The sequence below is a fragment of the Lissotriton helveticus genome, chromosome 3_1 (assembly GCF_964261635.1).
Source record: "Lissotriton helveticus chromosome 3_1, aLisHel1.1, whole genome shotgun sequence".
NCBI lineage: Eukaryota > Metazoa > Chordata > Amphibia > Caudata > Salamandridae > Lissotriton > Lissotriton helveticus.
In genome coordinates this window covers 264892733-265036911 of record NC_136061.1, presented here as the reverse complement: position 1 = coordinate 265036911, position 144179 = coordinate 264892733, and positions in this window count along the sequence as shown.

The window sequence follows — 144179 nt, the reverse complement described above, 5'->3', positions numbered from 1 at the left end:
TGAGTTGCTTGTTGATGATCTTTTCCAGTATCTTCGCTGGGAATAGGAGCAGGGAGATTAGCCATTAGTTTTTGAGTTTGCTGGAATCGGCGAAGTGCTTTTTGAGCAGTGGTCTGACTTCAGCGTTTTCCCAGGGGTCGGGAAATGTTGCGGTGCTGATAGAGGTGTTAGGCAGGATGATGAGTTCCTACAGTGAATGGTGAGTTCACATGTTTGAGCACTAGCTGCAGAGATATGTGTGTACATCCTGCCGATCACAGAATTAAATATCAACTTGACTGACCCAGCCTATAAACATCTGGGAAACATTTATGGCCACAGAATGTTGGCAGCAAATATGCCAAAGTCAAGAGTTTTAAACAAAAAGAACATTCAATTGCAGGCTCCTTGTTCAAAATGAAGCTTTTAGCCATTGCTTACCTATTGTCATTAATAAAGGTCAGATTTCTTGTGGCCATATCAACCTCCCCATAGAGTTATGCACTGAGGACCAGTCTTCTGATTAATCACTTCATTACACCAACTGCTACCCTTCCTTGATGCTTTACTAACAGTGTGCAACCTGTTTAGGAAACAGGCAACCGAGAGAGTCCATTCAGAGATAATAAACAAAATGTAGCACCTCCCCAGGCCTTCCAACCAGAAGTGTGGTATCTTGATCATCTGTTCCAGGCATCACAATGGACCATATGATACACTGTATCTGTCCAACTTCCCTTTGATTTTATATGTGTTTTATCTTTCTTGTTTTGCACGTATCCCTTTCACTAGGGCACATTGTGGAGATGTCCAGCATCTGCAGACCTCTTCTGGACACATTCAGGAGACAAACTTTATTGATGTGTAGGGAGATACTACTACAGCAATAGGTATTAGTAGGGAGTCTTGTTGCCATCTGACTGAGATGCAGCAATTGATGTTCAAATTCCTTGCAATATATTTAAAAAATAAAAAATAATTATGGCATAAACTGATTAGATACACTGTTTATATATTCCTTTTTCAATTTCGGATGAATGTGTCACATAATGAATTCCCTGATTGATTAAAATAAAAATGTAAACTACATTTCCCAACATGCGTCATTATAGGCAAGGTTGGGTAAGTATAAAAATGTGACATTGAGAAAGAACTCAATAACTGTCCACATGCTTGAAATGCATTGGCATTATCTGTTTTCTCTCACAGATAATGTTTTAATCAACATTATGGATGATTAAAAGGATTCAAACTACGAGTCCCAGAGTTCAGCATGATTTTTGGATGAATTAAATACAGGAGTTGGTCGACTGCAATGCAGACACCAGCTGCAAGTGTGCACCAGGCTTGTATGACCATCTTTGTGGAAAAAAAATCTCTATATATTTGGGGGGGGTTTTCCCTGAAAAAAACAAAGATTAAAGTGATGTTATAGTTAGTTGAAAATTTGAGTGACAACGTAATGTTTTAAACTGAAACAAACACAGAAATTCACCAAGTAATATTTTATTTCCATTCATAAAGCCAACCCCCGGCACTCACAGCCAGGCGCGGGTGTGGTGGGGGAGTTGGTCGGAGGGCCTACAGTTAACCCCGCGAACAGCCAACCCCACGCCACGCTCAGCCTTCTGCAGCATCAGAATATTAAAAGTGAGCATATTGGCTTTATCAAAGGGTGAGAATATCAAAATATATAAAGCAGATACATCATCTTTCTCCAAAAATCACCAATATTTTTAATAAAATGTATATTTCACGCAATACAAGGTTTATTAATATTGATTATTATAAACATTTTTAATTAAGCTCACATTATTACATTTTATGGATAAAAACTATTGAAATAATTTTTTTAAAGTTTTTTTATAGCATTTTTCAGCCCAGAACCTGAAATCATAAAACAACCACAAGAGAGTCTTGCACTCCAGATGAGGAGCATAAATCCAGCTGAGAGTGCTTTTAAAAATATCATATGTTCTCCTGGGGTCATGGATTTAAAGACCCAGGAGATTTACAGATTTTTTTAAATGGGGCCAGGGGGCTGCAGCCCCCAACAACATAAAAAAATCTTGGTGGTGCAGCACCTTTTTTAGGAGCAACCTACAAAAAATATAAAAAGTAAAGCCTAACAGGGGCATTATTGAGTACTCCTTTAACAGAAGGAGCAGTGAATACTAAATGAGCTGCAGCTGCCACTTATTCATAATTCATGTTTAAAAAAAGTAATGTACCTCCATCACAGGCCTTTTTTTCTAAACCTAAGGGATGGGGTGCTCAGTTCCACTCTCCAAGCCATAAGGCTCCCAGGGACCCCATCCCCCAGGGCCTCAAATGGGTGCCCGGTTCCCACCTGAGGCACCCACAAAGCAGTATGTTGGGGTATAGGGGAGGCCCAGGGCACCCGTAGCCCCAGTGGGCTCCCCAGCCAACACCATACTAGGTGCTGGTGGGAACTGGCACTTACTGTTTGCTCCCACCTGGGCGGGAGCAGCATTTTTCAACGGTTCCGGTGGGAGCAAAGTGGAGTTCTCTGCCTGGGAAAGTGCAAGCAGGGTATGCCCACACTCTCCCAAGCAGGGTACCACAGTTTTCTGGGTGTGGGCTCCCCAGGACACTGTGTTGTATCACATCCCGGGGGTTGGAGTCCCCAGGGGAGATATTAACACGGGGATGGGGAGCCAGGGGATGTTTTGGCCCCAGGGGATGGGGCCCCTGGACTCTATAAGTGGCTTAGGGAGGGGAAGCACATGCCCCCTTCCCTCAAACATAGATTTGGCACCAGAGAATGGGTTCCCCTGGGCCTTAAGTGGCTCAGGGTGTGGGTTCCAACTTAGCCCTACTCCCCAAAAACAAATATAATTTTGCAGCCTTTCATTCCCTTGTCTAATTTATTATAATTAAAATGCCGCAGGATTCTGAAATTGTTTTATTTACTTTTTATTTTGGACCAGGGGAATCCCACAAGGCCTAGGGGTGCAGAGTATCCCTACCATACCAGTGTCCGGGGCCACCTGCAGAAGTTGCATTGGCTGCCAGTGTCGCAGCGCATTACTTTTAAAATACTTACTTTGGCTCATAAAGCAATCAATGGCCAGGGCCCTACCTACCTGATGAAACGGTTTGTCCGTTATCTTCCCAATCGGCCGCTGCGCTCTGCTACCCAACATTTGCTACAGGTCCCACGATTCCGGCGTTCTCGGCTGGGTGGGCAGTCGATTACTGTTAGAGCTGCGACTGCCTGGAATGATCTACCTTTGCCCCTTCGGTCTAACTTGAATCTCGGTCTTTTTAAAAAAGCTATGAAAACCTATCTGTTTAAACTTGCCTTTTAGGTTGCTCCTCTGTTTGTTATGGCCCTTTACTCACTTCCCTTTCATAACCCACGCCAGGATACTCCAGCAGTAATTGAGCATAAAATAAAATAAAAATAAATAAATACCCTTATATATTTTTTTTTAAAAAACAAACGCAGGACAGAGGACTAAGTTCCTTTGTACTGTAATGGTGGGCCTGCAAACTGCTACTTCACATTGCAGGCAGCCAATCAGAGTGCTCGCTCCCACTGGAGCATGTCTCCCGCAGGAGCAAATTGACCCAAGGGAAAAAAAGCGTAGTGGGCAAATCAGAATGCACTATTTGTTTTAATTGGCTTTGAGGGGCTCTCCCAAGATTCCTTCGAACCCAACAATGTAGATATACAAATATGTTTGATCCATAATTTCTAAAAATCCTACTGAATGGATTCACACCAAATCACAAAAAGCACACTTTCTGAACCAAGATCTAGCTTCCCACCAAATTTGTTGGAATTTCGATCTGCAGTTTTTTCAGTAGCACTGCCTACAGATGTCTATGGAAAATGCATGGAAATGTTAGATTTTGGCCCAAAAAAAGCATTAAAAAAAAGAAATTTGGGTGGGAGTCACGGTAGATTCGTGAATCCTGCTGAAAAGTTTTTAAAAAACAAAGCGTGGCTCCCGCACATCATTTAATTAGGCCCCCAGGTGGGCTAGGTCCCTTGGGCAAATGAATTAATAATGCGGGGGCCGCTCGGGCCCTCACAGCCCAGGGGACCGCCATCTCCTGGGACCTAATGTTTTGTAATGCGGGGGGCCATCTGTCCCTGCCCACAGCCCCGGGAACCACCACCTCCCCAGGGCTATATAAATAATAGAAGTCATGGTGGGGCTCCAGCCCCCACACGCAGCCCCAGGGGGGTCTTGTCTGGTCTGGGGCTAATGTGTCTAAATGCATGGACCACACGACCCCCTGCAGCCCCGGGGACCGCCACCTCCCCAGGGCACAAATAAAATGAAGAGGGGGGTCCATTGCGGACCCCAAGCCCCGGGGACTACCACCTCCCTGGGGCTGCAAAGTAGATGGGAGGGGGGCCATGCGGCCCCCTTCCAGGAGCCCTTCATTGCCCTGGGGACTGCAATGTCCCGGGGTGCCCACCATTACAGTTTGCTGTGGCTAGGTGGGAGCACTGTTCCCACCAAGCCTTAGCAGACTCTGCTTCACTTCATGGAAGCAAGAGCATGAAAAAATGCGCTCACTTCCATGAAGCCGAGCAGGATTGCTTTTGTGCAGAGGGAGCTGCATGTTTGTAGCTCCCTCTCCCCAAAAGCAATGCCAGCTCACGCAGGAGCCGGGGAGACGGAAGGGACCGCGGGGGCCTTGAAGCTTCCCCGCGGTCTCCAAAGACATGGCCATGCCCTGGGGGATGTGGTTCCCGGGGGCAATATCGGCCAGGGTAGGGGGACCCACAGGTCCACCTACTCATTTTTATTTTGGAAAAAAAGATAAGGCCTAGTCCCGGGGGTTGGGGTCCCCGGGGCCGAAATTGGCCTCAGGAGAGGCACCGAGTGGCCCTTTCCAAAATAAAAAAACTTAAAATACAAGGTGGGCCCCAGGGGCCAAAACTGGCCCAGTCAAGAGGTGCCACATGGCCCCCATCCCTTAAAAAAAAACTGGCTGGGCCCCGGGGAATTGGGTCCCGGGCCGTAATTATCCTTGGGAGGAGGGGGGGATGTGCAGCTCCCCTCCTATTTTGTTACAATAAAAAAATTAAGAATGGGTCAGGCTCTGGGGGATGGGGTCACTGGGACCCAAAAGGGTAAAAGGAAGGCGGGGGCATAAAATCTAATTCCAAAAACAAAATCGGAAGTCGGCAACTCGCTGAGGCCCTGCCCTCTTTCTCCACTACTCTGCAAACGCACCTCCTAGGGCGCTCTTGTTTGGGGGATCAAGTCCCCTTTACTGCTGATGGTCCTTAGGGGCCAACTAGCCCACCTGTTACCTCCAGTAATCCCCTCACAGTAAGATTACTGAGAGGTGGTTGGTGGCCACGCCCCTTTTTCCACCACTCTAGAAACACGCCTAAGGTTTTTACATTTTTATTTCCTAACTTTAACCTGTAACATTTGACAGCGTGTATGTGATTGACTGTATAAGTCGGAGAGAGGATGTGTGAGTGGCTGTGTGGAACTGTGAGTGGGTTGGTGTGTGAGGAGTGGTTTTCTGGATGTGAGTGGATGTATGGGTCTGTGAGTGGGTGTGTGAGTCACTGCATCTGTGAGTGGGTGGTTGAATGACTTAATGGGTTTATGACTGGGTGTGTAAGTGCTGTATGGATGCATGGGCTATGCCTTTATGTGATTTTGAACTTTTACATATTTGCACTCATTGTAAGGGAGAAGAATGGACTCTGTTCTCACCAGGAAAGGTCAATTAAGAACCCCTTCACCACAGTCACTAAAGATTGCGCTCTGATAGATGAATCATCCATTAGCCTTTAAAAAGGATATCATATTCGTTTTTCAATGTGGAATTGCTGAGAAAACACACCTTGCTTGCCTTTGCGAAGCTCAAGAAGGTAGGATAATTTTTCCTTTACAGAAGTGGAGCTTCAACTGGGGCATTCTATGTTTATATTTGTATGTGCTTTTCGTTGAGGTTTAATTTCTGTGAAATGAGAATCAGGGCCAGAAAGGAACATCATCTGCTTGATTATCGAACAAGAGTCCACAGTTTTACATAAAATGTCTACCCAACTGGAGTAGTTTATACTGGTTATTTAGTAAGTTCTGCTTCATTTGGTTAATGCCAGGTGCGTATTCTACATTAGCGCTGCATAATTGTTCATGAGGAAATGCCTCCAACGACCCTCTGTGCCTTTTGGCAATGTTATTGCTCCTCGTTTGTCTTTATTCAGAAATCTGCGATAACATTAATCATGCTATAAAGTATGCAACAAGAGTGCAAAGAGGTGAATCACCACCAAACAAGGGTACTTTATCCTAACTGTATGAAGCAAGTGCTACTGTGTTTGGTGGAGATGTCCTTATTTTGTTGTTGCCTTCAAGAACGTGGCATCATCTTCTTTGGCATCAAAAACCAGACGTCCCCAGAAGGGTTTTCTTTTCATTCAGATTTTTTTGTATATTTGTGAATTTTCCCGCTAACAGTAGCGATACGAATATTCCACTATTGCAGTCATTCGTGAAATGGGTGTGGTTTTTAGAAAGTGTAAAAAAAACATACACACATATTGCAATTAATCAGTGACTGTATGAGTGAGTGAGTGAGTGAGTGAATGGGTATGTGACAAGCTGTATTGTTGAGTAAGTGTGTGTGTTAGTAGCTGTATGGGTGAGTGAGTGGGTGTGTCAGGGATTGTATAGGTGTGTGAGGGTGTGTGAGTGGCTGTATAGGTGGGTGAATCCAAAATAGAGAAATATAATATATTGTTTAAAGTGACTTTTTATTTGTCTTTTATAACAGCCCTGAAGAAATCCCTTTGCTTGGAGACGAAATGCGTAGCTTGTGTCCTTGTCCCTGCTTTTAAAGTGCAAGAAAAGAAAAGAAATGATGACTTTTCAGAAAAATAGTCTAATGGTGTGTGATGTCTAGTTCCTGTGGGGCAATATTTTTTGTAAGTCTGTCCTTTTATTCTTTCCCATATGAGATTTTTCAATTTTGGACTCATACATATATGTGTGCTTCTCGATCTGTCTTATATTTTGTTATTTAGAAAGGTCCTTTGATACGGACCCAAAGAGTGAGCACCTATTGTTTGTGGGAACTATACAGAGTGCTGTAAAACTATATCACAATCATTCTGGAAGCTTCTGTGCTAGTTGTTTAGGTGAGTAACTGGCTGTGATAGTACCTGCATAGGTAACTAGGTGGATGTATGAGTGACTGTTTGGGTGAGTAGATGTGTTTGTAGCTGTATGGATGATTGATTCAGTATGTCAGTAGTTACATGGGAGAGTGACTGGGTGTATTAGTGCTTCTATGGGTGACTGAGTGCATGCATGAGTGACAATATAGGTGAGTAAGTACATGAGTTACTACCTGTATGAGTGAGGGAATGAGTGTGTGAGTGTCTGCATGGGTAAGTGAGTGTGTGTGATAGCACATGGGTTGGTAAGTGATTGATGTGTTATTGACTGTGCCGGTGACTTAGTGGGTGTGTGAGTGGCTAAGGGGGAGAGAGACTGGATGTATGAGTGGCTCTATTAGTGTACATCTGGATGTCTCAGTGGCTCTTTGACACTGTACCTTGGGGTATACCATGACAATGTTAGTTTGTAGAGCTATACAGAAAGAATTCAGTAGGAAATTACTCTACTCCAATACATAGTCAATCATCTGTTTAAAACATAAAGAACATAAATACAAGTTAGTATTACTTATTGCAAAATTGCAAGATAAACGTTTAGTTTCTGCAATGCATAAATTGATACTGTAAACCAAACAGTAGACATTTCTTATGCTTTAATAGTATTTCATATTATAGTAAAGCAATTCCTTTTCTCTTTACAAGGATCTCAGCTTTTGTACTTTTACACCATAATCAATGCACTGTATAAACCGTGGGGAAAAAACAATCATAAACAATCATAAAGATTGTAAAAAAAACTTTTCTCATTTGAACACCAGCTCTCTTTAATTTCTAAATTAGGTTTTCGTGCCTTTTCCATCATTTGCCAATAAACTGGCATCTGGTGGTACTGAAGATCAGTTGCCACACCCTGTTGAACACAGTTCTTTGGAGGAGAAACCCTCAGCAAAGTGGCACTCAATTGCATGTGAGTTTTTCATCATCCCCTCCAGGGATTAGAAAGTTGTGGCAAAATATGTGGAGTGATCTTTATGTGACAAGACCCTCTCTGGGGATACATCTTAGACATATTTGTGTGGCCCAATGAGTATGTTGAACGTTTAAAGATGTACCACTCAAAACACTATTGAAAAAGAACATAAATACAAGCTAGTATTACATTTACAACATTCCAGAAACAAAACAGTACACATTGCTCATGCTTTAATAGTATATCACATTATAGTTAAACATTTTGGGGCCCATTAGGATGGCGGGCGGACTTTGCCCGCGTGCCATCCTTGCGGTAGTAGGGACCGCCCGTCATAAGGGCGGGGTTCCCGTCGGCAGCATTAGGATGCGCCCGCCACAGTGGCAGGCGCATTCCCGCATTCCCACCATTGTGGCGGGTGGTGCACTTAGCACCACCCGCCACAATGACAGGAAAGCATGCTGTGCACTTCTATGCACAGCATGGCAGGCACCGCGCGGTGCCTGCCATGCTGTGCATGAAACTCCCCCATGTGCACCACGCACCCCCCGGAGTCCCTGGGGGCCCTCAACGGGCCCCCGCAGGGATTCTCTGTATGCCTTTCCGTGGCGGCATTGCAGACCCATAGTGTCTGGTATCAATTCGCTCTTAGAGCCCCTGTCACGCTACTGCGACTTTTTTCTCAATCCGCTAGTGCAACAAACGCCCAGCTATATCAAGGACACCAAACACTTACTACAAGTAATCAACAACATGGAGTTTACCACTGAGACCCAACTTCTTGTAGGGCTGGATATTGAGAGCCTCTATACCAGCCTACCCCACAAAGCCACAATAAAAGTACTCAGGGACATCCTCAGGGAGTCACCATGGCCCTACCACACCCCCAGAGAATTCATCCTCCAATGCGCCACACTGGCACTAAAGGAAAATTACTTTGAATATGAGGGAACCCTCTACCTCCAGACCAATGGAACATCCATGGGCAGCGTTTTCGCCCCAAGCGTAGCAGGTCTTTACGTCCACCAATTCGAACGCACGCACATTGCTGACAGCACAAACCCCTATGCCAACCACATCCTTGCATGGCGCCGTTATATTGATGACATCCTTGTGATATGGGAGGGTCCACAAACAACCCTGGATCAATTCCTCATCTGGCTCAACGGCAGGGACCCATACTTGAAGTTCACCAGCACTATCAGTGCAAACCAACTTGCTTTCCTGGACCTAAATATAACAGTCAAAGATGGCAGACTCACCACGACAACCTACTATAAACCCACGGCCAGAAACTCTTTACTCCACTTCACAAGCTTCCACCCACGCCCGCTACGGGAGAACCTTCCCTTTGGGCAATTCTTATGTATACGCAGGAATTGCAGTGATATAGCAGACTATAAAAAACAGTCCGCTGAACTATCCAAGAAACTGGAGTCCCGGGGCTACCCACCAGCCATCATCTCCAAAACCAGAAAGAGGGCCAGGAACCAGAATAGAGAGGCCCTCCTTGAAACCACAGCTAAAGAGGAGCAGGAACAACCTATCACCTGCGTCACTACGTACAACACAGCCTCCAATGAGGTAGCCAAACTCATTAAGAAGAACTGGAAGATCTTGAATTCTGGCCAGAGGCAGTGGGACATACCGCATTTTGCTTACAAGAGAAGCAATAACTTGAAGGACCAACTAGTTAACACCCGTCCCAAAACGCATAACACACAAGAACCGAACACCATTCTGAATGCATGGGGCCTACCAAAAGTAACTGGACACTACCCCTGCAATGATTGCAGTGTGTGTCACTTAACCACCCACACCAAAACTCTAACCCTAGAACCTAACAAGGTGTGGACACAACGCAGCCACACCAACTGCAATTCACGTAATGTGATTTACCTTCTCACCTGCTCCTGTGGTCTCCGCTATATCGGCATGACCACCCGCAAAATACGCATTAGGGTCACTGAGCACAGAAGCACCATTAGGTGTAAGAAAAACATCAGTAAATTAACCAACCACTTCATCACCCATGGCCATACCCCCAATGACCTCACATGGACAGTCATCGAACAAGTCCCTGAGCAGACATTAGACAATGAAATAAGACTGATGAGCAAATAACAGCGTTGGATCTATCGCCTTTCCTCACACATCAATGGCCTGAACGATGCGATCCCTTGGAAATCAGTCACATGCTAAATGCACCTCCTTTAATTCCATGCCCGCACTATTGATAGTGGCAGATTGCAGACTTTAACACAACACATACTCTACCACGCAACAGCACTAATAACTAGTGTCTCACCCCCGCTCATGCGCAATAGACACAAGCAGCACCGCGCATGTGCTAGAGACTAGTGTCTTTCCACCAACTAGTGTCTCACCCCCGCTCATGCGCAATAGACTAGTGTCTTTCCACCGCCCATGAGCAGACAGCTAGGAACACACCCGGGGTAGTCTTTCTACTCTTACTCCCAGCTACAGGTGCAGATAGTTAACCAATTGGCAAGCATATAAAAACGAACAAGAAACTCCAGATCTTTCTACCGGAGTACGAGGGAGGTGCAACAGGTACAAGGCAGGCTCTGACCAGAAAAGCTGTGAGTATGACAACCTCCAAGCAACAATCTCTGGGTAAGCGCTTTTCCCTCCTTACAGGTCTCTAACTCCCAGTGGCCAACTTTATTTCCCTACAGGGTCAACCCCTTACCGCTTCACTCCTGGAAGCATTGGCTGCACAATCTAAGTGTAAGAGTGTTTACTTACGCCCCATCACACTTTGTATCTCATACATATGTGTGATACCCGTGTTTTAACGACACCACTCCCAATTATTTGCGATAATCACAATAATGGTACCACCAGTGCCATTACACTTTTGCCGACTGTAGTCTACCCACTGAGCACTGTAGATTCGGCACTCTATCTATATGACTATGTGGCGAAGACGCCTATTTGACTCTCCTCTTCTTACATGTTTTGTCTATGTCTTCAATATTGTCGGTACAGGCATATATGAGAAGGGAATCCCCCCTCTCACACTTAGAGAAACACCTTAGTGAGTGTAACACATAGCCTGGATTACACTCCTTTTTAACCTGCACTACACTCTATTTTAAAAAGGTCCTGAGGAAAGCCAGATTTAGTTTAAGGCACTGGCTGAAACATGTCGACCAACTGATGGATGTAGGAGGTAGTAACTCGCCTCCCTTAAACATCCCCAAGCCTTATTTTAACCGCTGGCGGGGGCCCAGTTATTAAAATTTAATTTACCCTCGGGTACTGGGACCCTCGCCAAGCCGTTTTAACTCACACTTCATTTTACACCTCACACTGCACTCTCAGTAAAATACCAGCTCCACTGTAATCAGGCATCGCAGCACACCCGGGACACATTAGGTGTCACTGGGTGGGCCCGATGATGAAGCATGCCACCAACCAGGTTGGTGGGTGAGGGCTTCATGAACTCACCAAAGAGGTGCCCATGACAAATCTAATAAGAGTCCTAACAATATTGGTCATATTTAAGCTAGTCTCTTTCGATAACACAAAATGTTTTAAATGTCAACTGAACCTAGCAGTAAAGCTGAACACACAGACTCTGCAGTAGCAGGGCCAATGCATACTGTTGGGGCTACTTGTCTGCAATTAGAAGTATTGCTACTTCAGTACATTTCTGAATAAGTATATCAGTCCCTCTCTGGGTGTGTCATTGGATGTGAAAGTAACTACATCACAATGTCTTTATGCATTTATAAGTGGCTGTATGTATTACTTACTGCCTCTATTACTGAATGTAGGGTTTTATAAATCTGTAATCAACTGCCTCTATTATTGCTGCATACATAAGTGCTATAGGGTTATGTCACTGGATATTCACATGCCTCTGTCTCTCTATTACAGGCAAGGTGAATAGCTCTTCTTTTGTAAATATGTATATTACTTACACTATTGGTGAAAGACTGCATATTTAACTAAGCCTAGGGGTCTCAAACTACATTTCTGAGTCAGTGAGACTTTAAAGTGCACGTCTAATCCTCTAAGCATATACCACCCTGCCCTAGGACCCTACCTAAGGGATAAGTGGTGCATAGTAAAACAGACGATTAAAGCTCAGCAAGGAGTTGTTAATACCAACTCTACAGTCCCAGGACAACACATTAATAAAGGACTTCTCACACACCTACTATCAGACCCAGACCAACACTCACATACTGACTCACACACCCATATAGACACTCACACAGATTCATGACCCCAAAAAATACCCACTCACTGATTCTCTCATACACTCACAAAAATTGTACATATATCATACATACTTTTATTAACTTCATATATACATATACCTTTTATTTATTTTTAACCTACACTGTAATTCACATACCTGTAAAATTAGTTGGTGAATCAGTTCTCTTTTTTGATGCTTTCAGTTAGGCTGTAGGCTTAATGTGAATGTAAAATCTAAGCCTAAGAATGGCACACCACTCTCATACAAAGCAACCATTAATGGCAACCTTTGCTCTCAGTGATACTGTTGAAGATAGCAAATCAAAGCATCTGTTTTATATTTTACTTTTCTTAACCCACTTCTAAATAGTCAGTGTTTCTTAACCCTTTTTGCACTCCAGTAAAGAAGCCCAATATAGTAGAGTTTTTGGGGGAATTCGCAAATTCTTCGCGACCCTCAGGGCTGCCTCATCGGTGTAAGTTCACAACGAATTCATGAATATCACACATGGGAAAAAGCAAACGTATTTTACACATTAGAGGCCTTTGAAACACCCCTATATTGCAGTCATGGGGTCAGGTGTCCTCTACCTAGACCCACTATACCACTTTTCATGTTTAGTTTCAGACCCAAGGACCGTGTTCCATTACTTAAAAGACAGTTGCAACTTTCTACACAGTTTTCGGGCAGCCAATCAGAGCTTTCCTGTTGGCACACTTTTCCTCGATTCATTACGAAGTATTTGTGAAGCTTCGTGACCCTAGATATACAACTTTTTTCATTCTTAAATATTGCCAAAAATACTGAACAGATTTACACCAAATAATAATTAAAAGGGTGCTTTCTGGACCAAGAACTAACTTGCTAAATTCGGTGTAATTCCGTCCAGCGGTTCAGGCTGTAGTCGTGTCTAAAACTCAATGGGAATTAACATGGGAAAGACACTTTTTTTGAAACCCCCCTTTTTCTCAACCCCCGTTTATTGGATCTGCTCGAAACTTTCCGGGCACAATCAGACTCACTGAAACACCTTTTGTGGAAAATTTCGTGAAGATTCGTCAAACGGCATCGAAGATATAGGCAAGTCAAAAAATGATTTTCCTATGAAAATTAGGTCCTAAATATAACTACCTATTGGCGACCGCCTGTAAATACAATACCAGGCCACTGGAATTATGCGGCAGGAGAGGGTAAAGTTATGCCGCAAGGTTGAGTAAATTGTGCGGCAAGAAAATGCAAATTCTGCGATATCATAGGGCACATTTTGTGATAGTATTACCTCATTATTTAGTCATTTTTAAACTTGTTAAAACTGTCTGGGCATTAGTTGTACCTCATTTGTACTAGTGTAACACCCAAATATAGCAATAAGCTACAAAAAGATGACCAGTCAACCTTTGCAAAGGTCCTTCCAATGCGCGACAACACGTGTCACTGCGTTTTTACTAACTTTGAACCGTTTGAGCTAGAAACCAAATTTGTTTTGTTAAAATCAGCAGATTATGTGGCAGATGATGGATTATGTGGCCAATGCATCAAATCTAAAACTATGCAAAAATTGCTGCTGCCCCACAATCACATAATCCCAGTGGCGCTGGTAATGTATATATTCTGCCATTTATATTTATATGGTAGGGCTGGGTGGAATGTTTTATTCCGTTGGCAGAATATGTGAATTTAGTAATCCTGCGTTACTCTTTAATGCAGAATTACTTAAAAATTACGCTGCTCCGCCGGCTGAATTAATTTGCAGTGGCTGTTGGTTTTAAAACATGGTTGGAAGAAGGAGAAATGTAATCTGCAGTGGGTTTTAAACAAAGAGGTACTGCTCCCTCTTGTGGCCTTGTTTAGAACCAAACTAAGTAAGTAAGGGGCGCCAAGGGGTATGCACACAGCTGCATACCCCTCGGCGCCCTTTCATACTCTGCAGATTACTGCACACTAAATAAGGGCATTAAAGGGCATGCACTGCAGTGATCTCTAAACAGGACAAAAAGAAGTAACAGTCCCTCCATGTTTAAACACCAATTAGTGTTTTTTAAACATAGAGGGACTTCTCCCTCTTCCCGCCCTGTTAAGAGATCACTGCAATGCATATCCCTCGTCGCCCTTACATTCTCTTCAGTCATCACTGCAGGGTATGTAAGGGTGCCAAATGGTGATTGGCTGCACTATTTTCTTAGCACAAAATGACTCCTTGCACCATTTTTGGATGCAAGGGTGCATTTTGTGTTAGGAAAATAGTGCTAACTACCCACTTTGCCCATCGCTGAATTATGTGGAATCTCACAGAATGTTTAAATCAAACTCCTCCAATTCCGGCCATCCCTAATATATAGTCTCTTAAAAAACAAAGCTTAAAGTGATGTTATAGTTTGTAATTGTAATATTATGATACTTTACATTAAAGAAAACCTTAGAAATTCAATGAAAAAAACAAAGGTAAAGGGACGTTATAGTTAGGTGAAAATGTCAGTTAAGAAATGCAATTTTAAACAAACAAAACCATTGAAATTCACCAGTTGAAGTTATCTCATGTAACTATAACTTGTGCCATAAAGTAACTATATCTCACACTTTTTTCAGTGCAGTACAGTAAGATGCCAATCACTGTGCTATGAGTGGGGTTGGGTGCAGTGCATGCCCGCAGGCTGACAATATGATGTTACAATATAAATGGTGAAACACAGAAATGTGGGTTTGCCCAGATCAATCCGCACATCTACTTACTTACATAAATGATGAACCATTCCTTAATTCTACATATGTTCAGTATGGGGTACTAACTACGGTGTCCAGCACCTACCCACCGAAGTGTTACTTCGCCCATAGATTCAAGAAATCCTGGTCAGTCAATTTCAACTCTGCACCTGAGCACACCCAATCATAATCCAATTAGTCTGTCGCGCACAAGTAGATCAGCATGTTAATAAGTCCTTCCAAAAATGTAGTTCAATTTCCCACAGTTGTCAATCAGGGGAAGGGATCAGGTCACACTCTTCAATCAGATCTGTATGTTTTTTATTGTCCAATCAGATAATTGTTGATACAACAGCAGCCGACGCGCGTTTCGCTCACAGGGCTTTTTTAAGGCTGCAACAAAATATGTGTTACAAGATTCAAATATCACCTGGACAATTTAGGAGAAAGTAAGAATTTTCTGATTCAGCTTACATCCCGAAGGTGAGATTAGGGATGAGCTACTTAAAACACATGATGCACTTGGTGATGGTTGCGTGGGTGTTGCATGACAGGACCACTCTATATCACACAAGGGATACGATCTATTCTTATACCATCCTCATGATGGGGGCCCATCTTGAGTTCCCTAGGGAAAGTTATATATATACTCTCTCCACCAACATAAATGGGACTGCTGCATGAGGTGATTTTTTACCTCATATTTTTAGAGGATTTATACTAAATATATTTTTTAACACAAAAAGTAATAACATTTCTTGTTTTTTAACATTTTCTAATTGTAGCAATGTCAAAATAGTGAATATTGTTGATTTTTTCACGGGGTTCATTCTATTGAATAATGGATCTGGAGTTCAAATGGTAACTAATGTGTGTACACACTGTGGAACAATGGTAGTACATTATCTAAAATAAGTGTACACATATTTTGTTGCAGCCTTGAAAAAGCCCTGTGGGCGAAACACGCGTCGGCTGCTGTTGTATCAACAATTATCTGATTGGACAATAAAAAACATACAGATCTGATTGAAGAGTGTGACCTGATCCCTTCCCCTGATTGACAACTGTGGGACATTGAACTACATTTTTGGAAGGACTTATTAACATGCTGATCTACTTGTGCGCGACAGACTAATTGGATTATAGATATAGTGATTGGGTGTGCTCAGGTGCAGAGTTGAAAAAAACAATATAAATGGTGTTTAATTTTAGTATGGAAGACGTATGTACAATTTCAAAGGGTCAGAACACCAAAATATAACAAGCATTTGGCAAAGACAATAGGTCTGGTATCATCCATTAGTCTTTTCGCAATTCTTGTTTTGGCATGGCTTTTGCAAAACCATATTGTTTGGAAACCTGCCAGGCAGATGCCAAGCTAAAAAAAACATGGACTAAAGGGCGAAATGTTTTTGGGTCTCAAAAAAATGTAATTACCATAGTAGTCCCTGGCACTAAAGGGAGCTACTTTGTGTGTGGATGTGCTCCTTGTGAAAGGGCAGCATGCCACAAATGGAGTCAACCACTGGCTGAGGTGGGGTGGCATGTTGCCTCTTAAAGCATATGTGAGTGGGCTAGAGAAAAATGTGACTGACACAACCACTGACAAATGGTGAAGTGTGGCTGAAAACCCCTATAGGTAACTATCGATTTGGGCGGACCATAGTCTGACAACAGCAAAGACTACTCGGTATCCGCAGCGGTCAAACTCCTCTGATGGCCCAATGGAGTAAGGGCCCTCGGAGTTATGGCTGCATGTCCACCCACCTAATTTATAATTTATATAAGTGTACATGCAGCTATTTTTCAATGCCTGTCACCGTCAGGAAAAACTTGATGGTAAGGCGCATTGAAAAGTGTTCAATGCCCCCTTCGTCATGAGAGGAAACTCCTGTGAAGAGGGACCATTATATTATTTTATTTATACATTTTCTAAAGTTTTATGCTTGGCATACTGCTGCGTCATGTGACGGTGGTTCCTGGCAATACTAGAAATGTCTGTTGGACTAGTAGACATATCTAAATTTAGCAGGCTGGGACTCTGTCAGGGCGATGGAGTAATTCTCTCCATTACCCTGACGTAATTAACTCCATTTGCCAGAATATACATTGGGCCCAGTTTCTACCTGATTGCTGTAAACTGAAAGCATAAGAAACATAAATAACATCCTGTGATTCTCTACACTTAACAATCTATTCACATACTGGAATACTAATACCATGTACACTGCATGAAATAATGTAATAGAGATATAAAATGCCCATTAATTTCAGTCCAGTTCAGTCACAGTAACATTTAGCAGTACAGATATCCACTGTCTTTACAGTTCAAACAAGAGCGCAAATAGTTTGAAGTTTGTTTGCTTATCACACATGGATTCAGGATAGTTCTATGGGATTCAAAATTTCCATAGCCCAATCCATAAGTAGGTTAAGGCTGTGACGTTTAAAAAACAACATCCAGAAAGCAATGTCCAGATGCAGGAACGTTGGAGCACAAATTGCCTAGCAAGTACGCCAAGCACCATGAGCAAAATTATACCTGCAAATGCAGATGGCTGCTGTCACTGAAGATGCGCAAGAGTTTGAGGCGTATTGGAAAACGATACTTTTCGACCACTGCGTTCCCAACTGTGCACAGCCTAAATATAGTCAACACCCACACTTTGTAATGACCAAAACCCTTTCAACTGCTGGAACTCCTCTGCATAGGTGGTTCAAGGTGCTGCTTTCTCACACACATACCCAACATGTGCAGAGGCAAAACCATATCCCACTTATAACTAGCAGTAATGCGGTGATCCTATCTCTATGCGGAAAGCAATGCCATCTTAATGCATGGGCAGTTGCCAGGGGGTCCCACCCACAAGCACAGGGGCCCCATGCAGACCAGAATTTAACACTAATTTACCATTAAACATTTTTATTCCTGTGACCGGTTGTGTAGGCAAGGCCCAGTGCATTGCTTTGCTCGAGGGCCTATAACGCTGTTAAGATGGCTCTGGCAGAAAGGACCAGGTGTCCACTGTACAAAGACTGTGGCGGTTGCTATCAAATTGAAATTGGCCAATGCCGTCCTGAATTTAGAACATGTGTCCAGTAGATTAAGGGATCCATTGCTCACCTATTCTAATGAAGATTGAAGAGGTTTTACCTGCCCCAAATGATTAGGAGTGCTGATCATGCTTGAGGACAACAAGTGCACTTGGAGTATTCTGAAGTGAAGCAGAGATGGAAATTAGCATCATTTGGTGGGTGTTAAGGGTGGAATGGAATAAAGGTCTGGATATGTGAGACGGTTAAGGAGTGGTCCAGGACGAGGATGGGGAAGGGCCTTTGGAGGGGTGGATGGTGTTCATACAGTTAATTAGATGAGTGTACCCTACCTTATGCTGTTTCTGGTATTGAAACTTTAATAAAATTATTGAAACTAAAAAGAGGAAATCATATAGAGCAAAGAAGTGCTGAATATGGAGGAGGAGGATTTAAAGGTGAGAAAGTACTGAGTCTGATGAAGCCTGATGGGGAGGGTTTGAAGAGAAAGTCAAAAGTTAAAAAATAAGTTACAATGCTAGACTTTCTTCTTGAAAGCGAAGCTGCCCCATTCTGTTTTATTTTGCTTTTGTTTCCCTCCTGAATGTATTTTGTTGAGCTTTTCACCCTGTGATCCCCATTCCCCAGGGACCCCCAGGTTGACAGTTCTATGTGGTCCCCATCAGAACCCTAATTCTCTTCTGGATGGTCTGGCCAACAAAACAGCCTATTTGTTTTGCCTTTGAGGGAGTAACTTCCCCAAACTCTCTATTAGTTGACTGCTTGGATGCAGGAGTCTACCCTATTTCCTTATGGTTACTCACCCTATGTAAAACCTATGAATCATGTCGTAACAAGGACTTTTCCTTACTCTGCTGCCTGTGTTAAGAGGCCAGTTATTCATTTCTGGATACATCCTTTCCTCCTGAACTGGCTTCTCAACCTCTGCCGGGTTTGTTCCGTAAACAACTGAAAACCTGGCTCTTTCGGGACTCCTATCCATAGATTCTGCTCTTGGTGCTTAAATATTTCTGTTGTATGCTTGTTCCTTGTGTTTAAAGACTTCCGCTGTATGTTTGTCTTTCCCACATTGTCATGTTTGGCACCTTGATGCCCTTGGGCTAAGTTGCGCCCTATAAGACCCAAAATAATAATAATAATAATGCCTGCAGTATTGTATTTTTCTATATAAACGCCAACCGGTCAACATGACCAATTTTCCTCTGCTTCCACTGCTCAGCCCTTAAAAGGAGATTTGTTTTATGTCTGCATGTCTGAAAATATACATTCCTTAGTACCAAGCCAGTCTCTTTACAGATTTGCCCCGATGAGTCCCGCATTAATGCTCTCTTCCATGAATGGCCAGGACATTTAAAATTCGACCAATAATTAATTCTGATTGAAAGCTAGGACAGCGTCTTGCTTTCTGTTCACTTAAGTAATGGACCAAACAGGTGATTACTTTGAAGATAAATCCCCTTATCCATCCGCATGGACTTCACTTGACAAGAGATTTCTTGCAGTTTGACCTGTGCCGTGCCCTTCACAGGGAGTTCACTCAGTTGGGATGAAGCTCTTCTCCTAGAACGCCGCAGTGCCTGGATGAAGTGCCTGTCTGCAAGGAGGAACCCTCCCTTATGAGAAGCTGCCACTGCCAGCCTAGGATCAGCCACTATTCCTCAAGAGATGGTGGAGGTGCCCAAGGAACTGAACCAACTAAGCTACACTGGAGTACTAACTAATTGACCAATTATAGGGCAAAGTGCAGGAGAGAAGCCTGAGTCGTGACCATGCTGGGCAGGCATGTTTGCCTTGCACATGTGACCACTCCCCACTACCTGGTAGTCTGTGTGGGAGAACGTGCTTTCCATATCCCCTCCTTCGATTCTACCTCTGTGCCCCCCCGCCCCCCACCCCGTCCCCCACACTGCACACCCACTACTACTAGGTTCCATTTGAGGGATAATGGCACTTGGCAGAGGAAGTGTTGCTAGGTAGTACAAATATCTCTATGAGGATGTATTATTAGATGCAATGACATTGCTGAAGCTGAGGACATGTGAAGTGCTGACCCTGGAGGAAGAGGTTTTAAATTACCATGACGTTTCTGAAGTTGGGGTGAAAATGTTGCAGTTGTGTATTGGGGGTGTTGAACAGGAGAAAATGTTGGTTAAATTAATAAGAAAGAGCTGGATCAGGATAAAGTAGTAATGAAGAGAAAGTGCTGAAAGGGATGGGAAAATGAAAAAAAATTAGATACAACACAACATGAAAAAATGCAAGGGAGGGCGGAAAAGCCTTACAGAGAAAATAAGTTGATGGGGTAACATGCCGAAGGGGGAAACCCTTAAAGAGAAAAGATGTCAAAGAGGAGGACACAGCTCTCATTTTTAGGTCGGGTTTTGACAGTGCAGCAGGCAAACTGACCTACTGCTAACAATATACATATAATGCGCTTTAGGTCCTCCCCTTTAAACCATTTGCTTTCTTGGACCAGCCTTTTTCAGCCATTGGCCTCAGACTTTGACAATCATATCTCTATCCTTGTACCTTTACTCAAGTGCCTTCATTTAACTTCTTGAGAGACTGTTTGACAACAATAGCCCTCTATATCCACTCATGTTGGCTTACTCCTGTGTGTCTTCCTCTAATATGCCAAATAACGTGTTAGCACTTCACACCCAGACCTATTAGCTTTGCCAATGCTTCTTAGGTTTGAGCTTTGACAGGCAGCTGGCAAACAGACCTGTTGCTAAGAATCTACATAGAGTGAGTTTATGAACCTAGGATCACCTCGTTTCAATCATTTGCTGACTTTGACTGGCCTTTTCAAGGCATTGGCTTTGGACTTTATCAAACATGTATTGGCTCGGGCCAGTGGAGTATTCATTCATCTAATACCTAATGCTATTGGCCGTTTTGGTGTATCCTTTCATCTCCCCTCACATATTTGTACTGAACTACTTAAGGGACTACTACACAATTAAAGCCCTCTCTGACAGCTCTTGCTGGCTTCCTCCTGTGTGTCTCGCTCTATTGTGCTAACACTACATGTGTTAGCACAATAAACCTAGACCTACTGGCTTTGCCAATGCTTGTCTTGCTCTATTGCACTCTTTACAGGCTCTAGCTAACCGCAGCACCCGCCACCGTAAATTCTGCGCCTAAAATGACAATAAGACAAGCCTACAGCTTCGAAGTGCCCCATTATAAGAGAAGGGCCAATAAAGCCCTGCACTCTGATTGACTGTAACTGTTAACAGTGCAGGTCATGCCTTTTGGAGCCCTGCTATCAAGATGCTTCACTGTCAATATAAAAAAAATCCTGTTTTCTTTAAGGCCTGCTTCTCTCCCAGTAATGGGACTGTTTACATGCTAGTGGAAGGAAGCCGTATATAGGTCACCCAGGATTCGCTGAACTTCACACCGAAAGCATCCTCAAAAGCTGCTCTGGATTCATAATGTTCTCCTGAATCTAGTGTGAGATACTTAAATATAATCCAGGAGGGAATCTGACATGCTACTTGATGTGCAGGCCTTATTGCGAAAGGAATCACCTGAGTCACAGCACAATGGATTTTCAGTCTGTATTGCTTTTTTTAGTATGTAATGTGGCGTTTGTTCTTTTGTGTTATCTTAGAGCAGGCGTCTGCAGTGAATACCACCTGGGCTGCTGATAGCTCTCCAGCTATCTGTAAGTAGCCCTCTACAGTGCAGCCCAGCCTACTAAGCAAAACACGTTTGCTGGGATGAATTAATAAATGTATACCGACATTGAAAATGTTGTATTTGAAGTTGTAATGTGTGTGTATTTTCAGAAACATCAGCTGATGTTTGGAGAACATTTTACAAAACATATTTAATGCTGATATTTGAATGATAAATCATGTGGCGTTGGGGGAGAGTTAGTATTAATATTAATTATTATACTATTACTATATTATTACCTTGGTGCCAGAGGCATTGCAGCTATTGTTTTTAGTATTCTCCATATTGATGCACTCCACATTGACAAAGCCCTTTATCCACAAATAAAGGAACCTGGCCAGATGCACTGAAGGATCGCTGCTGGTGATCTTGCATATACTGGCCAGTAATGTAATCTTGTCTGATGTGGTCACTATTGCAGCACTGATAATGTAAGCAGCTAGGGATGAATATCATTGAACAGAAGTAACTCTTATTACAGAAAGGCTGGACACAACCAGGCAATCTAATATTTGTATAGACTCCATCAACGATGAACTAAACTCAATGAAAAACTTTTAAATCCAGTAATATCATTGACATATTCCCCAAGTCCAAATAGGGTTTAGCTGAGGATTGGTTTTAAAGAATGCTCAGCTTTGAACACTGAAATGTTCTGAGCATTTCAAAAGGCTTTATAATGATATTCAACTTGCTGTGGGTAAATAGTGAGCAATTGTGTAAAAACGTTGTACAGGCGACGTTTCAGGTATGCCAGGCAGTCCTTATTCTAAAATCGGAAGTTACCTTCACCAAGAAACAGTGGATTGTTTACCAAAAGTCTTCCTAAATTTGTCTAAAGAGTTTTATATATACATACATTGTATTGTATTGTATTTGCATTTATATAGCACTTACTAACCCTGTCGAGGCATCAAAGCACTTTTTCAGCAAGTAGCACGCTACTCCTGAACTCATAAAGTATTAGTGGTGAATTAGTATAGTGAAATATGAAAGTAATTTGATATATATATACTTTGAGAGAGGCTGGGATCAGCCGAAACGCGTCAGTACGGACATTCTGCAATAAAGCAATAGTAAAATCACTTGCCTTGTCTGGAGTGATCATATCTTCTTTCGCTTCACGGAGGAAAATTTGTATATATATATATTTCTGGGTCGTGAGAAAGGGTGTGGCAGGACAATGGCTCCTGTCCAAGCAGCACGCTGTTCCATTGCTCAATTTAAGTCCGCATTTTTAAAGGAATCCTTTCCTACTAAAGGACAAAGTAAGCTGAAAGTAACACAAGGGCACGGAGTCTACTAGAGGAAAATATTTAACTTACCTGTTGAACTACAAAGACCACCATGCAGTATGGCATTTACAATAAACCATCTGTGCTCTTGTGTCAGCTCATGACTAAGAGGCGTTGTTAGTTAAACATCAAGAGAGTGTCAAAAATAACACAGAAAAATAGCACCAATTCAGAGATGAAGATCTTCCTATAAGATTCGCATTGGAAGTCTTGCAGGGATTTATTAGAAGCCCTCACTCACCACCCTGGGTGGTACATGCTTCATCATCGTGCCCACCAGGAGAAGCCGAATGCCTCCCTGGTGTGCTACAACGCCAGAATACTGCGGAGCAGGTTTTTTGTGACAGTGATGTGAAAAATACGTGAAGTTAAAATTGTCAAAAAGCTGTACCAGAAGGAATTTTTTTTTTATTCAATGGTCAGCCTGACAAGGTTAAAATATGTGTAGGGAAATGTGCCAATTAATGTATTGGTTATTTCCACTCAAGGTGGGGTCAACATGTTTCAGCCCTTATGTGTATAGTTACTGGGCTTTCTTCAGAGGCGTTGTTGCCACAAAACGCGTCCGGAGTAGCAGAATGATGGATGAAATGAGAGGTGAGCTGCAGCGAGGTACATAACGCCGGAAGGCGGGGAACAGTGTTGAGTACCCACTTGAAAGCAAGGGTGTTTGGATGTTATATATATATATATATATCTCCACACAACAAAGTTGCCCAATTTAGAGAAGCCTCGCAGGTAGGTTTCAAATAGTGTTTTTCACTATTGTCTGCTCCAGTGAGATCGTTTGCAGTAGCGAAATGGATCCAAATATTAAAACCACAGTGGGCTGGGAGAGCTTCCAACCACAGCGTCCTGCACGTGTCACTTCTCCCCACGGCCTTCCTGCCTTTCAAGTGCTGCCTCCCTCGACGCAGCATGGGTCCACATAGTAATGGCCGGGCTTCTCCCCGACCTGGGCTGGCCGGTAAAATCCACACAACAAAGTTGCCCAATTTAGAGAAGCCTCGCAGGTAGGTTTCAAATAGTGTTTTTATTAGGAGCAAGCTTACAAAGCGCTGGGCAGGAGTCTTCACCTGGCAGTTCAAAGATGCCTAACGCGTTTCATGCGCAGAGCGCATTTCTTCAGAGGCAAAGGTGGTTCGCTACTGCTCGTCATCATGTCTTTTTAATTGCTACTTCATGCTCAATGGGCGTATGGGAATTTTGATATGTTGGTTTTAATCTTTTTATCCAAGATCTTTTTAGAAATTTGCATTTTTGCACTTCTTTGCACTTTATATTTGCACTTGCACTTAATTTTGCACAGAGTACATCAGATTGTAATAGGACATTTTAAGGACTGCGGTCATTTATTGTGGAAACACGGATACAAGCACTTGATATGAGGTGAACTGTGGCACAGCGCTAAAAATTAGATAAGATGCTGTGTTTCACCTGAAATTATAGCATTTGATGCCTATTTGGTTGTAGGAAGGATTATTTATTTACCTCCTATTTTTCAAGTGTATATACATTTTTATATGAATTTATTTGTATTTATTGGTATATTATAATGCGATTTTGCACTGCTATCTGTTATCCATTATTGGTCCAATGCCCTGAATAAGTTTTCTATATTTATACATCTGGTGACTTGTGTTGAGCTCTCTTCACAGTATATAAACACTCCTATTGGCCCTTTATTGTCATGTGATCAAGGCTGCGGTTATGTAGCCGAAACGGGTCATGCTGGTGGCAATGGGGAAATAAACCACGTATATTGCATATTTCTGGCGTTGGTGTGATCTGTACCAGTGGAAGACATCGGCGATTATGGCCGAAGTTCAGGACTTTGGAACTTCATATATATATATATATATATATATATATACATATATATATATATATATATATATATATATATATGTATATCATTTTTATTTTATTTTTGTTATTTTATTTTCAACAAAAGGATTTTCACAAACCTCTCGCTCCCCAAAGGTAGTGCGTGCCCAGGTGTTGGACCCGGTAACATCAACAGCAAACTTTTCCAGTATCCAAGGAAAGAAGGCACGCACATTCCCAGCAGGTAAGTTGCATATATTAATTTAATGAGCAGCACACTCTACGCATTTCGACAACAGAAGTGCCTTGTTCACAAGTAAGAAGCGGTAATCACAAAATGATTTAAATATAACCATTAGTACATAAATATAGAAAAAAGACATGGTAGTAACAGTAATAGCTGTGGCCATCTTAGAATGTCTCACATCAGTTAGTGATAGCTACATATATACGCGTATACTTAAAATAAGTTATGTTTATCAAGTACAAAAGGAAAAACAAAATAAGGCATGCTCAATATGGTAAATTAACTCAAAATCTAAAGGTAGCAGTGCCAGTTTACACAAGCTTAATTATATAGTGGGACCACATTTAATTATGTCAGAATGCACGTCAAAGACCAAGAGGGCAATTTACAAAGTGGAGTACCTCACTGCCCAAGGCATCATGTTCATCAAACACCAGAATTTTTGCCAACATTATGATAGAGATGGCCAGAATTATGTTAGGAATGGCCACAAGTCAAAGACATACCTCTGTTAGAACATTGGAATGTTGAGCGCTCAATTGAAGACAATGGAGTGCTCTGGGTTTCTAATGGCCGGTAGAAGCATGGAGAGCAACATTCCAATGTGTTTTTCATTTCACAGCTATTGCTGTGAACAAAGGGCTCTCGGAGCCCGCGGGGATTTAAACCCCTTCGGGCTAGGAGAGGTATTTGTTTTTCATAAATTAGAACATTCTGCCCTCTAGTGGCGGAATGTTCTAATAACGTTAGAGCCCTCCAAAGCGGGCTCTAGTGGCTATTAAAGGCCAGATCCCTTGTTAAAGGCCCTCACCTTCAGCTCAGGGCCTTTAACGCTGGAGCTGGCCTTTAATGGCCTGTAGAGCCTCTACATCTGGCTCTAAAGCTATATTATAGCCTGCGTTCTGTTAAGAATTGCCACGATTTGGCATGGATGGGACCATTGTTGAGATTGGTATAGCCAGATTGTCAACAAGAATACACACAATATTGCAATAATCAGAATGTGGTTGGATTAGTCTAACCATAAATTCAATAAAAAAGCCAGCTGGACACCTTTTAAATATTTGTGTAAACAGCTTTCATAAAAGGTTGTTTACAAATACAATTTTAGCTTTGCCTTATTTGATTATTCACTTTATTTTTCGCTCAGCTTCATCAGTTTGATCAGCAAAATTGACATTGTACACATGTTTCATTCACCTACTATTCTATCTCTGGGTTGTAAAATATATATTGGTAACTTTCATTATATTGTGAAATACAGTCCTGAACTAATTAGGTACAAATGATGTATTGACACAATCTATGACAACTAGTATGGGTAGAACTGACATAATGAAACAGATATCTAGCAGTAAGAAAATGTATCAAAAGACCTAAGAGCTATCTTGCTTTTGTGGCTGAAAGCAATATGGCAAGGTTGTGAAAGTATCATAAGAATTCGAAGCAGATAGCAACAGTCTTATGAAAGCAGATTTTTCACAAACACACAGAATGTTCTAGGAGCACATTTCATGATTGTAAAATTCACATAACGTTTTGCTACTTGGTAAACTTTCTCACAATTTTGGTCATAATATTTTGGTTGTAGTATTTTGTTAGCACAGTGTTTCTGTAGTCAATATTTTGATACACCACTGTACTTTGGACCTGGTTATAAGTCTGGTAGTAGTAAGACCGCCAGACTCGCGGTGGCAGTGGTCCGTCTGCTACATTATGACTTCAAAAGTTGTCGAGGCGCGGGACCACCGGGTACCATCAGGCAGTAGCGGAGCGGCTTCACAATGTAATATGCTGAGCGGGACTGGAGCAGTCCTGCTCAGCATATCACGAGTTTTGCCACCGCCAGCCATTTCATGGCAGCAGCCATGCCATGAAAAGGCTGGCGGTGGAGGAACAAATGGGCCCCTACAGGGCCCTCAGTTCCCACACGTGAGGGGGATACATTCAGGGGGGCACAACATGTCAGTATTCCCCCAAAGTTTAAGCACGGCATGGACATCACTGTCTATGCCATGCTGGAATTTTTATGCTGTTCCCATTGCGGTGCCTGTTTTCCAGGCACCACCATGGGAAAGGCAAAGGAACGTCTGCCTTCCATGAGTTCAACTCGTAATAAGGCGGGTGGTCCTTGCGCAGCTTTGACACAGGTGAGTTGGTGGAGAGCCAGTGCAACTGCGCCATAGTCACAATCAGGCTCTTAGTTCGCCTAAATGTACAAAGGCCAAGCGATTCGAAAACAGAGGGGCCATGCTAGAGAAAAGGAACAAATGAACCAGATGCAGTGAGCTAGGAGCCTTGTCGATGGCGCGATCTTCCTCAAAACGTGAATATCTCAACAGACGTAAGAGTCGCCAATCTTAGGCACCTGAAAAGCAAGTAGAGGAGGTGCGGGAGAGATCATTGAGAATGGGCCTGGGGAAACAAAACATAATAAAATGAATACGTTTGTCCGCTTATATAGTGCCCACCAGAAAATACATTACCTTATGTAGATTAAGGAATAGTCACTACTTTAAAAAATACTCCCACACAATGCAAGATTTGTGATAGAGATGGGATAAATGTGGAAAGCTGCATCTTAGCAAGACATCAAAATCGCCTTTCTTTTTCTTTCTTCCCCTTATCTCTGGCATGAAGACTTTTCTGAGACGTTCAAATGAATTTGCTATTCAATCAATGGAGATTAACTTGCCCAAGGTAAGATGGCTTTTACATTCGTAAGGAAGTCAAATACGATTATGCATATGAGCAAATTATACAGAGATGAGTAGAGTGTAATATATGATAATTATTTGAAAGGATATACTTACACACTGATTAGCATATCTTGGAGACCAGACAGAGATCGAGGAGCATGGCGCGGAGAAGGCGATTTGTGCCAATGGGCTCTTGGCGGGAGATTCGCAGGCGCTGAATTAGATATACATTGCGTGAGATCTCTGTGACCAATAACCGTGGTAAAAACATTGACCTTGCTCTGTGAATGGAAGCCTCGCGAGGGAGCTCGAAACCCCCTGCAACAACCCTCCTGCTTAACCAGTGTCCAATGGTCATTATTCTACTTACTGATATTCTAATAAGTCACGTTGTAAATGTTAAAGTGCCACTTCAAAAGCCTATCTGCGTGCTGCTACATCTCTCCCTTTATTCTTTTAAAAACCTGATTTTCTTTAATAAATAGGGTGCATTTTTGGAGATTGAACGATACTGCAACACGACCTTGCTTCTAAGAATGGACGCATTTTCCAGCATATTAAATGTGCACAGTTCCTTCTTAGAGAGACCTGAGCCTTCCAATATGTTCTCCTGTATGGTGATTCTTTTAGTACATACAGTGTTTTTTAGACAGGGCATTTTGGATTGGTACAAAAGCACCTTGTAAGTAAAGAAAGAGAAGAGAGCAGCATGAATATTGGTGCACAGTGGGTGAAGCGCCTGCTACAGAAATCTGCAGAGGGGAGTTCATCGCCCACCCCTATCTTCTGTCCACTATCACCTGCTGTCCCTGCCACGATGGGAAAAGAGAGCTAACACACATGACCATTGAATACATAATCTATCCAAGATCACTGAAGAAGTATTGCAAATAGGATTTTATGGGAAGGGATTCAGACAGTGGCGGCTCCTCCGCTAAGGCCGAGGAGCGTCGCCCCACTGCTCATTGAGCAGTGCAAAATAAAAATAAAATGATAATAACAAGAAGCTAGTTTCATTTTATTTTTATTTTCGGGACTCCGACTCCAGCCAGGTCGTGTGGGGCAGGGCTACACTCCCCACCGTCAGAGGGAGCAGAAATGCTTTGCGCTCCCTTCCTAAGTGCGCATTACACATTTGGTCGGTCCTCTGGGGCCCTCCAAACAGTCATGCACACATGGCATGTTCTCCACTGGGCTGTGTTGCACAGCCCAGTGAAGAACATGCCCAGCCTCCTAGTTACTGCCGGCGGCTCTGACCAATCATAATGCTGCTCCTGCAGCATTGTGATTGGCTGGGAGAGTACGGGAGACTGGGTGCTTCGGGTGCTCTACGAGGGCTGAGGAGAGACATGCGGCGCAGAAGGTAAGTTAATTTTTTATTTTTATGTCATGTGTTTCCCCTTCGGGTCACCATCCCCGTACAGAGGCAGCCGCCACTGGATTCAGAAAGTTCACCTAGCTCCCATTAAAGCTGCCCTTTACACGGCTGCCTGATTGACCACAGGAATAACAACATATGACCACATAATGGCAATGCTGATCTAATTAAAATGGCTCTCCATCAAAGCCAGGAACGCATTCTAACTATCTTACATCACCCTTGGGGCATTACATGAGGGGACACCAAACTATCTCTCATGGAAATTGCAATCTCTGGAGGACAACAGCATTTGAGAAGTTCTGAAACCTTCCTTTTCGCGATTCCAGCTATGAAAAGATCTGAAATGCTGAAAAAACCTTTCTCTGTAAGTGCGCCAAGAATATGGAAGTCCATCCCTCTAGATATCAGGATATGCCATATTTCGAATTATTCTGAAAAAAACTCCAACTTGGATGACCACCACAGGTCTCTGAAGCCTTCCTATTTCAGCAACATATCAGCCAGCATGAGCAATGAACATTCAAGTGGCATTAAAAGGTTATTGGCTGTTGTCTCTGGGTAATGACAAGTGTGTAATAGACAATGATCAATCTTACTTGCTTGATTGCTTCCTTGAGCCTAGATCAACATCAGTTTTTTCCCCAAGTGTTGTACTATTGTTCACTATTTTGCATAATCTATAACGACCATTTTATCTGATTCTACAATCAGGCGTCCGCCCCCTATTTTATATATACTCCCAAAAACTATTTTAATCAAAAAACTTAGATGCAGTCTGCTCTGACACCCACTGGTCTTTTCCATGCTACAAAAAAAAAGCGAAATTAAAATGTCGAAATATCGTCTACAGAAATATATCATCTTAGACAAATAGTGTGCTCTAAATATCAGGTACCAAAATATCATCCTCTTGGGTAAACATTTAAATTATTGGCACCAAAAGGGCACCGCATTGGATCAGAACTCAAAACAATGTGAAAAAAAAGCGTCTGGTCTTACACCAGACCCTGCCATCATCCGCCAGTGTGCAGATTGTGTGGACTGGAGGTTAGTTGCCTGAAGTGGGCTGGGGGTTGTGCTAAAACACTGTTTCACATAGCTGAAGGCTGTGCACAATGAAGGGGTTGGGTGCCTGTGGGGGATTGCGCAGGCGGTATACAACCTTTACAACAAAACTTTTACAACGAACTACCATTACAACGCAACTTTTACAACGCAAACTATTACGCATTGCTCTGGGGGGCGCTCTAGGATAGGGAATAGGTTCATTTACTATCCAATAACCTTCCCTACTATCCACGGGGACTGGAGTTGGAATAGTAAATTAAACTATTCACTATCCAGCGCCCAAAAGCATTATGCGTTGTAATGGTATGCGTTGTAAAACTTACGATGTAAAGGTAGGCGTTGTAAAGGTAGGCGTTGTAACGTCATACATCCTGCGCAGGCACAAGGGTTGGCCACTGGGCCAGGCGTTTGGCCATTCCTTGTGGAGCATGACTAAAGGCCATACACAGCAGGGGATTGCCCATCCACTGGGGGTTGGGCCCCCCCTGGGGAGAAGTGCAGGCCATGGGCCATGCGCAGTGGGGCTTAGCTGCCTGCATTGGGATGGACGTCAGGCCCAACCATCGTGGCACACGGCTGAAGGCAATGCTCAGTAGGGTTTGGGCACCCACAGGAGTTGGGGACAGGGCCTGGCCAAAGGCCTGACCATCCTGCCAACCCATGCCTGCCCAGGGCTGCAGGCTGTGCGCAGTCTGGGCTTGGACGTCGGCATGCTGTCATCCGCTGTGTCATTTAATATGTCATGTGTTGTAATATGTTAGGTCATAAGCAGTGAGTGATGGGGGCACAAGTAAGCTATAACTAGCAAATTTCAGTGATTTTTTAAACATTAGTTTTCATCTTGTTTCAACGCCTAACTATAATGTCACTGTGAATTTAGCTAACAATTTTGCATATTCTCAAGGATGCCAAATACTTAAAGTGCCATTTGGTGAATGATTCTCAATATATCTCAAAACACTGGTTGACATAATCAAATAAATTGGCATTCTCTAATATCTGTTGTTGGTGGTGGTTAGAGATGACGGACTAGAGGAAGAGAATTAATTGTTTTTCCTTTACACTGGATGGTCTCTTTAAGGGGAGGTTAATATATATGGAGTGTATGGTCGTATCCACTAATATAGTAGGACTTTTTCATATGCAGTTGGTAAGTTGTCACTACCTCTCCAGTTCACACTTTGAAGAAATGCTGAAGGCATGTGCAACTTGACTCTGGTTGGTATGCTCGCCGTAAATGTGTGTGAAAAGACAGCCCCCCCCCCCATCTGCTGTTGCAGTTTCCAAGGCATCAGACAAGCCAAGGATTTTTAAAGTCAAGCACAAAGCAAGGAAGCGATATGCTAATCACCCCGGCTGCACAGCGGGGCGCAGCCAGTTCATTAACTGAACTGTGCTCATTGTTTGGCCTCTGCTTAAATGGATATAATGTGTCTGCTTTACTAAACGCCAACAGCCCCTGCACTGTGTAAGGTCTGTGGAGGGAAGGAGGGTAATGGGAGGGGTCTCTCTCCACTATCAAGGGACTTGCCAAAATAATGTAAGTTAATAAAATAAGTGGGGTTGGTATAGTAAGGTGTGGTACTAATCTATTACTTTACGTTACAAAAGCCCTAGAAATTCACTGATACAAACAAAGGTTAATGTCACGCTATAGTTAGGCATGGTAATAAAATACTACTTTCTGTTTAACAAACCCTAGAAATTCATGAAAAAGAACCAAAGGTTAAATCAGTGTTGTGGGTAGGTGAAAATGTCAGATATAACACAACATTTTAAATTAAAAAAACACTGAAGTTCACCAGTTATTGTTAGCTTAACTTATATATGTTATGTTATGTTATGTTATAACAAATTTCTTGAGCGCACTGTCACCATAGGTTTCCTGGCGCTAATCAGATTTGGAAAAGAAAAGGAAAAGACAGGGGAAAAAGTAAAATTAGTGAGGGAAGAGTAGTGTTTTTAGGGATTTCCTAAAAGAAAGAAGGGAACAAGAGGACTTGAGTGAGAGAGGGAGGGAGTTCCATAGCTTGGGGGCTAGGCAAGAAAAACTGCGGCCACCAGATCTGGAGAGTTTGAAGCGGGGGACAACGAGGAGCTGGAGGTGGGTGGACCTCAAGGTACGAGGGGGGCAATAAGAAGTGATTAGAGACTTGAGAAAAGCAGGGGCGGGGCCAGTGAGAGCTTTGAAGACCAAACAGTGGACCTTGAAAGTAATTCTTTAGTTCACTGGTAACCAATGAAGGTGGCGTAGTAGAGGTTGGGCCGACTGCCATTTGGGGGTTTTAAAGACCAGCCGAGCAGCCTGGTTTTGGACGATCTGCAACCTAGACACCTGAGATTTAGGGAGACCATGGTAGATTGAATTTGAGAAGTCCAACCGGGACATCACCAGGGCTATTAGGACTTGCAGCAAGGCTTCAGGCGATAGGAGGTGAGCGACTTTCCGTATCCTGTAAAGCTGAAACATACAGGAAGATGTTACTGCGCTCACCTGTGCCTTGAGAGTGAGCCCGGAATCAATCAAGACTCCGAGGCTCTTGACACATCCAGCAGGAGAGGGAGGTGTTCCGAGCTCAGTCAGCCAGTACTGAGGGCCCCAAAAAGGGGCACTTCTCCCCGGGAGGAGGAGCTCAGTCTTGCCCGGATTGAGCTTGAGTTGGTTTTGGTTCATCCAAAGCTGGATATGTGTCATGGCAGCCTGAAAATTGATGGCAGCGTCAGGAGAAGTGAGGGGAAAAATAATTTGTAAATCATCCGCGTAATTAAACACGGTGATATCCCACTTACCTAAAGAGTGAAGGAGGGGTTGAAGGTACAAATTAAAAAGAAGGGGAGACAGAGAAGATCCTTGAGGGACTCCGCAGGATGAGGAGACGCTGGTGGCGCGGAAAGGACCCATGCTGACTGCCTGGGTCCTCTCCTCTAGAAAGGATTTGATCCAAGACAGAGCTACCCCACAGACTCCGGCGGATTCGACACGGTGGATTAAGATGTTATGGTCCACCGTGTCGAAGGCCGCCGATAGATCGAGTAAGACTAATGCCTGGGGTTGTCCTCTGTCATCATTGCGTCTAAGATTGTCCAGCACAGCGAGGATGTAACTGAAGTAGCTATAACTTGCGTTCTCACCATACACTGCTTATGGCCTCACATATTAAATCACTCATGCAATGTTCTATGACATCATTGATACCATCATTGATGACATCTGAAATTATATGACTGATGACGATACTGTGCATAATATATACATTAGATGAAGTTGTGACAACAATAGTCTGGTATCCCATGCCACTATTAGATATTATACTCAAGTTTACCATAGTTTGATTGGGAGTCAATGTCACTCATGACATATCCGATCTGGATGCTACTAATTATATTTCTTCTAGATGCAGCACCTTATTTCGCGTTTGGCAGATGGGATACTGCATCACAGATATGGTGGATGTTTCATTTGACATTTCGCAAGTGCATTGTTGTCTATGGCACTCGTAATATGGCAGGTGTGATATCTGCCACATTATGGCAAAGTATCTCATTCGCCCAAGTTTAAATGAGGCCCTTTTTTTGTCCGTGCATCTAAAAACAATTCCATTTAAATGGAAAAATACTGATTATATCTGAGTTCATACTTGGTGGGTCTCGCTATGTTATACTCAGGGATAATAAAATAGACTTATACAACTGTGACCTAGTCAAAATTGGCATACTTCTATTGGGGACATGAGATGCATAACTTCAAAAAAGCAAACTACCTTGAAGCTTGTCCTGTTATATAGCATTGTGCAATATTCTTATCTTATGGAATTGGTCTAGTATGTCTTTAAATGTTTCTTACGTTTGTTCATCTAGTGCAATTTCACGACTTTCACACAATTTTGATTATATAGATATCTTCTAACTGAACCTCAGAATGTTTTCATCTAGAAACAACCACACAGAACCTTTTTATTTGTTCCTCTTTGTTCTTTGTTGTTCATCACTTTGATAACAAGCACCATGATATGTTATTATTTATAGGTTGCCTCAAGTATGTGTCTTTGCACAATCTTTTGACTTCTTAACCCCTTCGACGCTGATGACGAGCTGGGCTCGTCATGAGGTAGCCTCCTCGCACGCTCATGACGAGCCCAGCTCGTCATGTAACATGCACTTTACAAATTCTCAGCGTACGAGCGGAATTCCGCCCGCACGCATCAGGTTAAGGAGTAATCACTCCTGGTCACATATGGTGAAGAGAAAGTAGGAAAATAATCCAAGATGCTATTTGTAACAATAACTTGATATCTTCTTGGTTTAAATTCTACAGAGTATTCATCCCCAAGATAAGGGTGTCTGTAAGAAATTGTGCTTCTGGTGGGCAAAGGTATGTACCCTGTCCAAGCAGGAACCACCATTCAGGGTAAGTCACAAACACACCCTAAATCAACCTGTGCTCATCCCCTGGTATATTGGCACAGAACAGTCAGGCTTAACTTAAGATTGGGGGTGGGTGGAGCTCGCAGGGTTTCACTCTGTGGAATTACATAAGAACTCTGAGAGCAGGCTGGAGCTTGTTCCGCTCTGTAAAATTGGTGTGAAGTGCCCCACTCTGTGCGCCAGAGGATTCTGCGTCTTTCTAATCAAGCGGCAACTTTCTCAACTCAAGCGGTCGTGAGCTGCATTTACCACCAGCATTGAGAATATGTCACCAGGCAATGTTCTAGCACTTGAATACCACGCTAGGAGATGCAAATTCTCGCTCGCCAACTTAACGTTGGTGAGCTGTGCATGAGAAAAAACTCTGCTAAGCACCCCATGGTGGAGTTTTTTCTCAATTTCCCGGAACTACGCGAACTCCGCCAGTAGAGCGAACTTTTCTGCCCACCCCTACTTAAAAGACAATGTGTAAAGTATTTGTCCAACACTTCAAACAGTAAAAGAGTGACAACATCACACAAAAAGATACCACCACTGGTTAGACAAATACACCTTAATTTAACGAACAAAACAAGACCAAAATGACAAAAATCCAATAAGTAGAACCGGAGTTATGAATTTTTAAGAATAAACTGAAATGTACTGTGTAAAAGCATAAAGCGCCAATGGGAGCTATGTGGTCACGATAGGCCAGGTCAAATCCAAACGTTCAAGCTGACCACAATGGGGTGAGGGTCGGATACAAGGACCAGCCTTGGCCCGCTGCAAAGTATCTTGATTGCAGCATCCTCAAGGCTGAGATGCGGGCTTCAGGCAGCAGTGCATCATCATCGAAAACGAGATGCGAGGTGCAGATGAGGTGGTATGTCATCGACGGTCCACACATGAAGTTGTTGCTTTGGTTCTGAGCTGTGCAATGGTGAGGATAGTTTGAGAATGAAGTCAATGAGCCTCGGAGTTGGGAATCCTTGCAATGGCGGCAATGCATCCACAGTGGAGGAGATGCGCCTGTTCAAGTCCCTTGTGTCAACGGCAATGTGTGGATTCTGCTGGTGCAGCACTTTAAACCCACTTCCATTGGTCCAGGACTGAACTGGCACCATTTGGCAGGGAAGGGTCACAGATGGCAGAGACCAGGTGCTGTAGCATGTGAGTTGGAGGTATTCTGTGTCCTATCTAGCAAATCCTTGGAGTCACTCTGGTTCTGGGTTGTAGAGATGCAGGCCCAGTCCTTCTCACTCCCAAGAAAGATGGCAACAGCCAGCAATTTAGCACAGAAAAGCATGCGTTCAGCAGAGTAGCACTTCAGCAGAGTGGCAGTCATTGTAGCAGGACAGCACCCCTCCTTCCTGGCAGAGTATCCAGAAGTATAATTAAGTAGTGGTGTCTAAGATCCTGTACTTATACCTGGTTGGGCCTTTGAAGTGGGGGAGACTTCAAAGAGATGCCTTTGAAGTGCACATAGTCCCTGCCCTTCCTGGCCTGGCTCCAGACTCACTTCAGAGGGGGATACAGCCCTTTGGGTGGAGACTGGACACAGCCTTTTCATATGTATGTGGGAGGATGTGTCCAGCTCTTCCCTCCCATCCTGGCCAGAATGGCCCATCAGGATGTGGATGGCGCATCAGGTCACACTTAAATTTCTCTTTGTGTGGCTGTCTAGAGGGTATGCCCAAACCCAGCTGTCACCCACCCTAGGCGTGTATTTAGAGACAGGCAGCAGGCACCAAATGGCTAAAGTAAGAAAATGCCAACTTTCTAAAAGTGGCATTTTCAGAATTACAATTTAAAATCTGACTTCACCATAAGTTGTGATTTTAAACTAGAATTTCCAGAGACACCAAACGTGGGGCTCCCATCTCTTTCCAATTTGAAATTACACATATAAAATGGAATAAGGTAGTTCCAATGATACCCTATGGGAGAGACAGGCTTTGTAGCAGTGAAAAACATATTTAAGAGTTTTCACTACTAGGGCATGTAAAACTAATAACTACATGTCCTACTTTAAAGCCAACTAGAGAATATAATACAGGGCCTAGGCAAAATATTATCGAACATCACCACACATCTGGAACCTATCCAACGCTTCTACTCCCCTCCTACTGACTCCAACAAAAACACCCAAGCCCTCACAATCCACAGACACACAACTGGAACTCAATCCCCCTCATTAACCGGCCTCAGAGACCCAAAAGAACAAGGGCCGCAATGTCCATGAAAGAGGCGACCGATCTTGCCAACTTCAATGACTCCTCTACAACTAACATCCCTAACTACACGATACAGGTAATCATGGGATATGGGAGAGATCACACCACACCAGGAACGGAGAGACCATCAGCCCTCCCTATGAATGTACCCATGGCCCCTCCTCAGAAGAAACCCGACAACAAGACAACGACTCACTGCATGCTTATAAACTGCAGATCTGCGACCAAACATGCAACAGAACTGGCGGAAACCATCCTAACCCACGACATCGACCTTGCGTTCATCACAGAAACTTGGCTGAATAAATCATCCTTACCAATGACATGGTTGTGCCCCCAGGGTTCTCAATCATAAACAAAGACAGAAAGAGCCATTGGGCGGGGGTATTGCAATCTTCCACAAAAGCAAAGTCTCTATAACCAAAATTGACTCCTTCTCCTACAACACATTTGAATATCTATCCTTAACCATTAAGACGAAAGTCAACAAAACGATACACTGCCATCTCCTCTACCACCCGCCAGGTAACATTCCCTCTTTCGCAGAACACCTTTCCGACCTGATAACACACTGCTCACTCTTAGACTCCAACAACATAATACTAGGGGACCTCATCCTACATTGGATAGATGATAATAACACTTTGATCCAATCCCTAAACAAACTTCTTCTCAACAATAACCTTATCCAACACTGCATAGAGCAAACGTACTATAGAGGCTCAAACCTGGACACCATTATAGCTCAGGAAGATACAGTTACTATCAACCAATCCTCCCTGTTGAATGGTCAGACCACCACATCATTCTATTTCACATTAACCATCTGACCCACTTTCTTCCCCGTCCACAAGATACCCTTTATTGGGCGACAAATCTAAGACAGATTCCCTTTGCTGACCTGAAAGGATAAGAGCACTACTTCCCCCCAACTCGAATGACCTATCTACAACTGAGCTTACTACACACTACAAACCAATAATGACAACCATACTAGACCAAATAGCCCCAAGGGAGCAAAAATGAGTCAGGAACAACCCATCGAGAGCCTAGTTCAATAAAGACCTAAACTCTGAAAGAAGACATCTCAGAGCCACAGAAAAACTCTGGCAGAACAACCTGTCCTCAACTCACCTTGACCAACTCAAATCCGAATGCAGGAAATATGAAAAACATATTAAGAACGAAAAATCTACCCTCTTCCGTAGTGCACTAGACAATGCCAAAAATCATCCTAAAGAACTCTTCAATCTCATCAAACAACAAACAGCCAAGCCCCCCGCTTCAACCATGCAGGCTTCCAAAGAACTATGTGACACCTTTGCTAATTTCTTTCACAAGAAAATCACCAATATCGAACGCTCCCTTGATGACCACCTCCTGTCAGCCAACGATAACCCACCTCCCAGCAGCAAAGAAAACAACCCCCCACGGTACCCTCCGAGCAGCTGGAAGACATTCAACCCCATATCTGAAGCAAACATCACAGAAATAATTATCAGGTCCAAACCTTCCTCACACATAGCGGACCCTATTACCGCCCACCTGGCTAAAAAGCTCAACCTCACCCTAGCTCCTCTGTGGGCCAAGATCATAAATAGCTCCCTGAGTACTGGAATCATGCCAGACTGTAAAAATCGGCTAAGTCACGCTATTATTAAAAAAAATGGGTTCGAACCCAAACAACCCCAACAACTTCAGGCCGGTCTCCAATCTCCCTCTCCTATCCAAAATCCTGGAAAGATGTGTTTTCCTTCAACTTAACCAACACGTGGATAGCAATAACCTTCTAGATACTCACCAATCAGGCTTCACAAAAGGTTTCAGCACAGAGACAGCGATCCTGAACATCATAGATGATATCTACAAATCACACGATGCAGACCGTGGCTGCCTACTCATACTCCTTGACCTATTGGCAGCCTTTGATACAGTTGACCACAATCTGCTCATAAATGCACACCGAGAGAGAATTAGTGCAGACGAGGTGGTCCTACATTGGTTTACCTCCTTCCTTCAGAACCGCTCCCAAAGAATAAAAATTAACAACTTCACGTCTGACCTTCTCTCCATAACCAGGGGAGTCCCACAAGCGTCAGTTCTCTCCTCATCACTGTTTAACATCTACATGGAGCCTAAGCATGGGCGGATTTTGCGAATTGGCAATCCGCGAAATTGCGTATTTACGGATTCGCAATCCGCAAAATCCGCAAACTCTCGCGAATTTTGCGGATTCCTTTTTTTTTGTGTTCGCAAGTGTTTCTGTCATTTCGCAAGGGTTTTTTACCAGTTCGCAAACGCGAACTTACTTGTCCGGTAGCAACGGTCGCGACCATGTTGTTTCTACGTCTGTTTCATCACAGCACCCTCTGTTTCACCACTGCCACCCTCTGTTTCACCACTGCCACCCTCTGGCTCACCCATGCCACCCTCTGGCTCACCCATGCCACCCTCTAGTTCATCACTGTAGATTATGGGGGGAAAAGCACACTTGCCCTGCCTCAACTGACATGAATGAATTAGGGGCTGATTAATGTGTCACTGAATTTGAACTTCCAGGCTGGCACCTGCTTCCTTATCTGTAATTGCTTTCTGTTGCAGTGTAATTTTTTTAACAGGACCTTTGTTGTATACTTGTAGCTATTCTCTGAGCCTGCTGTGAGAGTCAGAGCAGGGTCATAGAATAGTTGCAAGTAGGCAACTGAACTCTGAAGGGGCCCCTCAGGAAGCACTACAGGGAATGGTTACTAATGATAAGATTGAACTTTTGCACCTGCTGAGTGCTTTCAATTTTGCAAAAATCCAAATATCCAGCAGCATCCCCAAAAAGTAATCCTTCCAGGCACTACAGGGAATGGTTACTAATGATAAGATTGAACTTTTGCACCTGCTGAGTGCTTTCAGTTTTGCAAAAATCCAAATATCCAGCAGCATCCACAAAAAGTAATCCTTCCAGGTCAAGATCCAAATCAAAGTGACCAGCACATGAAGAAAGCACTGGGAGGAGCCTGCTGGACAGGAACAGGAAGTTGGAGACTGTGGGGCACTTCCTTCCTCCCCCCCCCCCCCAAAATGGACTCCTTGCAAAAAAAAGTGCAGGCAAATGTCAACCTGAGGAGTTATTCTGATAAAAATCATAATTTTCAAGGTTTATGCTGCCTGCTGGTGGATTTCTTGTGCGAATTTGCTAATTTTGCAATCTCGCAATTGCGAGATTGTCGCTGCCCGCCGCATCTACGCATTCGCAAGTGTTTACTCCCGCGAAATTGTATAGTATTCTAGTTGGCAAGTGCGACCAAGCAAAAAATCCGCTTCGCACGGATTTATGAATTATCGGCAAGTTCGCGAGAGTTCGCGGATTGCGAATTTGCCGAAAATCCGCAAAATCTGCGAGCGGAACGGATTTTACGCCCATGCTTAATGGAGCCCCTCACCTCCATACTCAAAAAAGACAACATCCCCTTCCACCTCTATGCAGATGATACCCAGATCTACCTAGAAACATCCTCAATTGGAGACATACAGAAATTAAATAACACTCTACGAGAAGTCCAACACTGGCTATCCCACAACCACCTAAAGCTCAACCAAGACAGAACGGAAATCCTTCTCATATCCAACAAGGAGCAGACCCCCTAATCACAGAATGGCTAAAGTCCATTGACGCTCTTAATTACAATCTTACCCTGGCAGACTCTGTAAAATCCCTGGGAATCACTCGAGACTCAAGCCTAAACATGGACAAACATATCAAGAACTCAGCAAAGGGGGCATTCCTAAACCTAAAATTACTCAACAAAATAAAACCCTCCATCCCCACCCAACAATCTTAAACTGGCCACACAATCCTTGTTTCTGTCCAGATTGGACTACGGGAACGCAACTCTCACGGGCACGGCAATATCTCACTTAGCTCCCCTCTGAGAAACTCTTAATGCAGCTGCCAGGATGATGACTGGAGCAAAAGATTACGACCACATTTCTCCATCTCTAAGAGAACTAAAATGGCTCCCAATCAAAATGCGTGCCAACTTCAGAACTGCCTGTCTCACACATAAAGCTCTTCACACCAGTAAACCGGCCTACCTGGCTGCCAAACTCAAAAAGGCAGGACAAACAAGGAACCTCCGGGCACCAACACTCTTCTTCTCATTACACCAAAAACTCGCAAACAAAAAACCGTGTCTCGCCCCTTCTCTGGAAATGCGCCCAAAATTTGGAACTCCATTCCCGTCCACATCAGGACTAATACCTCATTCGTAAACTTCAAAATCCAGCTCAAAGACCTCTTCCTCAACTGATCTCATCTGAAGGCAGAGATGCCTCACTATATGACAGAGCCCCTCCACCAAAGGAATCCTGCCCAGCGCAGAACTAAGACACTTCAATTAAAAGGCTTTCCATCACCTGTTTTTTGTTTGACTCGTTCCCATGACTGCCGGAACAAGAGTCGACACAAGACAATGCTGCTTATTGTAATTTTGTATAACTGATTGCATCACGATATATGTTGTAAAGCGCTCTGATATCTTCGGGTCTGGCTAGCACTATATAAAGCTCTTAAATACAAATGTTAATGCACCCTGCCCATGGACTGTCCAGGGCCTACCGTAGGGGTGACTTATACGTATTAAAACTGAAGGATTAACTTGCCAGGTTAACATCGCAGTTTAAAACTGCATACACAGGCTCTGCAATGGCAGACCTGAGACATGTTTAAAGGGCTTCTTACGTGGGTGGCAAAATCAGTACTGCAGGCCCACTAGTAAGCAACAAGAAGTGTGCATTACTAGGGACGTATAAGTAAATTAAAATATGTCAATTGTGGATAAGTCAATGTTACCATGTTATTGGGAGAGAGCATTTGCACTTTAGCACTGGTTAGCAGTGGTAAAGTACTCAGAGCCTTAAAGCCAACAAAATGAATTCAGCAAAAAGGGGAGTAGAAAAGCAATAAGCTTGGGGTTGGGGGTGTGATCCTGCAGAAAGGGCCATTCCCAACAGTGTACAAAGGAAAGAAACGTGTTTCTGGGATTGAATTTTCAGCAAATAAATTCTTCATTAGAGTTGAGGATGTGACTGTGCTCAATCAATATAATATTGAATAGAATGCAAATCAATTGGATTAGTTGAGCGCTGAAGTAGCTACTGTTGTTGCAAAACACATGATGGCTTTTTGATTGTCACAACACCGTTTTTGAGGACTTCATGTCCCCGGTTGATGGCTCTGAGAGTTATTCAATGCTTCCCGATCCTAGCATGTTCTCTGCTGAGTATGTTTAACTCTTGTTGTCTGTGTAATACTGAAAGAAACAACCTCTCCACCTGCACCAGATTTATAAATGCAGGCCAAGGCTTTCCTCTCCACGCCATTTGACTGCCCAACCACCAGCATTTTCCAAGTCCTCATTGATGTCTTGGTCTCTCATGATTGGTCTCTCTACCCATTGGTTCTTACTCCCAAGGTTATTTTGTCCTCTTCATCGTCAAATGTGATGCCTCGATATCCAAGTCCTGCTAAGTACCTTTGTCTTCCTCATACAAGACAACATCTCTGTTCATGCTTATTTTATCCACCTACCTCAAGCCAAACCTATATTTGCAGACTAAGTAAACTCCGTAAAGTCAGAGGGTTTGTTGTATCCTGTCCTCTTCTATTGTTAAATGTAACAGCGCTGTCTCCTCCTTTTATAAAAGGTGTACAAGTCATTCAGCAGCCTTCTATATGGAGAAAGACAGACATGTAACCCCATGGATGCACGTGGTTAAACAAGAGCAGCTGATAGGTGGTCACATCCATAAGTGACTAAAGTACCATATAGGTCAATCAATTAATTACGCAGGACTTGTAAAGCGCAGGTAATCACCTGTGAGTATCCAGCATTGAGAACCCTGCGGCAGAGGGAGGGTACAGCTGAACAGCCAGTTCTTGAGTCCTTTCCTGAATTCCAGCAGAGAGGATGAGGTTCGGAGGTGAAAGCAAAGATCGTTCCAGGACTTGGCAGCAAAGTAGGAGGAAGACCGTCTTCCACTGTTGCTTAGGCGGGTGCTGAGGTGTAAGCGAGGGAGGAGGAGCGCAGGTGTCGGGAAGATTGGTTGAAGTTCGGCTGATGGTTGATGTATGTTGGTCCTTGGTTGTGCAGGACTTTGGAGGTGTGGGTTAGCATCTTGAATTGACATCTCTTCTGAATGGGGAGCCAGTGGAGCTTCCTAAAGGGAGGTTGGTCCATCTGGGGAGGTCGAGGATGAATCTGGCAGCTGAATTCTGTATGGTCTGCAGACTTTACAGGAGGTGATTCCTATGTAGAGTGTGCTGCTGTGGTCCAGCCGGCTAGTGACTAGGGCTTGAGTGACAGTTCTTCTTGTTTAGACGGGGTGCAAGATCTTGCGGAGCATGTGAAGCGTGAGGAAGCAGGAAGAGGAGATTGCGTTCATCTGTTTTTTAACTGTGAGTTTGCTGTCCAGGATGATACCAAGGTTGTGGGCATGGTCTGTTCAGAGTTAGTGAGAGTCCTAGCTTGAAAGGCCACCAGGAGTCGTTCCATGGCGAGGTGTTGTTTGCAAAGATCAGCACTTCCGTTTTGTCTGTGCTGAGTTTTAGGCAGTTGTCTTTCATCCAGTTGGCAACGCTTCAAATGCATCTGTGGAAGTTGGCCATAGTGGTGGAGGGGTCTTCCAATAGCAAGATAATGAGCTCTATGTCGTCGACGGAGGATATGATGTTTAGTCAGTGGGCTCTGACGGTGTTCGGCAAGTGAGTCATGTAGGTGTTGAACAGTGTAGGGCTGAGGGATGAGCCTTGAAAGGCGCTGCAGATGATGTTCCTGGGTTCCGAGGTGAAAGGAGGTAGGTGGATTCTCTGGGTTCTTCCTGTGAGGATGGAAGCGATCCATTTGAGGGAGTCTCTTAATTAGCGTGTGGTTGGAGACGGTGTTGAACACAGCTGAGAGGTAGAGGAGTATCAGGGCTGCTATTTCTTCCTGGTCAAGGAGGGTTATGATGTCATTGATGGCAGCAATCACGGCAGTTGCGGTGCTATGATTAGTATAGAATACAGATTGGGAGGTGTCCTGAAGATTGTTGTTCTCCAGATGTTCCGTGAGTTGGTGGTTGATGGCTGAAGGACTTTGCAGGAAAAGGGGAGCAGAAAGATAACACTGTTATTCTTGAGTTTTCTGGGGTCGGTGGACTGTTTCTTGAGAAGGGGTTTGACTTTGGGGAAGGTGGCCGTGGTGATGGATGCATTGAAGATGTTGGTGAGATTATTGCTGATCTTCTTGCTCCCAAGGTTGAAGATGTGGTGGGGACAGGGGTCTATGAGTGCTCCAGATTAGATTGAATTCATGATAGCGATGGTGTTTTGTGTGCTGAGCTGGTCCGAGATGGTGAACAGGTGGTCGGGTTTGCATTTGTGGGAGCAAGGAGGCTGAGGGTGTTGGAGGAGGTGGGTTGGGCTTTGAAATTTTTGGGGATGGTGGAGATCTTGTCGTAAAAGACGTCTGCTGTAGTATCTTGTTAGCAATCTGGAACCCCTTGTGTCTCCTGATGGACTCCGTTGAGCTGTGACGTAAGTGTTAGAGTGTAATGTAATGAAGGCTGATTTAGGATGATGAGTGCGCAGTTAAACACAGAATAAAGACGTGCAATACTAAGATTAGTGTGTGGTGTAGTCATTGACGGGTATCCAGATTGACGAAGATGCAACATCCACCAGGGTTTACAGATTTCCTGGGAGGGGGTGATGAGGTTTTTGGTGGCTGAGGCACACCTTTTCGTCTTTTTCAAGAGTTGGTGGTATTGGTTGAGGGATGTCTTGAAGATGCCTCTGTCTGGTGGGCTCCTTGCTGGTACACCATCTCCTTTCAAGACTCTTACAGTTGTGTTCCACTGTGTACCAGCTGGCTTGTTCAGAGGGTTTCTTAAGTTTGGTGGACTTGATGGGGGCAACTCTGTGGCGCAGTCGGTGATCCAAGTGGAGAGGTTCTTGACAGCTTGTTCTAGGTTGGTGAGGTGTCAGGGTGGAAGATGTTAAGGGTGTTGGTTTATTGGCTCCCAGATACTTTGTCCCGCTGCTGTGAGGAATGCCGGGCGGCTTGGTGGCAGAGCCGGGGGATCTTGTGATGGTGAAATGGACAGTGGCGTGGTCTGTCCAGGTAAACTCAGTGACATGGCTGTACTTGACTCGGTCGCTGGCTGGGAAGATGGGGTCAATTGTGCATCTTGCGACGTGTGTAGGTGCATTTGTGATTTGGTTGTCCTGGTAACATGAGGTAACATATATATTTGAGAGCAACAGACTGTAGCCATGGAAATGAACACTAGTATTCATCCAACTTGTGTTGTCTTCCACATACGTTTTTTCCACGCCAGTGAAATATAAGTAACCTTTATGAAAAATGGTAATGCGTGAAGTACACTTCAATGGCATGATTAGACAACTCACTATACTCTCTTGGTTTGTTGTTTTTTGCAGTATGGAATATGCCTTTACCTTTACCTTTTGCAGGTCGATCCCTTTCAGAAGGACTCATGCTCAGATATACATGCGCACACTCACTCACCCACTCAAAGACTCAGACAAAACAAGACACTCTGCTTCACAGCACTTGAATCAACTTTACACCACTGTACTCCATGCAACTGCTCTCTATGCCACTCTACTCTACTCTGTGCCACTGCACTCTACGCCAATCTACTCTGTGCCACTGCACTCTATGCCAATACACTCCATGCCACTCTATTATAAACCACTGCACTCCATGAGAGTATACCCTGCAATACTGCCATCTCTGCCACTCTACTTTATGCCACTGTACTTTATGCCATTCTACGCCACTGAACTCTGCATCACTCCACTCTACGCCAATGCACTCTATGCCAATTCACTCTAGGCCACTCTAATCTAATCTACTCAGCACTAATACACTCTACGATACTCTACTCTATCCCACTGCACTCAACTCTATCCCACTGCACTCTACTCTGAAACAATCTACTCTATGCCACTGCAGTCTACATCACTCCATTCCAGTTTGCTTCACTGCACACCATGCCACTGCACTCTATACCACTGCACTCTATGCCACTGTACTCATAACCCCAATATACTCTACACCGCTGCACTGTATGTTAATCTACTCTTCACCACTGCACTGTACACCACTATACCCTACGTTGTGCCACTGCACTCTACACACCTCTACTATACACAATTGCCTATGTCACTTTGCTCTGGACCATGGTACGCCTCTGCACTCTACAAGTCTACTCTGCATCACTGCACTCTCTGCCACTGTACTCTATGCCACGCTACTCTGCACCACTCTAATCTGTGCCACTCTACTCTATAGCACTCCTCTTTGCCACTCTACTCTACACCATTGCACTGCCTGTCACTCAACTCTACACTATTGCACTCTGCAACACTCTGCTTGGAAGTACTACACTCTCTGTGGCACTGCAACCTCTGCCACTGAAAACAATGACACTCTATCTGCGCCACTCTACTCTGCACCACTGCACTTACTCTACACCACTCTATTGCACTCTATGCCAATGCATTCTACGCCACTCTAATTTGCTATGCATCACTGCACTCTGACATTGCACTCTACACCACTTCCCTCTATGCCTCTGTACTCTGCACCACTCCACTCTGCCGTGGCACTCTACCCCACTTTACTATGTACCACTGCACTCTTCGTCACTGCACTCTACACAACTCCAGGCTAGGCCACTCCACTCTGCACCACTCCATTTTATGCCCCTCCACTCTGCAACACTGCAGTCTATGCCAATGCACTGTATGCCATAACTCTAAACCACTACACTCTACTCTGCACCACTCCGCTCAACGCCACCTACTCTGAAATAATCTACTCTATGCCAGTGCACAATATGCTTTAACTTTACACCACTCTACTCCACTCCACTGTACACCACTGCAATCAATGCTCCACCACTCTGTGCCACTTCACTCTATGCTATGCCACTCTCCTCTAAACTACTGCACGTTACTCCAATTCACGCTACACCACTTTTCACAAAACCAGTGCACCATACCCCAATGTGTCTATGCCAATTACTTTGCACCACTGCACTTCATGCCAATACACTCTACAACATACTACTCTACGCCACTGCACGCTACATCACTCTGCACCATTGCACTCTATGCTACTCTATTCTGCTCTGCACCACTGTACTCTATGTCATAGCTCTCTGCACCAATCTAATCTGAATCACTCTATGACACTGCACTCTGCAACACTGCACTCTATGACACTGCACCACTCTACTCTATGCAACTGCACTCTACCCTGCTCCACCCTACTCTGCACCACTCTACTCAATTCCACTTCACTCTGCAATACTCTGCTCTGCAACACTGCTCTCTCTGCCACTGAACTCTACGCCACTCTACTCTGCAGTGCTCCACTCTATGCCATTCTACTCTATGCCAATCCACTCTAAGCCACTCTAATCTACTCTGCATCACTGCACTCTACAACACTCTACTGTATACCACTGTACTCTACATCACTTCACTCTACTCTGAAACAAACTACTCTATGCCACTGCAGTCTACACCACTTTATTTCATACTATGTCACTCCATTCTACGCCATTCCACACTACACCACTCTACTCTACACTGCTGCACTCTACACCAATGCTCTTCACACCACTTTACTCAAAACCAATACATTCATTGCCACTGCACTCTATGCCAATCTGCTCTGCACCACTGTATTGTACACCACTATGCTCCTCGCCACTACACTCTACACCATTGCACTCTACGCCAATGCACTCTATGCCACTGTACTCTACACTGCCGTACTCTATGACACTCTACTCTTCAGTGCTGCACTCTCTGCCACTGAACTCTATCTAGGCTGTCCTGTTTTCAGTTTCTATTTTTGGTAAATTCTGGTGGGGTTTTGTCAGTGTTTTCAATATCTTAAAAAACAGTTGTTATCAGTGGTTACACATTTTCACGCCACTAAAAACAACAGAAAAAGTGTTTTTCCGGTGTTTATGGAACGTTTTGCTATTATCATTGCTTTCTTTCTGCACTAAAAGAACATGGTATATAGACAGTGTACATATAGTGTTTTTAAGGTCCAAAGAGATTTTTGCAAATTAATCTTATTGTAGTGCACCATACAATACTTCTTCAGTGAGTCTTTAGTCATGTGCGCTTGCGATTTCCTTTACATGTAAACTTCTGTGAAAAGGCCCTCTCAGCATTCATAGCCCCTTGGGCTGAGAACCGTCAGCTAAGGGGCACAGTTGGGATGACTCTTTCTTTGATGCCACATAAAGTACGAAATGATAAATATTTGCGTTTTAGTTCCTGGGCATAAGAAAACAGTGCACCAGAATGGACTAAAAAGTCAATAGCATCCCTCATTAACTCTGAAGATTGTAAAGATGCTTTCAGCATACCATCTAACAAGTGGCAAGGATCTCCTACAGGGAATCACTTCAGCTCGGGCATCAATTTTGACAGGTCATCACACAAATTTTTTGTATACGTAGCTGAATCACTACAAATACAAACAATATCACTCCAATCTTTGTTGAAATTGGAAAGAACCTTTTTTGCAGAGCATAACAAGTGACACTGCATTCCATTTTTTCCAAAAGTCTGGTGTCACATTTTCACCACTATCCCAGATGCTTGGTGATATATATACTTGTCACTATACCTTGCATTTAAATTTTAAAGCCTGAGGGGTTGGCAATTCACCTACTATCAATACTGACCCACTAGAAACTATGGTCTGATGTATTAAGGGTTTTTACCCATTCTCTGTGGGCAAATGTGATGACACATATTAGAAAAGATTTTTATGAAACTAGCCATTTTACCTATCAGTGAAAGAATCAAATGCAGCCAAAATATCAATTGTGAGTTTGATATGTCCCGATTCTCTACAGTTTATAAAATAATTAAACTAAACCTAAAACGTGAAACTAAATCCTGCATCTTTAGACCAAAGGCCATAAAACTGAAAAAAGTAAAAGGAAGAAGACCCAATATTTTAGTGCCATCCCTAAAGAACAAAACTCAAGCAGAATAATGTTAGCCAGTCTTTCTTACTGCTAGCTTGTATAACAAAGTTACATGTTATTGACCCCTTCAGTAAGAACAAAATGACTCTTTCACTTTCTTTTTCCTTTCTTTGAATGGCATTTAGTTTGTGGTTGTGCAGGTGTTTTTTCAGTGTTTATATGTTTTCACCGGTGAGGGCTATTTTTCTTACAGTGGGGTTTTATCAGTTATTATAGGTTTAAACCTAAAACCCCACAGCCTATCTATGACACACTACTCTGCTCCACTTTACTCTATGCTGCTGCACTCTACTCTGCACCACCCTATGACACTCTACTGCACTCTATGCCAATGCACTCTCCTCCACTCTAATCTACTGTACACCACTGCACTCTATGACACTGCACTCCATGCCACTTCACGCTATGCATCTCTACTCTACTCTGCACCACTCTAATCTATGGCAATGCACACTACCCCACTCTACTACATACCACTGCACTTTGTGCCACAGCACTCTACCCCCCTCTAGTCTACTATACACCACTCCACTCTGCAACAATGCACTCAATGCCAATTCACTCTACACTACTACTCTATACCACTCCACACTACCCTGCACCACTTCACTCTACTCTGAAACAAGTTACTCTAGGCCACTGCACTGTATGCCACTGCAATGTATGCCACTCTACTCTGTGTCACTCTACTTTGTGGCACTCTACTGTTTGTCACTCTACTCTATGCCACTTTACTCTACACCATTGTACTCTACGTCAATTTGCTTGACACCACTGTACACCACTGCACTCTAAACCAATGCACTCCACGTCACTCTCCTCTACACTACAGCACTCTATGACACTCTACTCAGCAGCACTGCACTCTCTGCCACTAAACACTCTAAGCCAATGCACTCTATACAACTCTAATCTACTGTGTACCAGTGCACTCTGACACTGCACTCTACGCCACGTCACTCTAAGCCTCTCTACTCTGCACCACTCCACTCTATGCCAATGCGCTCTACCCTACTCTATTATTCCCCTCTGCACTCTTCATCACTGCACTCTACACCACTCCAATCTAGGCCACTCCACTCTGCAGCACTCCATTCTACACCATTCCACTCTGTAACCCTGCACTCTACGCCAATGTACTCTATGCCTCTACTACTTAATACAACTCCACTCTACCCTGCATCACTCCACTCTACGCCACTTCACTCTACTCTGAAACAATCTACTCTATGCCACTGCAGTCCACACCACTCTATTTCACTCTGTGCCACTCCACATGTTACGATAGATACCCTACAGCTCAGCCGCCATTGGTTGTCCCCTGGTCACGTGATCGGGAGTTCGACCAATCGCGAGACCTGTATCACGCATCTTGCTAGAATGTCTATAGTATAAGACATACGTATGGCCGCCACGGCGGGTTACCCAATATTAGCTTTTACCAAGCTTTTGGACAAAAAGAAACACGAGAGACGCCTCGCGTCTTCAAAGTAAGTCTTTAGTTCACTAGTGATTTTGCCGTAATTTGCTTTTACAATACTAGAACTCGTGAATAGCCAGGATGTTTTTTGTTTAATGCAGCTCGTTTCCCCACAGTTTGTCGGTTACATTAAAAACGGACATCTTGATATTTCGTTTTTTCAGCATGATCTTGGACAACATGACATGTGAGTCTTATGAACTTTTGAAGCTTTTTTCACGTCACAGCAGGGGTGCACACTGACTTGCATGCTAGTCACTAATTTGACATCGTTAGAGCATGTATTTTCATATTATGTTTATGTTTTTTTGCTTTAATGTATATTGTGCACACAATTGAATATTCTGTTACTGTGCCTTGTTTCTAGATTTGTGGTCCCCGATGAAGGGCTCTTTAGCCCGAAATGCATTGGACTAAAGAACATGTTGTTTATGGAATCCAGATACAGTGAAGAAAAATAAGAATTACATAATAATGAACTTATGAATAAATAAAACGCTTTGATTCAAATCAACATTTGTCATTATACCTTTTTGGTGAATTCTGGCTTATACCAGAAGAATAGAGTGGAGCGCCAGGGGATGCTTCCAATGATCCATTGGAATCACAACTTGCATTTCTATAACGGACGCCATTGACAAGAGACGCCACCCGGGCGGCACCCTCAAAATTTCTAAAATTTCATTCAACAGGTTAAAATTTTCTAGCAACAGTTTTCAACTAAAACCAAGCTGTGCGCTTCTCCTTTTCACTGTCAGCCACTCCACAATACGCCACACTATTTCACTCCTCGTCACACCACTCTATGCCATTCCACACTATGCCACTCTATTCTACACCACTGCAGTCTACATCAGTGCTCTCTACACCACTTTTCTCAAAACCAACACACTCTATGCCACTGCACTCTATGCCAATCTACTCTGCACCACTGTACTTACGCCACTTCACTCTAGACCACTCTACAACTCTGCACTCCAAGGCACTCCACTCTATGATGCTCTACTCCATTAAGCTCTGTTCCACTGACACTCTACTCCTCTCTATGCCACTCCACTCTACAGCACTCTACTCAACTCTATGTCATTATTTAACATCACTCCGCTCTATGACTCTCTGTGCAACTCTCTCTATGCCACTCCATGCCACTCTACTCCACTCTATGACAACACTACTCCACTCTACTCCACTCCACTCTGCTCTATGACAATCTACTTTGATCTGCACCACTCTACTCTGCAACACTCTACTCCACTCTACGCAACACCTTCTAAGCTGCTTCTCTCTGCTCTACACTACTCCACACCACTTTATGTCACTCCACTCTACAACAGTCTACTTCACTCTACCCCACTCAACTTCACTCAACTCTACTCCTTTCCACTCAACGACACTCTACTCCTCCACAACACTTTACGCAACTCCATGACACTCCGCTTCACTCCGCTCCATGCCACTCAACTCTACTGTACGCCCAACTAACTTCTAGCAATTCTGGTGTACAACATTGTTAAAACATGGTGGCAAAGACAAAAGCTCTTGCATAGGTGTGACCTATTGGCTTTGCCAATGCTTGTTATTGGTAAGGAACTCTATTGGTTTTCTTCCCTTATTTATTACTGAATGCCTGGTTGTCACATAAGTTCTGAAGATTTTATTAGCCTTAACATAACAAACATTTATATAACACAATGTTGCAAAAGTACAAACTAAGTAAATATCGAATATAAAATTAATACAATCAAATATAAGAGTACCTAAGAGAAACATTTCGTCATATCCGGACATAACTGACATTAGTAAAATATAATAGAGCTACTACAATAATATGGTTAAAAAGATAAACTTGGTCAATCCGACCGTAAATATTAACAATAAAATCATACATAAATTATGCAAGAAAGAAGCAGAGAACTCTGGGCAGTTCCCAAGTTTAGGTGGAGAGCAGCTCCTGTACAGAGCAGCCTAGAACACCAGCGACACTCTGAATCTGCTCACCTCAAATGTCTGTTTTCCTAGCAAATTTTTAAGCATAGGATTAGCACGGTGCCATCCACGCTGAGCTAGAAAGGGATGAAGTTTTTTGCCGTTTCTACAGCAAAGTCTTTAAGCAAAGGATTAGAACAGTGCCATCCATGCATTGTTTATGCAGCACTCTAACCCTGAAAGTGTATTCCTTTGACTTATGATGGGTACACTCTTTGCCTGGACAAAGCTAACCCTCTCTGAAAAGCTATAATGATAGCGAACATCACTGATGACATCATCCAGTGAGTGAAAGTGTTTCATAAATATTTCTATGACTTAAAGATATATAGTAAGATACTGTGTAAGTTAAATTGTTATTCTTTCTACACTGCTAATGAGTGATACTATTTCTAACATATGTCATCTGAGCAGCTGTGAGAATCAGTGTATTATGGGTGTGTGAGTGGCTGTTTTGGTGAATACGTGGGTGTGTGAGCAGCTGTATGGGTGAGTGAGTCGGTGTGTGAGTAGCTGTACAGGTGGTTTAGTATCTGTTAGTGACACTATCGGTGGGTGAGTGGCTGTATCGGTAACTGAACGGGTATGTGAGTAGCTCTATGGATGAGTGTGTGGGTGTGCAAGTGGGTGCATGGGTGAGTGAGTGGCTGTTTGAGTGGGTGTATGGGTAAGCGAGTGGGTGTGTGAGTATGTGCATTGTACAAACAGTGTCTGTATGAGTGGATGTAAAGATGAGTGACTGGGTGTGTTAGTGCTTGTTTCAATGTGTAAATGGGTTTGTAAGTGATTTTGTGAAAGAGTGAATATATGTGTGAGGGGATGTATGGGTGAGTAACTTTGTTAGTAGCTGTATGGGTGAGTAAGTGTGTGAGTGGCTGTATGGGTGAAAGAGTGTTGGTGGGAGTGGCTTTGGGTGTGCATCAGTAGTTGTTTGGGTCTGTGAGTGGGTATCTGAGTGGTTGTGTGGGTGTGTGAGTGGGTGTATGAGAGGTTGTATGGGGCTGTGAGTGGTTGAATGAGTGATTCTGTGGATGATGGGCATTGCGGGTCTTAAGTTATAGTTAGCTCAATTACCTATAACTTTTGAATTTCAATGGTTTTGTATGAGAGAAATCTGAGCCTAACTATAACGTTTCTGTAACCTTTGTTTTTTTCAATGAATTTCTAACGTTCCTCTGGTTTTTGTCCCTTAGTAGCTTTGCACCCATTTTTCGAATCTCTGTGAAACTTTGCTGACCATTGAACCTGTTCCATTGGTGGAAGATCTAAATTTCTGCAGCGTTTCCTCTAGCAGGTGGAAATAAAACAAGGGGGTCCCAAAAAACACTAGCACTCTGATGCATTATACATTTACTTTTGTGTTTCACGCAGCGTGAAAACGGCTGAACGGATTTAAATGAAATTTGGTAGGATTAGACATTATGGTGCACAGATTATTCTTTTGAATGCTCTTTTGGATACTACAGGTAAGTAGAGTAAGTATTTTTCAAGTCATTAGTTATTTTAACTATAGTTTTAATATTTGTTTTTGAGGAATTTTTGCAAAATGTTGCAGTATTTTACAGTAATCTGCGGTATTTAGTAGTATTTCGGGGCACTACCGCGGTACATAACAATGACAAGTCATTAGATGATTGACTAATGACTGCCTTTAGAAAAGTTAAAGGCAGCCATTTTGTGTGAGGTACTTTAGGCCTGTGTTTTGTATTATGCCTTCAGATCTAGCTATGTGTTAGGTTTTCAAATTTTTCCTACCTCTTAACCACTTTAGTAAAGTGGTAATAAGTAGGGAAAAATATCTATAAGTTTCTATATATTTAAAAAAAGAAAATAAGAAGTACCTCTGTACTACCTCAGAAGTATTGTGCTACTTAGAAAAGAAGCTCAGTTCACCCTAGACTACTATGAAAATATATAGAAATGTATGAATAAAAATGTCTAACTATTATCACTAAAATAAAGTGGTAATGGATAGTGAACGACAATTGAAGCTCATACTTACCTATATGTAAGACCCTTACCCCGAAAACAGCAAAACCCAGACCACAGAACACATAACTGTAAAAACCACATAGATACCTTTTACTTTAGGTAAACACAGCCATTAGACGATCATATAATCACTTCTCAGCCCCATGTAACATGGTATACCGTGAACTTACAACGGTATATCATGGCACAATGTACAACTTATAAGTTTAACACTACTTACACTATTTACATATACAAAGAAAAAAATAACATTTACAAATCATAATGTATATTCCAGCCACATAACATTTACATCCGTTCACACACTTTCATGCTCTGTCTGTTTCAATTAACACACTCCACTCTACGCCACTCCACGCCACTCCACGCTGTCACTTCACTTTACACCACTCCTCTCTATGCTATTCCACTCTATATACCACATTACTTTCTGACACTCCACTATACGCCACTACACTGTATGCTAATCCACTGTACGCCACTCCACTGTACTCCACACCATTCCACTAAATTCTACACCACTCTACTCTACTATACTTACTCACCACCTCCAAATTACTATAAGTTGCGCACCGCCGTACAATCTTATCATCTCACTAGTAACACTACATTTACTATAATTCACCCTTTCTCCATGCACTAGGTATACCTTTGCATTTATTATTATTATACAACAATGACTTAAACATTACAAATTCAGAAGTTATAGTTATACCTTTATAGTTATAACTTAAAGTCATCATTTACAGCCTGTCAAAAGCTTACTGTAGGCAGCACATCTCCGTACAGAGGGCTGTAAACTCACTAGTGAGACTAAAGTAACTATAACTCAGCCCTCCATCATGCATAGGCTCCTCATAAATAATGTAATTTGAGATAGCATGGGTGTTTGCAATGATTTAACTTGCAAAAAGTAATGTAGTGTAAAAGGGTATAAGCAGTGAATGGAGAAGGCACGGGTTATGGTTAATTTAGTTGACAACACTCTATATTGGGGTGCATGACTTATAATAACATTTTGGGCGAACAGTAAGTTATAACTTTAAGTTATAACTAGAAAGTTATAACTATAACTTTTGAATTTCTAATTTTTGTATACTTTAAGTTGTTTTTTGTATAGAAATAATACATTTAGTTTTTCTATCTAATCTTAAACCTTAGTTTTTTCTTTGAATTTGAATGTTTTTTTTAAATTGTTTTTAATCATATAATGTTGTACATTATGCTATTCATTCAAACCGTTATTTTCTTACCACAGTACCTCTTGTTAGGTCAAAGTTAATAATGGACGTCAACGTCGTCTTTCTGATTCATTCTAACTAAAGGAAACGTCTGGACAATTATTGTTCTTAGAGAGTGGTTCAAAGTATTTAGATTGGATATAGTCTGTAATATTGTTGAATTGTGCTGGATTAGAGTGAAGTAGAGCATAATTTAGTTCCTATAATTGCAATGATGGTGTTTTCACAAAGTATAATGTTCACACAGGTTTTCTTACCATTGAATGATGGGTGGAGAGCCTTTTGATATGAAGGAATGTGGTGTCATACGTGATTTCTCAAACAACCTAAAGAATGTTGTTGGAGTTTAGTAATGGTCTGAAATGGAGAGACGTCTACATTTGGGAGACGTTTGATTTTTTTTAAAGTAATAATGCCTTTTTAAATGTCTCTGAAATTACAGATAAAACTGCATTTTCATTCATATGCGGGGTTCTGTTTTTATCCCTTATCTTATCTTAAATGCCATTTGTAGAGCGCACTGTCGCCGAAGCTTCCTGGCTTCCCTGCAAATCTTCAATAAATATTGGTTTTCGTTTGAGTTGCTTTTTTTCTTCCTCTACCACTTTTGCACGTAAGACTTCATAACAACAGCCTTCATGTGTGGTGACTGAAAGCGCACAATTATTTTGTTATGGTAACTGTCTTCATGAAAATTATGATTCCGTTCATAACATATGTCTCCAAGTTCCCTGAAAAATGTTACAGAACTTTAGTTTTGTTTTTTATTTCTTCCATAGTTTATGTATTTTATAGATTGTAATTAAATGGTCACAGGTTTTCACTCGATTCATTAAGAAAATAAAGAGGTTTTTTTTACATGAAATGCTTTTTCAACAACATGGTGAACATACTGTTTCTGTATGAGTTTCTCTGTCTTTGTCCTTATGTAAGGAAATGTTTAAAGAAGAATTTTCAGCACACATGTTTATAATGCTTTGCAGTTACACTCCTAATGTTGTCTCTTGTTGTGAAAGTGTAAATTTTCTTGAATATGCAGCATTTTGTTCATCAGAATATCTTACTGTCAATGATGCTGTCTGTGTCAATTGGTTGTTCTTAACCTTTTTAATATTAAGGGTAGGGTGTGTAGAAACATTATAAAAATGTACTTTAGTCTTACCAATAATATTGCTTTGTCCTAATTAAAGTGTTAGTTTATTTTAATTATTTCCCTGTATTATTTTTTTTTTCATAACCAATTTTATTATGAGTTCAAGCATAGCTCAACACAGCCCTCCACAGTCAGGAGGAGACTGTCAAAGACAGATAAAAAAAAAGAGACATATCATTAGTACAGCATCGAACCCATCGTTATACAGTAAATGGCATTGAACTACCCCACCCACCCAATCCCAAAAACACCAACCAGCCCCGCCCACAACTACCCACCCCTTATCCCACCCTAACCCAGTGCACGCGATCACAGTCCAGCAACTTGGGACAATCTACAAAGGTGGAGCCGGCCAGCGGCCTAGAGTGCGGGATCCACATCCAGCTGTAATGCATCATCAATGTCCACAGGGGGGTCAAGGAGCAGGCCCCGGTAATCCGCCCACCGTTTCCAGATTTTGTAATGTTTGCGGGGACATCCCCGGGCTTCAAAAACAGGCTGTTCTAGACCCATGAGGAAATCCAGTCCCGCCCTCCAAGCCCTGAGGGGGGGGGCGCGCTCGCTCTTCCAGGCCTGCGCCAGGTCTCTCTTCGCCACCACCAGCCCCAGCAACAGCAAATGGCGCTTGTAAATATTGCCTCCAACATTCTCTAGAACATGAAGAAGGCCCAGCCTGGGGGTACGGGGCAGGTCCCAACCCAACACCTCTGATAGGCAGTCCCACACCCCAGCCCAGAATCGAGTCAGTCTCTCACAGGACCATACTGTATGAAACAGGGTGCCCTCTTCAGAACCACACCGCAGACATTCGGGAGACGCGACCAGGCCTGCCCGCCATAGACGGTGTCTAGTATAATACGCCCGGTGGAGGTATTTGAACTGGATGAAGCGAAGGCGGATGGCTATAGCAGCACCTCGGGGAGATTCCAAGGCCTCACGCCAATCGTCATCATCCAGTGGACCTACATCAGCCTCCCAAGAGGCCCGTAGTGCTGCGAGTGAAGGGGAACAGTGAGTGACCAGAGAGCGATATATCTGCGAGACCTTCTTGTCACCCAGGTCTCCCATAAACAGTTTAGCTTCGATAGGACTAAAATCAGGGAGCTGTTCCAGGCCCACCAGACTTGGGGTAAGTGCGTGGCGGAATTGAAGGTAGCGGAAAAACTGGGTCTTGGGCATGCTAAATTCGGAGCTAAGCTCCCGAAAGGACTTCAGGGTAGTACCAGAGAGGACATGACCTAGGGACGAGATCCCAATCGCATCCCAGCCGTCAAATCCGGACAGAGACGCCAGCGCCGGTAACAGACCATTTCGCCACAACGGGGTTTCGGCTGTAAGCCGACCCCACCAGCCCACCCGATGCAAGGCCCGCCGCCAGACAGTGAAGACCACTTGGGTGACTTGCGGAAGCAGTCGCCTCCGCTTAGCCGAGTACAACAGGGTGTGAAGGGAGGCGCCACCCATCAGGGAATGCTCAAGGGCATAAGCCGGGTCACTACGGTCGCCATACCACCACTCGTTGAGTACAAGGAGATGGGAGGCCTGATAGTAAGATAAAATATCTGCGGCCGCCAAGCCGCCGCAGTAGGTAGAGAGGAAGCATGTGCGCAGCGCCACCCTGGCGGCACCGCCAGCCCACAGAAACCGGCCCAGCACCGAATCAACAGTACGGAACCACTGCGGGTCAACCTGGAAGGGATGATTCTGCAGTTGATATAGCAGACGGGGCAAAGCCACCATCTTGAAGATGGCCGACCGGCCGTAGATATTAAGTGGCATGCGCGACCATGTCTTGACGTTCAGCTGGACCCGATCCCATACAGGCAGAATGTTCCGGTCCCATGCCACTGCAGGCGAGGCAGAGAGGAAGACACCCAGGTACTTCACACCTTCAACTGCCATCTGAAGGGATGCAGCCCACGGGCAGTCCACTGCGGCACCCCCCAGCACCCACATGGTCGACTTGCGCGGGTTAAGGAAGAGCCCCGATGCCCGACCAAACTCCTGCATCAACTCCAGGACACGAGGACCCGTACGCTGCAGGTCGGTCATGAAAAATAGCACATCATCCGCATATAAGGCTATGCGGTCCGAGTGATCCGCACCCCAGACGAAGCCACGGTAGAGCTCATCGCGGCGCACCCTGGCGGCCAGCGGCTCCATGGCCAGTGCGAAGAGGTAAGGGGAGAGCGGACACCCCTGACGCGTGCCCCTGGACACCGGAAAACGAGCAGACGTCGTTCCCGAGATACGCACCGAGGCCGTGATCTCAGTGTAGAGCAGCCTGATATAGGAGAGGAACACCGGGCCGAGATTCAGCAGTGGAAACAGGGTAAAAAGAAAGGTCCAGCTGACCGAATCGAAGGCACTATCAATATCAGCCAGCAGGAGCGCCGCCGGGTCCTCCGAAGACTCAATCGCCTGTATCGCGGCCTGCGCCCGTCGTATATTGTGTCTCGTTGCCCTGCGCGGCATAAAACCCGCCTGATCTGGGTGGACAAGGGCCGAAATGTGTGGGAGTAAACGGTTCGCCAGCGCCTTTGCCAGGAGCTTGGCCTCGAAGTTGATGAGGGATATGGGGCGATAAGAGTCATGGCGATCGGGGGGCCTACCTGGCTTCAGAAACACCACGATTTCGGCATGACGCCAGTCCGGTGGGAGGCGGCCATGCTCTCGTGCCTTTTCCAGGGCCCGCAAGTAGTGCGGCCCGAGCTGCAGATGGAACTTCTTATAAAATTCGCTGGGGAAACCGCTCGGCCCCGGTGCCTTGCCTACATTTAACTGACCCAGTGCATCACCCAACTCCTCAGCCGACAGGGGAAGGTCTAGGGCCTCGCGTACCTCATCAGATACAGCAGATGGGGGAACCGAAGCAATATAGTCTGCGATAATGGCAGGGGAGAGAGTCTCCCGAGAGGCATACTGGTGCCCAAATTAGCGCAAAACTCGTTGCAAGAGCCACCGGATCTGTGATTGCCACTCCTGCACCATCAACAAGGCCCGGCAGCGTAAGAGGCTGTAGGTTCTGTTGGCACAGCCTATGGAGCATGGTGCAAGACTTGTCGCCCCACTGGTAGACCCGACTACGGGTGGCTAGCCACGCCTGACGAGCCTCATCCAACAGGACCGAGGAATAAGACTGTTGCGCCTGCAGGAGTAGCCGCAGTGCCACATCATCGGGTGCCTCGCCGTGCCGAGCCTCGAGCTCCTCCACCCGCTCCGCGGCCGCAGCAATGCCTCCCAGTCGAGTCCGGCGAGCAGCTGCACACCAAGCAATATCTGTGCCCCGCAGGGTGGGTTTCATAGCCTCCCAAACTGTCACCGCATCCATCCCTTCGGTAAGGTTGTCCTGCCAATAATGGGCGATCGCGCTGCGCAAATGTTGGGAATAATCAGGGCGCTGCAGATGCCACGCGGACATTCGCCATCGGAAGGGGGAGCGTGCTTTGCACAAGTCAATTTGTACCGCCACTGGGGAATGATCAGAGAGCCCGCGGGGCCGAATTGCTGCCCCCTTCACTCTGTCAAGGAAAGCCCTCGGGACGAACACACAGTCCAAACGTGAAAGGGAGCCATGGACAGCCGAGACAAAGGTGTACTCTCGCCGTCCCGCATGCAAATGCCTCCACACATCCACCCAGCCCAGACCATCAACCATAGCCCCCAACCGTGTAGGGGAGGATACAGGTGCCACTCCTGGCCTCCTCTGCCGGTCCAAAGCCACATCCATCACATCGTTCCAGTCTCCGCCAATCACAGCCATGGAGCGGGGGAGCTCGGCCCATACAGCAAACAAACGTTCAGCTAAGGCCCACTGCAGAGGGGGGGGGCATACACACAGCCAAATACAACCGGCTCCACCCCGACCTTCCCCTGTACAAAGACAAAACGGCCCTGGGGGTCAAGCCACTGACGCTCATGTACATACGCCAGCCGTCTATGAATAAGAATGGCCACACCTCTGGAGCCCCTGGTAAATCCGGCATGGAACACTTGATGGAAGCCAAAGCGCTGCAAGCTCAGGGCTTTTGTACCTAGCATGTGCGTTTCTTGAAGAAGGAGCACGTCTGCCAAGTCCCTCTTAGCCCATCGAAGCACCGCTCCCCGTTTAATCTTGTCCAACAATCCCCGTACATTCCAGCTAATGACACGCATGGAAGCGCCATTGGGCGCCAAGTGAGGAACATCAACCATGATCACAATGCTCCCAGCCCCACACTCCCCGACCCCCGGCCCACCTCCCAGACCCCACAGTTGCAAAACACACAGAGACCACGTGCACCCCCAGAACCAGAATCCCAGACCCCACAAATCCCGAAGCCCCAAGCCCTACTACCCCTCCGATCCCGACCCAACCCACAAGCAACCAAACACCCAGGTTCCCCCCACCCCCACCCCCATACTTCAAAGAACAATGAAGTACCTGTCGCGGTATACGGTACATCAGGCCCAAAACACTGCACCCAAAGCCAGCCATACCAATGGATCCCAACTAGTCCCCCCTTTAACTAATCAGACACACCCAGAACCACCACCCAGTCCCCGCAGGAGGAGGCAGCCCAAAGTACGTGCCCTGAACCCCAACAAACACACATTAGAGTCATAAGCATAGCACCACCAGAAGGTTACAGCCCATGACGGCCCCGGCATTCGCCAAGAAGAAAGCAATACTGCACCAGCCAATGTATGTCCCATCTACCACAGCTCAGCCTCCACCAGGGATAGTCACATAAAGAAGGCAACCAGCAGACAGTCCCCATGACGGGCGATCAGGAGCCTCCATCAGATTGGTCCGCATCAGGCTGTGTGTCCCCCAAGAGGGGGTCCCGGGACAGGGACCTCCGCCGGGAGCGGGACTTGCGATGACGTTTTCCTTTGCCAGACGGGTTGCTCCTGTCCTGAGACGAGCTACGCGATGATCCAGAGTGCAGCCCCGGTTGGACGTGAGGTCGAATCCTGACTGTTTCATCGGTCCAGTTGAAGACGGCCTCCGGTGTATCAAAGAAGATGGTCTTGGAGTTGAAAATCACCCGAAGGCGGGCCGGGTAGAGCAGCGAGTATTGAATTTTTAGGCCACGCAGCTTGGCCTTGGCAGCCAGGAAGGAGTGCCGCTGTTGGTGGACCAGTTTGGTATAGTCCGGGAAGATCATTATTTTATGATTGTCATACAGCAGGGTGTCCTTCAACCGCGCTTCCCGGAGGATGACGTCCCTGTCGTGGAAGTTGAGGAGCCTGGCGATGATCGGGCGAGGCCGCTCCCCGACTGGCGGCTTCTGTGTCAGGGCGCGGTGGGCACGCTCCACTATGAAGCATCGCGACAGGGAGTCCGGAGGTAGCCAGCTCTCCAGCCACCGGGACAGGAAGGCGTCCATAGGTCCATTCTCGCAGTCCTCCGGAAAGCCAACGAAGCGCAGGTTGTTTCGCCTCGCCCGCCCCTCGGCATCCTCCACACGAGTCGCCAGGCCCCGTTGGATCTGTTCCATGTCGGCAATCTTCTTCCGAAGGGCACCAACATCGCCCTCCACTGCTGTGACCCTGGTCTCAGTTTCAGTAATGCGGGCGACTGCATTGCGAAGATCCTGACGCAGCAGCATCACATCGGCCCCCACCGCGCCGATTTTCGCATCCAGCATGTCGCGGGACTGTGTAATGGCCGCCATCAACGCCGCGTTGTCCGGTCCAGCAGGGTGACTCCCACTAGCCGCCCCGGCTCCTCCACCATGGCCGGTGAACTTGTCAATGGGTCCTGTCTTAGTGGCAGCCGAGCCCCTCGTCATGGCGGCCGTGAGCAGTGACACGCACCTGTATCAGGGCCGCTTCTCGCAATAGTCCACCAGCTAGGCCCCAGCCGAGGCGTCTCGAACACACCAGGCCGCCCGAGAGTCCCTCACCACCGGCCCACAGATCGGGTTGCACCCCAGGCAATGCTGCCCCGCCAAGGTGTAGGAAATCGTCTTCGCGCCCACCGGTACTCCTGGCACGGCGCAGATATGGGCCACCCCAATGCGAACTACCAGCTCTCCAGCCACCGCCCCAGGTACTACAGGAGCAGGATAGGGCAATGGATCCGGGCCGGCGACTCCGGGTGGGGACCACCAAACCAGAGGTCCCGGCTGCACCAAGGCCGGGCAGGCCGCAGAGCTTCCGACACCCCCTCCAGTCGCAGCGAGGAAGGGCCGAGGATCCCACTGTAGGTCGTCAGGAGCAAGGGACCCCGGATCGTGGCCAGCCCAGGTTGCGAAAATCAAGGTCCCGACTGCGCTCGGGCCACCAGGCCACCCCTGCCGCTCCGGCCCCTTTGCCGCGTCCACACCACTTGCAGGTCCAGCCAAGCCCCGGGAGGATAATCACTGGTCAAGGGTCCAAGGTATGTCGCGACCCCCTCTGGCACAACTCTTCGCAGCAGCCCCCACTGCGCCGGTCAACAAGAGTGGAGGACACAGTTCTCACCGGTAATGGAGCCGCTGCCAGTCCCAGCGGAGGGTAATGCGCCAGCCCGTAGTGGGGGACAACAGCAGCAGAGTGTCCGGACACCAGTGCGAACGTCCTCGGGTGTCGCCAAACTCGAGGCCCCGGCTCCAGCAAGGCCAGGTAGGCCGCCGCCCCTCCAAGGGCCCCCACCGGCCCAGGCCCCCGCCACCGGCAATGTCAGGACAGGCAGGGCACTCCGCTGTGAGCCGCCAGTAGCAGACAGCCCCGGAACGCGGTCTGGGAGCGGCAGCGCCGGCTCCGGGCCAGGTCCCCCCGTCGGGAACGCCAAAATCGAGGCCCCGGCCTGTCCGGCGGGCACCAGGCCGCTCGCTGCAGTCACTCGCCCCACAGCCGTAGGTGGTCTCGGCGCGGTATCTCCCGGACCGGACGGTTCCCGGTGTCCTCCGCCAACACTACCCTGGATGTGGTGCACTTTCTGGGGTTTAGGGCCAGGATAATGCCAGGATAAACGGCGGGCCGGCGGGAGCTCTTAGGCAGCCACGTCCGCCATGCTCGCCCGCTAAGCCACGCCCCCTCCCTGTATTATTTTTGTTACAGTATTCCATGTAGAAATGTACCTTTTTATGTAGAAATATATAGATGGAGGTGATGAGTTATAGTTTTAAATTTCTCTATTATGAGAAGATGGACACTTTTATTTTTATGTGTTAATGTTTCACATGTTTATTTTAATTTGCTTTTAATTTCACCATAGCTATGGCCCACGAGTTAGATTGTGTGGCGTAGCTGGGGTAGTTTGACCCCCATTTGCTTTTTACTTTGCAATCACGTTCTTAACTTTTTGCACTCAGTAGTGCCAGTGACCATGCCCCCTCATGCCCCGCTCAAGCCCCCCAGATGCCAAGCTACAAAGCCGCCATGCTAGCATGTCTGCATGCAGCAAATGTGCCGTTGGCAAACCAAAGATGCGCTAAAGGCAAGCTTATCTGCGCCTGTCCGGGCTTGACCCTGCTAAGCGCCAGCCCCCATGCTGGTTCAGACCCAGACTTATTGGCTGCTGGCCGCTACTTTTTGGTTACCTTACTTGGTCTTAACCCACAAGTTAAGAACTGCTTGGGTCCTTGCATAGACCCACAGCACAGTGACAGCCCCTCAGGCTGTTCCTTTTGCAAACGTTCTCTTGCACACTATCCAGTCATTGCCTTATGGACTCATCATACGGCTGCATATGAAGACCGTAAAGTTAGCTATGGAGCTTCTGTCATGTTAATTAATGCAAGATCTTTGGTAAAATATGCATTCAAATTTTGCAAGTTTCTGGAGACACATGAACTTGATATATCTTTTATTATAGAAACCTGGGTAGATGCTTCTACAGACCCAAACCTACTCATGGCTCTGCCAACAGGTTATAAAACTTTTAGAGTATACCGGACAGGGAAAAGAGGTGGGGGCTTAGCCGTCATACTCAGGAGCCGTTTTAAATCATCGTTTAAATACTTCTCTGAAGCTCAGGACTGCGAGTCCTTCATTTTTAAACTAGAACCAAATAATCATCACTCTTTAATTGGCGTATCCTTGGCCAAAAGCTCAGTTTTTCAATAAAGTTCATTTATTTGAGTTAAAAGCCAATCTTCTTGATCTCACTATACTCAGGGATTTTAATTTACATCTAGAAAACTCCATGGGCTTTGATACAGTCAATATGATATATCAAATGGTGAGTGCTGGCCTAAAACAGTTAGTTCAGAGTTCCACTCACATACCAGCGCATTGCCTTAATGGACTTTTTTTTTTTATTAAACAATCAGTTTGAATAAATGAATTCCCTCCCCTAAGCCTGGTCTGAAAAGAAGGCAATTATGTTTGAGATTAGAGGTTTGTCTTGTAAACCCACCCTTGACCTACCCAAACAACCTACTTCGACCAGGCCCTAGAGCAAGATCCATGCTGACCAACTTAGTGCTGCACTCTCCCAGATGTTGCCTGAGGCCCCATCAGACCTTGACCTCACTATCTCTAACTATCATCTCTGGCTAGAATCTTCAATAGATTAGCTAGCTCCAGCAAAACATTACCGTAACTCGAATTTCACTCCACCAGAACCCTGGTTTAATGAAAAACGTCGATCTCAAAAACCAATATGCCACAGGATGGTAAGGAAATGGAAGCTGAACCATATGTCAGCTGACATATACAAATATAAGGCCTCCGTACAACTCTATAAAATGATGATCTTAACAGAAAAAAAAAAAACTTTTCACTGCTTAAATTGAAGCTACAAAAAACTCCACTAATAAACTGTTTGCCATAGTCAAAACACTTTCCAAATTTGCTGAAGTAAGAAATCCTATGGCCAGTCAACAATTTTATAATACTTTGGTAACCTTTCTTCAAGATAAGATAAAGTTTGTCTATGATACTTTTTTAATTTCTAGTAGACACCCGGTTTAGGCTAATGTCTGCCCTGTTCAGCTTACCAGCCAAACAAGGCTCACCCCCTTAACCAATGCAAAATCTGTGAATTCCCCAGGCCCAACCCATATGGAAAGTATACCAGTATCTAATGTCTCTGGCCTTGACTCTGATACTACGACTGTCAACACACTATTAATTTTTTCCGCTCTTACAGTAGAGCAGACATTTACATTTTTAAACCAAGTCAAATCAAGATTCCCTTGCGACCCCTGTTCCCCCAAAATTCTGAATATGATTCCTGAGATTATATCTACATATCTCACTCCACTTCTGAAAAAATCCAAACTCGATATCAATGACCCAAATAATTACAGGCCTCATTTTGGACTACTTTCCCAGCTGAAGTAGTAGAGAAGGCCTTTAATTCTGAACTGGCCAACTTCATTAATAAGAACTCAATTCTATATCAATCTCAATTTGGGTAGCGTGAGTATCATAGCATGGAACTAGCTCTTATTACAGTTACAGGAGAACTCAGACAAACCCTGGACAATGGTGGAAATATTTCCTTGATCCTATTGTATATCTTGCTGCTTTTGATGCGATCAACCATAACCTTTTGGTTGACCGTCTCACCTCTGTCAGTATTGAAGGTAGAGCACTTTCTCTTTTAACCTCCTTTCTCTTTAACCAAATTCAATCAGCAGCCTTGGGAGCCTTTGTCTCACCTTCCTTTTTCTTTACCTACGGGGTGCCACAGGGACCACCCTCTGGCTGGTTTGATTAAGTGCTACGGATTCTCTCTGGTGTTACATGCTGACGACACTCAAATGGTCGTTTCAGTCATTGGCAAGACAGAGACAACGGCTGCTAAGTTTCATGTTTGTATGCTATACACAGACAATTGGATGAGGGACAATTGTCTGAAACTAAATTCTTCAAAAACAGAGGTTTTGTTATTTGGCACCAATCCCTCTTTTTGGTCTGCCGACTGGTGGCCCCGTCAACTGGGCTCTCTCCCAACCCCAAGTGTAAAGGCCAAAAACCTCGGACTGATTGTTGATACTAAACTATCATTAAAGGGACAGATTAACCATATTACCTCTTCTTATTTTTTCATTCTGAAAATTCTCAGGAAGGTTTTCCCTTTCATTCCCTCAACCCTGCAGAAAACAATATTAATGGCGTTCAAATCCTCGAGACTTGACTACTTCAATGCGCTCTTCACCATCCCGCAAACACTTTGTATAAACAAGCTGCAAACCCTCCAAACCTCTGCAACTCGATGACTTCTGGGTTTCCTTAGACATAAGTCAGCATCCCAGGCTCTGGTTCAGCTACATTGGCTACCTGCTGCAAAACGTATCAAGTTTAAAGCTCTGTGCATAGTTTTTAAGTCCCTTAACGGCCAGGGTCCTATTCAACTGACTCACTACTTCAAACTTTACAATCCCCCAAGATCACTCCGCTCTGCTACTAGAAGAAATCTTGTCATCCCCAAATTTTAAAAAATCAGATGTGGTGGGAAGAGCTCTGCCACAAGTACAGTAAAGCTGTGAAACTCTCTTCCTCTAACTCTAAAAAATGAATTAAAATTGCTTGGTTTTAGGAAAGGATTGAACCCCTGGCTATGCAATCAGTAATTCTTAGTACACTTTCCTAGATTTCTTAAGCTGGACCTTAGAAGCTAGCACATAGACACCTCAGGCTATTAGCTGTTCATTATAAATCTTTTTTTCATTTGATGTCTTTAAAGATGAAATAGAGCTCTATTGCTTTCCAACCATCAACAGAATCTCTATGGTTGTTGTTGGTATCTAGTAGTATTAGACTGTGTTTGTAGCCCACTTTGTGTTATTGACCAATGACATAATGCTTTACTTCTTAATGTTATCTCTTATCTAATTTTATAATCATTTTCATTGTCATGTGACCAGAAATGTGTGTTTTAAGTACCATTTTTAATGCTTGCTAAACATCACTGCTACAAACTAGCTTATTTTCTTCTGACCTCATTTTGGTTTTTGGGAGCTTTGTGCTACTTTAGTAGTCCAAACTGTATTCACGACAATAATTGTCCTCCTTTCAAAATTAAGTTGATAATATCATGTTGTTTCCTAATGGCTCATCATCTAGCTCCTAATATATTTATTTGTCTGTCTTGGTGTTCCTTATGCTTGTTTGTGAGAGTATGTGAAAGATGGCTATTTTCTGGTTGGTTGGGCACAATTAAATTTTGGGGCCAAACACCATGATAAGAAAGTAGGTGTTGAGAATGAGTTCATTTTGATTGGAGTTGAACTAACATGGAATGGTGAAAGAGGTTTGAAATAGAATCAGTTCCTTTCTCTACTTTCCTCTGTTAGCAATTGTGACCACCCACTTTATGGTTATCCACTGTGGTGGCACTGATATAGAACACTTACCTAGCATGAGATTGGTAACTGAGATGAAGGAGACATTTCCATCTTAATATCTATGTTTCTGAACACACATTTTATGTTCTCAAATATTTATCAGAGACCAGTGAAGAAGTGGTCTACTGTAAATGCTGCTAAGTTTGAAAAGACTTGAAGATATGTAAACACGCCAGTATCCGCATTCCTACACAAACATCAAATATCTTCCATTTCTCATTTAAATATAAAATATGGCAATGCTGCACTGTATTATCATAATGGTGTTCATTTTTCAACTTATGAAAACCATATTTTCATTTTAAACCTAAAGCCTTGGTTTGACAAACAGATATAAATATGCTTATTTTACAAAAAAAGTCTCTTTTAAGAACAACCCTATAATATGTCCAATTTTATTTTGTCATATTTACATTTTTATTTAGATTACAATAGGTATCCTGGGACTTTCTAGATAATTCCACAAAAATACTGTGGTACATCATAAACATTTTAATATTATAGAAATCAATAAAGATACTTTTCACTAACTTTACAGTCTTAGCTAAACTGCCTCGTTTCTTCCAATACATTACAAAAAGAGTGGTAAGCTATATTTGACCTGAAAACACAGAACAAAGAGAAAGTGTGGCTTAAACAATATGGCTGACTTCAATTTGCAAAGGCTTTCATAACCAATAATATTGTGTTTGAACATCGCCATGTATTGCAGTATGGCAGCACGGTACAGCGGCCCAATATATCACTAAGTCGTGTCCCTTATTACTCACAAACTACTAAACAAATTCCAATCAAATAACAAAAAGGACCATTTCTACACCATATTCTAAATCCCTACCAAATTTCGGGTAAATCTGTTCAGCAAAGTTTTGTGGAGATTCATCAAATGGTGACAAAGTTATTGGCAAGCAAAAATCTGAGGAATTCCTGTCTCTCTGAATCCCAACTATAGCTTCTGTTACTATGTGGGCCCTCATGTAAAATTGCAGTGGATCCGTGAATTCGGCCGTAAATTAGAAAACAATACAACCATTCGCTGAGTCACTGAGATACTCCTACACCGACTCACAGTCACTCAGAGACCGAGTCAGAGACCCACACAGACACTCCAACACCCACTCAATGGTACACTCACACACTCACTTACACATCCACTCAGACACTCTTGCACCCACTCACATACCCATTCAGACTCATTTGTACCCACTCACCGACAGACTCAGACACTCATGGATCCACTACCAGCCCACTCACAAACTCTCAAAGCCACTTAAAGACCCACTCACACACTTAGACACCCAATCATAGACCTACTCACACTCTAACATACCCACTCACAGACCAATTCACATACCCACACACACACTCACAGACCCACTTACACGTTCAAAGAACCACTCAGACCACTCAGACACACCCATTCACAGACCCACCCAGACACTCATGCACCCACTCTGTGACCCTTTCACATACTCACACCTCCACTCACAGACCCACTCACACTTTAACCACACATACACTCACAGACCCACACATACACTCACAAATTCACTCACAGACCCTATGTGGATCCGCAAAGTTACGCAGGGGCCATGGTGAGCACTGCGGCGGATTCCCGGCTTTGCAGAAAAAAACAACCAAATTCAGCAGGAAACATGGAAATGGTTAAAGAAATACTGACCATTTAGAAGTGGTATGACAAAAATAAAAGATGAAAGGGAACCTATGATTTGTTAACTAAAGCAGTATAAGTAAGAGTACATGGAGAAGGGTAGCTATTTTAGCTGCTTTTCTACTGAGAGTGGAGGTGGATTGCTGGATTTGTCACTGAAGATTTGGAATGAAAACAGATGTTAAAAGACATGAAAATAAAGCTAGGAGAACAGCGAAGAGCGTTACAGGTATGTTAATCACGTTGTAGTATATAAAAGCATATTTAGATAAATAAAATGTGAGTGCATATAAGATCAAAGGAAATGTGTAGCTACTAGACACTTTACTAGAAGGAAAAATAGAAGGGAGCTTAGATGAGAACATTAATTAAAAATACAGTGAGCAGGAAAGGAGAAATAGAAATTGGTATACTGAAAGTATAGTAATTTTATTAAGCCAGTATGAATGCATGAATGAATGTGTTTGAAATTAGATGTGGATGTTTGCTTATAGTATGCAATTTAATAGTATGTAATTTTCACACACTCAGACAGTCAGGCAGACACTTACACACCCAGTTACACTCTCACAAAAACACTTATGTACCCACCACTCATATAGCCACTCAGTCACACACTCATAGACCCATAGAACCATTCATGCACCAATTTACTCCCCTATACGTCCAAGTCTGAGTACTTGTTCACAATTGGAGCCTGGGAGTTCATCCACAGAAGGTAATCTGCACTACAGGAAGAGTTTGAAAAGGACGACTTAAGCACTCTTGCGTAGGGAGAACCTTGAATATAGTTGAATTCAGAAGTAGGGCCCGAAAAGGTAGTAGCCCAGAGAAGGAGGGAGAGGAGAAGAGAAATGACCGGGCAAAATCTCCAGAGGAAAGAGGGGATCCCCCAGAGAGAGAGTTCCCTATTGGATTCCATGCAGGAAGTACTGCCTCCTCCCAAACCCAGTACCCTGAGGACCTCAAGAACAGACAGACTAAGTGGGACCTGGGGCTGCAGCTGGCCCAGCTGGATGCAGAGAAGAGAAAAGCTGAGGCTAAGCGAGCCTTAAAGGAGAAAAGGGTCTTGCTGGCTCATGAATTGAGTATCAAGGAGCTGGAATGGAAGGCCAAATGACTATTAGAGTCTAGTGCAAATTGTAGGAGCACCACTACTGTGTTCAATGCAGAAGAAAGAGCCCAAATGCCCAGAGACTTGGTGCCTGCCTTTAAGGAGGGGGGTGATATAGACAGGTGGTTTAGGCATCTAAAGTAGTTCTAGTGGTACAGGGAATATCTCAGGAGGATTAGGGAGCTGGCCTTTGCAGTCATATTCCTGGTGATGGGTAGACCTGGGCAGAGCACAATTTATTTATTTATTTATTTATTTATTATTTATTTTGTATATTTATAAAGCGCAGTCCTGTCACCCAAAGGGCATCCTGGCGCTTTGATCTAGGAACAGTTGCACATTATCCGCTCAAGCATTTTTTGGAAACAAATGCGTTTTTAAAGCTTTCCTGAACGGAAAATAGTCCCTGTGGCTTCTCAGAGATAGTGGCAGGGAGTTCCAGAGTTTGGCCGCTGCAACACTAAAGGAGCGGCACCCATCCTCACTCTTTGGAACCTCGGGACTACAAGTAGATGCGCCGAAGAAGAGCGAAGAGGCCGTGGAGCAGAGTACCACGCAAACATATTCTGCAGCGGGACAGGACCCTGTTGATGTACAGCTTTAAACACCAAACACGCAGCTTTATACTGTACCCGCAGGTGTACCGGGAGCCAGTGTAGGTCTCTTAGAGCTAGAGTGGAAGAGCTGGACCTAGGGCGGGAGAGAGCCAACTTGGCGGCCATGTTCTGCACCCGTTGTAACTTCAAGCAAGGAATAAACTCAGCATGCTCCGCTGAGTGCAGAGTGCGGAAATCTCTGCGAACGGAGGGGGATTCAATGCCCAGACCTAGTGATGTAAGGCACGACCTACTGGCCCAAAAGAAGGGAAAAGGTTGAGGTATCCCACATTAAAGGAGGCTCTTGTCAATAAGGTTGAAATCAGGGGTAGTCAGAAAATGTGTCTCCAGTCATGGGAGGATTTTGTGGGGGACTTTTAAAATGTTTATAATAAAGTACTGATGTTTTTAGGAAGGTATTTCAAACAGTTTTAAACTTTTCCCTTTTTTCAAAGAGAACTAGGAAGAAGCAACTGGCTTCAGACAGTGAAAAACATGAAGGTTCCACAGGAGCTAAGAAAATAAATAAATATTTCTGCTCACAGTACTTTTCACATTTCTGTGATTGGAAACACGGAGTTTGCAGAGTTTTCCGCACTCCATGTTACACGGAGCTCGGTGAGCTCCAAAAAACTCCGCTTCAGTAGCGGAGCTGAGTTTTTTTCCTCGTTCGCGTTCACCAACGTCAAGTTGGCGAGCGCAAACGAGGAAAATCCAACTCCCGGCAAGATTTTTCCTTGTACGCAACATCAAATTGGCGAGCGCGAGCATAGAAAATAAACCTCCCGGCGAGATCTCTCAACGCTGGTTGGGTCAGGTTTCTCATTGCGAGTGGCCGTGTTGAGAAACTGCCACTCGAGTAAAAATCTACTTGAGTGGCAGAATAGGAAAGCTTGCACTGTGCCTGGTGCCGTTCGCAATGATTGCACAGTATGGACAAGCATCCGGCAGTGTGCAATCACCGCAAACAGCATTTTTCTACCGCACTCCACCACTTGCAGAGCTCCGTGTAGTGCAGCTGAGTTTCTTTCCCACTTCGCTGAGCTTTCCGTAGCGCAACTCCACGAACTCCACCCCAGGTTACTTTTTCCCTCAGTGTCTTTTGGAATCCTACATTTAATAAACTGTTCTATGAAAAAAATGTACACTCATCTGTGTCTGTTCCAAATTTAGGTGCATCTTTTACCCAGAACAGCATATGATAATGAGGAGCACCTCTTGCTTGGTACTCTTTTCATGGATCGAGAGCAGCAATTGGATTTTTTTTGTTGCAGGTGAAGGACAGCATAGATTGAAATCTGTGCTTAAAGTACCTGCAAATACTTGCCAGATCCAAAGAGTAAAGTTCTCCTGGTGTCTTGAATTTAATGCCTTTAATGTTACACTTCGTTTCTATCAAAGTCATGTATGTCACCCCATAGATATTCTGCACAGCTCAGAGTTAGAAACCAAGTTGGTGTTCCTAAATTTCTCCATCCTGTTGATCCAACGGCGTACCAACAATAGATACTCCAATACCATATACTCAGCTGGGCCCATAAACACACTTGCGATTGAGTAAACCGCTGGAGTCAAAGTTTATGATTTTCCACACTTCTAGATTGGTTATTTCTTACTTTTAACCAACCTTTCACTGATCAAAAAATGATTTCCTCTGGTTGATGGACCATTAGTTGAACTAGTTGATGGTGAAAATGTAATTAATTCAGACTCCTAAATCTTAAAGTAAATAATCACAGACTCGGGTAAGTTTTAAGGCTTTATCTAAAATTTATTTCATGTGAACCACTTCAAAGTACAGTACAGCCACTGTCACTCATAGGAGAGAAGATTCAATTATCATCAACACATACTTCAAACTTGCATTGACGTATGCTCAGAAATGAGAGGACAGGGAGAAAAGAAAATTTGCTAATTCACAAAATGTATAGTTACCCAGGATGGTGTGAAGACCAACCTCCTGGCCAAAGGACTGGTAGGGGTCCCGCGGGATAGTTCAGGAGACAAAGACTTCAGGACAGGATTCAAGACAGGATAGATGACCTATCTAACCACGACGAACACGTTGCACCCCTCTCTGACACTCTCTGCCTCCTAGAGATTCTTCTGCGGTCTTCTTTCTAACCTATTTAAGTTATGATAATAGGTGCTGCATTCCATTCTTCATCTGCATCTCTCGCTACTCCAACAGCATCCCGAGCTCTGCAGCATTCAGCAAAAATCTCCTCTACTAACTAAAAACTACCTCAATTACACCTTTTCGTTCCTCATGTACCACCCATTAATGTTTCATTATCGTAAAATTACTAATTATGATTGGTCAGGCAAGGGTGGAAGATCATCACACCATGCTTACATATCACCATTTTCAGTTAGCCCTTTGCCAATAAACCCATTCCCTTAATTTTTATTCATATTTTATTTTCCCTCGCGCAGTCACATTACATCTGTTACAAATGTTTAACTTTAATGTGTGGTCTTATTCATTCAGGTCTTCTACTGCTGGTTCAAGCTTCAGGCAGACTGGGGCCTTGTACTCTTCTTGATCCATACATCATTCGCCCGGGCTAGTTTTCATTTGTCATTCGCGGAAACCCATGTGACTCAGCTCACTCCAGACATACATGAGAGGCCCAAATGCACACTGGTGATAAAGTCAGGAAAACAGATGTTACTTTCAAGAATAAATAGTTTCACTGTATACCACCTAAGAATGGGCCAAAAATCCGTTCCGCTCGCGAAATTTGTGGATTTTCGGCAATTTCGCGATCCGCGAATCTCGCGAAATTGCCAAAAATTCGCAAATTCGCTCAAGGGCGGAGTTTTAATTTTTGGGGGATGGCCAGCTCACTCAAGGGACCCCTGCGCCCTTCGGCGCGATGGCAGTAACACACATGGTCACTGGAGACAACTCTTCTGGCACTTTACGCAGCTGTAGTGTAGGAAAAGCACTATATTTACCCAACAAGGTAGCTCTTACTGATTAGCCAGTAGAAAGTACTCCAGTTGAGTAGAGGTATCGCACAAAACGATGGCGTCTTCTTGGATAAATATGAAGGGCAGGGTTCATTGTGGCACGATGCTCCTGTCACAAAAATTAAACCTCAACAGGAAGCGCTAACGGATATAAATAAAGCAGGTGCCAGAGTTGCTTACCTGCACCTATTCTCTGACCCTGTCCTGACCCTAAACAGCCGGGTGCCTGAGGCAGGGTCAGAGAATAGTTACAACTAAGCCGGTGCCCGAGTTGAAGCTCAAATTCAGTAACGCATTCATCATCCCAAAAACAATCGTGAGCTTTGTCGAGGATGGGCAGGTGTGCTTTCTCCCCATATCTACCGTCGAAAATTAGCTGTGATGCTGGACAGAGGCCTTTGCATCCTTCACTTTCACGAGCGCAATCCCCGTGCAGTTCCTGTGACCACGAGCTTCTTCCTCCTCGTCTGCTTCTCTAATCGGTCTCTGACCTTTTATACACACAAGAGGCATGTGAAGCCCAGCTCTTTGGTCCCGCCCACACACTTGTGGTGTGCACCGTTTTCCCGCCCTGACCCACTATGATGGACAGCTCACTCAAGGGACCCCGGCGCTGGGCAGGTGTGCTTTCTCCCCATATCTACTGTCGAAAATTAGCGGTGATGCTGGATGGAGGCCTTTGCAACCTTCACGTTAATTAGTGCAATCCCCATGCAGTTCCTGTGACCAGGGGCTTCTTTCTCCTCATCTGCTGCTCTGATCGGTCTCCGACCTTTTTTACACACAAGAGGCATGTGAACTCGCATAGAAGCCCCGCTCTTTAGCCCCGCCCACACACTAGTGGTGTGCACCGTCTTCCCGCCATTTACCCACTATGATGGACAGCTCACTCAAGGGACCCCGGCGCTGGGCAGATGTGCTTTCTCCCCATATCTACCGTCAAAAATTACCTGTGATGCTGGATGGAGGCCTTTGCAACCTTCACTTTCAGAAGTGCAATCCCCGTGCAGTTCTTGTGACCAGGGGCTTCTTTCTCCTCATCTGCTGCTCTGATCGGTCTCTGACCTTTTATACACACAAGAGGCATGTGAACTCGCATAGAAGCTCCGCTCTTTGGCCCCGCCCACACACTAGTGGTGTGCACCGTTTCCCCGCCCTGACCCACTAAGATGGACAGCTCACTCAAGGGACCCCGGCGCTGGGCAGGTGTGCTTTCTCCCCATATCTACCGTCGAAAATTAGCTGTGATGCTGGATGGAGGCCTTTGCAACCTTCACTTTCACAAGTGCAATCCCCGTGCAGTTCCTGTGACCAGGGGCTTCTTTCTCCTCATCTGCTGCTCTGATCGGTCTCACGCACGCAACCTGGGCTTCATCCTGGACCCCTCCCTCTCGATGACCAGACAAGTCAACGCCGTCTCCTCATCGTGCTTCAACACCCTGCGTATGCTTCTCAAGATCTTCCGCTGGATCACGACCGAGACCAGGAGGACTGTCACCCAGGCACTCGTCACCAGCCGACTGGACTACGGAAACGCCCTCTACGCCGGAACCACAGCCAAGCTACAGAAAAGACTCCAGCGCATCCAGAACGCCTCCGCCCGACTCATCCTGGATGTCCCCCGACGCAGCCACATCTCCAGCCACCTGAGGAACCTGCACTGGCTCCCCGTCGACAAGAGGATCACGTTCCGGCTCCTCACCCACGCACACAAGTCTCTCCACGACCTGGGCCCCAAGTACCTCAACGACCGCCTGACCTTCTACACGCCCACCCGCCAGCTACGGTCCACCAGCCTCGCCCTCGCAGCCGTACCACGCATCCGAAGAGCGACCGCCGGAGGAAGATCCTTCTCTTACCTGGCTGCCAAGACTTGGAACTCCCTCCCCATCCACCTTCGGCTGACCCAGGACCATCTCGCCTTCAGGAAACAACTCAAGACCTGGCTGTTCGAGCAGTAGCATACCCCTCCCCCAAGCGCCTTGAGACCCTCCCGGGTGAGTAGTGCGCTATACAAATGGCATGATTGATTGATTGATTGATTGACCTTTTATACACACAAGAGGCATGTGAACTTGCATAGAAGCCCCGCTCTTTGGCCCCGCCCACACACTAGTGGTGTGCAGCGTTTTTCCTCCCTGACCCACTCTGATGGACAGCTCTCTCAAGGAACCCCAGCGCTGGGCAGGTGTCTTTTTTCCCATATCTACAGTCGAAAATTAACTGTGATGCTGGAGGGAGGCCTTTGCAACTTTTACTTTCACGAGTGCAATCCCCGTGCAGTTCCTGTGTCCTGGAGCTTCTTTCTCCTCATCTGCTGCTCTGATCGGTCTCTGACCTTTTTTACACACAAGAGGCATATGAATGGACAGCTCACTCAAGGGACTCCTGCGCCCTTCGGCGCGATGGCATAGTAACACACACATGGTCACTGGAGACAACTCTTCTGGCACTTTACGCAGCTGTAGTGAAGGAAAAGCACTATACATTTACCCAACGAGGTAGCACTTACTGATTAGCCACTGTAGACAGTGGGAAGCAGTCTATTTGGTCAAATCTGCGAGTTCACGAATTATTTCGTGAACTCGCGGATATTTTTGCAAATTCGCGCGAATTGCGGACCTAATACCACCCATCTCTACTCTAACCCCCTTTACTCATTAATACTTTCCCTGCATTAGCATTAGTAAAATAGCTCGATTTCGTTTCAGCTAAGCAGGTACCATTGCACGCGAGTCTTCAAGACCCCATATTAGTGCCTCTTGCTCATGCGCAAGAATTTCCCTCCAAGCTTTAATACATCATATTACGTAGATGCAGTTGACACATGCGCAGTAAGGATTTCCCTGTTAAAGCGGCTTTATTAGTTTGTTCGAGTTTATTAGCATTAGTAAACACATACGCAAGCTTCTCTAACCCTCGTTTTTATGTGGTGCGCATTCGTTTTACACAGTACGTAATTAATTACATGTTAGGAAGTTAAATTAGAGGATTGCTCCCTTTTCTATGAGTCCTTGCTCTATCAATTCCCTCTCTGATGGCCTTTTGAGCCATCTCAAATGTACCCATCCCAATCAGATGCCAACTTTAGCATATCTCAGTTTCTTTTTCTCTCTTTAAGTTCTTAAACTCATCTTTATTTTTCAAATCTTGTATCCTTTCATATAACTCTCCTTTAATTTCCTCTAGCTGAATCTACTCATACTTCATTTTCTTTCCATTTCTATTCACTTCTTATCTTCCTTTTCCTTTGTTTCTACAACATTTACACCATATGATTATTGTTAAAACTATTATTGTTACACCCACTAACGGAAGAACTATTTGATCTAAGATACTTTGTCCTAAATTAGTAAACCAAGTCCCTATTGAAGAAATACTCTTTGTTAGTCTTTTCCATACACTGTCAACCTCCAGTGGTTTCAAATCTTCATGAAGTTTTGTAATATTCTTAATATACCTCCTTATTACCCTACTTTTATCAGGTATTTAAGTGCAATAATGTTGTACATTCAACATTTTACAGACTCCACCGTCCTTTGCCAATAATGTATAAAACCCAAGTTGATTTTGTAAAACCATAGATCTAATCGCAGCCATTTCCGTATTAATCATCAAATAACCCCCAACAGTGTCAGTCGAGAGACGATCAACTACTGTTGACAATTGACAAATTCTATACCACCGTGCAGGCAGCTTATAGTGAGAATTATTCCCACACACATAGTAAACCCCAGGAAATACCGGATCAGTTCCCCCTTTTAGAAGTTTTGTTCACATTCACTGGTACCAATAAATACGTTATTATAATCTGTCTTTAACCTATGGAGGCAGGTTTTCGCTTTCTTCTCAAAGCCCAGGGACATTGCAGCATGACCCTTGCCAGTTGCATATATTCCTTCTTTCCCCGCCCAAGGAGGTACAAGGGTTTTCTGTTCAGCAGCCTTCTTTTGGAAATCCTGTCTCCTTTCCTCAACTAAATTCAAAAACACTTTCTCTTCTTCTCGTAATATACATTTTAGATTATTCTTATGTACCTTTACTAAATTTATTGTCTTCATTGTTAGGAAAAATTCACCCATAAACTGAGCATCTTGACGACTAAGTACCGGATTCAAATTCTTTCGAATAGGAAGTTCTGAAAATACTACATCTACGTTTGCATAATAATACTGTAGTCTCCCTGTTTTATAAAACAAACTTGTTAGTATACTACATGAAATACCATATGTTAAAGGTAGGTGATGATATGTGACTCCTTCTGATACTGAAGCTGTTAATTTCATTCAAACGTAACAATCACTAATCTCCATTGGGTCTACATATTGAAATAACAACTTGGTGAAAACATTTAAAGATGTATCATTATCTGATACTGTGTGATGTACATCTATCTCATCTGCTGCTTCTAATTCTACTCAATCTCCCTTCATGATAGCTGTCTTTTCATTAGTATCTGTATCATTCTTTTTGTCTGTTATCATCAAATAAGGTACCGCTACTGTTAGAAATAGCCAATACTAACCACTAATAAAATGCTAGATATACAAACTCTACAGCAATTTTGAATGCAACTTTGTTTTGGTCGTTCAGTAACCCTGCCTTTAGCCATTTTAGCCTATGAAGATTTCTCTTCTTTTCTTTTCTTTACTTGTAAAATTTCAACTTTTGATTCTCGAAGAGGCCTCACATTCCCTCAATATGTGCAGCATTTACTTCTTCTTCTGTCTCTTCACTCAAATCTAAATTTTCAAATTCTTCCAATATTACGTATATCCACTCAGAACCCTTGAATTTATTGTTCAAACTTCTCAGTCTTGGACTTCTTTCAGAGTTTTTACAATCGACTGTCTAGAATGATTTTAACTAGTAACCTCATTCACTTGCTCAGGTCTTTCACCTATTTTCCTAAAATAGTACCTTAATATTTTGATTCCACCTGGCCAGTTATCACTTTTTCTGACCCTCTTAACTTGTACTGCACACTCACCCTCTTAGTCTTTCTCTAGAGCTCTTTTATTTTCGTTATGTCTAGGCACAATCCGTTCTTCTTCTGAGTCACTTTCTACCTGTTCCTGTTCAGGTTTTAGATTTGTTGTTTTGTTCACCTGAACTTGTTCTTCTTCCTCTATCTGGTCCTGTTCAGGTCTTATTTCAAATTGATCTTCTTCAGCCTGAACCGAACCTTTTCTTCTTCTCCTAACTGACCCTGTTCAGGTCTTACTACATTGGCTCTTCTGCTGCCCGAACGTGTTCTTCTATTCCTGTCTGTTCCTGCTCAGGGCCTTTGGTATGCCTGTTTGCCTGAGTATGTTCTTCTTTCCCTATCTGGTCCTGCTCAGGGCCTCGAGTAACCTTGTTCACTTCTTCTTAAGCGTGTTCTTCTATACCTATCTGGTCCTCACTATTTTCCTGTCTCTCTAATCTTGTCCTGCTTCTTGTTTGAATAACAACTTCAGGTATGTCAACCACTGGTATCCAGCCCTCTTGACTTGTGCTCGGTTGCTCCTCGTCTATTGGTCTATCACGCTAGATTCTTTGACTTCACAACCTTCAGCTACTTCAACTGGTTCATTCAGCTGTTGTCCCTTTTCAGTGGGGCCTGGAACCCTTTTGGTGTGACTGGCATGAATCCAATTGGTTAAACCTGCACACTTCACTGCTGTAATAGTGACCAGCATGACTTGACGTGGTTCATCCCACCTGGGTGCTAAGCACGATTTTCTGGTGTGTTTCTTCACTACCACCCAGTCTCCAGGATCCAAATCATACGCATGTGCTGGCTACCTGGCAACTGTGTCTTCTCCAACCTGGTGAGAGACAGAATGCATTAGGTCAGCCAATTCTTTGCAATAATCCAACACCAGATCATCAGTTATATTCATTAATTTGTGACCAGGAATGAATGCTTGTCTCATGGCCCTTCCCATAAGGATCTCATGTGGACTCAATCCTGTTTTTCTGTCAGGAATACTTCGGAGTCCCATCAACACGAGAGGCAATGCATCTGGCCATTTTAGTGATATGGATGCATACACTTTACTTAACCTTGATTTGATTGTGCCATTTAATTGCTCAACCACTCCAGAAGCCACTGGGCGGTATGCACAGTGCAGGTTTTGCTCAATTTTGAATGCTTCACAGATTAGACAAATTATTTCATTATTAAAATCAGGTCCTCTATCTGATTCCAAAGTGGCTGGAAAGCCAAAACGAGATATCAACTCCCTCAACAGTAATTTAGCAACTGTAAGGCTGTCATTTATTCTCGTGGGGTATGCTTCCACCCATCGTGAAAACAAACACACCATGACAAGGACATACTTCATTCCGTTGCTTGGAGGCAACTCTATGACGTCAAGCTGTAATCTCGTCCTTCTGCCTTTCCAATTTTTCCACAAGTGACCACTGTTTTCCTTCCTGGATTTTGCTGTTGACAAATTAAACATCTTTGGCAAAGGATCTCTGTAACTACCCTAAACTTTGGATTGCATCAATTCTGTCTGAATAGTCTTATCATGGCATCCCTACCAACATGTGTGTCTCCATGATGCATTCTTGCCATTTGAGAGAGTAAGCAGTCTGGCATGACTGGCCTACCATAAATGTATACCCATACATCATCCTCTGTCCTTCTTCCACAACTTGATTTTATCCAGTTGTCTTTTTTGCTCACCACAACTTCATCCTGCAACTGTCTCACCTCATCCCATGTTTCTAAGGCTGAGAAAAACATAAGTTGGCAGCTGATTTCACGTGTTTACATTTTTCTGTTTAACACCATATTATTTCTCGCACAATATTGAGCAATCTGGTCAGCGTATCTCTTACCTGCCGTCACATAGTCATTTCCTGACAGGTGAGCAGCACACTTGACCACTGCTATTTTTTTTGGCAATTGTATTGCTTCCAACAATTCTTACACAATTTTGCAATTTCTGATGGGGGATCCTGAAGAGGTCAGAAATCCCCTCTGCATCCATAAGTGGCCGAAGTCATGCACAACCCCGAAACCATATTGATTGTCTGTAAATATGGTTATTTTCCAATTTTACCCAATTTTGCATGCCTTTATTAAGGCCACCAATTTGGCTACTTGTGCAGACTTGACTTCTGGTAAACAGGATGCTTCAACAGCCCCAGATACTTTGCATACACTGCACTGAGTCCTCCTCCCTCCATTCTCAGGCATGAGCCATCTACAAATAGTTTATGATCTGGCTCTTTCAGGGGCTTCTCTTTTATATCAAGACTGGGCTTAGTACACATCTCAGGCAAATCTAAGCAATCATGATCTACTTCGTCTTTCTCTTCTTCACAACGTGGATCTGGTAATAGTGTGGCAGGATTTACCATTGTACATCTAATCACTGTAACATTTTCTGTTTCAAGAATCACTCTTTCATACTTTGTCATCCGACTAGGGGTAAGGTGCTGTGTTCGAGTTCTTGTTAAAAGAATCTCAACTGAATGTGGGACATAAACTTTTACTGGATGTACCATCACAATTGACTCACTCTGCTCCAGACTCATACAAGTAGCAGCAACTGCTTTTAAGCAGTCAGGTAAAGCTGAAGTCACAAGATCCAAAGTAGAAAAACAAATATGCAAATGGAACGTCGGCTTAATCCATGCCTTTGTGTCAAGACTGAAAGTGCACAACTCTCTCTCTCACAACAGAACAGTGCAAACTCTTTCGTATAGTCGGGCATGCCTAAAGCAAGGGCCTCACACAGAGAATTTCGCAATCTCACAAATGCTTCCACACATTCATCGTTCCAGACAATTGTATCCTTTACTCTCTTTTGTGTCATCTGAATCAGTGGCGTTGCCAGCAGAGAAAATCCAACAATCCACTGCCAACAGTACCCGACCTCACCGAGAAACATTCTTATCTCCATTTGTATCTGCGGTAACTGCATTTGCTTGATTATTTTAATTCTTTCCGGGGTCACTTTTCTCACTCCTCTTTCTATTTTGTGGACTAAATATCTAACTTCTTGTCGACAAAATTGCAACTTGTCTGGTGACACTTTGTGTCTTCCATCAGCCAAATGGTTCAGCAAAGCAATAGAATCAGTAACACAGTATTCTCGCGATTTTTATGCCACTAGTAGGGCATCAATAATATATTGTACCAGGACTGAATTTCTGGTCATGACTAATTTTTCCAAACACTTTTTCAGAATTTGATAAAAAATCAAGGGACTCCCTGTATATCCTTGAGGAACTCTGCACCATGCCAAGATACAGTTTTTGAACTTAAAGGCAAAAAGATACTGGCTATCTGGGTGCAAAGGAATAGAGAAAAAGGCTTGGCATAAATCAAATACTGTAAACCAGCCTGCATTCCAGGGTATCTGCTAAAGAATCACTGCTGGATTTGGCACTACGGTGCAACAAGGCACTACAATTTTATTGATCTTTCTCAGATCCTGCACTATCCTGTATTTTCAGCTAGGCTTTTTAAGTCACATTATAGGGGAATTACAAGGACTGCTCATTATTTCCTTTAAAATGCCTTGTCTAATCATTCGGTCAATTTCTGAAGCAACTCCTGTTTTCACCTCTGGACTCATTTTGTATTGTTTGGTGTTGGGATAGACTGCACCTTCCTTTACTGTCACCTTCACTGGATCTACGTTTGACATTTGCCCAATTTCTTTTCCGGTGAAATCCCATACTTCTGGGTTTACTGTCATTTTCAGTTCTTCTGGTCAATCATTTACTGCCATCAAAGAATACATTTCATCTACTTCTGTGCCTTGTTTAGCTAACATGATTTTATATACAATATCTTCAGCAGGGGTTTGGAATGCAACACCATCTGATGTGCATTAGATTGTGCAATTCAACAGATCCCTTCCTAACAGATTTACTGGACTAGAATCACAAAGTACGAATCTATGCATGTCTATAAAATTTCCAATATGCACTTCCATTGGTTCTGTGATTGGGGTTCTAGTCTGTTGATATGAAACGCCTACAACTTGGATGCAATCTCATGAGAGGGGTAGGTTTGGGATGTCTGCTGTTCTCACAGTAGAACAGGTAGCACCAGAATCCAATAGAAAAGTGATATCATTACCTTCCACTTTCCCATGAATAAATGGACCTGACTGAACTACTAGCAAGGATGTGCCAAGTACGCACTCCACTTCCTTCCCTCTCAGGCACCGTCATTGCAAAGAATTAAATTCATCAACACTATTCTGTAAAAGATATAGTGAAACCACAGAATTTTTCTTACCACTTCCTCCTTGAAATCCGGCGTCCGGGTGCTTCATAAGCACTTCATTCTACGTCTGTGGATTTAAGTTTGATTTGGCCCATTATTATTCTGAATACTCTTACACTCGTTTCTCCAAAGTCCAAGCTTTCTGCACGCATGACAAGGAAACTTCTTCTTTGCATCCTCTCTGTTCATTTGTCCTTTTAATTTATTACCATTCGCCGCATGATCATTCTGAGTCTGCTCTTTCATCTGACTATCAGTTTGACTTAATTTCCCGCTGTTCTGCCAATTTTAATTGTGCCCACATCATCTTCTCTTTTAGTTTTCTGTGCCTTGCCTCACTATCATCTCTGCAATATTTTGCGTATTTCAAAATATCATCTATTGGCTTTCCCTGCCAGCACATCATGTGCTGCTGAATCATCCGACTAATCTCCGGTTTCAGACCATACACAAACCGATACACGAAATATCCCATATCCTTATCTCTAATGTTCTCAAATCCACTATACAGCTTAAACACCTGTAGCAATCGTTCATAATACGCATGTATAGACTCATTTGGCTGTTGAGTTGTTCTATCTATCTTTACCCAATCTGTTTCTTTGGGAGGGATTTTCCTTTTCCGAAAAGTAATTACTTGATGATATTTCTTCATCACCTCATCTGAGGGTGCTCCTGTTTTTGAATCCCTTGGATACTCCTCACTTGGCCAATCAACAGTAATCTTACATTCCGTTCACAAATCAATAGGTACCACTATGTCAAACAAACCATCCAAATCCTTTAACAACACCGTCAAAACTTTCTCAAATCTTTCAACTTGTTTGTACCATTCAACTGGTTTCTCTCTTAATCTAGGGAAATCGTTTGTAAATGACAAAATATCCTATCTGCTCCATGGAACATGAACATACCCACCACCAGGTACCTCTCTCATGGGACAATCGTTCTGCCTTTTCCGATTCTTTTAACAAGAATGCAGACAACGCTTCCTTCGCCTGAGCTTCCTCCTTCTTTCTTGTCCACCTAGTTCTCTACTTGTCAATGTCTCCCCATTTTTGCAAAATATTAATTAACTCCTTAACCTGTAGTTTCTTACCAGACACATTCATATTCTCTAAATCCTTATCAGTAAACTCCACTCGATATGGTTTCTGTAGTACTTTTGATCTCCCTATATCTCTTCCCATCTCTGAAGCAAGCTCTGTCAATTTCTCTTGAAACAGGTTTGCATTTCTAGTTATACTGCTACATACAAACAACAATTATTCTTCATTGTAATGGTTCAACCTGTCTTTTCCCACATTTCCAGCTATCATCTCTTCCAATTCTACTTTTATTTTGTAAATATCTAAAATCTTCGGGGTGTGCTTTGCTTTTCTATTCCCTGTGCCAATCCCTCCAAATCTTCTGGAGTTACTGTTGCTGAGCTTCTAGTTCCTGAGGGTACCACAGACTTTCTTTCTTTCGAACTACTAGGTGTAACTCTTTTTGGGGTTTCACTTACAGAATCTCTTAATGGAAGGTCCATTAATGAAATGATTGAATTGCACTCACTGGCTTGATCATCAGATATCACTACCTCCTTTCTAGGATTACTTAAAGGAGTTGTTACAGCTTTGGGTTTTGGGCAATTTATTTTATCTCCATATAATGGAACCTATAGTCACTGGTACAGTCAATGTTTCAGGGCTTAAACATACTTTTCCTATTATCTGTATGAATTCCTCTCTATTTCTATTTAACACTTTTTCTTTGTCTTGAAGTACCCTATTAACTGATGTATCATGAACATTTTGGGAATTAAGGGTGTTCCCATTACTGGTGTACTCGGGGTGACTCTACTGCGTCCTTCTTGATAAGGTGGAGGGTTTGTAGTTAAGATGTCCTCCAACAATTCATCATCTGACTCACCATATCCTGTCACATTCATGTGTTTTGTTTTCTCCTTACACTGGTTCCCTGACTGTTCCACAGGCATTAACACTGGGTATAGACCTTCTGATACCATAGCTCTCCTCCATTGTTTCATCTGACCTTCACGTGACTCACGTAAATAATGGGGAAAAGGTCCCAAATATCTCCCACTCCTGTTTCTCTCTAAGTCAAACGATTCAGTCTCCCACTCTTTTAAAGCCTCATACTGAGTTAACCTAGGTCTTGGTTCAAACTCATTCATTTTCATTCTCAAATTCTGAAGAATTCTTCCATTAAACGTACCATTTTCTGGGAAAGCTAGAACTTCATCACCTTTGGTATATTCTATCCAATTCTCCAACAACACACAAGTATGATATCCTCTTTTCATCATCATAAAGGAAGCAGGCACTTCCGGCGGCGGAATGGGAATTCCCTCTCCTGTCAATACAGGTTTATCTTTCCTAAAGAAATTCTTAATTTTCTTTATCAATGACCTCTCCCTCCCTCCTCCATGCATGTTGGATACATGATGTTCAATAGAATACTCCACAAACTCTTGAAGTCTCTTGTCAGTGTGACTCACACCCGCAGTCAAATCGGAATCTGATATACATTTTTTTCTTAACCTATTTTTTTAATAATTTATAAAGTTTTATAGCGCAAACGTCACCAACGAGGGTATCAGAGCACTTTACAAATTACAATATACAATTATTAAACATTAGATGGTTAATGTAGTATACAAACATTTGGGGGTCAATTCCGATTCGGGAGAAAAAACGTCCGCACGATTTGTATCCGGAGCCCTCTCCGTACAAACCGTACCCGTCCGTCCGAGTCGCGTAGTACGATCCGCATTCCGTGAATCCGTCCGAATCCCCGCGATCCATATGTATTGCAAGGCTGAAACCGTGAACCGTGCGACTCGTACACATGCCGTACGACTCGTACACATGCTGTACGACCCGAAGAGTACGATCCGGACAGGGGTATGAGGACGCGATTCGTACGGTCCACGTCAGGTAAGGGTGAGTTGTACGGCGAAGCACACAAACACATACACACCGTACGGTCCGTACCGCCCATGATCGCAGAGTACCCCTGCAATCATGGGGTGTACGATGGGTGTACGCACCGTACCCCATGTACGATGGGTGTACGCACTGTACCCCATGTACGATGGGTGTAACCATGGCGTACATGGGGTACGGTGCGTACACCCATCGTAGATGGGGTACGGTGGGTACACCCATCGTACATGGGGTACGGTGCATACACTCCATGATCACAGGGGTACGCACCGTAGCCCTGCGATCATGGGGGGTACGCACCATACCCGGGGGGGCGTTCTGTACCTGTTTCGGTGCGAACTCTGCTTTTATGGCTGTTTTCAGCTCCCGTAAAAAAAGGGCTGTACGGTGCGTCCCCGACACGTATCGTACTTGCTGGGTGGTAAAAACCATCCACGAACCGTTCGGATGTCGCGTTCAGCGGGTTCTGAGGGAGAATCGTACGGACATTAGAGTCGTACGGTCTCTGTACGACTTGTATGGAGTACGGCTCTTGGTACGAATCGTACTTTGTCGTACGTACGGGGGACGTTTCAGGGTATGATTCGTACGGGAAAAATGCTCCGAACGGCTATTCGGACCATTTTTTCCCGATTCAGAATCGGCCCCCAGGTATTCGTTATTCAGTACAAAAGAGTTACATAGTATTATATGGATAGCGTAGGTAGACAACAAATAATGATCCACGAGGGAATCAGAGCACCTCACAGTACACAGTTATTAGACATTAGGAGGTTGAAGTAGAATATATACATTCAGTAATTTTCATTCAATCCAAAAGAGGTAGACAGAAATATCTGGATATCATAGGTAACTATTAGTCAACATCAAATTAAAGCCTTAGGATGTAAATTTGTTCATTAGAAGCATTTTTACTTCTTTTTTGAAGGAGGTAAAGGATGAGATTCCATGTACCAGTGGAGGTAGGGAGTTCCAAATCTTCGGTGCGATCCCTGAAAAAGCTCTGAAACCAGTTATCTTTTTATGGAAGGATTGTGGTTTCGGTAGTAATGACCTCGTACTTCTCAATTGTCTGCATCTTCCCGATCGCTCTAGCTTTAGTGCTAAGTAAGTGGGGGTTTTGTTATGCAGGGCTTTGTGGGTCATGCAGGCAACCTTTAGGTGTATTCTTGCCTCGTAGGGCAACCAGTTCAGAGCTTTCAAGGTTGGAGAGATGTGGTTATTTATTTTAATCCCTGAGACCAGTCTTGCCGCAGCATTGAGCGAAGCCCTCAGTGAGGCCAGCTTATATTTGGGGAGACTGCATAGAGTGGTGCTTCCGTAATCCAATCTTAATGACACTAGGGCCTGTACCACAATTTTTAAGTCAGTCTGTGGGAGGAAGGGTTTAAGTTTCCTTAGTATACTCAACTGGTGATTGGCTCCCTTGGTGACATTAGTGATTTGCGCCTGCATGTTCAGGTTTTTGTCTATGGTGACTCCCAAGGATTTTGTAGAGTCAATGATGTGGGGAGCACTGTCAAAGGAAGTTAGATGTCTCAACCAAAGGTCTATCTTGGGTGTGTGTTTAGGTGGGAAGATGAGAAAGAATTAATTTTTTTGGGTGTTAAGCATAAGGTGGTTGCCAGTGAGCCAACTTTGAGTGTTCTGTAGAATAGCGTTGAGAGAGATGAAGTCTTCTGGTGAGGAAATTTTCATATACAGTTGGGTGTCGTCAGCATACAGGTGATATTGAATGTTCGCAGAGTTCAATGCGTTTGCCAGGGGTTCCATAAATAGATGAAAAAGAACGGGAGAGGGTGCTGAGCCCTGTAGGACCCCTATTGTGACCAAGGAGGGTTGAGTAAAGTGAATATATCATCTTGATTCTTTGTGGTCTGTTATTAAGGAAGGAGATGAACCACTGTAACACTGGGCCAGTAAGGCCAATCCTTCGTTCCAGGAGGGACAGTAGGTTGTCATGCTTAAGCATATCGAACGCGGAGGATAAGTCAAGAAGTATCAATAGGCATGATTTGTTGTGGTCTAGCATTTTTAGTATGTCATCCAAAATGTGGGTGAGAGCAGATTCCGTGCTATGACCAATGCTAACAAAGCGTCTATCTAATGCCTCATTAAACTCAGATTTCACTGTATATTTTAGCCACTACTAGTGTGGCTTCTATCTAACAACTAATCAAAACTCAGGCTCACACTTGTGGTCTGACCAATGCTAGCGTGGCTTTTTTGTGATGTCAGTTTTACTCCTTACTACTGACCCCTCCTTTACAACCTGCTTCTGTCTCACGCCCGCTGTTTCAACCAATCCCAGCGCGGCTCCCTGTGATGTCAGTACCACTCTGGCGACTAACCATCCCTTCACAAAGTAATACAAGAACTTGTTTGTTTACTTTTTTTTAACTAAAAAAAGTTAGTAACAACATAAAAACATTTGCTACTCTGTTCTGCTAAACACATTTTCAATTTATTCTGGAGACTCAGAATTGCTCCTCTTTTTACTGTAAGTAAAAACCTCTGTTTACCCTTCATTCAAGCTTGAGGGAACCTGTTACTCCTTCAGTGTTACCCTTACTAGGTGATATAAGACCAAAGTTTCACCAGCAAACCTTCCGCTATTACTCACACTCGACTCTTCTACGAAATAGTCCCTAATTTAACACTGGCAGCCCTGCATAGCTTCGCAGTGCTATTCCAACAGACGAGTAACCTCACTGCAGTGTGGCTTCCGTTACCACCTGCTATTCATTCCCTGGGATTTTCCGGACAACATAAAACAAGACACAAACACTTATGTTAAACATAAATCAATAATCAAAAATCAATATTTATCACCGAACTTGTCAATAATAACCATATCTCTGCTACCAGAAAACTGATCCTGCGGCGTACCAACAACAGATACTCCAATACCATATACTCGCCTGGGCCCATAAACACACTAGCAATTGAGTAAACCGCTGGAGTCAAAGTTTATGGTTTTCCACACTTCTAGATTGATTATTTCTTACTCTTAAATAACCTTTCACTGATCGAAAAGTTCTTTCCTCTGGTCGATGGACCATTAGTTGAGCTAGTTGATGATGAAAATGTACATAATTCAGACTTCTATATCTTAAAGTAAATAATCACAGACTCAGGTACGTTTTAAGTCATTATCTAAAATTAATTTTATGTAAACCACTTCAAAGTACAATACAGCCACTGTAACTCATAGGAAAGAAGATTCAATTATCATCAACACATACTTCAAACTTGCAATGGCATGCTCAGAAAGGAGAGGACAGAGAGAAAGTAACATTTGCAAATTCACAACATTTATAGTTACCTAGGATGGTGTGAAAACTAACCACCAGGCCAAAGGGCTGGTAGGGGTCCCCTGGGATAGTTCAGGAGACAAAGACTTCAGGACAGGATTCAGGACAGGATAGATGACCTCTCTCACAACGACGAACAAGTTGCACCCTTCTCTGACACTCTCTTCCTCCTCGAGATTCTTCTGTGATCTTCTTTCCAACCTATTTAAGTTAAGTTAATAGGTTCTGCATTCCATTCTTCATACACCTCTCTCTCTCTACTCCAACAGCATCCTCTACTAACTAACTAAAAACAACCTCAATTATACCTTTTCGTTCCTCATGTACCATCCATTAATGTTTAATTATCGTAAAAATACTAACTCTGATTGGTCAGGCAAAGGGGGAAGATCATCACACCATGCTTACATATCACTGTTTTCAATTAGCCCTTTGGTAATAAACCCAATCCCTTAATTTTTATGCATATTTTATTTCCCCCCCCCCCCCGTAGTCACATTACGTCTGTTACAAATGTTTAACTTTAATATGTGGTCTTATTCATTCAGGTCTTGTACTGCTGGTTCTCAGGCTTCAGGCAGGCTATGGCCTTGTACTCTTCTTGACCCATAAGTCATTCTTCCGGGCTAGTTTTCATTTGTCATGAGCGAAAACCCATGTGACTCAGCTGACTCCGGACATACATGAGAGGCCCAAATGCGCACTAGTGATAAAGTCAGAAAAACAGATGTTACTTTCAAGAATAAATGGTTTCACTGTATAACACTCATCTCTACTCTAACCCCCTTTACTCATAAATACTTTCCCCGCATTAGCATTAGTAAAATAGCTTGATTTTGTTTCAGCTAAGCAGGTGCCATGCACGCGAGTCTTCAAGACTCCACATCAGTGCCATCTGCTCATGCGCAAGAATGTAATATGTCATATTACGTAGATAAGGTTGATGCATGCGCAGTAAAGATGTTCCTGTTAAAGCTGCTTTATTAGTTCGTTCGAGTTTGTTAGCGTTAGTAAACACATACGCAAGCTTCTCTAAACCTCGTTTTTATGTGGTGCGCATTAGTTTTACACAAGACGTAATTAATTACATGTTAGGAAGTTAAATAAAAGGATTGCTTCATCACTGTAGTTACTTAAATACACATAGCATGCAGTTTTGGGGGTTATTTCTACGTTCATGTTTATTTTTCCCCACTGTTCATTGGTGATTCTTTCAACAGTACATCACTTTTGATGTATGATTATAATAGTGTTGAGGGTGAATTTTGTCGGTGGCCGTCCGGATCAGCAAATCAATTCACTTGCTGAGCCGGACGGCCACCAATGAGATCTTGTTTGGATTTGTTCCCTGCGGCGAGAGAATTATCTTCCTCGTTGTTTTTCTCCTTGTTTCGACATAGAGCGACATTTGCGCTCTATTTCTTCTGGAATTGCACATTGATGGTGCACTTCCCGCAAGGGCTCTTCTCAGTTTCGCCCTGATGAAGACCTCGACCTGCGGACAAAATTCACCCTCAACCTTAGGGGTCGAAACGTTGACTACATGCAACCCAACCACAAGCTTGAATGATAGACTGACAAAAATAACATGTACATTTGAGCTATGTTGATACCCAGGAACATTTGACCTATGTCAGGCTGGAAAGGTTGTACGCTATGCATTAATGATGTATATATGTCACCATACCTTTACACTGTCCTTCACTCACAAACTCACCACCACTTACCCTACCCTTTCTTTTTCTCCCTTCACACCATGAGCACTGTAAATACCTATCGCACTGGTAATTCATTGGAGCAACTGTGTTGTCATTAAGTGATTCTTTGACTTTGTATTGCATTTGATGCCTTATAAATACGGAATTAATATCTGACTCAAGCACCATATAAAGCAAGGGTGGTGAACGCCTTTTCTTTTCTATGTGGAATAAGCTACTACCACGACCACCTATATACTGTACTGTAATATTGACCCAGGTCTGGTAGTTTTACGTGGGCTGCCCCATTAAAACTCTACCGACATCATGCACTGGGCAGGTGGGGTAGTACCTGTAGGGAAGGCACAGCGTTAGTTGAAACAATATATAACACTTTCATCTCTAGGCAGAGCCCCACCAGCCCCCTCCAGCACCTAAGCACTGTTGTATTGGGTGTGAAAGCCATTTTAGGATTAGGAAATCCACAGCATCTCATGCCTTGTTGCAATAGCCCACCTGCTCTTGACAAACGTGGCATGATATATTATTGCTGTTTTTCTTCAGTGGCCAACACTGCACATGTTGCAGCTTCTGGTGCCACACATGGAGGTGGACAGTAGCTTGGCTCATTTCAGGGCAATAACAATGCCTTTCTATTGCAGTTCATTAATTTGTATTTTTTTGAAGTCTGGAATGTGTTTGTGCTCTTTCTTGAAAACATTCAGGTTTTTTAATTGGTGAAAAAACACCTACAATCTGTAACTAACAACACTGAAAGAAATGGATCATGGAAGGAAGTAATTTAAGGTTGAAGATAAGAAGAAAAATGGAGGAAGCCTTGATTGAAACAGAAACCAAGAATTAAGTGAATAAAACAAATGAAGATAAAATTAGAAGGCCTGATTTAGAGATTGGCCTACAAGATACACACCCTCACAAACATGGTGGATATCCCGTCTGCGGTATTACAGGTGCATTGTAGCCTACAGAACGTCAAATATGGCGTACAGGATCTCTGTCACGTTTTGACAGACTATCCTGTCCGACAAACTCTAAATAATGCCCTTAACTTTCCATGCTCTTGCCCTTCTTGTCAATGTTTTGGGACTTTGCATAGCTGCTAATAGGAGACATTACTGAGTGGTATTTGTTTACTCGATCTCGTTAGGATGAAAGTCTAGGGGGCAGATTTACAAGCCCCGTACGGCACATTTAAGCTGCTGTTGCATCACTTTTGTAATGCAGCGGTGGCTCAAACCCAGCGCCATGCTGCGAGGTATTTACAATGTGATGCATCTAGGGAGATGCGTCACGTTGTAAAGCCCTGCACCACATGTGGGCGTTCCTGCACAGGGGGGGCGTACCGCAGTAACACCTCCCGATAAGTGGCTGAGTGAAATCTATAAGATTTCACTCAGTCACTTTTACTGCCATGCTGCATCAAAACCCTGCACCTGCTTGAAGCAGACGTAAGGATTGACGCAGCATGTTGGGAATAGGGGCACCCCGAGCCTTGCTGGAGCTGCTTCGCGCTTGCGAAGCGGCTCCAGCAATGCACCGCCTTTCCGCCAGGGGATGCGTCATGCATCTGCCCATTCATGCGCCATGGTGCGCCGCATTGTAAATGCGGCGCATCAGTGGTGGCGCGCGGGTGGGCAGATGCGTCGTAACTCTTCTGGCGCATACCTTCTGATTAGCAGAGATGCGCCAGAAGTAGTAAATCTGCCCCTAGGTGTGCCTCGCTTAAATTCGAATCAGTTGCCTGCAGATTGAACGAAGATTATCGTAATAGCCTAAACAAAAGACAGGACAAATGAATATTGAAAGGAGTACAAAATAAAAAAATGTGAAATTGAATGAAATGTAATTATAAAATAGAGTATGAAAGAGCATTTAGGGAAATACTAAAGGAACGTGAGAAATAACTAAGCAGAGAAAGACAAAAAGAACTAGTTGAGGTTACGGAATGTTCATGAGAAAATAATAACTTGTTTAGCCCATATGCTTTTTGTCATTGTTTTGAAACTTCGTATAGCTGTTAATAAAGCTATTACTAAATGTTACTTATTTAATCAGCCTCGTTAGGATGAAAATCGGACCCAAATTACAACCAGTTAGCTGCAGGTTGAACGCATGCTTTATATCAGATGCATTAACTCAGTGTACTACAGTAATTGAATATAAAAAAGGAAAGGGCAAAAAACCATGGATAGTGATAAAAAATATATGAAACGGAAAGAAGTAACAATTGTAAAATATAGAGAAAACAAGATAATTAGTGGGATTACAGGAGAAGGAACAGAGAAGTAGATTGCACAAATAAAAAATCGTTTTTTTTACCATAAGGGATTCTTCTGAACGTTTCTCTCTGTAACTGAGGCTTTCAATAAACCTGATTTTAAATGGTAAAAAATCATTTTGAACACAGTTTGAGTGGAATTATTACACTGGCACAAAAATGTGTACGTCTGTAAGTGTAGAGGTGCATACTAAAAGACACTGGGAAATAGTTTATTTGTATGTCGATACCTTGCTTCATTTCTCATCTGTGCATTAATGAAAAATATAGTGAAAGAAAGGATTCCGTTCAAGGTGTAAAGTGTGCTTTATTAAAGGTGTATAGAGAGGTGGATGCTGGTAAAGGTAATGTAAGCAAAAGAGACAATCAAATGTATTTTTCTGCCAGCCTTTTCCCCAGAATTACTGCTTTGGCTTAAAAACAACAGACAAGCCTGTATTTTCATCAACTCCACATGATTTTGTCAATCCTGACAGCTAACTTCAATGTTACGACAAATGCGGCCCCAGAGGATATTAAGCAAAGACACATGAGCCTATAATTTTCTGCTTCCACGTGTGAGATGCTATAATGATCAAAAGAAAATGACTTTCTAACTACCACATCTCTTTGTGCTGCTTCCTTCATGCCCGCTGCACTAATTGAATCACCCCCGAGCCGGCGTATCAATTCTGACTTCTGTGTGAGGATGTAATCAGGCATGTTTGAGGACCAGCTTGGGGAGGCGAGGGGTCCTTTGTGCGCGGCCCATCTGCCCAGCATTACAGCCGGTTCACTTCAGCGCGGACCGATGGGCAGATCCGCTCGCGTCCTCTCGGGAAGACCTCTATGGATCCCGTTTGATGGGCTCGACCTTTTCCCTTAAAAACAATCATATTTTCGTCATTTATTTATTGCAAGTTTTTGCTTATTTCAGCCACGGCCCTGAACGGCTTTGAAGCCACTTAAAATTCAAGGTCATGTTTGGTACTAGGGTCCTTGGTAATTCTGGAACCAACTTGAACATGATAAGGAGCATTTTTCTCTGTCAAACCCGAGGTAAATGTAAGTAAATGCTTTGAGAATACGAGTCCTCTGGCTAAGATATCCAAGGATGAGTAGGTGAATGAACGTACCGGACATCTGAATGTAAGATGTTCATATCCCTTTTCAAGGGCTGTATATTTGCTAAGCTCACCTAAAAAGAATTCTCAACACATAAAAACACATAAGCAAACTCTCAAAAGCGCGCACACACACCTATCTCAACTTCACTGAGCTATACCATTCACCTGTGAGGCCTAACTAGGTTGAGACCGATCTGGGGTGGCTTACGATGCCATCTCAGGGGCATCTGACATTGCAGCAGCGCAGGAATGTACCTACTGGAGCAGGATCGACATTGATTTGCATGTAGCTGGCTTCTGTCCAAGTAGCATAGTGGACGAAAAACAATGGCAAGAGATCATCAGTGGCTTAGATTAATTCAAGCATACCTTCTGCCATTTTGTTGATTGTGACAACAGTACAAAAATAATTATTAACACTGTCTGCTGAAGGCACCTACTATTAACTGACAGACAGTGCTAAATACTTTTTTTAATCTTGTCTTCCTAGTGATAGCTTTTGGTCACTGGTCTACATTTTCCAGCTAGAACTGTGATTGTGTTGGCCTTCATCAGGGTCAGCTCACCATAGAGATATTTACCCTCTATACTATAGAGATATTTGGCAGCATGGAGTGGTTTGTAACAAACCCGCAACATTTAAGGACCAAGAGAAAATCTAGCTTTCGTTGAGTGCAATATGAGTGGTTAATACTAGTATATACTAGAGAGGACCGAGAACGAGTTCATTTTTAGATTTTTGAAAATCCCAACTAACAGCATTGTTATGAGTTGCCTGGAACATTGGTGCTGTAACAACGCAACTGTTATTACTAGAACCACAGTAATTACATGTTACAATATTAAAGTTTTCCCGCAAAACTCATATAAACCAATTGAGCAGTGGCGGCTACCTCTGAATGGGGGTGGTGAGGCAGGAGGAGGAGGTGGCAGGTAAAAAAAAAATAAGCTTACCTTCTCCACCACTGCACGTCTCTCACGCCACCGCATGCCTCTCCTCCGTCTGCTGGTAGCACCGGAAGCACCCAGGGTACTGGACTTTTCCAGCCAATCACAATGCTGCCTGAGCAGCGTTGTGATTGGTCTGAGTGGCCTGTTTGGCCGCTCAGGCGGTGCCTGGGAGGCTGGGCATGTTCTCCACGGGGCTGTGCAACCCTAGCGGGCCGGTCAAGCCGTCATGCGCAAGTAGGGAAGAGACTCTGCGGGGACCCAGCCCCGCCCAACCTGGCTGGAGAAAATAAAAATAAAATTATAATAACTTCTTGTTATTATCATTTTCTTTTTATTTTGCACTGTTCAAGGAGCAGTGGGGTGACGCTCCTCCGCTTTAGTAGAGGAGCCGCCTCTGCAATTGAGTTGTAAGCATCTGTTTGAAGACAAATACAAATTCTCTGGAAACTTGTAACATGGGCCTAACCGAGGTCACATTACGTAGTGGCATACTTCAATAAAAAGGAATATTATTTGATACGTTAAATTCATTAATATCATTTTGAAATTGTTTCAGACTGATCAATTTTTCTGCCTAATTTAAGCCACGCTTTTTGTGATATGTGCTAGCAGCTTTTGGCTGCCATCTTGGCTGGATGGATGGAAGGAGTCACAGCCATATTCTACAAATGTACACTTCATTGTGATTAATTATTGGATGACATGGAGTGCTGTACTGGTAACCAAAATCAGCCTTGGCAGAAATATTCAAACCAGCCACATACTGCAGGAGGCCACGATTAGAATGGCGTCATCGGAACTCTCAAACTTGGATCATGGCAGCCAATATATATCTGAAAGCAGACCACTAGCCCACAGCCCACCATGAAAATGGCTGGGTGGCAAAATGACCAGTCCGGCCCTGCTGCTATCCCTAATCAATCATAAAGAAAGACACTGTTTTTGAAAAAGACCAGAATTTAGAAGTTAAGTTTTGTCTGTGCTCATGAGCACACCATATTGACTGTGCGGAAGAGTAGAATGCCACACTAATTGACAAGCTAGGAAGGTGATGAAAACATTGGCTGGCGAATGAGCGGTACTCCAACCTGTATGATAGCATACTGAATCAACTGCAGGTCTATATGAGATATAAGATTTCATCTCATGGAGCATGACCACTGACTCATTGTCAGTGAAATTGCTCTCCCTCCCTCTCAGCTCCACCATTAAGTGAGGCCTCCCCCGAGCCCCTGCACTCTAGAATGTTGGTGTTCGAGGCCCTCCTCCTCCCGCAGGTTAGACCTGCGCCTCATCCATGAAGGTCCAGTGGACTTCTGTCTCTTTTCTTTCGCCCTGCTTTTTCTCTCTGTTTCACTTGTTTTTACCCTCATTTCAATCTTCCCCTTTCACTCTTCTTCTGTGTCTTTCCTCCACTTTTCTTGCACTTTTTCTGCCTTATTCCACTTTTTCCTCTCTTTTACCCTTTTCTGCCCGTTTTCTCCGCCGCTACCGCCCCTGCGAGCCCTCCTCCCCAGCACGACCAGAGCATCCGGCTCGATCCAGTTCCCCTCCCGGCTCCCACCTCCTAGGTGTCCCGCCCTCCCTGACCCTTACTTGTCCACATGTAGGGACCACTGTTTTTTGTAAATTGATACTGCCCAAGGTCCCTATGGCATACCTTTCGGGTTCCCTTGTCTTTGTGAAAACATAGTTAGCGCAATCGCCGGATTGCAAGGGATTCAGGTAATTCCTAGCCCCTTCCTCGCAAGTGGGTCCACCTTGTCCACCCCTGTACTGTTCACTCGTTATTGTAAAGTTTCTCCTCCCCACATCTTCCCCCCCCCCTTGGATCTTCTTTAATAGGCATGTCTGATCCTCACCTTCCATTATATAACTGAGAATACATCAACAACATTTTAGGAGGCCCCTCTCTCCTCTCTGACACAGCAGAAACACCATCTGGGTCCAGCACTTCCCTAGCAGATGACCTAGAGAAACTGAAAAAAAGGAGGTACGGCTACTTTTAATGATCAGACTCCTAACTGACTACCTCAAATCCAACACAATCCCATTAGGGCTACAAGTACGCAATGTACCAGGGGTTTTTACCAATAATCCAAAATACCTGAATGGTTTCAGCTACATAAGCACCACATGCTCCCGGCACTGGATGGTGCTCAAGATTGACATTGCTACTGAAGAGCTCCAAAAACTAAATACAGAAATAACAGAACTCGAGAAACAGATTAAGGACAATAATACCAGCTCAGAAACCAGTAAACTTCTTGAAAAAAATCAATAAAACTATCGAAGATTTTCATAAAATTGAATTAAACAAAAAAACAAACAAAGTACGCAAAGATATCAAAAACTTTAACCAAGAGAGAACGTACCCCTATCTTGCCAAAGATTACTACACCACTCGCCCTTACAACGGCCCACAAAATCAAAGACCCTGGGAAAGATTCAATAGGAGGCAACAGTTTGTTGGCTTCACTGACAGCTCAGCTGATTCTTCAGGACAGTCAGACCAAAGCGATAGCCCAGGCCCCTCTAACCGTACTTTTTTAGAGGGTGGTCGAGGTCAACCAAGGGGCAGAGGAAAGCAGCCCCCGACATGGCAAAAACCAGCGAACCCTCCAGGCGAACGTTTCACACGCAGACAGCATTACCGCGGGTAACCACGTCAGATCATACTGCCAATGACAACATCACTGACTTAGAGACCGGTCTCTTACCCATTTTCAACCTCACTGAACACATTCTGTCCAGTAATGAAGTCTCACTATTGAGCAGAGGCCTGTCATTTGTTCCCACAGTACGCCCTAATTTTCAAGATGGACAGGTGGAACTGTTGCGGTTCTTTAGGAAAATTCGCCTTCATAGTTTTTTAGGTCGAGCCTGTCCCATTCCGCAGGAATGGATAGGGTCGAATTCATGTTGGCAAAATCCTCTTCAAACTAAGGGGTTTCAGCCCGGCGTTTTCTTGCAGTTCACGTGAACATGCACGAGCATTCACGGCCAGGGCTTCTCCTCCCCTAGCAGCACTCCTCCCACACCAGCAACTCCCCCCTCCCACACCAGCACCTCCCCTCTCTCTCCCCGCAAACACAGCCTTGCCGTAGCAGCACTCCTCCCACACCAGCACCTCCCCCCTCCCACACCAGCACCTCCCCTCTCTCTCCCCGCAAACACAGCCTTCCTTTCATTTCTCCTCCCCCTCCCCAGCCAGCTTCCCCCAGGCTGTGTTCCCTCAGATATGCTATTGCATATCGTTTGCTACCTCTTGTATTTTGTTGCTCTTGATACTTGCACAACTGTCACTATTGTCTCATGTAACGTAACGTTTGCTTTTGTAACATGCTCACTTGTAATTTTGGCTTCATGTATCTAAAAACGCCTCCCTCGCGCTCCTTTCTCCCTCTCTCCCGCTGCCTAGTCCTCCCACCCCCTCCCTCTCCAGCGCGCGCTCCACTCGCATCTGCCAGCTGCTCCCCCGCCCACCCCCCCACTCCCCCAACCAGCAATTCACACACAGCAACGCCACTCACACACGCAACGCAACTCATCCACGCAACCCCACTCATCGACGCAACCCCACTCATCGACGCAACGCCACTCACACACGCAACGCCACTCACACACGCAACGCCACTCACACACGCAACGCCACTCACACACGCAACGCCACTCACACATGCAACGCCACTCACACACGCAATGCCACTCACACACGCAACGCCACTCACACATGCAACGCCACTCACACACGCAACGCCACTCACACATGCAACGCCACTCACACACGCAACGCCACTCACACACGCAACGCCACTCACACATGAAACGCCACTCACACACGCAACTCATCCACGCAACCCCACTCATCGACGCAACACCACTCACACACGCAACGCCACTCACACACGCAACGCCACTCACACACGCAACGCCACTCACACACGCAACGCCACTCACACACGCAACGCCACTCACCCACGCAACACCACTCACAAACGCAACGCCACTCACACACGCAACACCACTCACCCACGCAACGCAACTCACCCACGCAACCCCACTCACCCACGCAACCCCACTCACCCACGCAACCTCACTCACCCACGCAACCCCACTCACCCACGCAACGCCACTCACACACGCAACGCCTCTCACACACGCAACGCCTCCCACACACGCAACGCCACTCACACACGCAACGCCACTCACACGCAACGCCACTCACACACGCAACGCCACTCACACACGCAACGCCACTCACACACGCAACGCCACTCACACACGCAATGCCATTCACACAAGCAACGCCACTCACACACGCAACGCCTCTCACACACGCAACGCCTCTCACACACGCAACGCCACTCACACACGCAACGCCACTCACACACGCAACGCCACTCACACACGCAACGCCACTCACACACGCAACGCCACTCACACACGCAACGCCACTCACACACGTAACGCCATTCACACAAGCAACGGCACTCACACACGCAACGCCACTCACACACGCAACGCCACTCACACACGCAACGCCACTCACACACGCAACACCACTCACCCACGCAACGCCACTCACAAACGCAACGCCACTCACACACGCAACACCACTCACCCACGCAACGCAACTCACCCACGCAACCCCACTCACCCACGCAACCCCACTCACCCACGCAACCTCACTCACCCACGCAACCCCACTCACCCACGCAACGCCACTCACACACGCAACGCCTCTCACACACGCAACGCCTCTCACACACGCAACGCCACTCACACACGCAACGCCACTCACACGCAACGCCACTCACACACGCAACGCCACTCACACACGCTACGCCACTCACACACGCAACGCCACTCACACACGCAACGCCATTCACACAAGCAACGCCACTCACACACGCAACGCCTCTCACACACGCAACGCCTCTCACACACGCAACGCCACTCACACACGCAACGCCACTCACACACGCAACGCCACTCACACACGCAACGCCACTCACACACGCAACACCATTCACACAAGCAACGCCACTCACACACGCAACTCATCCACGCAACCCCACTCATCCACGCAACCCCACTCATCCACGCAATGCCACTCACACACACAACGCCACTCACACACGCAACGCCACTCACACACGCAACGCCACTCACACACGCAACGCCACTCACACACGCAACGCCACTCACACACAGAATGCCACTCATCATATTGTGCTGCAAAACTAAATACTTATAAGGTCCCACAAGCGAGACCTATTGGCAATGCCAATGATTGTGAGTGCAGATTGTGGGTGCAGATTGTGGGTGCAGATTGTGGGTGCAGATTGTGGGTGCAGATTGTGGGTGCAGATTGTGGTTGCAGATTGTGGGTGCAGATTGTGAGTGCAGATTCAGAGTGCAGATTCAGAGTGCAGATTCAGAGTGCAGATTCAGAGTGCAGATTCAGGGTGCAGATTGTGGGTGCAGATTCAGAGTGCAGATTCAGAGTGCAGATTCAGAGTGCAGATTCAGAGTGCAGATTCAGAGTGCAGATTGTGGGTGCAGATTGTGGGTGCAGATTGTGGGTGCAGATTGTGGGTGCAGATTCAGAGTGCGGATTGTGGGTGCGGATTGTGGGTGCGGATTGTGGGTGCAGATTGTGGGTACAGATTGTGGGTGCAGATTGTGGGTGCAGATTGTGGGTGCAGATTGTGAGTGCAGATTCAGGGTGCAGATTCAGGGTGCAGATTGTGGGTGCAGATTCAGAGTGCAGATTCAGAGTGCAGATTCAGAGTGCAGATTGTGGGTGCAGATTGTGGGTGCAGATTGTGGGTGCAGATTGTGGGTGCAGATTGTGGGTGCAGATTCAGAGTGCAGATTCAGAGTGCAGATTCAGAGTGCAGATTCAGAGTGCAGATTGTGGGTGCAGATTGTGGGTGCAGATTGTGGGTGCAGATTGTGGGTGCAGATTCAGAGTGCAGATTCAGAGTGCAGATTCAGAGTGCAGATTCAGAGTGCAGATTGTGGGTGCAGATTGTGGGTGCAGATTGTGGGTGCAGATTGTGGGTGCAGATTCAGAGTGCAGATTCAGAGTGCAGATTCAGAGTGCAGATTCAGAGTGCAGATTGTGGGTGCAGATTGTGGGTGCAGATTGTGGGTGCAGATTGTGGGTGCAGATTCAGAGTGCAGATTGTGGGTGCAGATTGTGGGTGCAGATTGTGGGTGCAGATTGTGGGTGCAGATTCAGAGTGCAGATTGTGGGTGCAGATTGTGGGTGCAGATTGTGGGTGCAGATTGTGGGTGCAGATTGTGGGTGCAGATTGTGGGTGAAGATTCAGAGTGCAGATTCAGGGTGCAGATTCAGAGTGCGGATTGTGGGTGCAGATTGTGGGTGCAGATTGTGGGTACAGATTCAGAGTGCAGATTCAGGGTGTAGATTGTGGGTGCAGATTGTGGGTGCAGATTGTGGGTGCAGATTATGGGTGCAGAGTGTGGGTGCAGATTGTGGGTGCAGATTGTGGGTGCAGATTGTGGGTGCAGATTCAGAGTGCAGATTCAGAGTGCAGATTCAGAGTGCAGATTCAGAGAAAACTCAGCAGCACCACCACCACAGCATCAATCTGTGCAACCATTCAACAACAACTAGTTCAATTATGTTCTCTCAATGTTTCAAGCTTTATTACAAATGTCACAAAAAGATGTTATTTCACTTCTGTTCTTGGATTTTCATCACAATAAAATACACTGAACATAATCTTCACAAACGTTATTTACAAAAGTTTAAGCTATTGCCAATATAAATTATAATCACTTTTATTTAAGTATTAATTATTTTAAAAAATTAAAAGCCGTTGCTATTTGTAATATCAATACATCTAAGTCACGTAAATACAAAACATGTTGCATTACAAATGCTATAGTCGTCACATGTGCGAAAGTTATAACTATTGGCATTGAAAATGACAAAGCTAATAATTTAGCTATTTTCAAAATCAACACATAAATAAAAAAATTGTCATTTACAAGACCAATAGCTCAAACTTTCATAATGCGAGACCTATTGCATTGCAAATGCTTGTTCCTTCTGAATCCCTCCCCTTCCAAACCTGGCAACAATCCCTTCAAACCACCGTCCAAATTCTCCCCCACCACTGGCATGATCCCGCCAGAGATTCCCACTTTTGAAAAACTAGTTCTTAAGGACCTTACTGACCTAGAAAACAAGAGGTCTTTTATACCTTATAACATCACGTTAGATGAAAAAAAAGCCATTGCCTCCTTGAAAAACAACCAGTCATTGATAATAAAACCTGCTGACAAAGGCGGGGGCATTGTGATCCAAGATGTCAATCTGTATAAAGAGGAGATAATGCGTCAGTTGAGCAACCATGAGCATTATTGTAGACTCCCTCGCAATCCCACTGCTGAGATTCAGGACATGATTACTAAAGTTACTTCAGAGGCACTTGACCTAGGCTTCCTGTCTAAAAAGGAATTTGATTTCCTTAACATTAAATCTCCCCGCATCCCTGTGATCTACTGCCTCCCGAAAGTCCACAAGAACCCACAATCTCCACCAGGCCGCCCCATAGTATCTGGGTGAGGCTCAATTCTTGAACCATTGGGACACTATATAGATTTCTTTATCAAGCCATTTGTACCGGATACCACATGCTATATCAAAGACAGTATGGCTATGATTAACATGATCGAAGACTATCCATTTGATCCCACATCCAGCACCATGTGCACGCTGGATGTGGAATCACTATATACTAACATCCCCCAATATGAATCCCTTCGTGTAATTGAAGGGGTGTTAGAGACACAGACACGCCCACATAATGTCCCATCTAACTTTATCCTCCAGTTACTGGAAATTTGCCTGACGAAGAACTTTTTCCTTTTCGAAGGACAGTTTTATGGCCAGGTTAGGGGTACCTCCATGGGAGCAATTTTGCCCCTAACCTGGCTATTCTGTACATGGACTACTTGGAGACCAACAACATTCTGAATGCGTCCAATCCTTTCCACAATGGCATCACAATGTGGAAACGCTACATTGACGAAATTTTTTTACTATGGACTGAATCACTTGATAACCTTACATCTTTCCAACACTGGCTTAACAACAATAGTGGAGGCCTCAAATATACCTTATCGACTAGTAAGGATTCTATCCCATTCTTAGACCTAGAAATAAGACACACTGAAGGTCGGCTCACCACCACCCTACACCGAAAACCCACTGAACGCAACACTCTCTTAGAGTACACTAGCCATCACCCGAGAGCCTTGCGTGATTCCCTGCCTTTCTCCCAGTTTCTACGCATTAGGCGCAACTGCTATTTCAAAGAGGATTATTTCACTGGAGCAAAAACCCTCAGCCGCAAACTCAGAAATAGAGGCTACCCTCGCAAGTTAGTGCGCCGCTCTCTGAAAAGGGCCTGGTATTGTCCAAGGGAAACCCTTTTGGAACCAAAGGAGAAAAAAGATCAAAATAAACTCATATGTTTCACCACATTTTCCCCAGCTTCCAATGCAATCAAAAAGAGTGTGCTCAAACATTGGCCAGTTCTTAACGCAGGGCAATTGACAATAGAACGTCCAATGTTTGCTTTTAAACGGGCCAAGAACATTAAAGACCACTTAGTAAGAGCATCTCTGCCTATACAACCCCTATAAACTACTATAAATGATGCATGGGGTCTCCCACCGTTAACAGGCCATTCAAAATGTGGGAATTGCATTTATTGTGACTCTACCATTGAAGGAAAGTCTTTTGAATATGGCACTATTAAATTTGACCGCAGATACTTTTCCAACTGTAACTCTGCGAATTTGGTATATGCAATTCTCTGTCCCTGCATGCTTATCTATATAGGGCAGACGAGTCAAAAAGTAAAACTAAGAATCAGCCAACATCGAAGCAGGATCCGGTGTAACACAGCCAATGCACCACTTGTGGAACATTTCTATGAAAAAGGCCACAGCGAGGAAGAATTACTTTGGACAGTTGTTTCTATCATCAAACCACCTCCCAGAGGAGCGGACCTTTCCCAATTGCTCAATAAAGAGGAACTGCATTGGATTTTAAAAACTGACAGTATGAGAAAAGGCCTCAACCGCCTTGAAGACTGGACCTCCTTATTGTAATCTTTGTTATATGTCATTATGTTAATGAAAACCGTTTTTAGAAAGTCACCTGTTGCCCTTAGTGCATGCTGCACTATTAGTCTCACACAATCACAATGATCTTTTCACCACTCCAAAATGGCCACCTCACTGCTGCACATTCTCCACCAGATACCAAGTCACAGTAAGTCCCTCATCGGTTTCCACGGACCATGTGGCTTGAAAAGCCTGTTCCTCTGGCTGACCGGAAGATCGATCCCATCGGACTGCCGTATTCGCCATAGCGCTCTGGCCATCACAAGTAAGTGACTCTCGCCCTGTGGTAATTAAGCAAGGAGCAATCTGATACACTGCATCGCAGGTATCTAACTCTCCTACCCCGCTCGGTTTGTTTAGATTGAGCTATCACGCTCCTTTCCTGGCAAATCCATACAAACCTGATGGAAGCCCTGGACTTGATGTGAAAGGTAAATATGTCCTACCCCCTCACTCCGGCACTCCGCCTAAGACAGACGACCGGAATCACTAACCCCACACCTTTTTTCCTCAGAAAGCACATCTATCAGCGTTTACTCATCAGTATTCCTGAACCTACGAGGAAACCAACATGTAGGTTACTCGGTTCTTTCTCCTGCCACCGCCCGCGATTATTGTCATATCCAGAGACCTAGTCACATTATTTCTTCAGGTCATTCACGACCCAGCCATGCAACTGCCTTAGACTTATTTCCATTCGATCACCAGAACGACCGCTTAGCCAGCAAGCCAATATTGATTAAATTATTTCTACCTCACATCCCATTGATCTCAATAGAGACCTTGAACTCGTGTTTATATCACTATCCCCTTCACTCGTCGATTACCCGCTCCGTCCAACCACACGCATGCCTAGGTCACAATCTTCACCTCTTCACTCGCCGCAATTCTCAAGTCACTCGGTTGTTTAAAAAACTGTCTCCAACATGCCTAAACTGATATATATTTCCTGTTTTTCCTTCCCCCTTGCCTCCCATTTCCTTCATGTAAAGTAATGCGATAATAGGCATTGTGTTAATAACTGTTGTACAAAACAATAATGTTGATAAGTCTTGTCCTGATGATGATGTCACAAATGTAAAAAGGCATCGAAACGTCGTTGACTAAAAAAAACCATATGCAATATGATAATGCTATATTATTTGATGCAATGGTATGTTTATGTTTAAGAGATTGAGTCTGTAGCACTGACCACAAGTATACAGACAGATTTTCGCTTTGCCCTTTTGGCCATTTCTTTGTTGTTTTGTCTTGATTGTTGTGGGTCACGGCTGTGCCCACTTGTTATCTTTTTTGGTTCTTAAAATTCACTTTATCAACCAGAACATTTAAAATAAATGTTCTTGTCCGGCTGGACAAAAGACATACTACTTATCAGGTGTATGATTATTGTTTTTTGTATGTTATCTTGTCCACATGTAGGGACTACTGTTTTTTGTAAAATAAATCCCTACTTAAGGGCAGCCGCTGCTCGGCGGCCTAAGACGCCCCAACGGCAAGCCCGTCTGCTCCCATCCGTGACCCTCCGCGACCAGCGCCAGGAACCCTGGACATCCGCACCGCCAACGCTACAACCCAGCGGCACGCCACACACTCAACCCAGGCAACAACTGCAAGCTAGCATCACCAGCCGACGCACACGGACCCTTCAGCTGTCACCGCTGCCGGCACACCAGCAGCACCACCGGGAACACAGACCCAGCACAACCCACACGCAAGAATACACCCGAACTGAACACCCTGCAATGCATCCTCCTCAACGTCAGATCACTCCACAAACACGCCACCGATATTTGGGACCTCCACGACAGCATCACCCCGGACGTATCATTCTTCAGCGAAACCTGGACCAACACCACCTCGGGACCGGACATCGTCATCGCCATTTCCCAAGGATACAATCTCTCCAGGAAGGACCGACCCGCCCACCCAGGAGGAGGAATCGCCATCGTCCACAAACCTACCCTCTGCTTGAGCACACTCCCCGATGAGCCCACAGACCTGATGGAACACCTTCACTTCAAGATACTGGCCAGCCCTACCACCACCCTCCAGGGAACCCTCATCTACCGACCCCCTGGATCCCACGTACCATTTGCCAACTCCATCATGGACATCATCTGCTCGCATGCCATCGCATCCACCAACTACACCCTGCTGGGAGACCTCAACTTCCACCTTGACAACCAACAGGACCCCAACACCACATCCCTCCTGGCATTGGCCAGATCATGATCGAACCCACGCACTCAGCAGGACACATCCTCAACCCCCTCTTCACAACAGGAAACTCCATCACTTTTAGCCACACCACTGAACTCTCCCATGAAGAAACTGGCCCCAAATCACAAACGACCAGCTCACCTCCTCACTCAGCAACTCCACCCCTACACCGCAGCCCGAAATCTGCACAGATGGATCTCCAACAGCGCCAACACCATAGTCATGCTCAAGAAAAACAACAACACTCACGCCAAGAAAGGCAGATGGTTTACAACCGGACTTCTAGAGTCCAGACGCACGTGTCGCCGCCTTGAAAAGGCCTGGAGGAACTCCAAACCTACAGAGGCCCACGACGACTTCAGAGCCACTACCAACGCCCAACACCAACTCATCAGAAAAACAAGAAAAAAAAGCAATTGAAGACAGAATCTCTACACACGCGAACAACAGCAAAGAACTCTTCAGCATCATGAAGGAGTTCGGCTAACCCACCAGCGAGTCTACTGACATCCCTCCCCCACAAGACCTCTGCAACAAACTCAACACCTTCTTCCACCTCAAAATCAAGAAAATTTACGACAACTTCGACGAAGACAACCAACACAATAAACCCTCACAGCCACCCCCAATACCCTGAAGCCAACGACTGACAACTGGACAGCCCTCACCACTGAAGACACATTGAAGACAATGACGTCAATCCACTTCGGGCCCCACAGACCCCTGCCCCCACCACATCTTCAACAGAGCCGTCGACAGCATTGCTTCCATGCTCTGCCACACCATCAACCGCGCCCTGATGAACACCTCGTTCCCCGATGACTGGAAACACGCCGAGATCAACCCCCTTCTGAAGAAGCCCACCGACCTCAAGAACTACAGACCCATCTCCCTGCTCCTGTTCCCAGAGAAAGTAATTGAGAAAGCCATCAACAGCCAACGCGCCACCTTCATCGAAGAGCACAACATTCTCGACTCCTCCCAATCCGGCTTCAGAAAAAACCACCGCACAGAAACCGCCCTCCTCGTAGCAACAGACGACATCCTCTCCCTACTGGACAGAGGAGAAACAGTAGCCCTCCTCCTCCTCGACCTCTCAGCGGCATTCAACACAGTCTCTCACCGCACCCTAATACTCAGACTATACGAAGCAGGGATCCGGGACAAGGCCCTCGACTGGATCCACTCCTTCCTCTCTGGCAGAATGCAGCAGGTCAGACTCACCCCTTTCCTCTTGGACCCTACACCAACCACCTCCGGAGTCCCCCAGGGGTCCTCCCTCAGCCCCACGCGCTTCAACATCTACATGGCTCTGCTCGCCCCCATTGTCAGAACTTACAGACTCAACATTGTGTCATACGCAGACGACACCCAACTCATCCTCTCCTTATCCAATGAACCCAACACCGCCAGACACAACTTTCAAGAAGGCATGGAAGCTGTCACTAAATGGAAGAAAAGTAGCTGCCTAGAACTCAACACCGACAAGTACTCATCATGGGCCCAAACCTCGACGCCTGGAACAACACCTGGTGGCCCTCAGAAGCCCACCAACCCCCATGGACCACGCACGCAACCTTGGAATCATCCTGGACTCCGAGCTCAAAATACACAGCCAGATCAACACCTTTGTATCCTCCTGCTTCCACACCCGCCGCCTCCTACGTAAGACCTTCAAATGGATCCCCCTCGAGCACAGAAAGATCGTTACTCACGCCCTCGTCACCAGCATACTCTGCTACGGCAAAACCCTCTACACCGGAATAAACAAAAGCCTCAACCGCAAGCTACAAAACATACAGAACTCCGCCGCAAGCCTGGTCCTCCACCTACCAAGACACTGCCACATCTCCCAGCACCTGCGCACACTCCACTGGCTCCCCATCGAGGCAATAATCACCTTCAAGATTCTCACCCACGCACACAAGGCCCTCCACGACACCGGACCAGCATATCTAAACAGCCGACTCAAATTCCACGCACCCCAAAGGACCTTACAATCAGCCCAGCTCTCCTACGCAGTGGTCCCCCGCACCAGAAAGACCAGATCTGTGGCAGCTCCTTTTCCTCCCTCGCAGCCAAAGCCTGGAACGCCCTTCCGCTCCACCTCAGACAGGCAATATCGCTCCCCATCTTCGCAAGAAACCTCAAATCCTGGCTCTTCGACAGACCCCTCCTTAATGGACTGGAGCCTGCACACAATTCCCCTCCCCCCAGCACCTTGAGACCCTTAAGGGTGAGTAGTCGCGCTTTACAAACTCTTGATTGATTGATTGATTGATTGACGTCTTATGAGACGTGAGAAATTAAAGCCCCAATAAATACATGCTCTACCTCTCTGCTCTGGTGTGCCTTAAGGGTATCCTAGAACTCTCTGCCTCTAGGCCTTGGCAAGGGCATAAAGACAAAGATTTGTACATATGATTATCTGTGACCTTCTTACCTCATGGGGGTCATCCTGAGTCCCGCCATTTTTGGCGCAGTATAAACGGGGGGCCAAATTCAAGCATCATTCTGAGTTTTTCGTCTGAAAATGAGGCATAACATGTGGAATCATACTTTTGCACACCCTTATTGTGAATGTTTCGGCTCTTCTCGAGCAGTATTGCCATCTCACTTTCCCCCAAGTTTTTCCTGGTGAAAGGTGAATTGGAAAGACGAGACCCCCAAGTGTTTTAAAATGCAATGAATGTAAAAACGGGATTGGATATAGAACCCTGAAACGGCCTGGCCATTTGATGCATGTGTGCTCACTGCTAGGTTGGTCGTCCTTCTTCCAAATTAATATCACTCATTTTTATACACCTCGGAGAGACGAAAGCCTACATCCAGTTTGTATTCAAATATTGGCCGCAGGGTTTTGCTGCTCTACCCCCACAAAAAAGGGCATTGCAATTGATGGGGAGTCGACAAGTTTCGAAACCACAATTTATAAAAGTACGAAAATATCAATGTATTTCAAAAAAAGTTTATCACGAAAAGTTACATCCTGCCTTCATTTCTTCAATAGATGTTCTCTCTTTAAATTATGATGCAATGTCTTATACATTCCTTTATACATTAATAGCAAATGTGTTATTCACATAAAGATTTCTCTTGTGTGAAAGCAGCATTTGCTTAGATCTGTGCAGTATAAAAACCTCAAGGTATCTTAGAGGGAAAAGTGCACTCTAGACAGGTGCCCACAATTCAATACATTCATGTCACTTTCACGGCCAGTTCCTCCTCCTAATAGGCCTCTCACGGGTAGAATTGCACTGCCCACTGTTGCTGCCCCAGTCCTTCAGCCATACAACAGGCGCTCTATTGAGTCCGCCAACAGGTTGCCTGAGGTTCAGCCTCACAAATATTCATGAAATTGCTGCAGATATTTAATAGGGATTCTGCAGAGCGAGCACATCATTTTCCCATTAACATTCCTTTTAACCAGTGCCACACATTTGCATATATTATAGCTTACATTAATTATATGTGAATCTCACACAACAACAAATAAATGAGTCTGCTCACTTCGCTTACAGTTGATTGGTCATGGAATGGCCTTGCATATCTCTAGTAAGCTGATAGGATAGCTCAGTGGGTTAAGGTGCCTGTTGAGTGCTGGCGTGCAGGCTGATGCTAATCTATATCTTGATTCACAGCAGATCTGGGTCTTTCTTCTGATCAATGACTGTGAAGTGCTTTGTGTAGGAGATATAATGAAATAAGTTATCACTACACCTACTTAGTTGGCTGAATGAAAACGACTTGGTCCAAACGACTTTGTGACTTGGCCCCTCTTCAACTCCTGCCCAAAAACTAGAGAATCGGGTTCGAGTCTCGGCAGGGACGATCAACATCCTGTGACTCTGGACAAATCGCTTAATCTGCCCATGTTCAAGAAAATAAATGTGTCCATCTGTAACGCAACTGGTGCTCATGTAAAGCGCACTGATACCATTGGGTCGAATTTGCACTATATAAAACAAGAAATCTAAAAAAAAAACAGAACGATACATCTTATCAAGGTCTACAAGGCAACATTTGTAAACACTTGTGGTCACGTTTAAATCATAGGTTCTAAAATAGCCCCTAGACACTACCTGTATGGAGGCCTACACGGAAATGTTCAATTCTTTTTTTCTGTACTGCCTAATATTTGATTTGGCTTGTTTCTAAGCACTTCGCGGTTTAGTAGTTAAGGAAAGTGATACATTAAGATGTATGATCGGCTGAGAAACGAGCTTTTCCAAGCTCCACAGCCACAGGGCTCCTCTCGTCGGTGTCAATGCAGCTAAGGGTGATGAGTTAACCAGTTTAGGGTCTGGACCCCATGAGGCGACTACACTGGTGTCTAGGAGGGCGCGTTTATAGCTTGAGGTCCTTAGCATATGTCTTGCTACTTCAAACCACGGTCCTCCTCCTCCAACTGCCAGGTTTCTAACATCAGAGCCTTAGCTGATTCCTTCATCGGAGACCTTTAGCTGGGCACCTCTCTGCCAGAGGACCCCCAACCTCAGCTCATTAGAAGCCCACCCTATTTAGGATGGGTCTCTCAACACTGACTTTTCATTCCCGGATTTTGAATGCAAAGCATGAAAGTCCAAGACAGGAAAATGAATTAAATGTCCTTATGTGTGCCTGAATTTTTTTTCATTTTTCGGGGGGGGCACTTTTAGCGAAGATGCCCCGCCAGAGCAGAGCAGAACTTATGATAGGGCAAGGAAGTTGCATAGGGACTGGCAGAGGTGAGGCCTCTGTCTGCCCAGTGGCTCTGCAGCACTTCTGGCAATGGCCCCAGTCCGCACCCTTCTGGCGTAACGAAACTTGAGGGCGGGGTCCTTGCAAGGCACATGCAGGGGCCCCCTCCTGACTCAATAAGGAGCTTTCCGGCCAGAGTACTGTGCTGAGGGGGGCCCTGGAGCTTCGTGCCCCCCACATCACTGGGGCTGCGGGGGCCTGTGTTATGCCACTGCCGCACCCCCAAGGATGTTGATGTCTCGTCAGATGCCATTGTTGGAAGAGCTTCCCTGGCATTACACATACAAAATGCCCTCCCATCCCGGGTGAAGTGTGGATTTACTTCCCTTTCCCATTTAGCAATTAGTATCACATGTAATGCTTGTATGGGCATCTTGACACCTTCTGTTGGTAGAACCTTAAGCTTCCATCTAGAGCTACTTTACGGCAGCTGCACCCTTGACTCTGGTTACAAGAGCCGTGTTGAAGGGGTTTCTCGGCTTCATTCAGCCTTCGGTTCCGAACCACTAGACAGAGGTAAAACCACAAAGGCTCCAAAAGAGGGGAAGGGCTGAAGCCGTGTGTTTCCACCACCTTCTTGAATGATGAGACATTCATATTGGTCACTAAATAGAAGATCTGAAGTAGATTACTCAACCTTGGACCACAGGCCGAAAGCACTCTATGGCTCTTGCTCAATGGAGGTGCAAGAGCTGTGAGACCCAAGTGACTAGAACAGCAGAGACTGGGGCAGGGCTGGTCAAGAGAATCCTGCTATTGTATCGTAGTCGTATTTATACGCGCCTCATGTCCCTGATGAGGTGCTGAAGGACAATTGTGGAAGGATAGCGCCCTACTCTGTGGGTTGGCCTTTGATTAAAAGAGTGTAAGCTTCTTTTCTTATGGCAGGAAAAGTGAAATTTTTCACTTATGAGTAATACCACTATGGATGGACAAAATATTGAACAGTATATTGTTTTCCGAAATATGTACGTTCAAAATTGTCCATCGTACAGGTGCCACTTAGTTACATGTTCATAAAGTTCAAACTAGTTTACATTTTGTTTATTCTATCCGTTTATCATTGGAATCCTGTGGTATAATCCCCAGAATAGCTTTTTCCAATTCATTCCAGCCCTAAATAACCCACAATGCTCCATGTTTAAAAGGAAAAATGTCAGGTAGCTAGGCTTACGAACGTTTTATTCTGCTACCCTGCACTTAACCAGTTGAAGTAATCGCCGTCACGGTGTGACTTTTTACTGTCACTCTTTCTAATCATTGTCACTAGTGTCTCGGCAACTAGGCTTCCGCAATAGAGATGCGTACATAACCAATGTTAATATTGGTAACTGCTGGTTATTCCACAATTTTTAAGAGCATCATTTAAATACAGTGGTAAAACTAGTACTAATAGTCTTACTGCCCACATGCTGTCGGGCATTAACAGCTCTTAACTGTCCTTATCATCAAGCGTAGGCTATAATTGTGGGGTGGAAAATTAACAGTGATCAGTGTTCTCTGTGGAGGGCGTTAACTGATCCTAACATGCTGGGCAGTGAGCAGCATTGCTACTGTGCTGTTAGCACCATATTTACTAGCAGGTTCCTAAAGGGAGTCCGTGTTGTATATGTTAACTGCTCAATATGTAATAAGAATCTAGGCCATCTTTAGGATACCCAAGACAACAGACTTCCCGTTCAGTTCCCTAAGGGAATTGTCGTCAGGTTGCGGGCAAAAATGTCTCTAAATTCAGGTTTAAAAACTATAATTTTTTTAAATGTTTCTCAATGTGGTGATAAAATCTGGTATACCAAATACATTTAAACAATATTTTTTCACTGATTTGAATATTGAGGAGATGTTATCATATCTTTGCATCATGCCTGGTGCATGCTTTACATGTCAAACATTTGCAGGGCTTGGCTCGGGTACGGGCTCTTAGAGTCAAGCCAGACCCTTGGCTCAGCTCTGGCTCAGTTCTCCCTGTTACTATCTTGACCCATCCACCTCTGGTTACTAGCGAAGATGACAAATGCACATTTTTTCCTGGTGGCTCCAGTGCATCTGAAACTAACCGGGATCTGAAGTAACACTGGTGGATTCGTGCGGTAAACCAAGTGACCAAGATCCGTGAGTGTGACAGGGAGCGCGAGCCGAGTACAAAAGTGAATTGCCAGGCAGGGGGAGCCTCCTTCTAGTTCAGACACGGGAGCTAGAACTACACTAGACTTATTAGACAGGGACAAGGAGGTTACTGTTGAGACCTCTCTGCTCGGTTACACCAGACATGTCATTCGGAATCGCCTGAAATCATTTTTATGACAGAAACCTGGCTAAAACCCGCTAATTATCCAGCGATAAACATTGCCATCCCAGCTGACTATAAGTTCATTCACTTGGATAGAGCAGGAAAGGTGGGTGGTGGAATAGCCATTGCCTGTAAACACCACATAAACATCTCGTGGCTGAACTCCATATCAGAGGAGGAGCTGGAAATTGGTGTTTTTAAAGTAACCTTCTCTGCTTCCGAGAGCTGGTCAGGAGCCTTAGTGTATCGGCCGCCTGGCCCCAAAACTGATTTTTCCGATAGGTTAATCGACCTGATAGCTATGAATGCTCTGGCAACCAACAAATTCCTAGTCTTAGGAGACTTTAACTTTCATGGTGAACTGACTGCCACGGCGGAGGTGAACAAACTCCTTTCGGACATGACACAGATTGGGCTAGTACAAAGAATCCAAGGCCCTACCCACATAGGGGGACACACTTTAGATTTAATTTTTACTAACATCACCTCTTTAGAGTATGAGCCACCGTTGCCCCTCACATGGACCGACCACTCCCTGATCAAGTTTTCCTCCTCACGGACCTCACAGGACACTAACAGCCGGGCTAGTGTTAGCCGTAATACGGCTCTGAGACCATGGAACAAACTCACCCTACAAGCCTTTGAGGCGGTCTTCCAACCCATTTTCCAGTCAGAGGAACAGGGGGTAGAGTCAATGTTGGCAGGACTTAATGAAGGGGTAAGGAGGGCACTGGACTCTATTATCGCTAGTAAACCTAAAGCCTGTCCAAACCGAAAGAGGCCGTCAGCCAAAAGGTTTACATCTGAACTCAGCCAGGCAGGAAAAGTCGTCCTGCAGAAAATTGGAGAGACAATGGAGACGACTAAAAACTCCCCAATCCAGACTAATCTATAAAACAGCCTTGACGACTTACCACCAAAACCTCAAGGTTGCCTGTTTATTGCCAATCAAATTAAGGGCTCAAAAAATTGTGCCAAAGCACTATTTGATATTGTAAAAGGCTTCGTTGAGCCAGAGGTATGCAAGCAAGCGGTAATTGAATCCAAAGACCTATGTAATTCACTGGCTGATTTCTTCCAGGAGAAGATTGAGAAAATGTATACCAATTTTCCTCAAACGAATCAGGCAAGCTCACCTTGTCTAATCGACCCCCCCCCACTAGAGCAAGTACTGTGTGCTTGTTGGAAAATTTTGATCCCATCTCCCTAGCGGATACGGAAAGGGCCTTAGTATCAGCAAAATCAGGCTCTCCTGCAGACCCTTGCCCCCCTAAGATCATGGCATTACTGGCCCACGCCTTAGCCCCGTGGCTACAAAACATTTTTAATCGCTCTATCTCAGAAGGAGCCATTCCCCTATCATGGAAAGAAGCCTTTGTCCGTCCGATATTAAAAAAACCTACAGCAGATCCTATGGATCTGGCCAATTACCGCCCGATATCTTTGCTTCCTTTGCTAGGTAAGATACTTGAGCCCAAATCAACAAGCAGCTAAATTATTTCTTAGAGACCAATAGTATTCTGGACCCCTCACAGTCGGGCTTTCGGCAAGGATATAGTACAGAGACTGCCCTCCTTGCAGTGACCGATTCACTGAGAACAACGGTGGACAAGGGCGGATCAGCTATTCTGATCTTACTCGACCTCTCCGCCGCCTTTGATACCATCTCTCACAGTAGGCTGGCGGAGAGGCTCAGATCCTTTGGTATCTGTGGTCTAGCCCTTAAATGGCTCCAACACTTCTTGACAGATCGCTGTCAAACGGTCACCATGGGCCCCCACCAAGCAGGAAAAACATCCCTAGACAAAGGCGTTCCCCAGGGCTCCTGCCTTAGCCCCACCCTGTTTAATATCTATATGGCCCCTTTGGCAAAGGCAGTGGAAGCTCTGGGGTTCGAGGTCATCTCGTATGCTGATGACACTCAGCTGCTATTTAACATTGGGCCAAACCCGGAAGCAGATAGACTTCATTTTGTATCAGGAATTATTACAATCTCTAACTGGATGACCGACAATCGTCTCCAGTTAAATCCGGGCAAAACTGAAGTTATGCTCCTAGGGAAAGCCGCAGCTGTTTGGTCGCAGGATTGGTGGCCATTCCAACTTGGCCAGCCTCCAACACCTAAACAGTGTGTGAACAATTTGGGTAATAAACTAAATCACACCTTATCCATGCTAGACCATGTGGCCTCAGTCTTAGGATCCTGTTACTATAGGCTCAGGATGTTAAGGAAAATTCTACCTTTTGTTCCAACTGAATGTCGCCAAACCTTGACACAAGCCTTAGTCCTAAGCCGTTTGGACTATGGAAACGCTCTTCTGGCAGAAGTTGGAGTGACTTCCCTAAAAAAGCTCCAGGTTGTTCAAAATACGGCAGCCAGGATGGTCCTGAACATGCCATCAGGTTCACCGTCCCGTCCCTTGTTGAGGAAGCTATACTGGCTTCCTATTAATCAGAGGGCTTTTTTTAAAATCTGTTGCCTGACTTATCGTGCTCTCCATGGACTTGGTCCCTTGTACCTGCAAAGGAAATTAAAAAAGTATACCCCGAACCGTTCTTTGAGATCCTGTTCACTGCAACTTCTCCAAGTGCCCCGCATCAGGCTGCAAAGAACTGGGGGCATGGCCTTTTCCTTTTTGGCCCCCAAGTATTGGAACAGCCTCCCTGCTTATTTACGAGCCATTCCGTCCTATTTAACCTTTAGGAAAATGTTAAAAGCCTTCCTATAGTAGGTCCTTCTTTCCCTGGGTTGGTCCCTTTATTGGAGTACTCTAAGTGAAGCGCCGAGATGCCTCCCGGTGAGTCGAGCGCTATATAAGAGCACCTGACATGACATGACATGACCATGACTGTGTTCGCCTACAGTGTCAAAATAGTACCTAGTCCAGTCAGTGTGCTATTCACCAAAACAGCTCTGTGGACTGCTATGCTTAGTTATAGCCTATTTAAAAAGTTCATGGGCCACTAAATGGTTGTGGCACAGGACACAGGGGTAGTTTAAGCACTAAATTTAAAGGAGTAACTCCATGTAGTTATTTTTAGTTCTGGCCTAGAGACAGCTCACTAGCTTCATGCTTTCCAAGAAATACAAATATAATATACTGTAGGCATTTTTATATGTGCAGAGTGACTTTCAGTCAGTTCTTCCTCCACTGGTCTGATTAAGTGTCATTCATACTTTACTTCCACCCACCACAGCATACACCATGTTGCAGTGGGCCTGCCCACTTCAGCCACAGGCTCTCTTCACTGTGACAATATTTTGCTCTGTCATATGCGCACAAACCCCTAAAATGTGGTCCATTTCAATGCCAGATCTGCTACTTCAATTGCTGATTTCATTACATGTGTTTTTTTATTAATTTTAGAGACAGGTGATTTATTTACTTTTTGCATATTTATGCACACATTTTAATTGTGGTAATGTTATTACTATTCTTATTAATGTTTATTGCATTGGCTTGCAGAAAAAACAATTAAATAAAAACATCACAGGTTTGCGAAGGTGACACCTATTGGCTTTGCCAATATTTGTTTTATGTTAGAACTGCAAGATGTGACGACGGCACTGAGGTGCATTAAGGGTGCACTAGTAGCTGTGAGCTTACTCAGCTCAGCTATTCTTGTTAAGGTATCAGAAATGTAATAATGTTAATAACCCTCTCTAAACACAAGCCCTGGTTGGTTGTTGCATGGTTTTATGTGGCACTGTTTCACCACATTCATAGGAGTAAGTTAAGGAATATGACGTGCCGTTTGACCTTATGGTATCGTATGGAAGTGGCATTACACGACCTTCCATCCAGACACTATTTTTTTTTAAGAATTCCGATGGAAAATGGAGACTGCAGTAGGTTACAAAGTAGAGAATAATAACAGACAAAAAAACCTTCTCTATTCACGCTGCCAAAATCCATGTACTCTTAGCAGATTAGTAACCAATAACTATTCTATGGCATTGCTGACCCATCCTTTCAGCTTCTCTGTACAGTTTATTGCATACTTAGATGGCAGGAAGAACAGCACTGCTTACTGAGCAGAATGGGTGACTCAGGATTGTGCATTGTGTTAGCCTCTTGAGATGGTGAGTTTTCAGGTTGGTAGGGTGATGTGTTGGTTATTACTGTCTGGCAGACAACGCTGTATGTGTTTGTAGCTGCCAGCCATAAAGGATAGCCAGTTAAGTTCCTTTGGGTTATTGGTGATGTACTTATGTTTCTTTAGGCCTTTAATGAGTTGAGGATGGCTCACAGGACACTCTTTAACATGGTTGGGTGGAGATCAGAGAAATGCTGGTGAGCTTGGCATTGCAGGCACCCAGGTGGCAGAGGGTCTGTTCTCATACAGTGGTTCTGAAGTTGTTTTGGAGGAGGTAAGATTGGGGTTTTCACAGAAAGGATTGTGAATACAAATAAATTCCCATCTTCTTGTTGATGTGGGCCTGGAATAAGAGGTCTATGATGAAGAATTGAGATTTTGCATTGGAGTTATTTGGAGAGTTAACCTCTCAGTTTCATCCTTGAGAACTAATCCTAAATATAGAGCTATTAGCTGTTAGCTAGGGTGACCTTCAAACTTTTTCCTTAGAACTTCCAACTGCAACCTTACGGAGACCATACTTCGGTTTGCCGGGCTTATAATCTCTCACCACAGACACTCCAGGATTTTAAAGATCCTAGTTGTGCAGTGACGGTCTTCTCTTGCAATGCTTGTGATCCTGAGAGCCACAGTGCCATGACGGTTCCACAACATTAGTGTGACCCAATGCTGGCAACGTGATGACATCCCTGCATTGCTGGCGCTTGTACACTCCACGGTGTGGGGCTCATTGCATGGACAAGCACAAACACTCTTTACCACACAAGCTTCTTCTGTGCTTGATGCCAGCAGTCGGGGATTGGGTGGTGGGTAGTGTGAATGGCCTGCATGGGACAAAGGTGAGAATACACACTCCACTCACAGCGGACTCTTTATGACCCTGATACTTGCAGCATTGTTTACCTAATGGGAGCTCCAGCCTTATCCCCCTGATCCAGGGGTCAGCTTTCTGGAGCACAGGCCGTAGGCCTGTAGCTTCCTCCCATTCAACGGGACGGTGTAACTTTTTCACAAGGGTTGGATTAGCGCATCTGCTGTTGAGTTTTGGGTTCAACCTGCAATTGATGTGCTCATATCACGATGGAACTGATAGTGTTTTTCATGGGTTCAAAGGTTGACAAAATGAGCACCACTGAGTTCAGTGAAGGAACTAGAGATGGGTCAGCTTCTTAAAGCTCGATATAGAGGCCTCGCTCTGGTTCAGCTCGAGGTCCATTTGGATCCACAAGCCCAAAACAAGTCAAGCTTTGATGTGGCTTCTGCTTGCCACCCACACTCTTCTATCATGCACCGCCAATTAAAAACAAAGCATAAACATTTGGTGTTAAAAATGAGAGAAAAGTAAAGTAAAGTCCACATTTGTAAAGCGCACAATCACCCGTAAGGGTCTCTAGGCGCTGGGGGGCCGTCGGGAAGATTAAGCGAGCTATTGCCCAGAGTCACATGGTGCTGGGCTAACCTGCAGCCGGAGCCGGGGATCGAACCGTGGTCCCCAGATTCCAGCGTCAGTCGCCCTGGCCGCGGCGCCACACCTCTCCTATCTAATAGGTGAATTGCATAATGTAAAAACAGAAAACCTGGGAACAATCCTGTATTAAAGTGAAACGCTTCTGCATGATAAAGATAACCCTTTTTTAATTTTAAAGAGCCTATCATACTTTCACATGATGCTTGTCGCATGATTTATATGCACACTATTTTCAGGGCTCAGCTCGTGCACCGGCTCTTAGAGCCGAGCCTCATCCAGTTTTCTAGGCTCGTTCACCTCTAGAAGAAACATGCCTCTTATATGGCCTACTAATAGGATCCCCCAAAACTGTGACTGCGATCTCTATAGAAAGGTAATCCCGAACTAGAAGGCTGAATCAACCTCTTGCCCACCTGAGGTACGTAAAACGAGTGTCATTGAGTGGGGCAAACACCACCTGCTCTTGAGACAATCAATGTCACTATGGGTGCTATTTAAATTATATTATGAGAGAATGCCCGCCCCGCCATGGGAAGACCAGATGAGAGCCAGGCCGTTGCTTCCCTGCACAGTAAGCAATGTGCAGACAAACTCCCCAACCTAGTGCCCTGAAAATAGCGGCATAAAGGGAGGGGCAGGCCGGCTGGGATTCCGTCTGTGGTTTCACGGACCTTTTCTAAATTTAGTTGCGTGAAATTTGGAATGAACACCCGTATCCTCCCCCTCCCGGAGGAGAAAGGCGCGCAGCTTGCCGGGCAGGCCCCAGAAATGCCGGAGAGATGTTTTTCACACTCGACTTGTTTTGAGTGCAGATGGACTCAGAATAGGACCGAGGGGTAATGGCTCCCCTCCGCCCCACAATTCTGAAGCACCGTCCCCACGCCCCCCTCCCCCGGCCCTCCAGGCAGACACAAGTGCGCGGGGTGTCTGTTTGAGTGAAAGGAAGAAGGGCCCAGTGGGCCCCTGCAGGCCCGTTTTCTTGGACGGCGGCCTCCCCTATTGGGCGCCATATGCCGCCGGACGAGGCCTTCTCCGGGCGGGCGTTGGCTGCACAAATTGGCACAATTCATCCGCGCCAGAAGCTCAGCTGGTCCACGCACCCCACTTGACACGAGGACAACCCCTCCTTTGTCGTCCTGAAAGGGGGAGGCTGACATTACGTCGAGTCAATAGGGCTCCGCCCCCCGTCCCTTTCAAACCATCGTTTGCGAGGAGCGTGGCTGAGCGGGGGCTGTCGGCGGTCAATTAAATTCCCATTTATACCCAATAACATGTAAACAGAGCAGCGCGCGGGGTCGGCTTGGCTTCGCTCACATGTCTCTTGGAGGCGGCATCCTCGCACGCGCTGAAGTGGCAGTTTGAGGCCTGGAGTACAGGTCGTGCCACTAGGCCTGATGGGACCGCATATTTAATGTTTAATGACTTAAGGTGGCTCTTATGTGGGGTTCAAACAGGCCCGGTGCCGGGGAAAATCCCACATGCAGCGGCCTATGTTTCTTGAGCTGCTTCCCAGCAGCCTTTTGCACCGTGGAGATTGGCTGGCACATTCTAACACTAAGCAATGGCAATAGAAAATGATGAATGTCAACATATAATATTAGCACCCTGGTTGGTACATTGGGAGTAGGCCAATCAATCGGATTGCTCACCTTGTGGGCTATACCTATTGTTAATAGGTAGGGTGGCCAGACATTGCGGAGTTCCCTGGTTCTCAGTGGACTTTTACAGTGACCCTAAGCTTTTCTTAATTATAAATACATGTCCCGGGTTTTGGGACAAATAGCAACTCATCTTGCGAAGATAAAGCGTATACTCCTGTTCCAGATGTGCCACTAAAGTCTGAAATAACGTAATCAATCAATCAATCAAAGCACTTGTATAGCGTGCTACTCACCCAGAGGGGTCTCAAGGCGTACGTACCTTTCAATTTAACTCATTCAGGCAGTGCATGAGGTCAGCTGCATGCTTGTAGGAGAGGGGAGACAGAGAAGTGAGGAATGCAGGGGTGCTCAGGGTGATATATATATATGTGTGTGTGCATGTGTGTGTGTGTGTGTGTGTGCGTGCTTCCGTGTTTGTGTGTGTGTGTGTGTGTCTCTCTCTCTCTCTCACTGGGTATTATATATATATATATTACCCACTGACAGTCGCTACTCGGTCATTATAGTTAGGACCACTTTTCATAGGAAATGGATTAAATCGATTTTTCTGGTTTGCTAATAACGTTGGTGCTGTTTGTTGAATCTTCACAAAATGTTCCCAAAAAAAGTCTCATCCGCCTCAGCTCCTTCGTGGAAAGTTTCAGGGTGCTCCATCAAGTGGGGACCAAGAAAAAGAGGGTGTCACAAAATGCAGTTTCCCCATGCAATTTCAATAGGGAATTTTAGACAGCGCTGTAGCCAAAATGGCTGAACAGAATTACACCAAAGTTGATAGAAAGATAGATTTTTACCCAGAAAGTGTGCTTTTGTGATGTGATGTAATTCTGCTCGGTATTTTTTGAGAAATGAAGGTTCAAAATGTATAGATATTTGTACAGCTGTGTACGCAACAGTCTCACAAGATTCCCAGGAGCACAATTTCAAACAGTGGAGAGATCTGACTGCTTGTAAAGGCCTTTTTTCCCGTCAGCCGTCTCACTCTCACAGGAGCGGGAGGCTCTGGCGAGTCCTGCAAGAGCACTTGCTCTGCTTTGCTGGCCACAACACAAACAGAAATGTTGTGGCTGCCATTATAGGACTCAAAGACTCGGTCCTGTGTCCTGTCCTGTCCTGTGTCCTGAAAATTAAAAATGATTAATGAGTGAGCGGATAGGATAGGATAGGAATAACCTTACCCAGGGCTTAAAGTGGGCCAGGTCCTGCTGGTGTTCTGTACCAGCAGTTCTAAAAAGCAGGTGTTGAGACGGGTCTCTTTCAGGCTCGCTATTATTGCCCGCACCCTCCGAGTGGGTCCAAAAAATCTTAACTTCACCCTTCACTGCCTGTGATGTATCTTTAAAGGGACTTGTTAAAGTTCTTTCACAGTTTCATCATTTCAGAAATGAAGCATTTTAACAATTTTATACAAAGATGCCATCACTGTTGCTTATTTATCATATGCAACTAACAACTATTGACAAAGCAAATAGTCCTGGCTTGCTGTAGGTCTAATGTTACTTGTTTGCAATATATATCTGGATGCAATGACAGAAAGAAGCAGCAAAATACCAGTCGGGCAGCACATAATGCTAAGCAGAGATTTCTAACTTACGTGCTTCATGCTACACCCCAAATTATATTGCCACGCCCCTTTGAGAGACACCTCGGTTTGTCATCCCACGTAGAGGCCTGCCCTAACCCTTTAGCCCTTGTGGGGGAAATGCATGAGCCCCCAACTTTCTCCCCCTGCTTCCTGTGGTCAAATTTGAAAGGGAACTGAAATCCAGCAGGAGTCTCTCTGGAGCCTGCATGACATCAAGTGCTCCAGAGAGAGTCTTGCGAGAGAACAGGTAGACGCGTTCGCCCAAGAGAGACTCTCACAAAAGGCCTGCAGGATCGAGAATGTTTTTTTTTCAAAAAGGACTGTGCACGGCAGAGATTTGGCTGCCCATAGGGGGTTGGCCACCTGGAGGGAGTTGGGTGCAGAGCATGGCCAGAGGCCAGGCCCTGGAGCCAACCCCTTGTCGTGCTTGACCAAACGATGTGCGCGGTGGGTGGTTGGCATAGTTACATATGGTAATAAAATCTTACTTTACATTTAAAAACATAGGAATCCATTGGAAAAAATTGTTAAACTGACGCTATAGTTAGGTATGGCAATAATGTCTTATTTTACATTAAAGAAAAACCTTAGAAAGTGATGTTATAGTTAGGTGAAAATGTCTGTTAAATTGTAACATTTGAAACCAAAAAAACACAGAAATTCACTTTTGTAAAATATATTAAGTCCAGGATATTTATGTCAGTAGATATGTTCATAAACAGTATTCTTATATACACCATGCATAGGTTACCATCAATACCCAATGGTACGACTGAAGTTTTCAGTCAGTAAAGGGGTGCCATTCCCACAATAGGAATTATGTGCAATACACATCATTTTAAATCTTGTGTTTCTGTGCAGTGGTCTCTACATTGGCCTAATATGGTCAATGAGAGGTGGGTGGGAAGCAAATTTGTTACGGCTGGTATAGATGCCATCGGCATATTCTCAAAGCAAATCCACAAGTGCTTGAAAAGCCTGAACTTGTTGCACAAAAGCTAAGTACAAAATGCCTTTTCATCAGTCTTAAGTGAAAAATACTCTGAATGCAGGAACAGTACCCAATTTTTCACAATCCATCTAGAGCAGGTCATGTTCCCAGTTTTGATGGTTACAATGACTGAAGGTTAAAACTAGCTGACAGAAGCACCATCTTCGACTGACTAGGTCCTAGGTTGTTCTTAACCAGCCAATACCGAAAGACCATCATGCATTTAGAAAATACGTAGGTGACATTGGCACTACCCACTTCAGTCATAAGATATTTTAAGTATCATCAACATAGTTACAGTATTCTATGTCAAAAGAGCTAGTCAGATGTGCCGTTGGGTGGACGTTACGCATTGAAGAATAATGTTAAAATGATCGAATCATGAGGCACCCTTCATGACAGTAATGGATTTATTCATTGGAAATCTTGGATTTTCTCAGACATTGGGTGGATAGAAATTATTTATGATATTCACTTAAGAGCGGTGCCCTGGATTTCTGATCGAGTGATTTATTGGAGAAGACGGTTGTTCCTGGTGTTTTTAAAGCTGCAGCAATGTCTAAAAGTTTGAAAGTTTAAAATACATCTCTAACCACAGAAAGGACATTCAGCGCAGCAGTCAGGACACAGTCTAATCCCTGGCTAGTCTTACCGACTTGAAGCGGGTCCATGAAGAGAATGGAGCTTAATGTAATCATACAATTGTTGCAACTTCTCCCTTCGAGCACTTAGCTGGAAAGGAGATTGTTGACATAGGGCAATAGTCCAGATTCTCTAGATCTGCAAAAGGTTTTTCAGAACCTTCTACATATTGGGTTCATTATAATACATACAAGACTACAGCTTGCTGTAGTGAGAACTTAATACATTGTGTCAGTTATTTTGAATCATTTGGTAACTCAGTGCATTTTCACAAGAAAATAGTAACATGGGAACCTGGCGCTCTTACTGGAATCACAACAGAAAGTGGTCAGAAGTTTGTGATGGTCTGCTCAGGGCTGGACAAGATAGAACATCTTGTGATACAGAGTACAGAAATTTACCCAAAATTATCTTGTGTAGTTTAAGGATTTTGTTGGTGAAGCAAAGTACTGGAGAGTCACAGAAGAATTGAGATGGTACAATTGTATCTGCCAGTGCATCTGTTCTCCTAATTTCATGTAGAGTTATAAATCGTGTTTCTGTGATAAACCTTTACCAATATTCGTGCAGTGAAAATGTGTTTTAGCTACTCTAATGAAGGTTTTATATTTTTACATTTGTTGTAAATTGTCCTCAATCAAATAATTCCCTTTCCATTTCTTTTCTGAAGTTCGTGTAAGGGTTTTAGCTTCTGCATATTTATGTGTGAACCTCTGAGCTGGTTTGTTTTTAGCAGTGGTAAAATATGTTTATTTGGATGAATACAAGTGTTTCCAGATCACCACTTTGATATCCCACAATTGAAATAAAACATCTGAGTCCTAGTTATGTCAATGTAGGGAGGATCTGTGTATTAGTTCTCCCAAATCAAGTTTTTTACATTGATGGGTCATTCAAGCTATTTTGATTGTGAATATCTTGGCAGGAGGTTCACCAAAACGAAAAACATGATTTTGTGATACTGTTTTGTGATGTGCACTTTTATCTCTAAACCCAATGGTAAAGTGATGTGTTTAGACAAGTTGCATTAAGCTCAGTAGAGAAAAGTATGTATTCTATGTTTTGGTTTCAGTCAATCAATCAATCAATCAAGCATTTGTAAAGCGTGCTACCTACCCGTGAGGGTCTCAAGGCGCTGAGGGAGGGGACGGGCGGTCGGGGAGGGGGCTGTCACTGATCGAAGAGCCAGGTCTTGAGAAGTCTTCTGAAGGCCAGCAGGTCCTGGGTCTGTCGTAGGCCGGTGGGGAGAGCGCTCCAGGTCTTGGCGGCAAGGTAGGAGAAGGATCTGCCACCGCCGGTGGTTTTGCGGATGCGAGGAACTGTGGCGAGGGTGAGGGTGGCCAAGCGGAGGTTGCGGGTGAGGTTGTGGAAGCTGAGTCGGTTGTTCAGGTATGTTGGTCCGGTGTTGTGTAGTGCTTTGTGTGCGTGGATGAGGAGTTTGAAGGTGATCCTCTTGTTGACTGGGAGCCAGTGCAGGACTCTCAGGTGGGGTGTGACGTGGCTGCGTCGGGGGACGTTGAGGATCAGTCGTGCCGAGGCATTCTGGATTCGTTATAGTCGTCTCAGGAGCTTGGTTGTTGTTCCTGAGTAGAGGGCGTTTCCGTAATCAAGTCTGTTGATGATGAGGGCCTGGGTGACGGTTTTCCTCGTGTCAAGAGGGATCCATTTGAAGATCCTGCGGAGCATTCGGAGGGTATTGAAGCAGGATGCGGAGACGGCATTGACCTGCTTGGTCATGGAGAGGGTGGAGTCGAGGATGAACCCTAGGTTGCGTGCGTGGTCGGTGGGTTCTGGGGCTGTGCCTAGCGATGTGGGCCACCAGGAGTCGTCCCAGGCTGATGGGGTGGGTCCGAGGATGAGGACCTCCGTTTTGTCTGAATTCAGCTTCAGTCTGCTGTCCTTCATCCAGTCGGCGACGGCCTTCATTCCTCTGTGGAGGTTGGCTTTGGCGGGTTGGGGGTCTTCGGTGAGGGATATGATCAGCTGGGTGTCGTCGGCGTAGGAGATGATGTTGAGGTTGTGCTGTCGTGCGACGTGGGCGAGAGGTGCCATGTAGATGTTGAACAGCGTCGGGCTAAGGGAGGATCCCTGTGGGACGCCGCAGATGATCTCAGTGGTTTTGGAGCGGAAGGGTGGGAGGTGGACGCTCTGGGTTCTGCCGGAGAGGAAGGATGTGAACAATCCAGACTCAATTTTCAAATACATTTCAAATTTACACTGGTACATATCTAATGGTTAAATGTAAATTACATTTGACACTGATGAAGGCTTCAGTAAAGCAGAGATGTATTCAAACTGGAGTTATGGGCCACCCTAGGGGCTTACCTTGATCTCAAGAGGGTGCCAGGCACTGGCCAAGAGGCGTGTCATGCTGAAAACAGTATTGTGATTTAGTGAAGGAAAACAGAGGCAAGAGAGCCACTCTTTAATAATGGTCCAACAGTTAACATAATTACACTAATGTCCTGCCTCAGAGTATTTGTTGGTACATTTATACTGGGAGACCACCCTGCCCATTGCATGTTAGCAATCATGCATTAGATTGCATTTTTAAAAGGAACAACCAAACATAACAGCAGTGTTTTTGTTAAATATTTTTTAGAGCTGCCAATTTTATAGAACAATTATGAAAAATACGTTTGTCATTCTGGTGGGCCCAATTACTTTTTTTTTACATGGAATAGAAGGTATGACATTAAGAACTTTGAAAAACACTGCACTAAAGTAAGGTTGGGAGTTGAAATGAACAGTTGACTATTGTACACAACAGACTGCTCTTCTAGTGAAAGTGAAAGTTCCCCAGTGTTGGGTTACCATTAATTGGATTGTGTATCTTTGCTTTTGAATACACCAGTAGTTATGTATATGAATGTGTTTGTTTCTATAAAAAAAACAAGCATGTTGTCAAAATGCTGTGGTGTGTGTTTTTTGAGTGTGGGAAGACCTGATGCGAAGAAGGTCTGTTGAGTACTTGTCTAGATTGCCAGATGAATGGGCAACTTCTCCCAATAGCCATCGTGCCACCCTGCACAGAATAACGCACATAAACAGTTCCAAGTGTCTCCTTTGGGGGGGTCTCAGTTTTAGGGAAAACCTGAAAGGGGAAAACGCCTATGGAAATATTGTATTTCTTAATGGAAGATGAAGGTTCTCAGAAGTCTGGTTCTCAGAGCATTTAAGGACACTGAAATAAGCCGCCAGAAAACTTGAAAAGAGGTGGAGAACGTCCCATTTGGCGGATGACAAGAACCGCTACCGGGACTCCCTATCAATTTATCACAAAGCTATTCGCACAGCACGCAAAACACACATCGCGTCCCAAATCACAGCTGCAGGAAATTCTCCTAGGGTTTGTACCAAATCCTACAATCTTTTGTCAAACCTGTAGCGTGTGAAAGTTCTGAGTTGGCATCACAGCAGCTATGTGATGAAATTTCCCAGTTCTTCACTAATAAAATAGACACAATTTATAAGAAAATTGTTAATTCTAATATGGCATTTAGTACAGACAAATCACTCCCTCAGATTAAGGACGAACCTAATTCCATCACCCACACCCTTGACATGTTCCCCCCTATCACCACAGAGGAGGTATTATCTTTAACCTCACAGATAAAGAGTGGAAGTCCGGATGACACGATTCCAGCTAGAATAATGCCCATGCTTGCTGAAGAATTATGCCCTGCTCAGGTGACGTCCCCAGGGGGTGGAAACGGGCCTTGGTAAGACCGATCAGGAAAAATACCGCCATACCATGGACCGAATTATCCAATCTTAGGCCCATATCCCTGCTACCATTCTTAGGGAAACTGACCGAAAAACATGTCAATCGTCATCTGTCAAATTACATTGAACATGCAGGGGGGTTGGACTATTCTCAATCAGGGTTCAGGCCGAAGCACAGCACGGAGTAAACCCTTCTGTCAGTTATAGACGACTTGCATATGTATCAGGACAAGGGCTACGCCGTGATCCTGGTACTATTAGATCTGTCGGCAGCGTTCGACACTGTGTCACATACCATCCTGACTGACCGGTTGGCGAACATTGGACTAAAGGACAAAGCCCTTGCCTGGCTGAGGGGTTTCTTATCCAATCGCACCCAGAGTGTCACCATGGGTGCATATCGCTCAGTGGAGGTAGAGATTTTGAAAGGGGTGCCACAGGGCTCTTGTTTGAGCCCAACCCTCTTTAACATCTACGTGGCACCCCTGGCAAGAGTGATGCGCACGTATGGCTTCATCCCAGTGTCATATGCGGATGACACGCAGCTCCTCTTTCCTTTCAAAACTCTCTCCACTGAAGTAAATAACTCCCTCTCATTAGGCATGAAGGCCGTAGCACAATGGATGTCCTCTAACTGCCTTCAGTGCAATGTCAGCAAAACAGAAGTCATGCTGTTCGGGGAGGCTAAAATGCTATGGACTCCTGATTGGTGGCCACACGACCTGGGAGCAGTTCCTGAACCAAAGCAGGTCGTTAAAAATCTGGGGATCCGTTTAGATCAAGAACTTTCACTGAAACAGCACAGCAACTATGTCACAGGCTCATGTTTCCACACTATCAGCCTGTTGCGCAAAGTTTTTCCCCTGCTCCCAGATTCCTTCAGGAGAACTCTGGTACAGGCTCTTGTTCTAAGTCGGATCGACTACTGTAACGGCTTGCTACTCTCTGCAAACGAGGGAGTGCTGGCCAAGCTCCAAGTAATCCAGAACACGGCGGCCCGCCTGGTCCTGAATGTCCCTCCGAGAACTGCGTCCAAACCTCTTCTGGACCAATTACACTGGCTCTCAATCCGGCAGAGACCAAAGTTTAAAATATGCTGTTTAATACATAAAAGCTTAAACGGACAAGGGCCTGCCCGTCTACCTGGAAAACAAATTCATTCCATATGTCCCTATCCGATCTCTCAGATCCAGCAACCACCTTCTCTTGGTGGTGCCCCGTGCAAGAAAGGCCAGACACGGAGGTAAAGCTCTATCTGTAACCGTACCATCACTGTGGAACAAGCTCCCTCTGTCTCTCAGACAATGTTCAGAACATCTAAAATTTAGAAGGCAGCTCAAAACCCTGCTGTTTAGAAACCAGATCTAGATCCATCTGATGCTACTTTTGCTCTGTCTTTGTTTCCTTGCTCCCAGGCGCAGAGATACTCCTCCGGGAGTTTATTCAAGCGCGTTACAAACCCGCAAATAAATAAATGCGGTCGTGCTGAATTAAGCAGCAATGTACTAAACTACTCCTCATATCAGGGAGGAGAAAACAGCCAGGCTATGCCAAAAGAAGATTCCAGAAGGAAAGTGATCCAACCTCCTTGAAGCAAAAATCAGCAACAACATAGTTACAAGGGATGTAGGGCCAGATGTATCAAGGCTTTTTACGTTCGCAAACGGGCTGATCCGCCTTTTTCAATGTATGAAACTTTTGGCATTCGCAATTGAGGTAATCGCAATTTTTTGCGATTACCTAAATTGCGAATGCAGTTAGGGAATCGCAATTTGCGATTCCCTAAATGCAATGCATGAAGCATTCGCTAATTGCGAATTTGCATTTAGGAATCGCAAATTACCATCAACTTCAAGTTCATGGTAATTTGTGATTCCTTTGAAAAATGCACAAAGGTGCATTTTTCAAAGTGCCATGTGGCGCGCACACATGCCCTTAGGGCATGTGTTTGCACCATATGTGCTCACTTACCTTATTTGGGGCTGCATCAAGGGTGACCATAGGCCCCCTAGCACCCTTGGATTAGCATTCTCAAATTGCGATTACCAAGTTGGTAATCGCAATTTGTGAATGCATTCCCATTCATTCCTATGGGCCTATAAGCCCATAGGAATGAATGGGAATGTATTCCCTAATAGCAGATCACAATTTGCGATTCGCTATTAGGGAATGTTAAGGAATCGCAAAAAAAATTGCGATTCCTACATACATTGCATTTTGCAATTCTAAAATAGGAAATCGGTAAAATGTGCTATTTCAGGAGCGCAAAAGCATTTCTTGATAATCTGGCCCGTAGAGCGCAGTGAAAAATCAAGGCACAAAAAGCGTTGTGACGCATCTTCAAATAAAGCCTCCATTATGTGTGTTTGGATGTGATGTAAACATGAAGTGAAATCGCAAGAAAAGACAGCAACATCGTGAATTGGGAGGCTCGTACATCCTTCAATGGACAGGCAGACATCTTGAAAAGGGCTGGCTATGTGGTTTGTTTCCGCCTCTTCCCAGGGATTCGTAGTGTTCATTCGACTTAGAAGAAGAAGGCAAGTTTGACTTCTTGCACTTTGCACAGTATTCTGGAGTCCCAATGTGCCCTTCGCACTCCACATGACTTGCAGGTATACCCCTCCAGGTCACTGGTACACAGCAGCATCAGAAAGGCCCAAGCGGCGAGTAACTTCAACAGCGGTCTGAGAGCGGCATACAGTACCTTCTTCTTCCGAACCTAGGTGGTCTCAGATGAGCACTTGGTACCGCCCTCTGCACAAATATCTGTACACATGTAACAGGCAGTGATGATGGATTGTTTCAGGGTGGTGGGAATGATTCTTCAAAGGACTGGTTAATGAAGTGTTTTATAGGATTTTGATGATTTTCAAGTCACTGGATGGGGATCAGTTGTATAGCCCCAGAGAATGTCCATGTTGGCGGTGGTGGAATTCTGGATCGTAATAGGTGAGAAGTTGATGACCTGTTACTGATGTGGTCCTTCTGTCATAGTGATGGGTGTTCTCAGAAGTAGCATGGGATGAGGAGAGGTCTTAGCCTGTGCCTCCTTCTTAGGTCTGGCGTTATCAAAGACCTTTTGAGTTTACTAAAATTATGTGTATAATATACTTACAATAAGGGGATTTCCGGCAGCCCTCTTTAACCATTGGTCTGTTAGTTTGACATTCACATGTTCCTTCTGCCCACCACAGCATACAGCATGGATCAAACTGGGAGTGACAGCAATCTCCCTTGCAGGATGAGCACGCTCACACATAAAGTAGTTTCCTTCCATGCCAGGGACAACTATAAGAGTGTGTACTTTGAGACTAAAAAATACTTTTGCTCTGAAACATTATTTAATTTTTTTTAGATTAAAGATGGCCCAGCATCTTTAATAACAATAACGTCCTGCAAAAACATGCATTTATTAAGCTAAAAAGCTAGCAGGCAATACAAGAGCTATTGGCTTTGCCAACGCTTGTTTGCATTTGCAAGCTTCAAAGGAAGGTAGATGTTTTCTGGGAAGATGATTTTTGTGGTATTATGTGGTGGTAATTTTCTTCTCCCTGGAGTTTGTTGTGGTTGATTACCTTCTCCATGTTGATTCATTCATTCAATTGTTTTGTGTACAAGGCCTGAAAATGTTGGTTTACCAGACGGATGATTGCTATGCTGAGGTGAAGTCTCCCCCCGGGGGTTTTGGGATGGAGGAGTATATCATTGGTAGAGGTAGTATACGACAGCAATGGTTTGGTTGGTGAGGTGGTTTTGGGTGAACGCTGTGTGCGTTTTTCAAGCACCTGGCATAGTGAACCATTGGTACCACTTACTAAGGCACGATAGGGAGGATGATCGAGTTTAAACCGTGGGTCGCCAACCCACAGGAGGGCTTCGAAATACACTACGATGCTACTCAAGGCGCTTTTTAGAAGGAGAAAACAAAGAAAAGTGTTGAACAAATACTTATAGGTTCATAGAGTCAGTCTGTAATTAGCATCACTTCCTGCTGGTGAGTAAGGTCAAATATCCCTTTTCAAAATAGCCACTGTGGTCAGTAACTCTTAAACTTCTATTTTAGTCCTGCTTAGGCGTTCACCAAATAGCGAAGCAGCACTTTCCGTGGTTGAGGAAGTCACCAGTGTAGCACCTTATGAAACTGGGCAAATCTGCCTTTAAAGCAATGTAGTCTGATTTCAGATGTTCTGATCTCATGGATTTGTTTTCCTAAACGCAATTGTGGTGGTGACTTTATATTTAAATGATGCTTGATAGGGGATTGCTAGAAGTTGCCATCTCCCCAGTCATTGCTCTTTAATCCGGCCAAAGAGACATCCTCCCACGTCATACACGGCCAATCCACTTCATATTTGCTTAGAAACACCTTTTGACAAGCAGGGCTCGAGCCAGTATTCTCGACAGGACTCGCGCCCAGCATCCAGTGCCTCCCTGGTGGTGAAATCTCTGCTCTGTGATCTTCACACTTTGGGACTCACAGGTTGTAGAATTTGCAAAATAATGTTTCGAAGCCAGGGCCCAACCAGCTGCAGAGAAGCCTCTCGCCCTCGCGCCCGACACAAGGAATAGAAAGAGCGCGAGCCTCGGTTTCCTCGGGGCGCGAGGAAGGACAGGGGCCAACGCTGATGGATCATAGGATGATACCAATGGGATGTGTTGTTAGTACCGTAGAAAATAGTCTTTTAATTTTCTGGGGAGGTGTGGGGGTGTGGGCCGCGCCTGCATCAATCATCATCATTAGGCTTGAGGGCCTGGCTCCCCAGGGCCCTCTCATGTTGAAGGATCTCCCTTCCTCTTCCTGACTGGGGGCTGTGCTGCCTCCACACTGGTGTCTCGCGCAGACTAATTGCCGGCTCGCGCCTCTTATGATGATAAAACTCGTGTCAGCGCGAAACGGAACATTAGGAGGAGGCCTGGAAAACTGACTATGAGGTCTGTGAGACGAGTGCCGGGACCCCTTCTGGAAACGGAAGCAGGAAGAGGGGAAGGGAAGAGAAGGGGAGCAGAGGAGAGGAGAGGAAAGTAGAGGAGGGGAGGGAAGTAGGAGGAGGGGAGGGGACAGGAGGAGAGGGAGGAGAGGGAAGGAGGAGGTGGAGGAGGAGAGAAGAGGAGAGAGCGGAGAGTTGAGGGGAGGAGTGGGAAGGGAAGAGAAGGGGAGGATAGGAGAGGAGAGGAGGTGAAGGAAGCGGAGGTGAATGGGTGATAAGATGGAGGACTCAATGGGGTATATTATCAACAACTAGCGATAATTTTTGTCTCTAACTTGTTTAGAGACAAAAATTATCGCCGCACATCGGCGATTTTTATCGCAGATAAACCTTGCTATTAGCAAGGTTTATCGCAAATGCGATAAAAAACGCCTGCAATGCATGAATATCGCTGAAAAGTCAGCGATATTCATGCATTATCGAGCAAATGCTCTTAGCCATGTTATCCACCTCCCATTGGATAACATGGCTAAGAACTGCTCAGGGCAGGTGTTAGCTTTTGGAGATATTCGCGCTTAGCGTGAATATCTCCAAAAGTTGGTAATAGGAGATAGCGATGTTAGCGACTGTTTCCAGTCGCTAACATCTTGGCACGCCCACTTTGCATATCATTAGTGATAAATATCACTGACATGCAAAGTGGGGCCCATGATGGTCGCTATCTCCTATTAGCTGTCGCTAACTGGTGTTAGCGACAGCTTGGTAATAGGGAGATAATTTTATCTCCGCTTTCTTGGCTTTTAAAGCCAAAAAAGCGGAGATAAAACCCCTTGATAATATACCCCAATGTTACTAATTCGATTTGCACATGTTATCATCTAATACCTGGCTTTTTCGTTCTGGCAACTTTCCCCAGGTTTGACATGGATAATTTATGCCCAGTTATTTGGCTTTTGGTAAGACTGCCCATGACATTACTGCACATCTTGCAATAGTGATTTGGGTGAAAACTTTTATTTCCACTCAAATAGGTATTAAGATGCTGGTTATCATGTGGGTCTAAGGGTCTCCATCCTCGCTGCAACCCGCATGTTACAGTTAGAGTTGGGCGAGCAACTGAAGACTGGAGCCAGGATTGAACCTAAGGCCTGGCTTTGGCTCGGCTCGAGGGCCTCCTAAACACTGAAGCCAAAAACAAGCCGAGCTTTCATTTGGCTTCTGCCTGCCACTCATGCTGTAACCTCACCTGCCAAGAATACAAAGCCAAAGCATAAAACTTTGATATTACCGAGGAGAGAAAGAGGTACATCTGGTGGTTGGATTGTATGATGTGAGATCAGAAAACCTGAAATATTACCTAGCTTCCAGCTTGACCAAAATGTGTGATCCTTGGCAAATATTTTATTTCACTAAGCCTCCTTTTTCCTAGTTAGCACTTTGCGATGCAGTGTGCTAAAAAATTCGTTTTATTAATTAAATTGTGTACTTACCTGCAATTATCCATATGCTGGTTTTTAGCACCCTCCACCCTGCCCCTCCCACTTCCCGCCTCCCTGCCCCACCGTAACTCCCTCCACGGGCCGCGGCTGGTACCAACTCATCAAGCTGTCTAATAGCAGGCCTTCTCAAAGCCAATATTTCAAAGGCAATATTTTGTGAGCTAGTTAGGGATCAATCCATCAAGGGCCTTCATAATGATACAGAGAACCCTCACCTTGATCTGAGAAATGACGCTTAGCCATCCCAGACTACACCTCAGACTGGAAACATGATAGCCTGTTGATAACTGAAAAGCTTTAGATTTACCGTTAGAAGACTATGGAACAGTCAAGTAAATTGCTTTACAGTAGCTGAGCCTAGGATTCTAAATAGCTTGAACATGAGCTATTCTATGTTTAATGCTCAGCAGAAGAGGTGTTTTAGATGCGTTGTAGAGATGTCAATGAGCTGCCTGGTGGTAAAAAAGACAGCGCCGTAAAGAAAAATCGCACCCATGTTCCTAATTTCTCAGCATGTTTGGTTTATTCCGGACAGTGAAATGAGGGTGCCATAGATTACGTAAAACCAAACTATAAAGTGCCAGGTCTCATGGCATTAATGCAACTATATTTTTTTGCTGACCAGTTTTTAACCACTACTCAGCAATTTACAGAGGACTCATCCCGACTTTGGACGGCCATAATTCAATACACCTTACTCTCCAATTTACTGCTTCAGTCATTCAAGATTACATTATATGAACCACAAACTACTCTGCATAACATAGCAGCCTATCTCACAAAGAGAAAGGGTAGACTTGCTAAACAGAAAGCAAATAAGAGATTCACCAAAGACCTTTGCCTCGCTATGAAGCAGGAGCTTGAAAAATGCTAGTGAGAGCCAGGATTGCCCAAAGCATACCTGGCTTGCTGCATTCAGGGGGTCGTGCAGCTCATTGCTCATTCAAAGACGGTAAACTTAGTAGCTTCCTTGATAGGTTTACATTGTATAAACATCTCTACATGCATACATGCAAACATACCCCACATTCATGGAGTCCATGTGCTTATGACAGTACCCTTGTTAGATCAAAGCCTAGGTTGCTAAAGACTTCTTGGGGACATTCTGAAACCTGGCCTAAGAATGCATTCCTCCCTTTGCTTACCATTGGCTTTGTGGTTTGTAACTCACATTGGTTAGCTTTCTATTTGCTGACTTTATTGGTTTTAGGCTGTCCAGCATGTCTTTGTCCCTCCTGTGGAGCATAGCCTGTTTACTGTATACTTCCATGAGTGCTCGCTTTCTGAACAGGCCTTTACATTTTGTTCTTATCTAGTCACATTTGTTCTGCATTCAAAGACAGAGGTCAAATGTCAAGTTCTGTTTTCCGAAGGAACTCGTGTTTACTTTTCTTTCTCTAACTTCAAAGTGAGAGGACTTATCTGACAATCTGGGGGTGTGAAAGCAAAGGCTTTTTTCTAGTACACAACAAAATGTAAATGTCCGTAAAGGAACTATGCAAATGTTTGAGAATATTTCATAATTTGGAAGGCAAATATGAAGCACTTCTTTTGTAATTTCTAAGTGTGCTGGAAATAAATATTATAATACTGTTCAAAGCAAATCAATACACTAGGTGATGCCATTTCAAGACACTATCATTTGTAGGCTGTATAGTTTTATCAGTAAATCTGCATGTCAGTGTAAATGTAAGGGTCATTTCCATTGAAAATATGTTGTCTGTAATGGCATTCACCACCACACCAAGCATACTGCACTCTACGCCACTCCACTTTATGCCACTCTATTCCACTCTATGCTACTCTAAACCACTCCACTCTATTCCACCCTACTCTACTCCACTCTATGCCACTCCTTGTCACTCAACGCTACTTCACTCTATTCCATTGTATGGCACTCTACACCACTCTACTCTACGCCAATCTACTCCACTTAACTCGTTCTCCACTTCACTCTATGCCACTCTACTCTATTCTATGTTGATCTTCTCCACTCTCCAGCACTCTACTCTACTCCAATCTGGGCCACTCTACTGTACGCCGCTCCACTCTATGGCACTCCTCGCTGTGACACTCCACTCTGTCATTTCACTCTATGACACTCTACTCCTTTCTATGCTACTCCATTCTACAGAACTCCGTGCCATTCTAGGCCACTCATCTTCACTCTACGAAACTCCACTCTATGACACTTTACTCTACGGCACTCTACTATACAACACTGCACTCTGTGACACTCCACTCTATCACAAACCACTCTCCAACACTCTACTCCACTCTAAGACACTCATCTTCACTCTATGCCACTCCACTCTATGATACTCTACTTCACTCTGTCCCACTTTACTCTACAACACTCTATCCGCCACCACTTTACGCCCCTAAATACTACACCTCTCCACCCCACAACACTACTCCACTCTGCTCAACTCCCTTTTAATGCCACTCCCCATTACTTAACTCCACTCTGCACCACTCCACTCTACACCACTCTACTCCACTCCACAACACTCCACTCTACTCCATACACTCCACTCTATGTAACTCCACAACAGTGTAAGCTTCTCCACTCTACAACACTCTACTGCACTCTACACCACTCCACTCTACTGCACGGCACTCTCTTTGCCACAAACTTTTAGTCATGCTGAACTGCAGTCAAGCTGGTGTACAACATGACTAAAACACACTTGCAAAGTTAATAGCTCTGGCATAGGAGAAACCTATTGACTTTTCCAATGCTTGGTTCCTTTTTTATTTATTGGACCTATTTTTGTCTAATCTGCGAGACTTGATATCCGCTAAGTAGACCTCAGTTTTTTTTTTTTTGGGAATCAAAAACTTTTATTGCATCATGTTCAGTACACTGCGGAATGCCTACAACCCGATGGGCCGGCCGCTATTGAGTATTCAAATTGTCAATAGGACAGTACATAGATTCCAAATGATTAGTCAGTAGTGCAGAATACTGTACAGGTGTCTCATTGGCAGGGTGTGGTGCTTATCGCAATTTACCAGAAATAAGTGGTCTTTGATTTCCCATTTTTATAACCAAGAAAACAACAAATTAACTGTGTGGAACACAGGTGTGGTCATTTCCATTTGAAGATTGATCAGCTATATTCAAATTCCCTAGGTTTCCCATACTAGAATCTGTCTTCAGTACCCCAATCCCTGCAAGGGGTTAATCTATAACTATTCATGTATGCCTTGGGCTCATCATCATTTGCGGTTCCGGCCCTGAACTTTGGCAAGGTCACTTAGGAAGGGTTTCCTCTTCTAAATCCCATCCCTCCTGCTCTCCCGGAAAGTGTCACAACCCATCACTCCTCCCCTTCATCATCTGATTCATCTGGTTCAGTCTCCGGCAAGGGGTCACATATCTCACCTCTTTACATATTCCACTTAGACCAGATCTTATTCCACTTCCCCGGGCATGCACGGTTGGAATAAACCGCCCTTTCAGTCACCATCACCTTGTCCATATTTGAGCACCAGTGCGACTTGGTCGGTACCTCTGGTACCCCCCAGCGCTGCGCAATATCTCTTTTCGCCACCATCAACCCTACCGTAACCCAAATTCGTCCGAATCTGGAGATATCTGTAGGTTCCCATACATTAATGAGGCACCTCTTCGGGTCAGGCAACAGTGTCGTTTCCAGTGTCTGTGAGATCGTGCGAAGTACCTGTTTCCAGTATTCTTGGATTCGGGGGCAGTCCCATATAGTATGGAAGAATGTTCCCTCTTCCCCACACCCACGAAGACAGTAAGGGTGCTCTATCCTGTGGATGCGGTGCAACATTGTTCTGGTGTAGTACACCCTGTGTAATATTTTCAATTGTACCAGTCGTAATCTCGCAGATATGCCTACCTCCCGAGGCGATGCCAGTGCCTCATTCCACTCGTGTTCATCCATCTCGCTAGTGTCTTCCTCCCACTTTAGTTTTAACGTCAATGTAGGGTCTGGGAAATTGTTTATCAGTTTGCGATAAGTGAGGGACGTGGCGCGCTCGACCATGAATTCTGTAAGAAGGCGGTCCTCCAGTGGGGACGCCTCAGGCAGGTCCGTGCCTGCGGGTAAAACCGCCAGTAAAGCATGCCTGATCTGGACGTACCTATACAGTTCCCTCTCATTGAGATCATACAGGTCTTTCAGTCTATTGAAGGGTATTACCCCTCCCTTTTCCCAAAGATCTCCCACCGTGGAGATCCCTATAGTGTCCCAGTGGGAAAATCCTTTGCTGTTTCGTAGGTGTCCGAGGACTCGAGAGTCCCACAGTGGAGTTAATTTGGTGATTTTCCCTTTCCAGCCCAGAGCCGCTGTCGCTGTGTGCCAGACTGCGACCGTTAACCTGGTGGGTCCCACTAAAGCGCGGATCTTACGGCGGTCATAGAGCGTATTCAACATGTTGACCGTGCCCAGTTGTCCCCTGTCAGCCTGAAAGGCTGGCTCGGCGTGTGAAGCGTGAAGCCAGTGGTTGATGGGCTTAAGGTGCGCCGCCCAGTAGTAAAGTTTTAAGCTGGGCAGAGCAATGCCACCCTCAAACCAACCTCTATGTAGTTTCGATTGGGCGATGCGAGCAGGGTGTGTCCCCCAGAGGAGATTGTAGACCAGCGCCACGATCTTCTGAAAGTATCTAGGGGCTACCGGGTAAGGCGTGTTCTCAAGGACATCAAAATATATCTGGGCAGAGCCATCATCTTGTAAAGTGCAGCTCGTCCCAGGAGTGTTAGTGGAAGTTCCGACCAGAACTTGACATCACGCCTGAGCCTATCTAGGTGGGGTTTCAGATTTTTGTCAATGAATTCTGCGGGGTCTCTAGTGATGTGGATGCCTAAATATTTGAACGATGTGCCCGCCATCCGTAGAGGACAATTCAGGTCGAGGGCTGGTGACTGTCCCTTCAGAACATAAAGTTCCGATTTATTCCAATTCAGGGTGTAGCCAGAGATCTTGCCGTGAGCGTCGCAGAGCCGTAATAAGGCTGGCACTCCATCGTCGGGATTAGTTAGATAGATCAGCATGTCGTCTGCATACAGTGACAGCCGATCCTCCCAGCCCTCCCTCCAGCAGATGCCCTTAAGCAGAGGGGAGGTCCTAATGAGCGTGGCGAGTGGTTCCAGCGAGATCGTGAATAGCAATGGGGAGAGGGGACATCCCTGTCTCGTGCCTCTTCCCAGCGGGAACATCCGCGAGGTATGGCCATTGGCTACCACTCTTGCCATCGGGTCAGTATATAACAATCTGACCCATGCAATAAATCGGGGTCCAAATCCCAGGCGGGACAGCACCTCAAACAAGTACGGCCATTCCACCAGGTCAAACGCCATCTTGGCATCAAGGGCTAATATCACCGCCTGGGACGGTATTAAGTCCGCTCTGGCTAGCACCCCGTGTAGGCGTCGCAGTTCAACGCAGTGTTTCTGTGTGGCATAAACCCTGATTGGTCCGGGTGTATCAGAGAAGACAAATGGGGCAGGAGTCTCATCGCCAGGAGTTTAGCGAGTATTTTTGCTTCTGCGTTGAGCAGCGAAATGGGGCGGTACGACGAACAATCTTCCGGTGGTTTGCCCGGTTTGGGGATAGTGACTATGGTAGCTACTCTCTGGTCCGGCGGGAGCGTGCCAGTTTTCTGACATTCTTGAAACATTCCCAGTAGATATGGACTGAGAGTCTCAGGTATTGCCTGATACCATTCTACCGGTATCCCGTTAGGCCCCATAGCCTTACCCGGGTTCAAGGCACGAATGGCCAACTGGATTTCTTCCGCGGTAATATCTGCCTCTAGTTCGCCGGACACCTCCAATGACAATGTTTGGACCTCGATCGGCGCTAGCACCTCTCTGGCCATTTCTGGGGTGATTACACGGTCAGGGGTATATACTTGTACAAAGTGGTCCGCTAGTAGATCCACAATTTGGTCTGGGTCAGTGTGTAGCGCTCCATGTTCATCCCTTAGATGGGGGATCCCCCTAGAGTTCCCTTCCCGTTTGTCAAGCCATGCCAGTAGTTCTCCGGCCTTATCACCCACCTCATAGATCCTGTTCTGGGTGTCAGTCAGACACCCCTTAACATGCATACGTAGGTGGTCGTGGTAAAGCTGTTGTTGCAGAGTCAGTGCGTGTAGGGTGGAGGGAGTGGGGCCCTGTTCGTGTACCTTTGTTAGTTCCTGCAAAGTCAGGTCTATACCCTCTAGTTCCCGTGAGCGCTCGCGCCGGTAACCTGTGATTGTGTGTATGGCTTCCCCCCGCAGGACCGTCTTATGTGCTTCCCACAGTACCTCGGAGGAGCTTACTGAGTTTACATTTTCCGCGAAGTATCGTGTCGTTGCCTTTTTGAGAGCTTTACGAACTTGGGGAATTTTGAGATACGTAGCCTGTATGGGGTACATGCGCCTGTGTGTTCGTGTCCGTGAGGAGAGTGTGAGTGTAAGTGGGGAGTGATCTGAGATCCCTCTCGGGTGAATTATCATTGTATCTATCTGTTGGAGACCGTCTCCCAGAGTCAAAAAGTGGTCAATTCTCGACAGACTCCCGTGTGCTGTGGAGTGAAAGGTGTATTGTTTGGCGTTGGGGTGGAGGTGCCTCCAACTGTCTGTCAGGCCCATGGCTGTTAAGAATTGTTGGAGGCGGGGGATTCCTCCTGTGGGGGCCGGTATGGGGAACCGGTCGAGTTGGGTGTCCAGAATTGCGTTGAAATCCCCTCCCAGGATAACATCCCCTTCAGGGAGAGTCAGAATAAACTTGCCCAATTTAGGGAGTTGTACTGAGTGTAGTGCTGGTGGGATGTACACTGAAACCAGGTTAAATAGTGTCCCCTCCCACTGCCCCTGAAGGGCTGCAAAACAGCCTTGGTCATCAGTTTTTGTAAGTAGGGGGATAAAGCTTGCGTTTTTCTGTATCAGGATACCGGTCCCCCTGGATCCAGACGTAAAGTCTGAATGGATCACCATTTTGTACCCTCGTCTATCTAAGGCTTTAACCATACCCCCTGTTAAGTGGGTTTCTTGTAGTAACACTATTGTGGGTTTCTGTCTCCTGATCGCGGTGAGGACTAACCCCCGTTTAACCTTGTCCCCCAGCCCTCTCACGTTCCAGGACATGATACTCAATGTAGGGCAGTGTGTCGCTACATCTACCTCATCCCTTTCCGGCCTCAACGCAGTCGCCATTGGATAATCCGGGGCTTATAATGTAGTGAAGGGGAAGTACGGTGCGGGTGCCGGGTGTAGAAATGCCCGCAAGTGATTCTGAAGGCCAAGTGAGAGAGGCATCTACCCGTTTTCTCTTCCCACCCTGGGTCGATCCACTGTCCAATGTCCTGTTGGGAGTCGTGCCCTCCTGCTCGTTGCTCTTGCCTAGTCCAGATTCATATGGAAGTCTAGGTATCTTCTTTGACCATAAAAGTGTGTTCCTAACCACAACAAAACCCTCCCCCCCCCCAGCTCCCCCTCCCTGCATCCCTGCCTAACGGACTTTCAACTGCCCGCCTCCCCAACTGAGCAGAGCGCTTTACCCATCCCGCAACCAAAGTACTTGCGTGTATGGGGAAGAGTGTCTCCCAGAGCGGGCGGCATCCCCGCGTGCTTCCGGGATAGAGTCGCCAGAGTCCAAATGCAGCTGTAGAGTGATGTGTCGACGATCAGCAAGCTGCATCAAAGCCTTTTTCCGGGTAAAAGTCATTCCTCACCGCCAGGTCCTACAAATCCATGTGAGGGAGATCCCTCTGCTCCCCCACGACTGGAAGACTGGGAGCCCGAACCGTTGTTCCCTCCGCGTTCGTGATGTTGTCTGGGTGGTTTCCGCTGTCTGTCCACAGTATGCCATCCCTCCAGCCAGTCCCGGGCAGCCTCGGGGGTGTCAAAAAACCACACTTTTTTATCTGCTACCACTCGCAATCGAGCAGGGAATTGCATCGAGTATTGCAATTCCTTGTCTCGCAATGTTTTTTTCACCTCCAAAAACGTATTCCTCCTCCTAGCGACCTCCGCTGTGTAGTCTGGGAAGAACGCTATCTTTGAGTTTTGGACCTGGATGGCCGGTGCCACTCTTGCGGCCTGAAGGATGGCGTCACGGTCTCTGAAATTGAATAGTCTTGCCAATATCGGCCGAGGTGGCCCTCCAGTCTTATGCTTCCCCCCCGGTACCCTGTGGGCCCGTTCCACCGAGAAGAAATGTGAGAACCCCTTGGGTTGGAGCCTGGTTTTATTCAGTTCCTCTACATAGAGGTCCATTGCCCCAGTATCTTCCGATTCCGGTACCCCCAAAATTCGGACATTGTTGCGCCGAGAGCGCCCTTCCTGGTCATCCAACTTGTCACGAAGCAGTTTATTGTCCGATTGCAGACGCTCCATCGCTGTCTGCAGTTCCGATACATCCTCGACCAAGGATTTAGTAACAACTTCCACCTGCTTGACCCTTTCGGAGATTTTGTGGAGGTCCGCTCGGATCAGGGTGACTTCAGTAGCTGTAGCCCCCACTGTCGCTTGCACCTGTGCCAGTGCCGCTAAGACGTCTTCGATAGTGGCCTTCTTGGCCCCCTCTGTCTCCGTCATTTTCCCGGCCGCCTTGCGTTGTTCCTGGGGCGGGGAGTGCCTTTCATATGCAAATTTGTCTAGTTTGGCCTGGGTGGCATTTTGTCGGGGGCCTCTGTGCGTCATTCTGTGGAGCGTGTCTTGGGCTGGGCACCCCGGGTATGCCTCGAGTAGTATGGTTTGTTCTGAGGATATATGGCAATACCTCTCGTGTCCGTGACTGCTGGCTCCGTTCACCGCCTCCAACCCGGGTAATGTCGGGCGTTACATCCACAACAGCAAGTGGCGCGATGTCTCCCCTCACCTCTGGTCAGGGCCCGTCGTGCTCAGCTCCTGCGGCCAGCAGGGCGCAGTGGACCTAAACTGGTTCTGGTGTGTGGTCCCTAAAGCCGTTTAACTGAGGTGAGCCCCCTGGCGCGTGTTCCACCGACGGATTCAGTGCCCTGGATAGAGTCTTAGTCAACCCTGGGCGTAGTGAGCGTAGTGGGGCTTCGCGAAGCTACGCAAAGTGGGCGAGAAACTACGCCCACCTGCGCACTTCGCGTAGCCCCACTACGCACCACCCGCCTCCCTCCCGCCCTCAGTAAATACCCCCTT